At 49.5% G+C, this 144,179-nt stretch overlaps 2 protein-coding genes across 2 annotated transcripts; both read left to right on the plus strand.

The window, feature by feature from the left end:
• The first annotated feature begins 309 nt into the window (after nucleotides 1-309).
• On the plus strand, nucleotides 310-102,214 carry LOC135545385 (transcriptional regulator ATRX-like). The gene is given in 34 exon segments (XM_064972992.1): nucleotides 310-483; nucleotides 3,589-3,689; nucleotides 3,915-4,062; nucleotides 4,329-4,409; nucleotides 5,072-5,181; nucleotides 11,011-11,078; nucleotides 11,401-11,907; nucleotides 12,014-13,827; nucleotides 16,340-16,406; nucleotides 20,107-20,234; nucleotides 20,360-20,475; nucleotides 20,477-20,543; nucleotides 20,737-20,993; nucleotides 22,904-22,972; nucleotides 24,019-24,160; nucleotides 27,857-27,966; nucleotides 30,912-31,058; nucleotides 31,679-31,856; nucleotides 31,952-32,089; nucleotides 34,160-34,335; nucleotides 34,728-34,845; nucleotides 36,188-36,318; nucleotides 48,821-48,915; nucleotides 52,048-52,184; nucleotides 64,302-64,449; nucleotides 66,943-67,043; nucleotides 76,860-76,968; nucleotides 83,021-83,198; nucleotides 87,804-87,995; nucleotides 92,381-92,530; nucleotides 95,394-95,513; nucleotides 97,500-97,595; nucleotides 97,798-97,926; nucleotides 98,400-102,214. Coding segments are annotated over 33 exon segments (6,354 nt in total). The 5' UTR covers nucleotides 310-483; nucleotides 3,589-3,593; the 3' UTR covers nucleotides 98,631-102,214.
• A 14,254-nt stretch (nucleotides 102,215-116,468) lies between these two features.
• LOC135545420 (transcriptional regulator ATRX-like) lies at nucleotides 116,469-119,712 on the plus strand. The gene is made up of 4 exons (XM_064973027.1): nucleotides 116,469-116,585; nucleotides 116,804-116,932; nucleotides 117,404-119,523; nucleotides 119,692-119,712. Exons 1-3 carry the CDS (start codon nucleotides 116,520-116,522, stop codon nucleotides 117,632-117,634), a joined length of 426 nt encoding a protein of 141 aa, XP_064829099.1. The 5' UTR covers nucleotides 116,469-116,519; the 3' UTR covers nucleotides 117,635-119,523; nucleotides 119,692-119,712.
• Nucleotides 119,713-144,179: the final 24,467 nt, after the last annotated feature.

The raw sequence follows: 144,179 nt of genomic DNA on the forward strand, positions 1-144,179 counted from the left end.
CTAAGCAATAGAGTTTAGAATTCAAGACAGACCAGAATGCAGCCTGCAGCCTAAGGCTCAGATTATCAGAGAAAACAGTGTCATTTCCATTGTTTGAAGGTGTGTATTAATCAAAAATAAAAACCAGAGCAAAGAGGTGGGACACACAAAAAAATCGCCAGAAGATTTAGAGAATACGATTCACACAAAGCCTATGGAAACGCTCACATTTATTTGGCCAATCAGAAAGCCATAATTTCCTGACTCAACATCCAATAGGACAACAGATATGATTTGGGCTGGATGCGCCATTTTAGTGCGTCTCAAACCATCCGGTAAAATGGCGCCTTTGCTTTGTCTTCACTGAAAAAAAGGAGGTTTGCTTCAATATTTTAACATTTTTCTAAAATACAAATAACTGAGAATTATCTGTTTTACATCTCCGGGACGACGTGCCAAGAACTACACGTGTCTCAGTCATTCAAGAAATGACAAAAGAGTACAGTAGGTATTATCTTTTCCTCAAAGCAGTGCCGAACGTTAGCATCTTTGCATTGATGCTCTGGGCTCGTTAGCGATGTACCGGTGTTACGCAGCGGAACCGGCTCGGTTTCCCACGGTACCAACGTAGCTACACTACGAAAACGGCTACTGCTGTTATAACGGAGGATTTATAATCTAGCTAGCGAACTCAACCACTATTACTAAGTTAGTATTTTTTTGTTGAAAAGGTAAAACCTGTCAGCGGGTTTTGGTCGATTTCCACCTGTGTTTTGGCTCTGAATGTATAAGCTAGCTACTTAGCATGCTAACTAATGTGGGATCTGACATATCTGGCGAGGGGGGATAAACTGATGCATTTCGTTGCATGTCTCTGAATGCTCTGGACCATTGAAACAGTACTGCAGGGTTGTCCGGGAAACTGATGTCTGAAATGTGGACATACTGCAGAGATGTTGGATTTTTATATATACAGTTTGATCACACTTTTCTATTGTGTTATTGACTGTTTATTCCATCATGTGTGTCTCACTGCTTTGCTTCATCTTGACCAGGTCCTAGTTGTAAATGAGAATTTGTTCTCAACTGGCCAACCTGGTTAATTAAATAAAGATGAAATAAGATAATAAATGTTTGTTTACCTCGACTAACCTGCACCCCCTCCCCTCGATACTGGTACACCTTTTTATATCGCCTGGTTCTTGTTGTTTCACTTTTTTTAGGTGGTTTATTTAGTAGATATTTTCTTAACTCTTATTTTAAAACGTTATTGTTGGTTAATTAAGGGTTTGTAAGTCAGCATTTCTCGGTAAGGGTCTAAACTGTTTTGATAAGAGTCAGGTTGACTTAGTGCACAGACACTCCGGTTAGTTAGTTAGTTCGCCTTTGATGGGAAGATGCCCGGTTTTTGAATCTTCCGGCTCGCCTGATTTCTTTACTCTGACCATGTCAGCATTAATTGTAACAGACAAGGTCCATGTTAGTTCGTTTATTCGCACAATTGACGAAAAACGTCAATAAATAATGCTGTAGTTAAACCTTTTAGGTCGCTCACACACGGGCCATTTTTCTTTAAATGTAACTGCATTTTTAGTTCAAATTGTTACCTAACATTAGATGGCTTTAGTAATAATACGAATAGTTTAAAAAAATCACTTTGGCTACTGTTCATCAATTTGTGGTGAGAGGAATTTAAATCCAAAACATTGGGATCTGCTACTGTTCATCAGTCACTTTATTCTCATGTTTTGGGATCCTGAGTGGTGCACCGGAGACACCCCCCCCCCTCCCCCCCCTCAAATGGCGCGCACGAGTAGTGTGGGTGCAGTGATTGAATAACATGTATGTGTAAATATATTTTGCACTACTCGCGTCGCATGGTCAGCATATAAGGCACTGCATCGCAGCGCTAGAGGCATCACTACAGACCCATGTTCGATCCCAGGCTGTATCACTACCGGCTGTGATCACTAGGGTACCTGCCGCCTTGAATATAGCCATGTTATTACCTCATACTCCTGCACATTGACTCAGTACTGGTACTCTGTGTATATAGTCAGGTTACTCATTGACTCAGTACTGGTACTCTGTGTATATAGTCAGGTTACTCATTGACTCAGTACTGGTACTCTGTGTATATAGTCAGGTTAGTCATTGACTCAGTACTGGTACTCTGTGTATATAGTCAGGTTACTCATTGTGTATTTATTATTACTTTTATTATGTTTTTCCCCATTTTCTATTATTTCTCTATTTTCTTTCTCTTCATTGTTGGGAAGGGCCGTCAGTCAGCATTTCACTGTTCGTCTAAATCAAATCCAAGTTATTTGTCACATACACATGGTTAGGAGATGTTAATGCGAGTGTAGCAAAATGCTTCTACACCTGTTGTTGATGAAGCATGTCACTGTTAGTCTACACCTGTTGTTGATGAAGCATGTCACTGTTAGTCTACACCTGTTGTTTATGAAGCATGTCACTGTTAGTCTACACCTGTTGTTGATGAAGCATGTCACTGTTAGTCTACACCTGTTGTTGATGAAGCATGTCACTGTTAGTCTACACCTGTTGTTGAAGCATGTCACTGTTAGTCTACACCTGTTGTTTATGAAGCATGTCACTGTTAGTCTACACCTGTTGTTTATGAAGCATTTCACTGTGACAAACAACATTTGATTTGAACTATCTAGTTACTGCCCATGGTTGCTAATTTCACATTTTTGCTAATTTCACATGTTCACATTATAAAAACAATGACGGAAGCCTGATTTTTGTTGAAACAGTAGGCCGAGCAAATCTGTATTATTTAGGTCCCGTGTCCAGTTTTAATAGAGCCAAAGTTCCACTCAAACTCCCATTGGTGCTGCTGGGCTGCTCCGTTGGTGCTGCTGGGCTGCTCCATTAGTGCTGCTGGGCTGCTCCGTTGGTGCTGCTGGGCTGCTCCATTAGTGCTGCTGGGCTGCTCCGTTAGTGCTGCTGGGCTGCTCCATTAGTGCTGCTGGGCTGCTCCGTTGGTGCTGCTGGGCTGCTCCATTAGTGCTGCTGGGCTGCTCCGTTGGTGCTGCTGGGCTGCTCCATTAGTGCTGCTGGGCTGCTCCGTTGGTGCTGCTGGGCTGCTCCGTTGGTGCTGCTGGGCTGCTCCGTTGGTGCTGCTGGGCTGCTCCATTAGTGCTGCTGGGCTGCTCCGTTAGTGCTGCTGGGCTGCTCCGTTAGTGCTGCTGGGCTGCTCCGTTGGTGCTGCTGGGCTGCTCCGTTGGTGCTGCTGGGCTGCTCCGTTGGTGCTGCTGGGCTGCTCCGTTGGTGCTGCTGGGCTGCTCCGTTGGTGCTGCTGGGCGGCTGCTCCGTTGGTGCTGCTGGGCTGCTGCTCCGTTAAATATCTGAATTCGCACCCTATTCCCTAAATAGTGCACTACATTTGACCAGGTCCTACAGGGAACAGGGTGTCATTTGGGACAAAGCCCTAGATCTTGATTAAGATCAGGCTGTTTTGCTTTTACTTACAGAAAGGAAAGAGCCTCTAACCTGGTAATTTAGTCCGCTCTTCATCTCCCCCGTCCTTTGTAATTGTCTAATTTCCGACCTAATAGTGGGATTTCTTGTTGTTGGCAGGTTAAATGAGTAGAACCTCAGCAGCTGAATCTACAGACCAAATGATGGAGCAGGAAGTAGGTCAACGTTCGATTACAGACCAGATGGAGGAGGAGGAGGAGGTAGGTCAACATCAGATTGTCTATTTACCTGCTTACTTTTTCAAATGTATCCACCTGTGAACTTCATGAATGTCTTACCAGAGCTGGTTTAACGTAGTGCACTAGATAGGTTGCCATTTGGTACACAGCTGGGCTGTAGCTTCTGTAGCAGATAACAGGACGATCACTCAGGGTCTATCCTGAGGTTTTTCATTAGACTCATGTTGACTCTTGTTTACTCCTCAGCCAGGGAGCTCAGCAGAGACTGAGAGACCCTCCTCTTCTCACACCAAGAGGAAGCCAGCTGTTACAGCCAAGCACACCGGAGGGAATGAGTCTGACACCTCGGACGAGAGTGGACAGGATGATGGCGCCTCTGACAACCCCTCAGATGGTAAGGTCTACCACGACCTGGGGCCAGCACGTGTTTTAATGCCTCTTCATATCATTGTGGAGCCAGAAGGTGCATTTCTACACTTTGTGGATAATATTGTTGCTGCTGGTCTGTTCTGAGTTGATGTTCAAGGTGGATAAAACTGTTGTAAAGTAGTGCACTATATAGGGAATAGGGTGCCATAGGGCTCTGGTCTAAAGTAGTGCACTATATAGGGAATAGGGTGCCATTTGGGACGCACATTAAGTGCTTGTCCTCTACTTCAGGCATGTTGGTGGTACGGCCTGGGACTGACAACAAGGAGAGCAGAGGAGCCATGAAGCTGGACCTCTCAAGGAAAAAGACAGGTTTGTCTCTCACACAAGGCCATGTCTAAAATCTGACCTACTTTGTCCTTAAATGGAATTATACATTTCACATACTATAAAACTTGTTTAGCATACCCAAAATACAGTGCCTTGCGAAAGTATTCGGCCCCCTTGAACTTTGCGACCTTTTGCCACATTTCAGGCTTCAAACATAAAGATATAAAACTGTATTTTTTTGTATAGAATCAACAACAAGTGGGACACAATCATGAAGTGGAATGACATTTATTGGATATTTCAAACTTTTTTAACAAATCAAAAACTGAAAAATTGGGCGTGCAAAATTATTCAGCCCCCTTAACTTAATACTTTGTAGCGCCACCTTTTGCTGCGATTACAGCTGTAAGTCGCTTGGGGTATGTCTCTATCAGTTTTGCACATCGAGAGATGGGCTCTGGTCTAAAGTAGTGCACTATATAGGGAATAGGGCTCTGGTCTAAAGTAGTGCACTATATAGGGAATAGTCAGATAAACGGTTTGAATCCTCCCATCGTTAAAGAAAAGGTTTTGACCAGGAATGTGTCTTCCTACAGCCTAATATCCAGACCCGCTGCCAGTTTAATGAAATCATTCAGTTTGGGATTGATATTGGATGTAAACGAAACATGTTTGTCTCTCGGTCTTCCTCTGTTTATATCCAGATACCACTTTGCAGGAGAGGATAGACTGCACCGCCTGTGGACAGCAGGTCAACCACTTCCAGCGCCACTCTGTGTTTGAGCACCCGATGCTCCATGTGCTCCTCTGCAAGGTAGATACACCTGCAACACCCTCTCTGTCTGTCTTCCATCTGTCTATTTGTCTCCTATCGGGCTCTACATCTTTCCATCTATCTGTCTGTCTCTATCAAATTCTGTCTCTCCATCTGTCTGTCTTAATCACATATCCTTTCCTCTCTAGTCTGTGATTGTGGGATGATTGTCTCTGTCTGTCTGCCCGTCTCTCTCCCTCTCTGTCTGCCTGAGCTCCACCATGCTCCTTTAGGGTTGGGCCATATATATTTGATTCATTTGAATTTATGTTTTTGCGAGATATTCCAAATGGTGTGTGATATTAGATAGTAGATATTCCAAATGCCAATATCACAAGAATCTTTTTATTTTTCTTCCATTTTTTTTATTTTTATGAGTGTTTGTGTCCGCATGTTCTCATGTCTTTTTGCTCTCGTCTCCTTCCCGTTTCCACCAGAGATCTGAATATAATGATGAGATGCTAATGTCCCCTTTACAATGGGAGTCGTCCCAAAGGCGACAAGCTTAGGACCAAAATATGCCCATAGAAACACATTGGGATGATTTTGAACAGATTTGGGCGAGTGACACCTCTCACTTCGTTTCTTCCTCTGTTTACACACACACACACAAAGCCCCTCCCCCTGACACACCCACCAAGCCCCTCCCCCTGACACACATCAAGCCCCTCCCCCTAGCACCAAGCCCCCGCCCCTCACAAAAACAAATATGAGAGATCACTTATTCCTCTGACCAGCGGTTTCAACTCGGTATTTGCATTTTGCATTTGAGGTTTGTTGGAACAGAATGGGTCATATGGAGACCGAAACACACTGAGAGATTATTTTACTCTAATAGAGAAATCTACCTTTCTAATCCTGTTTATTTCTCAACTCCTTAAATTGTGTGCAGTTCTCTACTAAAAGAAGATTATCAATCAACATTGATTCTGTAAATGGTCAGTTTGTCGCCTGCAGCATTGGGGTTCCACCTACCACTAGCAGCATATTAGCCAAAGACTGCTTATACGACCTGTCTAGTCTGTGTTTTAGAAAAAACACAATTATATAATACATTTAAAGTGGACAGGCTAGCATGCTGTTCCAACAGTTGGAGACGGACAGGAGGTCGTGTTTCTAATTCAACTGTTTTGCCTTTTTAGCTGTATTCTCAAGAGCTTATCAAATTATACCTTGATCCAAGTTGGCTGAACTTGAAGTCTAAATATTAGCTGTCTACTCACTAACACGTGGGCTTGTCCTTGAGAGATTGTTTATGAGACCGGTGTTCATTTACGACATTAGTAAATGTGCATCATGCATGGTTCTGGTTAAATTTAAACAAAATCTCATTTTTAAAGAAGACCTGAAAGCCAGATCAGTGATTATTGCAAAAAAAAGCAGGTACAACTATTGTGATAAAATAATGAAATTAGTGGGTCATAAAACTTGTTATGGTAAACGGTAGCGCCCCACCTGGCCATCCAGTGAAATTGCAGAGCGCAAAATATTGCAGAGCGCAAAATTAAAAAAATATTAAATTCAAATATTTAACTTTCTTGAAAATATGTGTTCTACATCAAAATAAAGCGTAACTTCTTGTTAATCCAGCCGCCATGTCAGATTTCAAAAAGGCTTTACGGCGAAAGCGATTATCTGAGGACAGCACCCAGCAGACAAATCATTACATACAGTTACCAGCCAAGTAGACTAATCACAAAAGTCAGAAATAGCAATAAAATTAATCACTTACCTTTGATCTTCGTATGGTTGCACTCACAAGACTCCCACTTACACAATAAGTGTTTGTTTTGTTCGATAAAGTCCCTTTTTCTATCCAAAAACCTCAATTTTGTTGGCACGTTTTGTTCAGTAATCCACTGGCCCAAAGGCAGTCTCAACAGGCAGACGAAAAATCCAAGAAGTATCAGTAAAGTTCGTAGAAACATGTCAAACGATGTTTAATCAATCCTCAGGTTGTTTTTAGTCATAATAATCAAAAATATTTCAACCGGACAAAAGCTTCATCAATATAAAAGAAAAACCATAAAGGCTCTCAGTCGGGCAAACAGGTCTGGGGACTTTCCACTATCCACTTACTCAGTGGTCTTACTCCCTCAGTTTTCAGAATACAAGCTTGAAACAATTTCTATAAACTGTTGGCATCTAGTGGAAGCTATAGGAAGTACAATTTGAGTCCTAGGTCAATGGATACTGTGATGGTATTCAATAGAAAACTATAAACATAAAAAAAAATATCTCGGGTTTTTGCCTGCCATATCAGTTCTGTTATACTCACAGACATTATTTTAACAGTTTTGGAAACTAGAGTTTTCTATTTTTCAAATCTAACAATTATATGCATATCCTAGCATCATTTGCTTCAGTAACAGGCAGTTTACTTTGGGCACGCTTTTCATCCGGAGGTGAAAATAACCTCACTAGGGTAGGGAGCACAAAGGTTGTAAAAGTCTTATATTTTGCCAAGATATAATTTACCAAGACCTGCATTCATTAAATTGTAGTTTGAAAAGCAGTGTATTTGATCTTTAATTGTACAACAAAGCTTATTTTGTGATAACATTAAAATTGATATACATACAGCTAGCCTACAGTGCCTTATATAAAATATTCAGACACCTTGGCTTTTTCCACGTTTTGTTACGGTACAAGCTTATTCTAAAATTTGAGGAAAATTGATTAAAATTCAATCTACACACAATACCCCATATTGACAATTTTTGCAAGTCTTTTCAAATTAAAACAAATAGTCTGCAGCATTGAAGGTCCTCAAGGCCTCCATTATTCTTAAATGGAAGACGTTTGGAACCACCAAGACTCTTCCTAGAGCTTCTCCCCCGATTACTCAGTTTGGCCAGGGGACAAGGGCCTTGGTCAGGGAGGCGACCAAGAACATGATGGTCACTCTGACAGAGCTACAGAGTTCCTCTGTGGAGATGGTTGTCCTTGTAGAAGATTCTCCCATCTCTGCAGCACTCCACCAATCAGGCCTTTATGGTAGAGTGGCCAGATGGAAGCCACTCCTCAGTAAAAGGCACATGACAGCCCACTTGGAGTTTGCCAAAAAGCACCTAAAGAACTCTGATCATGAGAATCAAGGTTCTCTGGTCTGATGAAAACAAGATTGAACTCTTTGGCCTAAATGCCAAGCGTCACGTCTGGAGGAAACCTGGCACCATCCCGATGGTGAAGCATGGTGGTGGCAGCATCATGCTGTGGAGATGTTTTTCAGTGGCAGGGACTGGGAGACTAGTCAGGATCAAGGGAAAGATGAACGGAGCAAAGTACAGAGATCCTTGATGAAAACCTGCTCCAGAGCGCTCAGGACCTCAGACTGGGGCGAATGTACACCTTCCAACAGGACAATGACCCTGGGCACACAGCCAAGACACCGCAGTAGTGGCTTTGGAACAAGTCTCTGTATGTCCTTGAGTTGTCCAGCCAGAGCCCGGACCTGAACCCGATTGAACATCTCTGGCCTGAAAATAGCTGTGCAGCGATGCTCCCCATCCAACCTGACAGAGCGAGAGGATCTCCAGAGAAGAATGGGAGAAACTCCCCAAATACAGGTTGCTAAGCTTGTAGCATCATACCCAAGAAGACTTGAGGCTGCAATCGCTTCCGAAGGTGCTTCAACAATGTACTGAGTAAATATATATATATATATATATATACACATACATACATACAGACATACAGACATACAGACATACAGACATACAGACAGACAGACAGACAGACAGACAGACAGACAGACAGACAGACAGACAGAGAGAGAGAGAGGATGGTCTGAAGTCTTAGATAAATGTGATATTTCTGTTATATATATATATATATATATAACAGAAATATCACATTTATCTAAGACTTCAGACCAGACTCTGTATATATGTGTGTGTATATAATCTCAGAAACAAAAAAAAACTTCCTCACTCTCAACTGTGTTTATTTTCAGCAAACTTAACATGTGTAAATATTTGTATGAACAGAACAAGATTCAACAACTGAGACATAAACTGAACAAGTTCCTCAGACATGTGACTAACAGAAATGGAATAATGTGTCCCTGAACAAAGCGGGAGGTCAAAATCAAAAGTAACAGTCAGTATCTGGTGTGGCCACCAGCTGCATTAAGTACTGCTGTGCATCTCCTCCTCATGGACTGCACCAGATTGGCCAGTTCTTGCTGTGAGATGTTACCCCACTCTTCCACCAAGGCACCTGCAAGTTCCCGGACATTTCTGGAGGGAATGGCCCAAGCCCTTACCCTCCGATCCAACGGGTCCCAGACGTGCTCAATGGGATTGGGATCCGTGCTCTTCGCTGGCCATAGCAGGACACTGACATTCCTGTCTTGCAGGAAATCACATACAGAACAACTCAAAGGCGAAATCCATTAAAGCCAAGATAATGGAATTCATTGCCCTTGACAATCAACCGTTCTCTGTCGTGGGTGGTGTTGGCTTTCGCCGACTGGTCGATCACCAGTACACACTACCAAGTGCGCTATTTTTTTCAGATGTTGCTCTACCGGAGTTACACATTAATAGCGTCACATACTATGGAACGCTGTTTGGGTCTTTGCGTGTCAAAAGAGATCCAGTAGCTCTGTCAAAGCTGTACTAAAAAGTCTGCAAACAAGCAAATACCGGCCACGAACGATGAGTTTACAATACCGCATTGGTAATAAAGCATAACTTGTTCGACCGCAACTTCTGGGGTAGCAAGCTTTAGCTTGGTACCTAGCGAGCACCAATACTTATAACAATGACCAGTCGAAATTGTAGTCATTTTCATTATTCTTAGCAATGATTTAGGAATCCTTGTGAGTAAGTATTGTTGTATTGTTGTTCGCCTATTGAAATTGAACTTCAGTTCGTGGAAAGATATAACGTTATAAGCAGCCAGCTTGCGAGGCTCGACTAGTCTGGGTTATGTGCTGTGAAGCTAGACCCAATAAGGATTATGCAAAATAGTGGGATTTGTGTTTTGACTTCAAAATAAAAGTATGTAATTGACAGTGATGCAAATGAATACAAATAGTAGAATTATGCCATACTCTTATTTTGAAGGCTAACCGCAAATTCCACTTGTGGCTAATCTTTATTGTGGCTAGCTTCACATAGATGGGTCCAAACCACCATTAATCAAATAAGAACTGTCTCATAAATTTTAGATGATGACAGTCACCTAGCTATATAGTCAGACCACCATTAATCTAAATACATTTGGGTTATTTGAGCTTTCTTTATGAACAGCACTGTAGGTGCGCGAGACAACTTTACCAGCATCGTAGCATACAGTACGTATCGATTAATCGTTGTGACACTGTGATAATCAATAACCACATATATTTTTTTATGAACGTGTTAAATTATTAGATAACGCCTAGATTCATATTCAGGTCCTGATTGGTCAACAAGCTTATTTAACACGTCAAATAGTGTATATATATTGTTTGTGTGTGTGTGTGTAACCTTTATTTAACTAGGCAAGTCAGTTAAGAACAAATGATTATTTACAAAGACGACCTACACCGGCCAACCCTGGATGACACTGGGCCAATTGTGCGCCGCCCTATGGGACTCCCAATCACAGCCGGATATGATACAGCCTGGATTCAAACCAGGGACTGTAGTGACGCCTCTTGCACTGAGATGCAGTGCCTTAGACCGCTGCATCCAAACTATTTAACTGTACTAAAATGCTTCAAAGGCTGCTAAAATTTTAAATATCGGTTATCGGTATTGTTTTATTTTGGCAAGGACAATATCAGTATCAGCCAAAAACATAATATCTGTGCATCACTGTTGTTTCCTCTTCCTCTAGTCGTGTTACAAGTATTACACCAGCGATGACATCAATAAAGACGAGGACGGCATGGACGAACAGTGCAGGTAGGTCCCCTCACAGAACACAGAAACATGGACAAACAGTGCAGGTAGGTCCCGTAAGGTCCCTGTTCTACTGCTTGAGTGTCGCCACCTCTTGTACAATATTGGCTCTCGATTATGAGTACCTACTTTCTAAGAGTCCCGGCACCTATTTTAGTCCACGCCAAGGGCTACGTCCCAACCGCCACCCTATTCCCTATATAGTGCACTATTTTTGTCTTTTTTTAGAATGATTCATTGCTTCCCAACAACAGCTGCAAATCCCAATTAAGATACGTCATGTTTTTAAAGTTGACTTTCCTCGCTATCTTAACTACGCCCCAAGGTGGTGTGCTGAAGGTGGCAACCTGATCTGCTGTGACTTCTGCCACAACGCCTTCTGTAAGAAGTGCATCCTGCGTAACCTGGGCCGCAAGGAGCTGTCCATGATCACCGACGAGGACAGTAAATGGTCCTGCTATATCTGCAGCCCTCAGCCTCTCTCAGACATTGCCTCCAACTGCTCCAACATCTTGACCAAGTTGGAGAGCTTCTGGCGCACGGGACGCAAGAAAGAGAGGAAGGAGGTGAAAGGGCACAGTAAGGGTAAAGGTCACCACCACCATGGTAAAGCTGTGGTGAACGGTAAGGAACATTCAGACGGGTCAGGGACCCTCACCTTCTCCTATAAGACCCTGAAGGTCCCCAAGGAGCTGTTGAAGAGGACCAAGAAGCTGATTGAGACGACCACGGGGCTCAACAACACCTTCATCCATTTCATCCAGCAGGCTGAGGAGGAGCAGGGAGCAGCAGGAGGAGGTGGCAGCGGGACCAGACACCTCAAGGCCTTCAGGTATCCTAACACATGTTAATATTATGACTGCTACAAAGTAAGTGAGGCAACCCAATTCTGTCCTTTTGCCTAATCTATCCATTCGTCCATCTCTCTCTCTCTCTAGGTCTGTTCTGGCTGATCTGAAGAAGGCCCATGCTGCCCTAGAGGAGGACTTGGAGTCACAGTTCACTTCCCAGGACCAGGGGATGCAGAACGGGGATGCTGTTTCCAAGACCGACGGCCATGATCAGATTGACAGCATGGTTGAGGATGGACAGGAGGCAGAAGAGGATAAAATGGCCGACACTGAAGATGGGGAGGAGCTAGAGGAGGATGGGGGCTTGTCAGAGGACGCAGAGATGGAGGGGAGCCCCGCCCCCGCACCTCAGGACCACTCGGACACAAGTACAGACAGCCAGGCCAAAGGTCAGACAGCAGTGGAGGAGGAGGAGGAGGAGGATGAAGAAGAAGAAGAAGAGGAGGAGGAGGAGGAGGGTGACCGGGATAAAGACATTGTGTCCATCGGGCCGGCCGTCCCTGACGAGCTCTTCCAAATGGTAGAGAGTCTGGCGGACTCCACAGGGTTAACGCCCGGCAACAACGCCATGGAAACCACCGCTGCTAGCCAATCCGAGAGCCCCGCCGCCGGCTCAAACAGGAAGTCACTTGAAACCCATAAGGAGAAGGCCATGCCCAAGGTGAAGAACCTGATTGTGAAGCTGACGCCCGTTCCAGTGGTTACCACACGCACCTCCAGGTCTATGAGCAAGGATGGAGGGAAGGAGAAGGAGAGGAGTAAGGATGGAGGCAAGGAGAAGGAGAGGAGTAAGGATGGAGGCAAGGAGAAGGAGAGGAGTAAGGATGGAGGCAAGGAGAAGGAGAGGAGTAAGGATGGAGGCAAGGAGAAGGAGAGGAGTAAGGATGGAGGCAAGGAGAAGGAGAGGAGTAAGGATGGAGGCAAGGAGAGGAGTAAGGATGGAGGCAAGGGGAAGGAGAGGAGTAAGGATGGAGGGAAGCAGAAGGGTAAGGATGGAGGGAGGGAAAAGAGTAAGGAGGAGGTGGGGGAAGGTGGGGGCTCTGAGGAGGACAGCCACCACTCCAGCCGCACAAAGACCACACCCCTCAGGAAGTCACCGGACGGGAAGAACAAGATGCCCGAATCCTCTCCGGAGAACAGTGACTCAGAGGGCAAGAGTCCCAGCAGGCTGAAGAGTAGAACCAAAGGCAGCTCGGAGAAGGAACGTGAGGAGGAGGAGCAGCAGAGAAATGCCTCCTCCAAGGTGACCGCTGACCCTTCTAAACAAGAAGTGGACTCTGACGAGGTTCTGGACATCCTGCTCCAGACTGCAGCGGCAGAACACAGCTCGGACGAGGATGCGCAGCAGGGCGCCGATGGTAACCAGGGCAACAGGAGCTTCAAAAGGTGCCTGTTCAAACTCAGCAAGAAAGATGGAGAGGAGGAGGAGAATGACAAGGTGAAGACTGACAAGAAGCTGGCGGCCAAACGCAAACTGAAAGCCGACGATTCAGACAACTCAGAGTCCGACTCAGACGAAGACGCGAAGAAGAAGAAGAAAAAGAAGTCCTCCTCAGCTTCTGCCAAAAAGACATCCAAGAAGAAGGGCTCGGACGGCTCCTCCGACTCGGACCTGGAGAAGGAGATGAAGGGACTCAGCAAACTGGCGACGGGGAAACGGAGGAGCAGCCGTGTGAAGAAGGAAAGAGAGGAGAAGGAGAACAAGGGCGGAGATCGGAGGCGGTCGTACGAACTGAAACGCAAAGCCAGAAGTAGAGGAGCCAAGCAGCAAGATTCATCGTCTGATGATGACGAGGAGGAGGGAGGAGGGTCTGGAGAGGAGAGTGGAGACCAGCAGAAGATTAAACCCATCGTGGAGGAGACGTTGGTAGCAGGGAGGGGAACCTTCCACCAGTCCTCAGGTGAGTAGAGCTGTTGCTTCTGAAAGCGGTATTATTGAGCTCTCTGTTTCTACAAGGCAGACGGTACACTGTGTTGTCAATACAACTCGACCTAAACTCCACTGATTTAACACCTGGCCTCTGCAGTGTTTTCCACAAGTACATAGAGTAGCCATCCAAATGGAAAAAGTAGCCAGCCAGGCGCCCCCGGGGTGTGAGGCTTGATCCCCAGGGTTTGACATTTTTTTGGCCAACAAGTTTATTTCTGAAGATTCCGTCCGAAATAGACAGTGAAATTATTTTATACCTTATCGAGTTTACCTCCCAGATTGGAAACATTAGTTGTGGTTTTGTGTAGAACAGGGCTCTCCAACCTTGATTTGTGGAGAGACAACCTACAGGAGGGTATAACTCGAACCTCAGTTGTAACCTAACAGGATTCAGTTTATCAACCAGTTCATTATTAGTCAGTTGTGCTCGATTAGGATTTGAGTGAAAACCTACAGGTTTATGTTTTTTTTTTTATCGAAATCACGCTTTTAAAAATAGAAAAACAATTAAATGGAAGTTTTAAGTCCACAACAATGCTTAAACCTCATCAGGAGACCGCTTTAATATCTGGGGAAAACCTGATCCATTAAAATGTTTGGCCTCAAATTCAATGGCGCGCCTAGCAAGAGGCTGTTTATGGTGAATCTGGCAAGAGGCTGTTTATGGTGAATCTTGCGAGAGGCTGTTTAGCTGCGAGCCTAGCGAGAGGCTGTTTAGCTGCGAGCCCAGCGAGAGGCTGTTTAGCTGCGAGCCTAGCGAGAGGCTGTTTAGCTGCGAGCCCAGCGAGAGGCTGTTTAGCTGCGAGCTGAGCGAGAGGCTGTTTAGCAGCGAGCCTAGCGAGAGGCTGTTTAGCGGCGAGCCCAGCGAGAGGCTGTTTAGCGGCGAGCCCAGCGAGAGGCTGTTTAGCGGCGAGCCGAGCGAGAGGCTGTTTAGCGGCGAGCCCAGCGAGAGGCTGTTTAGCGGCGAGCCCAGCGAGAGGCTGTTTGGCGGCGAGCCCAGCGAGAGGCTGTTTGGCGGCGAGCCTAGCGAGAGGCTGTTTGGCGGCGAGCCTAGCGAGAGGCTGTTTGGCGGCGAGCCTAGCGAGAGGCTGTTTGGCGGCGAGCCTAGCGAGAGGCTGTTTGGCGGCGAGCCTAGCGAGAGGCTGTTTAGCGGCGAGCCTAGCGAGAGGCTGTTTGGCGGCGAGCCCAGCGAGAGGCTGTTTGGCGGCGAGCCTAGCGAGAGTTTGGCGGCGAGCCTAGCGAGAGGCTGTTTGGCGGCGAGCCTAGCGAGAGGCTGTTTGGCGGCGAGCCTAGCGAGAGGCTGTTTGGCGGCGAGCCGAGCGAGAGGCTGTTTGGCGGCGAGCCGAGCGAGAGCTGTTTGGCGGCGAGCCCAGCGAGAGGCTGTTTGGCGGCGAGCCCAGCGAGAGGCTGTTTGGCGGCGAGCCCAGCGAGTTTGGCGGCAGCGAGAGGCTGTTTGGGCGGCGAGCCCAGCGAGAGGCTGTTTGGCGGCGAGCCCAGCGAGAGGCTGTTTGGCGGCGAGCCCAGCGAGAGGCTGTTTGGCGGCGTTTGCCGAGCGAGAGGCTGTTTGTTTGCGGCGAGCCGAGCGAGAGGCTGTTTGGCGGCGAGCCGAGCGAGAGGCTGTTTGGGCGAGCGAGCGAGAGGCTGTTTGGCCAGCGAGCGCGAGAGCTGTTTGGCGGCGAGCCCAGCGAGAGGCTGTTTGGCGGCGAGCCCAGCGAGAGGCTGTTTGGCGGCGAGCCCAGCTGTTTAGGGAAACGGCGAGCCGAGCGAGGCTGTTTGGCGGCGAGCCGAGCGAGAGGCTGTTGTTTGCGGCGAGCCGAGCGAGAGGCTGTTTGGCGGCGAGAGGCTGTTTGGCAGCGAGCCTAGCGAGCTGTTTGGCGGCGAGCCTAGCGAGAGGCTGTTTGGCGGCGAGCGAGCGAGAGCTGTTTAGCGGCGAGCCTAGCAATACCATGGACATATAACCACCTTGCATGATTTATAAACGGCAATGTGAAACAGGACAAAGAAAAATAAATGTGCCAGAAAATAAGTGGATTTTCATTCGTCATTACCATTTATGTTACATTCTAATTCACCAGCATGCTCTGTTAGGAAATTAAACTGCAACCACAGTGTGCAGAAATTGTCCCGGGGGGGGGATGTGGTTCCGGGGGGCGGGATGTTTTACCGGGGGGGACGTGTTACCGTTACCGGGGGGGCGGGACGTGTTACCGTTACCGGGGGGGCGGGACGTGTGACCGTTACCGGGGGGGCGGGACGTGTCATCTCTCGCTTTGTGACGGACAGGACTATCCTATCAATAGATGGCTAGCAGATGCATATTATTCTATATAGCAGGAGACGGTCCGACAGACTGGCAAACTAAGACTTTTAAATGAAAAGTGTCCTAGTTTATTTGAAGTGGAAAATGTAGCTAATTTACTGACATCCGTCTCTTATGGGAAAACACGGTCTCTAACCCCTGACCCTTCTCTGTGTGTCTGAAGGAGATGAAGGTAACCATGACGCTTCTCAGATGGCCGATGAGGAGGACGATGATGATCCTGAGAACAGGTATTTAAAAGTATTTTCATTCAAGACAAACCAAATATGTCCTGAACTGCATGCTTCTCAACCAGCTGACGAACGTCCTTCAATCCTTTTTCTTATTTCCTTTATTACGGGATGGCTGCTGTTTTACGGGCTCCTAACCAGTTGTGTTATTTTGTTTTTTTTCACATTGTAACTTGTTTCTCTTATGATCGAAAAGAGCTTCTGGATATCAGAACAGCGATTACATTCCTCGACTGGACAAAGACTTTTTAATGAGTCCGACGCAAAGGATGTACTGCTTCTCCGAGAACAGGTCCAAATCCTCGTAACTCGTGTTAAGAAAAGATGGAGGTACAGGGGGTGGAGATCTGGGTGCCTTGTGAGAATTCGTCTGCGAGTGGGTAATCCACCTCTACCATCCTTCAAATTGGCCAACGTGTGATCACTGGAGAATAAACTGGATGAGCTCCGTTCAAGACCATCCTACCAACGGGACATTCAAAAACTGTAATATCTTGTGTTACGACGAGATGGATAATATACAGTTGGCTGGGTTTTCCGTGCATCGGCAGGACAGAAAAGCTATGTCCGGCAAGAATAGGGTGGTGTGTATTTGTCAACAGCTGGTGCAAGATGTCTAATATTAAAGAAGTCTCGAGGTATTGCTCGCCTGAGGTAGAGTACCTCATGATAAGCTGTAGACCACACTATCTACCAAGAGTTTTAATCTATATTTTTTGTAGCCGTTTATTTACCACAAACCAATGCTGGCACTAAGATTGCACTCTACGAGTTTCATAAGGCCAATAGCAAACAAGAATATGCTGCGCTCCCGGTGGCTGGGTACTTTAACCTGTTGGTACTAGGGGGCAGTATTTTCACCTTTTCCAGTGGAAAACTTTACAATAATCTAAATCATTTAAGGGGGGTGAGAAGGATTACCCAAATATAAGAGGTGGGGTTTCGGGATCTTTTGTCAGGACAAGATGCTAGAATATGCATAATTGACAGCTGAGGATAGAAAACACTAAAGTTTCCAAAACTGTAAAAATATTGTCTGTGAGTATAACAGATCTGATGTTACAGGCGAAAGCCTGAGAAAAATCCAATCCGGAAGTTATCTTTTGAAAGCCCTGCGTTCCGATGCGTCCTTATTGAGCTGTGAATGCCCTATCAACCAGATTATGCTTTCTACGTATTCCCCAAGGTGTCTACAGCATTGTGACATAGTTTTACGCATTTATGTTGAAGAATACCTGTAGGCGGCTTCATTGCGCAAGTGGTCACCTGATGCTCCCAGAGAAATTCTTGCGTAAAATACAGAGGTAGTCATTACTCCAATCGCTTCTACTCCGAAACCAATTGTCCCTGTTGATATATTATCGAATAGATATTTGAAAAACACCTTGAGGATTTATTATAAACAATGTTTACCATGTTTCTGTCGATATTATGGAGCTAATTTGGAATATATTTCGGGGTTGTCGTGACCGCAATTTCTGGTCGATTTCTCAGCCAAACATGAAGACCAAACGGAGCTATTTCGCCTTCAAAAATAATCTTTTGGGAAAAAAATTAACTTTGGCTATCTACCTGGGAGTCTCGTGAGTGAAAACATCCGAAGTTCATCAAAGGTAAACAATTTAATTTGATTGCTTTTCTGATTTTCATGACTAGGTTGCCAGCTGCTAGCAAGGCATAATGCTATGCTAGGTTATCGATAAACTTACACATGCTTGTCTAGCTTTGGCTGTAAAGCATATTTTGAAAATCTGAAATGACAGGGTGATTGGAACACAGCTTAGCCTTTTGTTAATATATTTCACTTGTGATTTTCATGAATATGAATATTTTCTAGGAAGATTTGTCTGTTGCGTTATGCTAATTAGTGTCAGATGATGACAACGGTCCCGTTCACGGGATGGGGTGTCACTAGAGGCTAAACTCTAGACCACCTTTACTCCACATACAAAGCTCTCCCCCGCCCTTCATTTGGCAAATCTGACCATAATTCTATCCTCCTGATTCCTGCTTACGAGTAAAAACTACCAGTGACTAGCTCAATACGGAAGTGTTCAGATAACGCGAATGCTACGCTACAGGACTGTTTTCCAGGATTCAGCCAATGGGGATTGAGGAGTATTCCAACTCAGTCATCGGCTTCATCAATAAGTGCATCGACGACGTCGTCCCCACAGTGACCGCACGTACATATCCCAACCAGAAGCCATGTATCACAGGCATCATCCGCACTGAGCTAAAGGCTAGACATCAAAATACTGCCCCCTATCCCAAAGAGGTTTTAAAGGCTAGAGCTGCCGCTTTCAAGGACGCCAATATGAAATCCCGCTATAGTACCTACGTCAGTAGCCATGAAGTGCTTTGAAAGGCTCTATTTACACTGCTGCTACACGCTGTTTATTATCTATGCATAAACACTTTACCCCTACCTTCTGGTACAAATTACATCAACTAACCTGTACCCCTGCATATTGACTCGGTACCGGCACCCCCTGTATATAGCCTTGTTAGAATTGTTTTTGTTTTTTTCTAAATAACTTAACTCTATTTCTTGAATTGCATTGTTTGTTAACTTCTTGCGTCGAGCAATCCCGTTTCCGGGAGCGTAATCATAGCCTCAAGCTCATTAGCATAACGCAACGTTAACTATTCATGAAAATCGCAAATGAAATAAATATATTGGCTCACAAGCTTAGCCTTTTGTTAACAACACTGTCATCTCAGATTTTCAAAATATGCTTTTCAACCATAGCTACACAAGGATTTGTGTAAGAGTATTGATAGCTAGCATAGCATTAATCCTAGCATTCAGCAGGCAACATTTTCACAAAAACAACAAAAGCATTCAAATAAAATCATTTACCTTTAAGAACTTCGGATGTTTTCAATGAGGAGACTCTCAGTTACATAGCAAATGTTCAGTTTTTCCTGAAAGATTCTTTGTGTAGGAGAAATCGCTCCGTTTTGTACATCACATTTGGCTACCAAAAAAAAAAAAAATTCAGTCATCAAAACGCCAAACTTTTTTCCAAATTAACTCCATAATATCGACTGAAACATGGCAAACGTTGTTTAGAATCAATCCTCAAGGTGTTTTTCACATATCTCTTCATTGATATATCGTTCGTGGAAGTCTGCTTTCTCCTCTGAATCACATGGAAAAATACTTTCAGCTGAAGTTTACGCACCAATTTCGACACAGGACACCGGGAGGACACCGGGCGGACACCTGGTAAATGTGGTCTCTTATGGTCAATCTTCCAATGATATGCCTACAAATACATCACAATGCTGCCGACACCTTGGGGAAATGGCAGAAATTGTGGGCTCATTCCTGGCGCATTCACAGCCATATAAGGAGACATTGGAAAACAGCGCTTCAAAAATTTTGCTCATTTCCTGTTTGAAGTTTCATCTTGGTTTCGCCTGTAGCATCAGTTCTGTGGCACTCACAGATAATATCTTTGCATTTTTGGAAACGTCAGTGTTTTCTTTCCAAAGCCGTCAATTATATGCATAGTCGAGCATCTTTTCGTGACAAAATATCTTGTTTAAAACGGGAACGTTTTTTAAATCCAAAAATTAAGAGCGCCCCCTATATCGAAGACTTGGAAGTAAGCATTTCACGAAGGTCTACTACACCTGTTGTATTCCGGAGCATGTGACCAAATAACACTGATTTAAATTTCTTCCTCAATAGAATTGCCAAGAAGATGCTGCTGGCCCAGATCAAGGCTAACTACTCTTCAGGAGCAGAGGAGAGCTCTGACGAGGACGGAGAAGAGAAGGAACAGAAGAAGGGGAAGGGAGGAGAGGAGCAGGAGGAAGGTGAGCTACATTCACTTTTTCATTTCATACTCGTTGAAACAGTGATTCTGCAGTGCCTCTTTCCACCACTAATGGTTTATGTCACTAGACTAGATGTAGAAATAACTGTTTGTTCCCCTCAACAGACGATGATGATGATGATGATGAAGGGGGCTCTGGCTCTGATGTGGACGTGAAGACGAGTGTGGGGCGTCGCCACCGGCTGCTCCGCCACAAACTGACGCTGTACGAAGTGGAGTCTGGGAGAGGAGAAGGAGAAACCAGCCAGCAAGGGGAAGAAGAAGGAGACCAAGAGGACCAGACGGAAAGGTACGAGGGCTGGCTGGCGGGCTGGCCTGGTCTCTAGCTGGCCTGGTCTGTCTAGGGCTGTGTATTAACACCTATGGAACAGAATAGAAGTCCTACTCTGCAAACTGTTTTCAATTAACTCTACCTCCCGCCTTTCTCTCTATCCTCTTCTCCCCTCTCCCTGTCTTCTCTCTTCCTCCCTCCACCTCTCCAGTGGGTAGTGATGACTCAGCAGACTCAGACTTTAAGGAGTCAGCTAGCAGCAGTGAGTCAGGAGTTAGTGAGGAGATCAGTGAGAAGGAATCATCGTCAGAGGAGGAGTCGGAGTCTGAGAAGGAAAGCAGTAGCCAAAAGAGGACCACGCGCTCCTCCAAGAATAAGAAGAAGAAGAAGAAGAAGGAGGAGAGGAGCTACGCCCAGAAGAAGAAACGGCGCCGCATCAAGGCCCAGGATTCTTCATCCGACGACAAGGTATAGGGACGGCAGGTAGCCTAGTGGTTAGAGTGGAGGGACGGCAGGGTAGCCTAGTGGTTAGTGGAGGGGCGGCAGGGTAGCCTAGTGGTTAGAGTGGAGGGACGGCAGGTAGCCTAGTGGTTAGTGGAGGGGCGGCAGGGTAGCCTAGTGGTTAGAGTGGAGGGACGGCAGGGTAGCCTAGTGGTTAGAGTGGAGGGGCGGCAGGGTAGACTAGCGGTTAGAGTGGAGGGGCGGCAGGGTAGACTAGTGGTTAGAGTGGAGGGACGGCAGGGTAGCCTAGTGGTTAGAGTGGAGGGGCGGCAGGGTAGCCTAGTGGTTAGAGTGGAGGGGGGCAGGGAAGCCTAGTGGTTAGAGTGGAGGGGCGGCAGGGTAGTGGTTAGAGTGGAGGGGCGGCAGGGTAGTGGTTAGAGTGGAGGGGCGGCAGGGTAGCCTAGTGGTTAGAGTGGAGGGCGGCAGGGTAGCCGGCCAGGGCCTAGTGGTTAGAGTGGAGGGGCGGCAGTAGTGGTTAGAGTGGAGGGACGGCAGGGTAGTGGTTAGTGGTTAGGGGAGGGGCGGCAGGGTAGCCTAGTGGTTAGAGGGAGGGGCGGCAGGGTAGTGGTTAGAGTGGAGGGGCGGCAGGGTAGCCTAGTGGTTAGAGTGGAGGGGCGGCAGGGTAGCCTAGTGGTTAGGAGTGGAGGGGAGCCTAGGGTTAGAGTGGAGGGGGCGGCAGGGTAGCCTAGTGGTTAGAGTGGAGGGGGGCAGGGTAGCCTAGTGGTTAGAGTGGAGGGGGGCAGGGCCTAGTGGTTAGCCTAGTGGTTAGAGTGGAGGGGGGACGGCAGGGTAGCCTAGTGGTTAGAGTGGAGGGGCGGCAGGGTAGCCTAGTGTGGTTAGAGTGGAGGGACGGCAGGGTAGCCTAGTGGTTAGAGTGGAGGGGGCCAGGGTAGCCTAGTGGTTAGAGTGGAGGGGCGGCAGGGTAGCCTAGTGGTTAGAGTAGGAGGGACGGCAGGGTAGCCTAGTGGTTAGAGTGGAGGGGCGGCAGGGTAGCCTAGTGGTTAGAGTGGAGGGGCGGCAGGGTAGCCTAGCGGTTAGAGTGGAGGGGCGGCAGGGCAGGGTAGACTAGCGGTTAGAGTGGAGGGGCGGCAGGGTAGACTAGCGGTTAGAGTGGAGGGGCGGCAGGGTAGACTAGCGGTTAGTGGTTAGTGGAGGGGCGGCAGGGTAGCCTAGTGGTTAGAGTGGAGGGGCGGCAGGGTAGCCTAGTGGTTAGAGTGGAGGGGGGCAGGGAAGCCTAGTGGTTAGAGTGGAGGGGGCAGGGAGCCTAGTGGTTAGAGTGGAGGGGCGGAAGGGTAGCCTAGTGGTTAGAGTGGAGGGGCGGCAGGGTAGCCTAGTGGTTAGAGTGGAGGGGAGGCAGGGTAGCCTAGTGGTTAGAGTGGAGGGGCGGCAGGGTAGACTAGCGGTTAGAGTGGAGGGACGGCAGGGTAGTGGTTAGAGTGGAGGGGCGGCAGGGTAGCCTAGTGGTTAGAGTGGAGGGGCGGCAGGGTAGCCTAGTGGTTAGAGTGGAGGGGCGGCAGGGTAGCCTAGTGGTTAGAGTGGAGGGGAGGCAGGGTAGCCTAGTGGTTAGAGTGGAGGGACAAGGTATAGGGAAGGAGAAGATTTTCTCCTCAGCCTAGTGGTTCTATATTGGTGAATTTGGTCTGTAATTCATTGATTGGTCAATGTTTGATTGTTACCACATCATAGGTCAGTGTTGATTGGAGGGTCAGTTGAGCCTAGGGGGTTAGAGTGGAGGTTAGCCTGATTTAGAGTCAGGGGCCAGGGTGGGTGGTTAGAGGGAGGGGGGAAGGAGGATGCCTCCTGGTTAAGGACAGAGGAAGAAGATCAGGGAAAATCCTCAGGGTTAAGCTGGAGGACGGAAACGGGATGCCCTGAAGGAGGAGGAGGAGAGGAAGGGTAGCCTAGTGGTTAGAGTGGAGGGGCAGCTCAGGGAGAAGCTCCGAGAGGTAAAAAGTCAACTGTGTGTGCGCTGTTGTCATGGCATCTGCTAATGGGATGGAAACGGCAGATGGACCTCAGTGGTATCAAGTAAGGGGCAACTAGCCTTGGTTAGCCTGGATGGTTCGCTAAGGAGCCAGATGGATGTGTGGATCAGATAAGAGCATGGTACCAGCTATGCCATGTTTCCACGTTGATCACATAAATGTCTAATGGTGAATTTGGTCTGTAATAGATTGGTCAATGTTTGATTGTTCCTCATAGTCACAATGTTTGATTGGATTGTGGACGAGAAGATCTGCTGCCTAAACACCTAGGATCATAACCTGTCCCAACCAGAGTGGGTCAGGAGAGGACTGCCCTAAGGAGGATGGAACATAACCTGTCCAGAAAGAAGATCAGAAAAATCTCAAGGACGACAAGCTGAGGACTAAACACCTAGTCTCCCAGGAACTCCTAGGAACATAACCTGTCCCAACCAGCAGCACAGTCTCTCAGCTGCCCTAAACTCCTAGGGACATAACCTGTCCCAACCAGCAGAACAGTCTCCCAGCTGCCCTATCTGCTAGGAACATAACCTGTCCCAACCAGCAGCACAGTCTATCAGCTGCCTAATGGTTCCTAGGAACATAATGTGTCCCAACCAGCAGAACAGTCTATCAGCTGCCCTATACTCCATAGGAACATAACCTGTCCCAACCAGCAGCACAGTCTCTCAGCTGCCCTAAACTCCTAGGAACATAATGCTGTCCCAACCAGCAGCACAGTCTCCCAGCTGCCCTAAACTCCTAGGAACATAACCTGTCCCAACCAGCAGCACAGTCTCTCAGCTGCCCTAAACTCCTAGGAACATAACCTGTCCCAACCAGCAGCACAGTCTCCCAGCTGCCCTAAACTCCTAGGAACATAACCTGTCCCAACCAGCAGAACAGTCTCTCAGCTGCCCTATACTCCTAGGAACATAACCTGTCCCAACCAGCAGAATAAATGTATGTATTTGAATGTGCAGACTGTAATGCTTTTAGACTAGACTCTACATGTCCCTCCCGACCAGGTACTCGTGGTGGAGGAGGCGTCCGCCGTGGCTTGTCCAATCACAACCAAGCTGGTGCTGGATGAAGACGAGGAGACCAAGGAGCCCATGGTGCAGGTTCACCGCAATCTGGTCACTAAGCTCAAACCACACCAGGTCGACGGTGAGAGACATGCTGGTGTAGTAGTGGAGCCCATGGTGAAGGTGGAATAGTAGTAGTAGTAGTAGTAGAGCCCATGGTGTATTATTAGTAGCAGTTGTAGTAACAGTAGTAGCAGCATTAGTAGTAACAGTAGTAGTAATAGTAGTAGCAGCATTAGTAGTAGTAGCAATAGTAGTAGCAGCATTAGTAGTAGTAGTAGCAACAGTAGTAGTAGAGCCCATGGTGTAGTAACAGTAGTAGTAGTAGTAGTAGCATCAGTAGTTGTTGTAGCAACAGTAGTAGTAGTAGGAATAGTAGTAACTAGTAGTAATAGTAAAAGTAGTAGTAGTAACAGTAGTAGTAGTAACAGTAGTAGTAGTAACTGTAGCAGCAGCAGTAGTAGCAGTAGTAGTAGTAGTAGTAGTAGTAGTAGTAGTAGTAACTGTAGTAGTAGTAACAGTAGTAGTAGTAGTAACTGTAGCAGCAGTTGTAGTAGCAGCTGTAACAGTAGTAGAAACAGTAGTAGTAACAGTAGTAGTAACAGTAGTAGTAACAGTAGTAGTAACAGTAGTAGTAACAGTAGTAGTAACAGTGGTAGCAGTAGTAGATCCATCAGTAGTAGTAGTAACATTTGTAATAGTAGTAACAGCTGTAGTAGTAACTGTAGCGATAGCAGTAGTAGTAACAGTAGCAGTACTAGCAACAGTAGTAGTAGTAGTAGTAACAGTAGCAGTAGTAGTAGCGTTAGTAGTAGCAGTAGTAGAAACGGTAGTAGCAGTAGTAGAAACGATAGTAGCAGTAGTAGCAGTAGTGGTATCAGCAGTCATAGTAGTAGCAGCAGTTGTAGTAGCAGCGGTACCAGTAGTAGTAACAGTAGTAGTAGCATCAGTAGTTGTTGTAGCAACAAGTAGTAGTAGTAGTAGTAGTAGCAGTAGTAGTAACAGCAGCAGTTGTAGCAACAGTGGTAGCAGTTGTAGCAACAGTGGTAGTAGTAGTAGTAGTAACAGTAGTAGTAACAGTAACAGTAGTAGTAGCAGTAGTAACAATACTACTAGTAGTAGTAGTAGTAGCAGTAGTAACAATACTTGTAGTAATAGTAGTAGTAACAATAGTAGTAGTAGTAGTAGTAGTAGTAGTAGTAGTAGCAATAGTAGTAGTAGTAACAATACTAGTAGTAGTAGTAACAATACTTGTAGTAGTAACAATACTAGTAGCAGTAGTAGTAGTAACAATACTAGTAGTAGTAGAAGTAACAATACTAGTAGTAGTAGAAGTAGTAGTAACAATACTAGTAGTAGTAGTAGCAATACTAGTAGTAGTAGCAATACTAGTAGTAACAGTAGTAGTGGTAACAGTAGCAACTGTAGTAGTAGTAGTAGTAACAGTAGCAGCAGCAGTAGTAGTAGTAGTAATAGTAGCAGTCGCAGCAACAGTAGCAGCAGCAGTAGAAATTGTGGTAGTAGTAGTAGAAACCGGAGCAGTAGTAGTGGTAGCAGCAGTCATAGTAGTAGTAGCAGTAGTAGTATTAACTGTAGTAGTAACAGTAGCAGCAGTTGTAGTAGCAGCGGTAACAGTAGTAGAAACAGTTGTAGTAACAGTAGTAGTCGCATCAGTAGTAGTAGTAGTAGTAGTAACAGTAGTAGTAGCATCAGTAGTAGTAGTAGTAGTAGTAGTTGTAGCAACAGTAGTAGTTGTAGCAACAGTAGTAGTTGTAGCAACAGTAGTAGTTGTAGCAACAGTAGTAGTAACAGTAGTAGTAGTAGTAGTAGTAGTAACAGTAGTAGTAGTAACAGTAGTAGTAGCAACAGTAGTAGTAGTAGCAACAGTAGTAGTAGTAGTAGCAACAGTAGTAGTAGTAGTAGTAGTAGCAACAGTAGTAGTAGTAGCAACAGTAGTAGTAGTAGTAGTAGCAACAGTCGTAGTAGTAGTAGCAACAGCCGTAGTAGTAGTAGCAACAGTCGTAGTAGTAGAAACGGTAGTAGTAGTATTAGTAGTCATAGCAGTCATAGTAGTAGTAGTTGCAGTAGTAGTAGTAACTGTAGTAGTAGTAGCATCAGTAGTTGTTGTAGCAACAGTAGTAGTAGGAATGGTGGTAACTAGTAGTAGTAGTAGCAGTAGTAGCAGCAGTAGCAGTAGTAGTAGTAGTAGTAGTAAACTGTAGCAGCAGTTGTAGTAGCAGTGGTAACAGTAGTAGCAGTGGTAACAGTAGTAGTAACAGTAGTAGTAGTAGTAGTAGTAGTAACAGTAGTAGTAACAGTAGTAGTAGTAGTAACAGTAGTAGTAGTAGCAGTAGCAGCAGCAGTAGTAGTAGCAGTTGTGGTAGCAGCAATAGCAACAGTAGTAGTAACAGCAACAGTAGTAGTAGCTGTTGTAGTAGCAGCAGCAGCAGCAGTAGCAGTAGTAGTAACAGTAATGGTTGCAGTTGTAGTAGCAGTAGTAGTAACAGTAGCAGCAGTAGTAGTAACAGTAATGGTTGCAGTTGTAGTAGCAGCAGCAGTAGCAGCAGTAGTAGTAACAGTGGTAGTAGTATTAGCCGAAGTAGTAGTAACAGTGGTAGTAGTAGTAGCAGAAGTAGTAGTAACAGTGGTAGTAGTAGTAGCAGAAGTAGTAGTAACAGTGGTAGTAGTAGTAGTAGTAGTAGTAGTAGTAGTAACAGTAGCAGCGGTAGTAGTAATAATAGTGGTAGTAACAGTAGTAGTAGTACCCGTAGTAGTAGTAGTAGTAGTTGTAGCAGCAGCAGCAGTAGTAGCAACAGTAGTAGTAGCTGTTGTGGTAGCAGCATTAGCAACAGTAATGGTTGCAGTTGTAGTAGCAACAGTAGCAGCAGTAGTAGTAACAGTGTTAGTAGTATTAGCAGAAGTAGTAGTAACAGTGGTAGTAGTGGTATCAGAAGTAGTAGTAACAGTGGTGGTAGTAGTAGTAGTAACAGTCGTAGTAGTAGTAGTAGCAGCAGTAGTTGTAACAGTGGTAGTAGTGGTATCAGAAGTAGTTGTAACAGTGGTGGTAGTAGTAGTAGTAGTAGTAACAGTGGTAGTAGTAGTAGTGGTAGTAGTAGTAGTAGTAGTAGTAGTAGTAGTAGTAACAGTAGTAACAGTAGCAGCAGTAGTAGTAGTAATAGTGGTAGTAACAGTAGTAGTAGTAGAAACGGTACTACCCGTAGTCGTAGTAGCAGCATTAGTAGTAGTAGTAGTAGAAACGGTAGTATCAGTAGTAGTAGTAGTAGTAGTAGTAGTAGTAGCAGCATTAGTAGTAGTAGTAGTGGTAGTAGTAGCAGCATTAGTAACAGTAGTAGTAGTAGGATCAGTAGTAGCAGTTGTAGTAACAGCAATAGTAGTAGTAACTGTAGTTGTAGCACCAGTAGCATCAGTAGTAGTCGTGGTAACAGTAGTAGTAAAAGTAGTAGCAGTTACAGCAGTTGTAGCAGTAGTAGTTGTTGTTGTAGTAGTAACATTTACATTACATTTTACATTTAGGTCATTTAGCAGACGCTCTTATCCAGAGCGACTTACAAATTGGTGAATTCACCTTCTGACAGTAACAGTAGTAGTAGTAGTAGTAGTAGTGGTATCAATGTTTGTCTTTAATCATGTTGATTGTTTATGGTGAAAACAAGGTTGTTCGTCTTTTACTCACTTATCAAGTCAATGCCATGCTTCATGGGTTCAGTGCTGCCAACAATGGTAGGATTTCTGTCGTCTGAGCTTTCTGTCTCTCTAGGGGTCCAGTTCATGTGGGACTGCTGTTGTGAGTCGGTGAAGAAAACCAACAAGAACTCTGGTTCTGGATGTATCCTGGCTCACTGTATGGGCCTGGGAAAAACACTGCAGGTCTGTACCACTCATCCCTTCACCTGTGTCGTGGTAATGTCCTGTATTACTAAGCATTGAGAGAGCAAAGCACACATGTCAGAGTTGCACACAAGTCAGAGTTGTATCATAAAGTCCGTCTTTAATTATATATGAGCTTCACCATAGTCCTGTTTGACTCTCAGATCAATTCAGTGTCTATAAATGAATTCTCTGAGAGTGCTTACAAAACAGTTCTTCGTGTCATTTATAGCCAAGACACACCCATCTCAACTCACATGACGAAACACAGATCTTTGGAACATTACAAAGGAATACTTTACTTGAGAGAGGAGTATCCCATAGCCAGACAGCATTAGCTATAAATTATCGTTCAGTTTGCTCTCTTTGACAAGGTTCTAATCTCATTCTTGGTACCACTTAGGACCAAAACATTACCTCATCCAATGGCATATATCAATTGTCAATTCTAGATACTCCCATCTGAAATCCATCCCCCCTGGACAAGCTCACGGAGACAGTGAGCCTCTTAGGTCATAGACTAGATCAAGATAAGGGCAACCTCAGAGGGGAAAAAGAAGATATCCTAATGACATCTCACATAAGCATTGTTATGTTTATAAAACATCTTATTTATCAATATTACCTAACTAATTCTGACGCAACATCTGTTTCTCTGGCCGGTAGACTGGGGTCTCTGGCCGGTGGACTGGGGTCTCTGGCTGGTGGACTGGGGTAGACTGTGGTCTCTGGCCGGTGGACTGTGGTCTCTGGCCGGTGGACTGTGGTCTCTGGCCTGTGGACTGTGGTCTCTGGCCGGTGGACTGTGGTCTCTGGCCGGTGGACTGTGGTCTCTGGCCGGTGGACTGTGGTCTCTGGCCGGTGGACTGTGGTCTCTGGCCGGCGGACTGTGGTCTCTGGCCGGCGGACTGTGGTCTCTGGCCGGCGGACTGCTGGTTGTCTTCCTATAGAATGGGATTTTTCTGGGTTGTGGGAGGAGCATAATGTTTCCCTTCAATCCCAACCATTTATCTCATCTGACCCTCATTACGTACTTTGACCACTAGATGGTAACCCTACTCCACACTACTGCTGTGTGACAAGTTAGACTTCTCTCTCTGTGTATATATCTATACTGTATCTAACCCTGTTTATACCACAAGGTGGTAACCCTACTCCACACACTACTGCTGTGTGACAAGTTAGACTTCTCTCTCTATGTGTATATATCTATACTGTATCTAACCCTGTTTATACCACAAGGTGGTAACCCTACTCCACACACTACTGCTGTGTGACAAGTTAGACTTATCGCTCTATGTGTATATACAGTAGTGCTTAGTCACCACTTAAAAAGATGAGAGGCCTGTATTTATCATAGGTACACTTCAACTATTACAGACAAAATGAGAAAAAAATCCAGAAAATCAAAATTGTAGGATTTTTAATGAATTTATTTGCTTATTATGGTGGAAAATAAATAAGTATTTGGTCAATAACAAAAGTTTCTTAATACTTAATACTAGTCTTCACAAGGTTTTCACACACTGTTGCTGGTATTTTGGCCCATTCCTCCATGCAGATCTCCTTTAGAGCAGTGATGTTTTGGGGCTGTTGCTGGGCAACACAGACTTTCAACTCCCTCCAAAGATTTTCTATGGGGTTGAGATCTGGAGACTGGCTAGGCCACTCCAGGACCTTGAAATGCTTCTTACGAAGCCACTCCTTCATTGCCCGGGCAGTGTGTTTGGGATCATTGTCATGCTGAAAGACCCAGCCACGTTTCATCTTCAATGCCCTTTCTGATGGAAGGAGGTTTTCACTCAAAATCTCACGATACATGGCCCCTTTCATTCTTTCCTTCACATGGATCAGTTGCCCTCTTCCCTTTGCAGAAAAACAGCCCCAAAGCATGATGTTTCCACCCCCATGCTTCACAGTAGGCATGGCGTTCTTTGGATGCAACTCAGCATTCTTTGTCCTCCAAACACGACGAGTTGAGTTTTTACCAAAAAGTTATATTTTGGTTTCATCTGACCATATGACATTCTCTCAATCTTCTTCTGGATCATCCAAATGCTCTCTAGCAAACTTCAGACGGGCCTGGACATGTACTGGCTTAAGCAGGGGGACACGTCTGGCACTGCAGGATTTGAGTCCCTGGCGGCGTAGTGTGTTACTGATGGTAGGCTTTGTTACTTTGGTCCCAGCTCTCTGCAGGTCATTCACTCGGTCCCCCCATGTGCTTCTGGGATTTTTGCTCACCGTTCTTGTGATCATTTTGACCCCACGGGGTGAGATCTTGCGTGGAGCCCCAGATCGGGGGAGATTATCAGTGGTCTTGTATGACTTTCATTTCCTAATAATTGCTCCCACAGTTGATTTCTTCAAACCAAGCTGCTTACCTATTGCAGATTCAGTCTTCCCAGCCTGGTGCAGGTCTACAATTTTGTTTCTGGTGTCCTTTGACATTTCTTTGGTCTTGGCCATAGTGGAGTTTGGAATGTGATTTTTTTGAGGTTGTGGACAGGTGTCTTTTTTTACTGATAACAAGTTCAAACAGGTGCCATTAATACAGGTAACGAGTAGAGGACAGAGGAGCCTCTTAAAGAAGAAGTTACAGGTCTGTGAGAGCCAGAAATCTTGCTTGTTTGTAGGTGACCAAATACTTATTTTCCACCATAATTTGCAAATAAATTCTTTAAAAGTGTGTGATTTTCTTGATTTTTTTTTTTTCCCCTCATTTTGTCTGTCACAGTTGAAGTGTACCTATGATGAAAATTACAGGCCTCTCATCTTTTTAAGTGGGAGAACTTGCACAATTGGTGGCTGACGAAATACTTTTTTGCCCTACTGTATCTATACTGTATCTAACCCTGTCTATACCACTAGGTGGTAACCCTACTCCACACACTACTGATATGTGTATATATCTATACTGTATCTAACCCTGTTTATACCACTAGGTGGTAACCCTACTCCACACACTACTGCTGTGTGAAAAGTTAGACTTCTCCACTGCTCTGATCGTCTGTCCTCTCAACACCGTTCTCAACTGGCTCAACGAGTTTGAGAAGTGGCAGTACGGCTTCAAGGACGAGGAGAGTTTAGAGGTACACACTTACGCTGATATACCTGTGTGTCTTTATGCTGTCTGTGTGTCTACGCTGTCTGTGTGTCTACGCTGTCTGTGTGTCTTTACGCTGTCTGTGTGTCTTTACGCTGTCTGTGTGTCTTTACGCTGTCTGTGTGTCTTTACGCTGTCTGTGTGTCTTTACGCTGTCTGTGTGTCTTTACGCTGTCTGTGTGTCTTTACGCTGTCTGTGTGTCTACGCTGTCTGTGTGTCTACGCTGTCTGTGTGTCTACGCTGTCTGTGTGTCTACGCTGTCTGTGTGTCTACGCTGTCTGTGTGTCTTTACGCTGTCTGTGTGTCTTTACGCTGTCTGTGTGTCTTTACGCTGTCTGTGTGTCTTTACGCTGTCTGTGTGTCTTTACGCTGTCTGTGTGTCTTTACGCTGTCTGTGTGTCTACGCTGTCTGTGTGTCTACGCTGTCTGTGTGTCTTTACGCTGTCTGTGTGTCTTTACGCTGTCTGTGTGTCTTTACGCTGTCTGTGTGTCTTTACGCTGTCTGTGTGTCTACGCTGTCTGTGTGTCTTTACGCTGTCTGTGTGTCTTTACGCTGTCTGTGTGTCTTTACGCTGTCTGTGTGTCTTTACGCTGTCTGTCACTAGGTGACGGAGCTGGCCACGGTGAAGCGTCCTCAGGAGAGAGCGTCTGCCCTGCAGCAGTGGCAGGAGGATGGAGGAATCATGATCATTGGCTATGAGATGTACCGGAACCTCACACAGGGTAGAAACATCAAGAGCAAGAAACTCAAAGAGACCTTCCAGAAGACCCTGGTTGACCCAGGTAGGTAGAGGACACACACACACACACACACACAGTTATTTCTTGTATCCAGTTTCTTCTCAACTCTCTCTGCTCTGTGTTGTCTCCCTCCCCAGGCCCAGACTTTGTGATCTGTGATGAGGGCCACATCTTGAAGAACGAGGCGTCGGCCATCTCTAAAGCCATGAACTCCATCAAGACCCGACGGAGAGTGGTGCTCACCGGCACTCCGCTGCAGAACAACCTCATAGAGTGTATGTCCATTACTTCCTGTTATATCCAGACCGCTGGCCTACAGGGCATTCGGAAATAATTCAGACCCCTGGACTTTTAACACATATTGTTACGTTACAACCTTACTCTAAAATGGATTTTTAAAAAGCCCCCCCATCAATCTACACATAATGACTAAGCAAAAACAGGTTTAGACATTTTTGCTAATTCATAAAAAAATACAGAACTGAAAAATCACAAGTACATTTAGTATTCAGACCCTTTACTCACTTTGTTGAAACGCCTTTGGCAGCGACTACAGAGTCTTCTTGGAAATGACGCTACAAGCTTGGCACACCTGTATTTGGGGAGTTTCCTCTTTGGTTGGTGGAGGGCCTAAAAGCCCTCCCAGGTCCACCCATGACTGTGCCCTTGCCCAGTCAAGTGTTGTCCTTAAGCCATTTTGCCACAACTTTTGAAGTACGCTTGGGGCATTGTCCATTTGGAAGACCCATTTGCGACCAAGCTTTAACTTCCTGACTGATGTCTTGAGATGTTGCTTCAATATATCCACATAGTTTTCCAGCCTCATGATGCCATCTATTTTGTGAAATGCACCAATCCCTCCTGCAGCAAAGCACCCCCACAACATGATGCTGCCACCCCCGTGCTTCACGGTTGGGATGGTGTTCTTCGGCTTGCAAGCCTCCACCTTTTTTCTCCAAACTTAACAATGGTCATTATGGCCAAACAGTTCTATTTTTGTTTCATCAGACCAGAGGACATTTCTCCAAAAAGTACGATCTTTGTCCCCATGTGCAGTTGCAAACCGTAGTCTGGCTTTTTTATGGCGGTTTTGGAGCAATGGCTTCTTCCCTGCTGAGTGGCCTTTCAGGTTATGTCCATATAGGACTCGTTTTACTGTGGATATAGATTATTTTGTACCTGTTTCCTCCAGCATCTTCACAAGGTCCTTTGCTGTTGTTTTGGCATTGATTTGCACCTTCCGCACCAAAGTACATTCATCTCTAGGAGACAAAACATGTCTCCTTCCTGAGCGGTATGACAGCTGCGTGGTCCTATGGTGTTTATACTTGCGTACTATTGTTTGTACAGACAAACGTGCTACCTTCAGCCATTTGGAAATTGCTTCCAAGGATGAACCAGACTTGTGGAGGTCTACAGTGTTTTTTTCTGAGGTCTTGGCTGATTTCTTTTGATTTTTCCATGATGTCAAGCAAAGAGGCACTGAGTTTGAAGGTAGGCCTTGAAATACATCCACAGGTACACCTCCAATTGCCACAAATGATGTCAATTAGCCTATCAGAAGCTTCTAAAGCCATGACATTCAACTTAGTGTACGTAATATTCTGACCCACTGGAATTGTGATACAGTGAATTATAAGTGAAATAATCTGTCTGTAACAATTGTTGGAAAAAATGACTTTTGTCATGCACAAAGTAGATGCCCTAACCGACTTGCCAAAACTTTAGTTTGTTATCAAGAAATTTGTGGAGTGGTTGAAAAATGAGTTTTAATGACTCCAACCTAAGTGTATGTAAACTTCCGACTTCAACTTTACCTCCATAAGGTCCTTCAGTGAATTATTGAATTCTAAATTCACATAGAGTTGTGAGTTCTAGATATGTCACTGAAAGCAAGTCTGAGCAGATCTGTTCTATGTGAGATAATTCTACGCCTTCGTTAGATTTCTTTCTACCTTTTTACTTGATTTTTTAAATTATTTTTTGACACCAGCTCCAAACAGCTGAAAAATACTATATTTTGATTTTGGTTATATTTGGTTATAAATACAGTGTTGTACAATCCAGGTGTGAAATCTCTTAGGAGAGACGACTCCCAGCTGGAGTCGCTGCCAAAGATGATTCTAACATGTATTGACTCGGGGGAATACTTATAAAATCAAGATATATTACGGTTTCATTTTTTATTTTTATTTTAGGGATATAATTCCACTTTGACATTACCAAGATTGTTGACAAACAAATGACAGTGGAATTAACTTTAATGCCACTTCGTAACACAACAAAATGTGAAGAAATCTGAGGGGAGGGTGAATACTTATGTTGTGTGTGTGTGCCCTGTCCAGACCACTGCATGGTGAACTTCATCAAGGAGAACCTGCTGGGGTCAGTGAAGGAGTTCAGGAACCGTTTTGTCAACCCCATCCAGAACGGGCAGGCAGCAGACTCCACAGACCAGGATGTACGGATCATGAAGAAGAGGGCTCACATCCTCTACGAGATGCTCAATGGATGTGTTCAGGTAACACTGTTGAAACACTATATAACACTGTGTGATGTTCGCCTCTTGAAGGAGCACTCAATGGTAGGATTTGGCTTTTCAACTGTCCCCCTCTCCACAGAGACGCTACAATTGTGTTAACCTCTCTCTCTCTCTGCTCTCTCTGCTCTCTCTCTCTCTGCTCTCTCTCTCTCTGCTCGCTCTCTCTCTGCTCTCTCTGCTCTTTCTCCTCTTTCTCTGCTCTCGTTCTCTGCTCTCTCTGCTATTTCTCCTCTTTCTCTGCTCCCGTTCTCTGCTCCCGTTCTCTGCTCTCTCTCTTTCTCTGCTCTCGTTCTCTGCTCTCTCTCCTCTTTCTCTGCTCCCGTTCTCTGCTCTCTCTCCTCCTCTCTCTCTGCTCTCTGCTCTCTCTCCAGAGAAGAGACTACTCTGCCCTGACCAAGTTCCTGCCTCCTAAACATGAGTACGTTGTGTCCGTCAGAGTCACGCCCATCCAGTGTACTCTATACCGACACTACCTGGAGCACTTAACAGGTACACACTAACCCCTACCTTACCTCGTGTACACTACAGATCCTACCTGGAGGATTGTACTTCTGTGTGTTTTAAGAGGGAGAGAAGGTTACCAGAGGTCTGCTCTCTAGTCTAAATGGTTCAATATGACCCATATTACCAGAGATCTGGTCTCTAGTCTAAACGGTTCAATATGACCCAGAGATCTGGTCTCTTGTCTAAATGGTTCAATATGACCCAGAGGTCTGGTCTCTAGTCTAAACGGTTCAGCATGACCCAGAGGTCTGGTCTAAACGGTTCAACATGACCCAGAGGTCTGGTCTCTAGTCTAAACGGTTCAACATGACCCAGAGGTCTGGTCTAAACGGTTCAACATGACCCAGAGGTCTGGTCTCTAGTCTAAACGGTTCAACGTGACCCAGAGGTCTGGTCTCTAGTCTAAACGGTTCAACATGACCCAGAGGTCTGGTCTCTAGTCTAAACGGTTCAATATGTTCCCACAGCATGATGCTGCCACCACCATGCTTCACCGTAGGGATGGTGCAAGGTTTCCTCCAGACATGATGCTGCCACCACCATGCTTCACCGTAGGGATGGTGCAAGGTTTCCTCCAGACATGATGCTGCCACCACCATGCTTCACCGTAGGGATGGTGCAAGGTTTCCTCCAGACATGATGCTGCCACCACCATGCTTCACCGTAGGGATGGTGCAAGGTTTCGTCCTGACGTGATGCTTGGCATTCTTGGTGGTTCCAAATTTCTTCCATTTAAGAATGATTGAGGCTATTGTGTTCTTGGGGGACCTTCAATGCTGCAGAAATGTTTTGGCACGCTTCCCCAGATCGGCGCCTCGACACAATCCTGTCTCGGAGCTCTACGGACAATTCCTTCGACCTCATGGCTTGGTTTTGCTCTGACATGCACTGTCAACTGTGAGACCTTCTATAGACAGATGTGTGCCTTTCCAAATCAAGTTCAATCAATTGAATTTACTACAGCTGGACTCCAACTTGTAGAAACATCTCAATGATCAATGGAAACAGGATGCACCTGAGCTCAAATACAAGTCTCAAAGGAAAGGGTCTGAATACTTATGTAAATAAGATATTTCTGTTTTTTTTATTTGAAATTTGCGTAACATTTGTAACCTGTTTTTTTTTTCTTTTTTTTTCATTAGTGTAGATTGAGGAATACATTTAATTTAATCCATTTTAGAATAAGGCTGTAACATTTAACAATCCTGCCTTCAGTGCCTCTTACGTAGTTCTGGTGTTGATGTGAAGGAGTGGTACCTTACTCAGCCGTGGTTGGTTTGACACACACGTTCTCTCTCTCCTCCCTCTCTGCGTGTGTCTGGGGCAGGTACGGGGAATGTGGTGGAGGGGGGTCGGGGTCGAGCCGGGACCAAACTCTTCCAGGACTTCCAGATGCTCAGTAGAATCTGGACCCATCCCTGGTGCCTGCAGCTGGACTACATCAGCAAGGAAAACAAGGTACACACAGACGGACTCGCACACACTCATCAGTTAAGAAAACAGGTTGAGGGGAACGAGACGGGTCTGTATCAGCTGCCCCAACCCCACAAACAGACACGCTTCACTAAACCCCAGGAGAACATACTAACACGCTTCACTAAACCCCAGGAGAACACACTAACACGCTACACTAAACCCCAGGAGAACACACTAACACGCTACACTAAACCCCAGGGGAACACACTAACACACGCTACACTAAACCCCAGGAGAACACACTAACACACGCTACACTAAACCCCAGGGGAACACACTAACACGCTACACTAAACCCCAGGAGAACACACTAACACGCGCTACACTAAACCCCAGGGGAACACACACGCTACACTAAACCCCAGGGGAACACACTAACACGCTACACTAAACCCCAGGAGAACACACTAACACGCTACACTAAACCCCTGGAGAACACACTAACACGCTACACTAAACCCCAGGAGAACACACTAACACGCTACACTAAACCCCAGGAGAACACACTAACACGCTACACTAAACCCCAGGAGAACACACTAACACGCGCTACACTAAACCCCCGGGGAACACACTAACACGCTACACTAAACCCCAGGAGAACACACTAACACGCGCTACACTAAACCCCAGGGGAACACACTAACACGCGCTACACTAAACCCCAGGAGAACACACTAACACGCTACACTAAACCCCAGGGGAACACACTAACACGCGCTACACTAAACCCCAGGGGAACACACTAACACGCTACACTAAACCCCAGGAGAACACACTAACACGCGCTACACTAAACCCCAGGGAACACACTAACACGCTACACTAAACCCCAGGGGAACACACTAACACGCTACACTAAACCCCAGGAGAACACACTAACACGCGCTACACTAAACCCCAGGAGAACACACTAACACGCTACACTAAACCCCAGGGGAACACACTAACACACGCTACACTAAACCCCAGGAGAACACACTAACACGCGCTACACTAAACCCCAGGAGAACACACTAACACGCGCTACACTAAACCCCAGGGGAACACACTAACACGCGCTACACTAAACCCCAGGGGAACACACTAACACGCGCTACACTAAACCCCAGGGGAACACACTAACACGCTACACTAAACCCCAGGGGAACACACTAACACGCGCTACACTAAACCCCAGGGGAACACACTAACACGCGCTACACTAAACCCCAGGGAACACACTAACACGCGCTACACTAAACCCAAAGGGAACACACTAACACGCGCTACACTAAACCCCAGGGGAACACACTAACACGCGCTACACTAAACCCCAGGGGAACACACTAACACACGCTACACTAAACCCCAGGAACACACTAACACGCTACACTAAACCCCAGGGGAACACACTAACACGCGCTACACTAAACCCCAGGGGAACACACTAACACGCGCTACACTAAACCCCAGGGGAACACACTAACACGCTACACTAAACCCCAGGAGAACACACTAACACACGCTACACTAAACCCCAGGGGAACACACTAACACACGTTACACTAAACCCCAGGAGAACACACTAACACACGCTACACTAAACCCCAGGGGAACACACTAACACGTTACACTAAACCCCAGGGGAACACACTAACACGCGCTACACTAAACCCCAGGGGAACACACTAACACGCTACACTAAACCCCAGGAGAACACACTAACACACGCTACACTAAACCCCAGGGAACACACTAACACACGTTACACTAAACCCCAGGAGAACACACTAACACACGCTACACTAAACCCCAGGGGAACACACTAACACGCTACACTAAACCCCAGGAGAACACACTAACACACGCTACACTAAACCCCAGGGGAACACACTAACACACGTTACACTAAACCCCAGGGGAACACACTAACACACGTTACACTAAACCCCAGGGGAACACACTAACACACGCTACACTAAACCCCAGGGGAACACACTAACACACGTTACACTAAACCCCAGGGGAACACACTAACACGTTACACTAAACCCCAGGGGAACACACTAACACGTTACACTAAACCCCAGGGGAACACACTAACACGCGTTACACTAAACCCCAGGGGAACACACTAACACGCGCTACACTAAACCCCAGGGGAACACACTAACACGCGCTACACTAAACCCCAGGGGAACACACTAACACGCGATACACTAAACCCCAGGTGAACACACTAACACGCTACACTAAACCCCAGGGGAACACACTAACACGCTACACTAAACCCCAGGAGAACACACTAACACGCTTAAACCCCAGGGGAACACACTAACACGCTACACTAAACCCCAGGGGAACACACTAACACGCGCTACACTAAACCCCAGGAGAACACACTAACACACCCTACACTAAACCCCAGGGGAACACACTAACACGCGCTACACTAAACCCCAGGGGAACACACTAACACGCTACACTAAACCCCAGGGGAACACACTAACACGCTACACTAAACCCCAGGGGAACACACTAACACGCTACACTAAACCCCAGGGGAACACACTAACACGCTACACTAAACCCCAGGGGAACACACTAACACGCTACACTAAACCCCAGGGGAACACACTAACACGCTACACTAAACCCCAGGGGAACACACTAACACGCTACACTAAACCCCAGGAGAACTCACTAACACGCTACACTAAACCCCAGGGGAACACACTAACACGCTACACTAAACCCCAGGGGAACACACTAACACGCTACACTAAACCCCAGGGGAACACACTAACACGCTACACTAAACCCCAGGGGAACACACTAACACACGCTACACTAAACCCCAGGAGAACACACTAACACGCTACACTAAACCCCAGGGGAACACACTAACACGCTACACTAAACCCCAGGGGAACACACTAACACGCTACACTAAACCCCAGGGGAACACGCGCTACACTAAACCCCAGGGGAACACACTAACACGCTACACTAAACCCCAGGGGAACACACTAACACGCTACACTAAACCCCAGGAGAACACACTAACACGCGTTACACTAAACCCCAGGAGAACACACTAACACACGCTACACTAAACCCCAGGGGAACACACTAACACACGCTACACTAAACCCCAGGGGAACACACTAACACGCGTTACACTAAACCCCAGGAGAACACACTAACACACGCTACACTAAACCCCAGGGGAACACACTAACACGCGTTACACTAAACCCCAGGAGAACACACTAACACACGCTACACTAAACCCCAGGGGAACACACTAACACGCGTTACACTAAACCCCAGGGGAACACACTAACACACGCTACACTAAACCCCAGGGGAACACACTAACACACGTTACACTAAACCCCAGGGGAACACACTAACACGCTACACTAAACCCCAGGGGAACACACTAACACGCTACACTAAACCCCAGGAGAACACACTAACACGCTACACTAAACCCCAGGAGAACACACTAACACGCTACACTAAACCCCAGGGGAACACACTAACACGCCCTACACTAAACCCCAGGAGAACACACTAACACGCTACACTAAACCCCAGGAGAACACACTAACACGCTACACTAAACCCCAGGAGAACACACTAACACGCTACACTAAACCCCAGGGGAACACACTAACACGCGCTACACTAAACCCCAGGGGAACACACTAACACGCGCTACACTAAACCCCAGGGGAACACACTAACACGCTACACTAAACCCCAGGGGAACACACTAACACGCTCACACTAAACCCCAGGAGAACACACTAACACGCGCTACACTAAACCCCAGGAGAACACACTAACACGCGCTACACTAAACCCCAGGAGAACACACTAACACGCTACACTAAACCCCAGGAGAACACACTAACACGCTACACTAAACCCCAGGAGAACACACTAACACACGCTACACTAAACCCCAGGAGAACACACTAACACGCCACTAAACCCCAGGAGAACACACTAACACGCTACACAAACCCCAGGAGAACACACTAACACGCTACACTAAACCCCAGGGAACACACTAACACACGCTACACTAAACCCCAGGAGAACACACTAACACGCTACACTAAACCCCAGGAGAACACACTAACACGCTACACTAAACCCCAGGAGAACACACTAACACGCCACTAAACCCCAGGAGAACACACTAACACGCGCTACACTAAACCCCAGGGAACACACTAACACGCTACACGCTAACCCAGGAGAACACACTAACACACGCTACACTAAACCCCAGGAGAACACACTAACACACGCTACACTAAACCCCAGGGGAACACACTAACACGCGTTACACTAAACCCCAGGAGAACACACTAACACGCGCTACACTAAACCCCAGGGGAACACACTAACACGTTACACTAAACCCCAGGGGAACACACTAACACGTTACGCTAAACCCCAGGGGAACACACTAACACGTTACACTAAACCCCAGGGGAACACACTAACACGCTACACTAAACCCCAGGAGAACACACTAACACACGCTACACTAAACCCCAGGGGAACACACTAACACGCGTTACACTAAACCCCAGGGGAACACACTAACACGTTACGCTAAACCCCAGGGGAACACACTAACACGCGCTACACTAAACCCCAGGGGAACACACTAACACGCTACGCTAAACCCCAGGAGAACACACTAACACGCTACACTAAACCCCAGGGGAACACACTAACACGCTACACTAAACCCCAGGGGAACACACTAACACGCTACACTGAACCCCAGGGGAACACACTAACACGCGCTACACTAAACCCCAGGGGAACACACTAACACGCTACACTAAACCCCAGGGGAACACACTAACACGCGTTACACTAAACCCCAGGGGAACACACTAACACGTTACGCTAAACCCCAGGGGAACACACTAACACGCTACGCTAAACCCCAGGAGAACACACTAACACGCGCTACACAAACCCCAGGGGAACACACTAACACGCTACACTAAACCCCAGGAGAACACACTAACACGCTACACAAACCCCAGGGGAACACACTAACACGCTACACTAAACCCCAGGGGAACACACTAACACGTTACGCTAAACCCCAGGAGAACACACTAACACGCGCTACACTAAACCCCAGGGGAACACACTAACACGTTACGCTAAACCCCAGGGGAACACACTAACACGTTACGCTAAACCCCAGGGAACACACTAACACCCCAAACCCCAGGGAACACACTAACACGCGCTACACTAAACCCCAGGGGAACACACTAACACGCTACACTAAACCCCAAACACACTAACACGCCACTAAACCCCAGGAGAACACACTAACACGCTACACTAAACCCCAGGAGAACACACTAACACGCTACACTAAACCCCAGGGAACACACTAACACGAACTAAACCCCAGGAGAACACACTAACACGTTACGCTAAACCCCAGGAGAACACACTAACACGCTAAAACCCCAGGAGAACACACTAACACGCTAAAACCCCAGGGAACACACTAACACACGCTACACTAAACCCCAGGAGAACACACTAACACGCGCTACACTAAACCCCAGGGGAACACACTAACACGCTACACTAAACCCCAGGGAACACACTAACACGCGCTACACTAAACCCCAGGGGAACACACTAACACGCGCTACACTAAACCCCAGGGGAACACACTAACACGCTACACTAAACCCCAGGAGAACACACTAACACACGCTACACTAAACCCCAGGGGAACACACTAACACGCGTTACACTAAACCCCAGGGGAACACACTAACAGGTTACGCTAAACCCCAGGGGAACACACTAACACGTTACGCTAAACCCCAGGAGAACACACTAACACACGCTACGCTAAACCCCAGGGGAACACACTAACACGCGTTACACTAAACCCCAGGAGAACACACTAACACACGCTACACTAAACCCCAGGGGAACACACTAACACGCGTTACACTAAACCCCAGGGGAACACACTAACACGTTACGCTAAACCCCAGGGGAACACACTAACACGTTACACTAAACCCCAGGGGAACACACTAACACGCTACACTAAACCCCAGGAGAACACACTAACACACGCTACACTAAACCCCAGGGGAACACACTAACACGCGTTACACTAAACCCCAGGGGAACACACTAACACGTTACGCTAAACCCCAGGGAACACACTAACACGCTACGCTAAACCCCAGGGAACACACTAACACGTAAACCCCAGGAGAACACACTAACACGCGCTACACTAAACCCCAGGGGAACACACTAACACGTTACTAAACACACACTACACTACACTAAACCCCAGGAGAACACACTAACACGAACACACTAACACGCTACACTAAACCCCACACACTAAACGCTACCCCAGGAGAACACACTAACACGCTACACTAAACCCCAGGAGAACACACTAACACGCTACACTAAACCCCAGGGGAACACACTAACACGCTACACTAAACCCCAGGAGAACACACTAACACGTTACGCTAAACCCCAGGAGAACACACTAACACGCTACACTAAACCCCAGGAGAACACACTAACACGCTACACTAAACCCCAGGGGAACACACTAACACGCGCTACACTAAACCCCAGGGGAACACACTAACACGTTACGCTAAACCCCAGGGGAACACACTAACACGCTACACTAAACCCCAGGAGAACACACTAACACGCGCTACACTAAACCCCAGGGGAACACACTAACACGCTACACTAAACCCCAGGGGAACACACTAACACGCTACACTAAACCCCAGGAGAACACACTAACACGCTACACTAAACCCCAGGAGAACACACTAACACGCTACACTAAACCCCAGGGGAACACACTAACACGCTACACTAAACCCCAGGAGAACACACTAACACGCGCTACACTAAACCCCAGGAGAACACACTAACACGCTACGCTAAACCCCAGGAACACACTAACACGAACAAACCCCACACACTAACACACGCTACACTAAACCCCAGGAGAACACACTAACACACGCTACACTAAACCCCAGGGGAACACACTAACATGCTACACTAAACCCCAGGAGAACACACTAACACGCTAAAAACCCCAGGAGAACACACTAACACGCTACACTAAACCCCAGGGGAACACACTAACACACCCACTAAACCCCAGGAGAACACACTAACACGCGCTAACAAACACACACTAACACGCTACACTAAACCCCAGGGGAACACACTAACACGCGCTAAAACCCCAGGGGAACACACTAACACGCGCTACACTAAACCCCAGGGAACACACTAACACGCTACACTAAACCCCACACTAACACACGGGGAACACACTAACACGCGCACTACCCCACACACTAAACCCCAGGGAACACACTAACACGCTACACTAACACCCCAGGAAACCCCAGGACTAACACACTAACACGCTACACTAAACCCCAGGGAACACACTAACACGCGCTACGCTAAACCCCAGGGAACACACTAACACACGCTACACTAAACCCCAGGAGAACACACTAACACGCGCTACACTAAACCCCAGGGGAACACACTAACACGCCAGCACACTACACTAAACCCCAGGGGAACACACTAACACGCCACTAAGGGAACACACTAACACCCCAGGAGAACACACTAACACGCGTTACACTAAACCCCAGGGGAACACACTAACACGCTACACTAAACCCCAGGGGAACACATTAACACCCCCCCAGGGAACACACTAACACGTTACACTAAACACCCCCAGGGGAACACACTAACACGCTACGCTAAACCCCAGGGAACACACTAACACCCCAGGGAACACACTAAACCCCAGGGGAACACACTAACACGCTACACTAAACCCCAGGGAACACACTAACACGCTACACTAAACCCCAGGGGAACACACTAACACGTTACACTAAACCCCAGGGAACACACTAACACGCTACACTAAACCCCAGGAGAACACACTAACACGGGGAGAACACACTAACACGCTACACTAAACCCCAGGGGAACACACTAACACGGAGAACACACTAACACGCACACACTAAACCCCAGGGGAACACACTAACACGCGCACACTAACACGCTACACTAAACCCCAGGAGAACACACTAACACTAAAAACCCCAGGGAACACACTAACACGCTAAACCCCACACACTAACACGCCCACTAAACCCCAGGAGAACACACTAACACGCTACACTAAACCCCAGGGAACACACTAACACGAACACACACTAACACGTTACACTAAACCCCAGGGGAACACACTAACACTAACTAACACGCTACACTAAACCCAGGGAACACACTAACACGCTACACAAACCCCAGGGAACACACTAACAACAAACCCCAGGGGAACACACTAACACGCTAAAAACCCCAGGAGAACACACTAACAAACCCCAGGGGAACACACTAACACGCGCTAAACCCCAGGAGAACACACTACACTAAACCCCAGGGGAACACACTAACACGCTAAACCCCAGGAGAACACACTAACAAACACTAAACCCCAGGGAACACACTAACACGCTACACTAAACCCCAGGAGAACACACTAACACGCTAAACTACACACACTAAACCCCAGGGGAACACACTAACACGCACGCTAAGGGGAACACACTAACACGCTACACAAACCCCAGGGGAACACACCCCAGGGAACACACTAACACGCTACACTAAACCCCAGGGGAACACACTAACACGCGCCACTAAACCCCAGGGAACACACTAACACGCGCTTACGTTACACTAAACACACAAACCCCAGGGGAACACACTAACACGCTACACTAAACCCCAGGGGAACACACTAACGCGCTAACTAAACCCCAGGGGAACACACTAACACTACGCCACTAAACCCCAGGGGAACACACTAACACGCGCTACACTAAACCCCAGGGGAACACACTAACACGCTACACTAAACCCCAGGAGAACACACTAACACGCGCTACTCTAAACCCCAGGAGAACACACTAACACGCGCTACGCTAAACCCCAGGGAACACACTAACACTAAACCCCAGGAGAACACACTAACACGAACAAACCCCACACACTAACACGCTACACTAAACCCCAGGAGAACACACTAACACGCTACACTAAACCCCAGGGGAACACACTAACACGCTACACTAAACCCCAGGAGGAACACACTAACACGCTACACACTAAACCCCAGGAGAACACACTAACACGCGGGGAACACACTTACACTAAACCCCAGGGGAACACACTAACACGCGCTACACGCTACACTAAACCCCAGGGAACACACTAACACGCTACACTAAACCCCAGGAGAACACACTAACAACACACTAACACGCCACACTAAACCCCAGGAGAACACACTAACACGCGCTACACTAAACCCCAGGGAACACACTAACACGCTTACACTAAACCCCAGGAGAACACACTAACACGCTACACTAAACCCCAGGAGAACACACTAACACTAAAAACCCCAGGGAACACACTAACACGCTACACTAAACCCCAGGGGAACACACTAACACGGAGAACACACTACACTAAACCCCAGGGGAACACACTAACACGCTACGCTAAACCCCAGGAGAACACACTAACACGGACACTAAAACCCAGGGGAACACACTAACACGCGCTAAACCCCAGGGGAACACACTAACACGCGCTACACTAAACCCCAGGGGAACACACTAAACCCCAAACCCCAGGGGAACACACTAACACGCTAACACTAAACCCCAGGGAACACACTAACACGCTACACTACACACTAACACACGCTACACTAAACCCCAGGGAACACACTAACAAACCCCAGGGAACACCACGCTACACTAAACCCCAGGGGAACACACTAACACGCTACACTAAACCCCAGGGGAACACACTAACACACGCTAACACACTAACACGCGCCACTAAACCCCAGGGAACACACTAACACGCGACACTAAACCCCAGGGGAACACACTAACACGCTACCTAAACCCCAGGGGAACACACTAACACGCGCTACACTAAACCCCAGGGAACACACTAACACGCTACACTAAACCCCAGGAGAACACACTAACACGCTACACTAAACCCCAGGGAACACACTAACACGCTACACTAAACCCCAGGGAACACACTAACACGCTACACTAAACCCCAGGGGAACACACTAACACGCTACACTAAACCCCAGGGGAACACACTAACACGCTACACTAAACCCCAGGGGAACACACTAACACGCTACACTAAACCCCAGGGGAACACACTAACACGCTACACTAAACCCCAGGGGAACACACACTAACAAACCCCAGGAGAACACACTAACACTAAAAACCCCAGGGAACACACTAACAGCTACACACGTTAAACCCCAGGGAACACACTAACACGCGCTACACTAAACCCCAGGGAACACACTAACACGCCTAAACCCCAGGGGAACACACTAAACCCCAGGAGAACACACTAACACGCGCTACACTAAACCCCAGGAGAACACACTAACACGGGGAACACACTAACACGCTACACTAAACCCCAGGAGAACTACAAACCCCAGGGAACACACTAAACCCACTAAACCCCAGGGAACATACACTAAACCCCAGGAGAACACACTAACACGCTACACTAAACCCCAGTTACACTAAACCCCAGGAGAACACACTAACACGCTACACTAAACCCCAGGGGAACACACTAACACGCTACACTAAAAACCCAGGGGAACACACTAACACGCGCTACACTAAACCCCAGGGGAACACACTAACACGCTACACTAAACCCCAGGGGAACACACTAACACGCGCTACACTAAACCCCAGGGAACACACTAACACGCTACACTAAACCCCAGGGGAACACACTAACAAACCCCAGGGGAACACACTAACACGCTACTACACGCTACACTAAACCCCAGGAGAACACACTAACACGCTACACAAACCCCAGGAGAACACACTAACACGCGCTACACTAAACCCCAGGAGACACACTAACACGAACACACTAACACGCTACACTAAACCCCCCCAGGAGAACACACTAACACGCTACACTAAACCCCAGGAGAACACACTAACACGCGGGAACACACTACACTAAACCCCAGGGGAACACACTAACACGCTACACTAAACCCCAGGAGAACACACTAACACGCTACACTAAACCCCAGGGGAACACACTAACACGCTACACAAACCCCAGGAGAACACACTAACACTAACTAAACCCCAGGAGAACACACTAACACGAAACACACTAACACGCTACACTAAACCCCAGGGGAACACACTAACACGCGCTACACTAAACCCCAGGAGAACACACTAACACGGGCTACGCTACCCCACACACTAACACGCTACACTAAACCCCAGGAGAACACACTAACACACGCTACACTAAACCCCAGGGGAACACACTAACACGCTACACTAAACCCCAGGGAACACACTAACACGCTACACTAAACCCCAGGAGAACACACTAACACGCTACACTAAACCCCAGGGGAACACACTAACACGCTACACTAAACCCCAGGGAACACACTAACACGCTACACTAAACCCCAGGGAACACACTAACACGCTACACACGCTAAAAACCCCAGGGAACACACTAACACGCTAACTAAACCCCAGGGAACACACTAACACGCGCTACACTAAACCCCAGGGGAACACACTAACACGCTACACTAAACCCCAGGGGAGAACACACTACCCACGCTACACTAAACCCCAGGGGAACACACTAACACGCGCTACACTAAACCCCAGGGAACACACTAACACGCTACACTAAACCCCACACTAACACGGGGAACACACTAACACGCTACACTAAACCCCAGGAGAACACACTAACACGCTACACTAAACCCCAGGGGAACACACTAACACGCTACACTAAACCCCAGGGGAACACACTAACACGCTACACTAAACCCCAGGGGAACACACTAACACACGCTACACTAAACCCCAGGGGAACACACTAACACGCTACACTAAACCCCAGGGGAACACACTAACACGCGCTACACTAAACCCCAGGGGAACACACTAACACGCTACACTAAACCCCAGGAGAACACACTAACACGCTACACTAAACCCCAGGGGAACACACTAACACGCTACACTAAACCCCAGGAGAACACACTAACACGCTACACTAAACACACACTAAACCCCAGGGGAACACACTAACACGCGCTACACTAAAAACCCCAGGGGAACACACTAACACGCGCTACACTAAACCCCAGGGGAACACACTAACACGCGCTACACTAAACCCCTAGGGGAACATACTGGGGGGGTGTTTGCTGACTGTGTCTTGGGGGGGGCTTACTGTGTGTCTTGTGTTTTAGGGGTACTTTGACGAGGACAGCATGGAGGAGTTCATCGCCTCGGAGACCGAGGAATCTTCTTTAAGCATGACCTCTGAGGACGAGAAACAGAAAAAGTAATTTTCAGGGACACAAACTCGTCACTTTTCGGCGATATTTGCCATTGTGTTGATCCATGAAGAATAACGGTGCATCACCCATTGAGCTATAAGAGGCCCGGAGTATCACCCATTGAGCTATAAGAGGCCCGGAGTATCACCCATTGAGCTATAAGAGGCCCGGAGTATCACCCATTGAGCTATAAGAGGCCCGGAGTATCACCCATTGAGCTATAAGAGGCCCGGAGTGTCACCCATTGAGCTATAAGAGGCCCGGAGTGTCACCCATTGAGCTATAAGAGGCCCGGAGTGTCACCCATTGAGCTATAAGAGGCCCGGAGTGTCACCCATTGAGCTATAAGAGGCCCGGTATCACCCATTGCGCTATAAGTGTCACCCATTGCGCTATAAGAGGCCCCATTGGCTAGTGTCACCCATTGCGCTATAAGAGGCCCGGAGTGTCACCCATTGCGCTATAAGAGGCCCGGAGTGTCACCCATTGAGCTATAAGAGGCCCGGAGTGTCACCCATTGAGCTATAAGAGGCCCGGAGTGTCACCCATTGAGCTATAAGAGGCCCGAGTATCACCCATTGAGCTATAAGAGGCCCGGAGGTCACCCATTGAGCTATAAGAGGCCCGGAGTGTCACCCATTGCGCTATAAGAGGCCCGGAGTATCACCCATTGCGCTATAAGAGGCCCGGAGTGTCACCCATTGAGCTATAAGAGGGAGTATCCCCATTGCGCTATAAGAGGCCCTGATCACCCATTGCGCTATAAGAGGCCCGGAGTATCACCCATTGCGCTATAAGAGGCCCGGAGTATCACCCATTGAGCTATAAGAGGCCCGGAGTATCACCCATTGAGCTATAAGAGGCCCGGAGTATCACCCATTGCGCTATAAGAGGCCCGGAGTATCACCCATTGCGCTATAAGAGGCCCGGAGTATAATTGCGCTATAAGAGGCCCGGAGTATCACCCATTGAGCTATAAGAGGCCCGCACCCATTGAGCTATAAGAGGCCCGGAGTATCACCCATTGCGCTATAAGAGGCCCGGAGTATCACCCATTGCGCTATAAGAGGCCCGGAGTATCACCCATTGCGCTATAAGAGGCCCGGAGTATCACCCATTGAGCTATAAGAGGCCCGGAGTGTCACCCATTGAGCTATAAGAGGCCCGGAGTATCACCCATTGAGCTATAAGAGGCCCGGAGTATCACCCATTGCTATAAGAGGCCCGGAGTGTCACCCATTGAGCTATAAGAGGCCCGTAGTGTCACCCATTGAGCTATAAGAGGCCCGGAGTATCACCCATTGCGCTATAAGAGGCCCGGAGTGTCACCCATTGAGCTATAAGAGGCCCGGAGTGTCACCCATTGAGCTATAAGAGGCCCGGAGTATCACCCATTGAGCTATAAGAGGCCCGGAGTATCACCCATTGAGCTATAAGAGGCCCGGAGTATCACCCATTGAGCTATAAGAGGCCCGGAGTATCACCCATTGCGCTATAAGAGGCCCGGAGTATCACCCATTGCGCTATAACAGAGGCCCGGAGTATCACCCATTGCGCTATAACAGAGGCCCTGAGTATCACCCATTGCGCTATAACAGAGGCCCGGAGTATCACCCATTGAGCTATAAGAGGCCCGGAGTATCACCCATTGAGCTATAAGAGGCCCGGAGTATCACCCATTGAGCTATAAGAGGCCCGGAGTATCACCCATTGAGCTATAAGAGGCCCGGAGTATCACCCATTGAGCTATAAGAGGCCCGGAGTATCACCCATTGAGCTATAACAGAGGCCCTGAGGGTGAATAGGCAACAAAATATTGAAGTGCCTTTAAACAGGGTATGGTAGTAGGTGCCAGGCGCACCGGTTTGTGTCAAGAACTGCAACGATACTGGGTTTTTCACACTCAACAGTTTCCCGTGTGTATCAAGAATGATCCACCACCCGAGGACATTGACACAACTTTGGGAAGCATTGGAGTCAACGCTTTCGACACCTTGTAGAGTCCGTGCCCCGACAAATTGAGGCTGTTATGAGGGGCAAAAGGGAGCGCAACTCAATATTAGGAAGGTGTTCTTAATGTTTTGTCCACTGTGTATATTCCTTACCACATTCGTCCTGCCCAATCACAGGTAGGCATTTGGATATGAGCAAATTATCTGTTTTCTGCAGTAGCATTTTGTATTATACTGTAAAGTGTGAAGGTAAATCGAAGTGTGTTGAGTAGAGGTGTGAAGATCAGAGCTTTGTGCAGCGCACGGGCAGAACCAATAGGAAACGGGGACAGGCATCCTGAGGGGGCGGGGCCAACTCCGTGGTATCACCATATTACTCTGTATCGTGATACTTGGTCTGGCATCACTTTGTTGGTCAAATGTTGGTATTGTGACAACCCTACTCGGGGAAAATAGGTACATTTTCTAGCAAGTTTACAGGTTGTTTCTTGTCCGACATTTATCACCTTTTTTAGGTCCCTCACCAGTTAGCATCTCTGATTTAACGTTACAGTATCGATCGTACTGTACTGTACAACCTGACTGTCTTATCATACTGTACTGTACAACCTGACTGTCTTATCATACTGTAATATACAACCTGACTGTCTTATCGTACTGTAATATACAACCTGACTGTCTTATCGTACTGTACTGTACAACCTGACTGTCTTATCGTACTGTAATATACAACCTGACTGTCTTAACGTACTGCACTGTACAACCTGACTGTCTTATCGTACTGTACTGTACAACCTGACTGTCTTATCGTACTGCAATATACAACCTGACTGTCTTATCGTACTGTACTGTACAACCTGACTGTCTTATCGTACTGCAATATACAACCTGACTGTCTTATCGTACTGTACTGTACAACCTGACTGTCTTATCGTACTGCAATGTACAACCTGACTGTCTTATCGTACTGCAATGTACAACCTGACTGTCTTATCGTACTGCAATGTACAACCTGACTGTCTTATCGTACTGTACTGTACAACCTGACTGTCTTATCGTACTGCAATATACAACCTGACTGTCTTATCGTACTGTAATATACAACCTGACTGTCTTATCGTACTACAATGTACAACCTGACTGTCTTATCGTACTGTAATGTTGCTCTGCTCTGTCCCCCTGTAGGAAGAAGAAGAGGGGGAAGACCAGGAAGAAGGACAGTGACTCAGACAGTGACGCTCTCGAGGTGATAAAGGAGTGGAACACCAGCTCCCGAGGGGGAGACCCTTCCAGCCGCAACCGGGCGGAGCCACAGGAGGAAGGTATAGAAATACAATTATATAGAGCCTGTAGATTGTTACCTGACTAGAAATGTACAGTTATGGTGTTGTGTGTGTGTTTTATTTTTTTAAAGGTAAATACATATTAAAAAAAACATTTGTCATTGTGATAAGTGTTCATCTCCCTGAGTCAATACATGCTAGAAACACATTTGGTAGCGACTGCAGCTGGGAGTCTCCTTGGTTAATTCGCATAAGAGCGTTGCACACCTGGATTGTACAATTTTGTATTCGCCCATATAATCTATTCGAAATTCTTCAAGCTCATTCAAATTGGTTGTTGATCATTGCTAGGCAACCATTTCAAGTTCTTGCCATAGATTTTCAACGAGATGTAAGTCAAAACTGCCAGTCGGGACCATTCACTGTCTTGGTAAGCAACTCCAGTGTAGAATTGGCCTGTCCTGCTGAAAGGTGAATTCATCTCCCAGTGTCTGGTGGAAAGCAGACTGAAGCAGGTTTTCCTCTAGGAATTTGCCTGTGCTTAGCTCCATTCAGTTTCCTTTTTATCTGAAAAAAAAATCCCCAGTGTTGTCCACTTACAAGCATACCCATAACATGATGCAGCCACCGCCATGCTTGAAAACATGGAGAGTGGTACTCAGGGATGTTGGATTTACCCCAAACATAAGCCTTTGCACCTTAGCCGAAAAAACACTTTTCTGTGTTTTGTTACCAGATTCATGTTATGGAATATGTTTTTATTCCCTGTATGTCTTTTCACTCTGTCATTGAGGTCATTCTTGTGGAGTCACTACAATGTTGTTGATCCATCCTCAGTTTTCTCCCATCACATCCATTGAACTCTGGTAGATGTTTTAAAAATGACCAATGGCCTCATGGTGACATCGCAGAGCTGTTTCCTTCCTCTCCTGCAGCTCAGTTCAGGAGGACTGTTGTCTCTTTGATTTGCCTGGTTGGTTTAATATACTGAACGAATATATAAACGCATTAAGGTTTGTACTGAGTTACAGTTCATAGAAGGAAATCAGTCAATTGAAATAAATTCATTACACCCTAATCAATGATTACACATGACTGGGTGCTGGTGGGCACCGGGAGGGCATAGACCTTGTCCTTGTGAGCCAGTCCCAACCAATCCGAATGAGTTCTTCTCCACAAAAGTCCTTTATTACAGACAGAAACAGCCCAGATGCCACCTGTGTAATGATCATGCTGTTTAATCAGCTTCTTGATATTCCACACCTTCTCAGGTGGATGGATTATATTAAGGTATCTATACTTCTACTCAAGTATGACAATTGGTTACCGGAGAATGTCTGGCATCTTTTATTTCAGCTCATGAAACATGGGATGTTGGTCAGTGTACATAATCCGCGGCATCATTATGAAACTTAAAGATATTAAATGTCTGATTTGTTGTTACCCATCTACCAATCAGCTTGAAATTCAATACTTGACTGGTGGACCTTACAGATGTGTGTATGGGAGGACAGAGGAAGGGGAAATCATTAAAAACATGTCAAATCATCATAGTCCATTTAACTTGTGATTTGTTTATGTTCCCCCTGAACCAAGGCCTGCCTTAACAAGGGGCTGATGTTCCTCCTGAACCAAGGCCTGCCTTAACAAGGGGCTGATGTTCCTCCTGAACCAAGGCCTGCCTTAACAAGGGGCTGATGTTCCCTGAACCAAGGCCTGCCTTAACAAGGGGCTGATGTTCCTCCTGAACCAAGGCCTGCCTTAACAAGGGGCTGATGTTCCTCCTGAGCCAAGGCCTGCCTTAACAAGGGGCTGATGTTCCTCCTGAACCAAGGCCTGCCTTAACAAGGGGCTGATGTTCCTCCTGAACCAAGGCCTGCCTTAACAAGGGGCTGATGTTCCTCCTGAACCAAGGCCTGCCTTAACAAGGGGCTGAGTTCCTCCTGAACCAAGGCCTGCCTTAACAAGGGGCTGATGTTCCTCCTGAACCAAGGCCTGCCTTAACAAGGGGCTGATGTTCCTCCTGAACCAAGGCCTGCCTTAACAAGGGGCTGATGTTCCTCCTGAACCAAGGCCTCCTGATGTTCCTCCTGAACCAAGGCCTGCCTTAACAAGGGGCTGATGTTCCTGAACCCTGAACCAAGGGGCCCTCCTGAACCAAGGCCTTAACAAGGGGCTGATGTTCCTCCTGAACCAAGGCCTGCCTTAACAAGGGGCTGATGTTCCTCCTGAACCAAGGCCTGCCTTAACAAGGGGCTGAACCAAGGCCTTCCTCCTGAACCAAGGCCTGCCTTAACAAGGGGCTGATGTTCCTCCTGAACCAAGGCCTGCCTTAACAAGGGGCTGATGTTCCTCCTGATGTTCCTCCTGAACCAAGGCCTGCCTTAACAAGGGGCTGATGTTCCTCCTGAACCAAGGCCTGCCTTAACAAGGGGCTGATGTTCCTCCTGAACCAAGGCCTGCCTTAACAAGGGGCTGATGTTCCTCCTGAACCAAGGCCTGCCTTAACAAGGGGCTGATGTTCCTCCTGAACCAAGGCCTGCCTTAACAAGGGGCTGATGTTCCTCCTGAACCAAGGCCTGCCTTAACAAGGGGCTGATGTTCCTCCTGAACCAAGGCCTGCCTTAACAAGGGGCTGATGTTCCTCCTGAACCAAGGCCTGCCTTAACAAGGGGCTGATGTTCCTCCTGAACCAAGGCCTGCCTTAACAAGGGCTGATGTTCCTCCTGAACCAAGGCCTGCCTTAACAAGGGGCTGATGTTCCTCCTGAACCAAGGCCTGCCTTAACAAGGGGCTGATGTTCCTCCTGAACCAAGGCCTGCCTTGAACAAGGGGCTGATGTTCCTCCTTGAACCTGATGTTCCTCCCTGAACCAAGGCCTCCTGGGGCTGATGTTCCTCCTGAGCCAAGGCCTGCCTTAACAAGGGGCTGATGTTCCTCCTGAACCAAGGCCTGCCTTAACAAGGGGCTGATGTTCCTCCTCCAAGGCCTGCCTTAACAAGGGGCTGATGTTCCTCCTGAACCAAGGCCTGCCTTAACAAGGGGCTGATGTTCCTCCTGAACCAAGGCCTGCCTTAACAAGGGGCTGATGTTCCTCCTGAACCAAGGCCTGCCTTAACAAGGGGCTGATGTTCCTCCTGAACCAAGGCCTGCCTTAACAAGGGGCTGATGTTCCTCCTGAGCCAAGGCCTGATGTTCCTCCTGACCAAGGCCTGCCTTAACAAGGGCTGATGTTCCTCCTGAACCAAGGCCTGCCTTAACATGTTCCTGGGGCTGATGTTCCTCCTCCTGAACCAAGGCCTGCCTTAACAAGGGGCTGATGTTCCTCCTGAACCAAGGCCTGCCTTAACAAGGGGCTGATGTTCCTCCTGAACCAAGGCCTGCCTTAACAAGGGGCTGATGTTCCTCCTGAACCAAGGCCTGCCTTAACAAGGGGCTGATGTTCCTCCTGAGCCAAGGCCTGCCTTAACCTGATGTTCCTCCTGAACCAAGGCCTGCCTTAACAAGGGGCTGATGTTCCTCCTGAACCAAGGCCTGCCTTAACAAGGGGCTGATGTTCCTCCTGAACCAAGGCCTGCCTTAACAAGGGGCTGATGTTCCTCCTGAACCAAGGCCCAAGGCCTGCCTTAACAAGGGGCTGATGTTCCTCCTGAACCAAGGCCTGCCTTAACAAGGGGCTGATGTTCCTCCTGAACCAAGGCCTGCCTTAACAAGGGGCTGATGTTCCTCCTGAACCAAGGCCTGCCTTAACAAGGGGCTGATGTTCCTCCTGAACCAAGGCCTGCCTTAACAAGGGGCTGATGTTCCTCCTGAACCAAGGCCTGCCTTAACAAGGGGCTGATGTTCCTCCTGAACCAAGGCCTGCCTTAACAAGGGGCTGATGTTCCTCCTGAACCAAGGCCTGCCTTAACAAGGGGCTGATGTTCCTCCTGAACCAAGGCCTGCCTTAACAAGGGGCTGATGTTCCTCCTGAACCAAGGCCTGCCTTAACAAGGGCTGATGTTCCTCCTGAACCAAGGCCTGCCTTAACAAGGGGCTGATGTTCCTCCTGAACCAAGGCCTGCCTTAACAAGGGGCTGATGTTCCTCCTGAACCAAGGCCTGCCTTAACAAGGGGCTGATGTTCTCCTGAACCATGTTCTCCTGAGGCCTGCCTTAACAAGGGGCTGATGTTCCTCCTGAACCAAGGCCTGCCTTAACAAGGGGCTGATGTTCCTCCTGAACCAAGGCCTGCCTTAACAAGGGGCTGATGTTCCTCCTGAACCAAGGCCTGCCTTAACAAGGGGCTGATGTTCCTCCTGAACCAAGGCCTGCCTTGTGATGTTCCTCCTGAACCAAGGCCTGCCTTAACAAGGGGCTGATGTTCCTCCTGAACCAAGGCCTGCCTTAACAAGGGGCTGATGTTCCTCCTGAACCAAGGCCTGCCTTAACAAGGGGCTGATGTTCCTCCTGAACCAAGGCCTGCCTTAACAAGGGGCTGATGTTCCTCCTGAACCAAGGCCTGCCTTAACAAGGGCTGATGTTCCTCCTGAACCAAGGCCTGCCTTAACAAGGGGCTCCTCCTGAACCAAGGCCTGCCTTAACAAGGGGCTGATGTTCCTCCTGAACCAAGGCCTGCCTTAACAAGGGGCTGATGTTCCTCCTGAACCAAGGCCTGCCTTAACAAGGGGCTGATGTTCCTCCTGAACCAAGGCCTGCCTTAACAAGGGGCTGATGTTCCTCCTGAACCAAGGCCTGCCTTAACAAGGGGCTGATGTTCCTCCTGAACCAAGGCCTGCCTTAACAAGGGGCTGATGTTCCTCCTGAACCAAGGCCTGCCTTAACAAGGGCTGATGTTCCTCCTGAACCAAGGCCTGCCTTAACAAGGGGCTGATGTTCCTCCTGAACCAAGGCCTGCCTTAACAAGGGGCTGATGTTCCTCCTGAACCAAGGCCTGCCTTAACAAGGGGCTGATGTTCCTCCTGAACCAAGGCCTGCCTTAACAAGGGGCTGATGTTCCTCCTGAACCAAGGCCTGCCTTAACAAGGGGCTGATGTTCCTCCTGAACCAAGGCCTGCCTTAACAAGGGCTGATGTTCCTCCTGAACCAAGGCCTGCCTTAACAAGGGCTGATTTCCTCCTGAACCAAGGCCTGCCTTTAACAAGGGGCTGATGTTCCTCCTGAACCAAGGCCTGCCTTAACAAGGGGCTGATGTTCCTCCTGAACCAAGGCCTGCCTTAACAAGGGGCTGATGTTCCTCCTGAACCAAGGCCTGCCTTAACAAGGGGCTGATGTTCCTCCTGAACCAAGGCCTGCCTTAACAAGGGGCTGATGTTCCTCCTGAACCAAGGCCTGCCTTAACAAGGGGCTGATGTTCCTCCTGAACCAAGGCCTGCCTTAACAAGGGGCTGATGTTCCTCCTGAACCAAGGCCTGCCTTAACAAGGGGCTGATGTTCCTCCTGAACCAAGGCCTGCCTTAACAAGGGGCTGATGTTCCTCCTGAACCAAGGCCCGCCTTAACAAGGGGCCGATGTTCCTCCTGAACCAAGGCCCGCCTTAACAAGGGGCCGATGTTCCCCCTGAACCAAGGCCTGCCTTAACAAGGGGCCGATGTTCCCCCTGAACCAAGGCCTGCCTTAACAAGGGGCCGATGTTCCTCCTGAACCAAGGCCTGCCTTAACAAGGGGCTGATGTTCCTCCTGAACCAAGGCCTGCCTTAACAAGGGGCTGATGTTCCTCCTGAACCAAGGCCTGCCTTAACAAGGGGCTGATGTTCCTCCTGAACCAAGGCCTGCCTTAACAAGGGGCTGATGTTCCTCCTGAACCAAGGCCTGCCTTAACAAGGGGCTGATGTTCCTCCTGAACCAAGGCCTGCCTTAACAAGGGCTGATGTTCCTCCTGAACCAAGGCCTGCCTTAACAAGGGCTGATGTTCCTCCTGAACCAAGGCCTGCCTTAACAAGGGGCTGATGTTCCTCCTGAACCAAGGCCTGCCTTAACAAGGGGCTGATGTTCCTCCTGAACCAAGGCCTGCCTTAACAAGGGGCTGATGTTCCCTCCTCCTGAACCAAGGCCTGCCTTAACAAGGGGCTGATGTTCCTCCTGAACCAAGGCCTGCCTTAACAAGGGGCTGATGTTCCTCCTGAACCAAGGCCTGCCTTAACAAGGGCTGATGTTCCTCCTGAACCAAGGCCTGCCTTAACAAGGGGCTGATGTTCCTCCTGAACCAAGGCCTGCCTTAACAAGGGGCTGATGTTCCTCCTGAACCAAGGCCTGCCTTAACAAGGGGCTGATGTTCCTCCTGAACCAAGGCCTGCCTTAACAAGGGGCTGATGTTCCTCCTGAACCAAGGCCTGCCTTAACAAGGGGCTGATGTTCCTCCTGAACCAAGGCCTGCCTTAACAAGGGGCTGATGTTCCTCCTGAACCAAGGCCTGCCTTAACAAGGGGCTGATGTTCCTCCTGAACCAAGGCCTGCCTTAACAAGGGGCTGATGTTCCTCCTGAACCAAGGCCTGCCTTAACAAGGGGCTGATGTTCCTCCTGAACCAAGGCCTGCCTTAACAAGGGGCTGATGTTCCTCCTGAACCAAGGCCTGCCTTAACAAGGGGCTGATGTTCCTCCTGAACCAAGGCCTGCCTTAACAAGGGCTGATGTTCCTCCTGAACCAAGGCCTGCCTTAACAAGGGGCTGATGTTCCTCCTGAACCAAGGCCTGCCTTAACAAGGGGCTGATGTTCCTCCTGAACCAAGGCCTGCCTTAACAAGGGGCTGATGTTCCTCCTGAACCAAGGCCTGCCTTAACAAGGGGCTGATGTTCCTCCTGAACCAAGGCCTGCCTTAACAAGGGGCTGATGTTCCTCCTGAACCAAGGCCTGCCTTAACAAGGGGCTGATGTTCCTCCTGAACCAAGGCCTGCCTTAACAAGGGGCTGTTCCTCCTGATGTTTAACAAGGGGCTGATGTTCCTCCTGAACCAAGGCCTGCCTTAACAAGGGGCTGATGTTCCTCCTGAACCAAGGCCTGCCTTAACAAGGGGCTGATGTTCCTCCTGAGCCAAGGCCTGCCTTAACAAGGGGCTGATGTTCCTCCCGAACCAAGGCCTGCCTTAACAAGGGGCTGATGTTCCTCCCTAACCAAGGCCTGCCTTAACAAGGGGCTGATGTTCCTCCTGAACCAAGGCCTGCCTTAACAAGGGGCTGATGTTCCTCCTGAACCAAGGCCTGCCTTAACAAGGGGCTGATGTTCCTCCTGAACCAAGGCCTGCCTTAACAAGGGGCTGATGTTCCTCCTGAACCAAGGCCTGCCTTAACAAGGGGCTGATGTTCCTCCTGAACCAAGGCCTGCCTTAACAAGGGGCTGATGTTCCTCCTGAACCAAGGCCTGCCTTAACATGTTCCTCCTGAACCAAGGGGGGGCTGATGTTCCTCCTGAACCAAGGCCTGCCTTAACAAGGGGCTGATGTTCCTCCTGAACCAAGGCCTGCCTTAACAAGGGCTGATGTTCCTCCTGAACCAAGGCCTGCCTTAACAAGGGGCTGATGTTCCTCCTGAACCAAGGCCTGCCTTAACAAGGGGCTGATGTTCCTCCTGAACCAAGGCCTGCCTTAACAAGGGGCTGATGTTCCTCCTGAACCAAGGCCTGCCTTAACAAGGGGCTGATGTTCCTCCTGAACCAAGGCCTGCCTTAACAAGGGGCTGATGTTCCTCCTGAACCAAGGCCTGCCTTAACAAGGGCTGATGTTCCTCCTGAACCAAGGCCTGCCTTAACAAGGGGCTGATGTTCCTCCTGAACCAAGGCCTGCCTTAACAAGGGCTGATGTTCCTCCTGAGCCAAGGCCTGCCTTAACAAGGGGCTGATGTTCCTCCTGAACCAAGGCCTGCCTTAACAAGGGGCTGATGTTCCTCCTGAACCAAGGCCTGCCTTAACAAGGGGCTGATGTTCCTCCTGAACCAAGGCCTGCCTTAACAAGGGGCTGATGTTCCTCCTGAACCAAGGCCTGCCTTAACAAGGGGCTGATGTTCCTCCTGAACCAAGGCCTGCCTTAACAAGGGGCTGATGTTCCTCCTGAACCAAGGCCTGCCTTAACAAGGGGCTGATGTTCCTCCTGAACCAAGGCCTGCCTTAACAAGGGGCTGATGTTCCTCCTGAACCAAGGCCTGCCTTAACAAGGGGCTGATGTTCCTCCTGAGCCAAGGCCTGCCTTAACAAGGGGCTGATGTTCCTCCTGAACCAAGGCCTGCCTTAACAAGGGGCTGATGTTCCTCCTGAACCAAGGCCTGCCTTAACAAGGGGCTGATGTTCCTCCTCCTGAACCAAGGCCTGCCTTAACAAGGGGCTGATGTTCCTCCTGAACCAAGGCCTCACCAAGGGGCTGGATGTTCTTCCTGAACCAAGGCCTTAACAAGGGGCTGATGTTCCTCCTGAACCAAGGCCTGCCTTAACAAGGGGCTGATGTTCCTCCTGAACCAAGGCCTGCCTTAACAAGGGGCTGATGTTCCTCCTCCAAGGCCTGCCTAACAAGGGGCTGATGTTCCTCCTAACCAAGGCCTGCCTTAACAAGGGGCTGATGTTCCTCCTGAACCAAGGCCTGCCTTAACAAGGGGCTGATGTTCCTCCTGAACCAAGGCCTGCCTTAACAAGGGGCTGATGTTCCTCCTGAATCCGGCTGATGTTCTCCTGCCAAGGCCCGCCTTAACAAGGGGCTGATGTTCCTCCTGAACCAAGGCCTGCCTTAACAAGGGGCTGATGTTCCTCCTGAACCAAGGCCTGCCTTAACAAGGGGCTGATGTTCCTCCTGAACCAAGGCCTGCCTTAACAAGGGGCTGATGTTCCTCCTGAACCAAGGCCTGCCTGAACAAGGGGCTGATGTTCCTCCTGAACCAAGGCCTGCCTTAACAAGGGGCTTGTTCCTCCTGAACCAAGGCCTGCCTTAACAAGGGGCTGATGTTCCTCCTGAACCAAGGCCTGCCTTAACAAGGGGCTGATGTTCCTCCTGAACCAAGGCCTGCCTTAACAAGGGGCTGATGTTCCTCCAAGGCCTGAACCAAGGTGGTTCCTCCTGCCAAGGCCTTAACAAGGGGCTGATGTTCCTCCTGAACCAAGGCCTGCCTTAACAAGGGGCTGATGTTCCTCCTGAACCAAGGCCTGCCTTAACAAGGGGCTGATGTTCCTCCTGAACCAAGGCCTGCCTTAACAAGGGGCTGATGTTCCTCCTGAACCAAGGCCTGCCTTAACAAGGGGCTGATGTTCCTCCTGAACCAAGGCCTGCCTTAACAAGGGGCTGATGTTCCTCCTGAACCAAGGCCTGCCTTAACAAGGGGCTGATGTTCCTCCTGAACCAAGGCCTGCCTTAACAAGGGGCTGATGTTCCTCCTGAACCAAGGCCTGCCTTAACAAGGGGCTGATGTTCCTCCTGAACCAAGGCCTGGGGCCCTTAACAAGGGGCTGATGTTCCTCCTGAACCAAGGCCTGCCTTAACAAGGGGCTGATGTTCCTCCTGAACCAAGGCCTGCCTTAACAAGGGGCTGGGGCTGATGTTCCTCCTGAACCAAGGCCTGCCTTAACAAGGGGCTGATGTTCCTCCTGAACCAAGGCCTGCCTTAACAAGGGGCTGATGTTCCTCCTGAACCAAGGCCTGCCTTAACAAGGGGCTGATGTTCCTCCTGAACCAAGGCCTGCCTGGGGCCTGTTCCTCCTGAACCAAGGCCTGCCTTAACAAGGGGCTGATGTTCCTCCTGAACCAAGGCCTGCCTTAACAAGGGGGGGCTGATGTTCCTCCTGAACCAAGGCCTGCCTTAACAAGGGGCTGATGTTCCTCCTGAACCAAGGCCTGCCTGGGGCTGATGTTCCTCCTGAACCAAGGCCTGCCTTAACAAGGGGCTGATGTTCCTCCTGAACCAAGGCCTGCCTTAACAAGGGGCTGATGTTCCTCCTGAACCAAGGCCTGCCTTAACAAGGGGCTGATGTTCCTCCTGAACCAAGGCCTGCCTTAACAAGGGGCTGATGTTCCTCCTGAACCAAGGCCTGCCTTAACAAGGGGCTGATGTTCCTCCTGAACCAAGGCCTGCCTTAACAAGGGGCTGATGTTCCTCCTCCAAGGAACAAGGGGCATGTTCCTCCTGAACCAAGGCCTGCCTTAACAAGGGGCTGATGTTCCTCCTGAACCAAGGCCTGCCTTAACAAGGGGCTGATGTTCCTCCTGAACCAAGGCCTGCCTTAACAAGGGGCTGATGTTCCTCCTGAACCAAGGCCTGCCTTAACAAGGGGCTGATGTTCTGATGTTCCTCCTGAACCAAGGCCTGCCTTAACAAGGGGCTGATGTTCCTCCTGAACCAAGGCCTGCCTTAACAAGGGGCTGATGTTCCTCCTGAACCAAGGCCTGCCTTAACAAGGGGCTGATGTTCCTCCTGAACCAAGGCCTGCTTTAAATTAGTGTGGTGGAGGTGGGAATTATTGATATCGATCAATCATGAAAAACCTTCTGGCATTGACAATTTAGGAGTGGCTATAGAGTCAGCTACCATCCTCAGTAGCTTTCCATCTATCTGCCATACCTTTAGTCTGAGCCTAGAGCAGTCTTTGTCCTGGAGGGAAGCCAAGGTCATTCTGCTACCCGACCTGGCTTGCTGCCAGCTCGTAGCAAACTGTTGGACATTTTTTTGGACCAAGTATAATTTCTCTAAACAATTTAAGACTTTCAGCGTTCTTATAGAGACTCGACATGTCCTGCACTGGCACAAATGATTTATTTATTTTATTTTTTATTTATTTCACCTTTATTTAACCAGGTAGGCTAGTTGAGAACAAGTTCTCATTTGCAACTGCGACCTGGCCAAGATAAAGCATAGCAGTGTGAACAGACAACACAGAGTTACACATGGAGTAAACAATTAACAAGTCAATAACACAGTAGAACAAAAATGGGAGTCTATATACATTGTGTGCAAAAGGCATGAGGAGGTAGGCGAATAATTACAATATTGCAGATTAACACTGGAGTGATAAATGATCAGATGGTCATGTACAGGTAGAGATATTGGTGTGCAAAAGAGCAGAAAAGTAAATAAATAAAAACAGTATGGAGATGAGGTAGGTGAAAATGGGTGGGCTATTTACCAATAGACTATGTACAGCTGCAGCGATCGGTTAGCTGCTCAGATAGCAGATGTTTAAAGTTGGTGAGGGAGATAAAAGTCTCCAACTTCAGGGATTTTTGCAATTCGTTCCAGTCACAGGCAGCAGAGTACTGGAACGAAAGGCGGCCAAATGAGGTCTTGGCTTTAGGGATGATCAGTGAGACACTGATTATTGGTTAAAAGGAATTTATAATAAGATGATTGTGGGAGTGGTACTGTTAGATTTCAGTGAAGCCTTTGATATTATTGACCATAACCTGTTGTTGAGGAAACATATGTGTTATGGCTTTTCAACCTCAGCTCTGAATCCACAATATGGCAATCTATCTAATAGAACTGTGGGTTTTCTTTAATGGAAGCTTCTCTATTCTCTATTGTCAAACGTTAAGTGTGGTGTACCACAGGGCAGCTCTCTAGGCCCTCTACTCTTTTCTATTTTTACCAATGACCTGCCACTGGCATTAAACAAAGCATGTGTCCATGTTTGCTGATGATTCAACCATATACACATCAGCAACCACAGCTAATGAAGTCACTGAAACCCTTAACAAAGAGTTTAGGTCTGTTTCGGAATGGGTGGCCAGTAATTAAACTACAGCTGGCCCAGAACAGAGCTGCACGCTCTTCATTGGAACTAGAAAGTTAATATAAATACTACGCATGTCAGTGTCTTGAGTTGAGGAAAGACTGACTGTGTCACTACTTGTTAAAATAAACATACTTGGAAATTCCAAATTGTTTGCGTAATCAACTGACACTTATCCCACCAGCATTGCCACCAGGGGTCTTTTCCAGAAAAAAATTCCAGAAACATACAGTATTATACAGAGCTGAACTCCCTTCCATCTTAGCCCAAGTGAAGCAACACAACTCCTCTCCCCCATGTGACCTGCTTGTTGTGTTCTACATGTTAATGATTTAAAATGTATGTAAATTAAGTATTTTGTCCAATTCTTTCGTTATGTCGGACCCCAGTAAGACTAGCTGTCAAGAATGGGTATCCTAATAAAAAAAATATTAATTCTTACCCTCTGCCCTCCCCAGTGCGTCCGGCCTCCAGCCCTGGCACCAGGAGTCCTGACTGGCACAAGGAGTTTGTTACGGAGGCTGACTCTGAGATCCTGGAGCATTCTGGGAAAATGGTGCTGCTGTTTGAGATCCTCTGCATGGCCGAGGAGGTGGAGGACAAAATGTAAGTAACTATAATATACATTTGAGGTACATATCCCAACCAGAAGCTATGGTTTACAGGCAGCGTCCTCACCGAGCTAAAGGCTAGGAAGAACCGGAAACCAATTCAGACAAAGATGGAATTTTGCATAAAGCTTCATTATTACATTTCTTTGTATTATTTTCACTGCATCAGGGACGAACACAGATGTTTCGGCTTTACAGCCTTCAGTGTAGAATCTTACAATTTTATTTAAATTCAAAACGATGTGTCGAACATCCTTTGATCACCAGCTTCATAAATACGTTTATCGACGACGTCATCCCCGCGGTGACCGTACGTACATATCCCAACCAGAAGCTATGGTTTACAGGCAACGTCCTCACCGAGCTAAAGGCTAGAGCTGCAACTTTCAAGGTGCAAGACACTAATCCGGACGTTTGTAAGAAATCCCCCTATGCCCCAAGACGAACCATCGAATGGGCAAAGCGTCAATACAGGACTAAGATCGAATCCTACGACACCGGCTCTGACGCTCAGCGACGTGGCAGGAAACTATTACTGACTACAAGGGAAACCTGCCGTGAGCTGCACAGTGACGCAAGCCTACCAGATGGGCTAAATGCCCTTCTTTGTTCGCTTTGAGGAAAGCAATACAAAAGCATGCATGAGAGCACCAGCTGTTCCGGACGACTGTGTGATCACGCTCTCTGTAGCCGATGTGAGCAAGACCTTTAAACAGGTCAACATTGGTGCCAGACGGATTACCAGGACGTTACTTTTATGCTCGCTTCGAGGCAAGCAACACCGAAGCATATATGAGAGCACCAGCTGTTCCGGACGACTGCGTGATCACACTCTCCGTAGCTTTTAAACATATCAACTTTCACAGGTCGCGGGATAGCACGGATTAGCAGAACGTGTACTCCGAGCATGCGCTGACCCACTGCCATGTGTCTTCACTGACATTTTCAACCTCTCCCTGTCTGAGTCTGTTATACCAACATGTTTCAAGCAAACCACCATAGTCCCAGTGCCCAAGAACAACACCAAGGTAACCTGCCTAAATGACTTCCGAACCGTAGCTCTCACGTCTGTAGCCATAAAGTTATTTGAAAGACTGGTCATGGCTCACATCAACACCATTATCCCAGAAACCCTAGACCCACTCCAATTTGCATACCACCCCAACAGGTCCACAGATGATGCAATCTCTATTGCACTCCACACTGCCCTTTCCCACCTGGACAAAAGGGAACACCTATGTCAGAATGTTATTCATTGAATACAGCTCAGTGTTCAACACTATAGTGACCTCAAAGCTCATCAATAAGCTAAGGACCCTGGGACTCAACACCTCCTTCTGCAACTGGATCCTGGACGTCCTTATGGGCCGCCCCCAGGTGGTAAGGGTAGGAACAACACATCTGCCACGTTGATCCTCAACACAGGGGCCCCTCAGGGGTGCGTGCTTAGACCCCTCCTCTACTCCCTGTTCACTCACGACTGGGTGGCTAGGCATGACTCCAACACCATCATTAAGTTTGTTGACAACATCGAGGGTCAGAGACCTGGCAGTGTGGTGCCAGGACAACAACCTCTCCCTCAATATGATCAAGACAAAGGAGCTGATCGTGGACTATAGGAAATGGAGGGACAAACGGGCCCCCATTCACATCGACGGGGCTGTAGTGGAGCAGATTGAGAGTTTCAAGTTTCTTGGTGTCCACATCACCAACGAACTATCATGGTCCAGACAGTTATGAAGAGGGCACGACAAAACCTATTCCCCCTCAGGAGACTGGAGATTTGGCATGGGTCCCCGCATCTTCAAAAAGCTCTACAGCTGCAGCTCTACCATCGAGAGCGTCCTGACCGGTTGCATCACCGCGGTCGGCCTCCAACTGCAAGGCACTACGGAGGGTAGTGCGTACGGCCCAGTACATCACTGGGGCCAAACTTCTTACATCCAGGAAGTCAATACCAGGCGGTGTCAGAGGAAGGCCATAAAAATTGTCAAAGACTCCAGCCAGTCATAGACTTCTCTCTGCTACTTCACGGAAAATGGTACTGGAGCGCCAAGTCTAGGTCCAAGAGGCTTCTAAACAGCTTCTACCCCCCAAGACATAAGACTGCTGAACAATTAATAAAATTGCCACCTGGACTATACATTGAATGTGACAAGTAAGATTTGTTTTGCTTCTAATCTGCCAATCAGGAATGGGGTTTTTAGTCACAAAGAAATACTGAATGACACAAAGGACAACTCTCAAGTCATCCGCTCCAGGTGTCCGCTCACCTAAATACATCATATCAGTTCATCACCACAAAGGAGGAGGTTGGGGACAAAGTGTAAGGAGACAAGCTCTGAAAACACTTTGAGACAAGAAGTGCAGAATTGATCAATGCTAAGTGCTTAAATGGCACATTTTTCATGTTTTCAAATGTCTTGTTAACTTGACAGACAGTCCAGTGATGATGTGATGTTGACAGTGTCTTCTGTCCCCTCATCAGTCTGGTGTTCAGTCAGTCTCTGATCTCTCTGGACCTGATTGAAGACTTTCTGGAGCTGTCTGGCCGAGCCAAAGAGGAGGAGAAACCCTCTCCCTACAAAGGTACTGTACTGCCCTACACCCTAACCCCTCCCCCCTAGAAGAGAGGGACAACCCTCTCATTACAGAGGTAGTCCCTGGACACACTGTCCACAAACAACCCCGAGCCTAGTGTTTCCCGACCTTGTCCGATATGTGCACCACCGGCTCACTGGACCATGACACGCTGACCGCACCGCTGACCACACCGCACCGCTGACCACACCGCTGACCACACCACACCGCTGACCACACCACACCGCTCCACACCGCTGACCACACCACACCGCTCACCACACCACACCGCTCACCACACCACACCGCTCACCACACGACACCGCTCACCACACCACACCGCTCACCACACCACACCGCTCACCACACCACACCGCTGACCACACCACACCGCTGACCACACCACACCGCTGACCACACCGCTGACCACACCGCTCGTGTCACGTGTGTTGTAAAATTCCATCCTCACCCACACTGCTCTCCCACATCAATGACTGTCTGCGTAGCCAGTCGCTAAAATAAGACTTGGTTATGATTGACGCGCTGCAATTCCCGTCTCTCCCATCTCCTCGTTGGTTTTTAGGAGCATATACCCACGTGGGTGATTGAAAGCTGAACTGAGGTCCACACTCCAGTCCAGTTGGTGGTGGTAAAGCACCTTCAAGTTGGTTGCCAACCGCCATATAAAGTTCAGAGAAGAAGCAGCCTGATGGAGGAGAGATGACGAGAGAGATGTCTCGGGGGGGACGGTGTCTCGGGGGGGACGGTGTCTCGTGGGGGACGGTGTCTCGTGGGGGACGGTGTCTCGTGGGGGACGGTGTCTAGTGGGGACGGTGTCTCGTGGGGGACGACGGTGTCTCGGGGGACGGTGTCTCGTGGGGGGACGGTGTCTCGTGGGGGACGGTGTCTCGTGGGGGACGGTGTCTCGTGGGGGACGGTGTCTCGGGGGACGGGGGGGTGTCTCGGGGGGGACGGTGTCTCGGGGGGGACGGTGTCTCGGGGGGGACGGTGTCTCGTGGGGGGACGGTGTCTCGTGGGGGACGGTGTCTCGTGGGGACGGTGTCTCGTGGGGGACGGTGTCTCGTGGGGACGGTGTCTCGTGGGGACGGTGTCTCGTGGGGGACGGTGTCTCGTGGGGGACGGTGTCTAGGGGGGAGCGGTGTCTCGTGGGGGACGGTGTCTCGGGGGGGACGGTGTCTCGGGGGGGGGCGGTGTCTCGTGGGGGACGGTGTCTCGGGGGACGGTGTCTCGTGGGGGGGACGGTGTCTCGTGGGGGGTGTCTCGGGGGTCTCGGGGGGACGGTGTCTCGTGGGGGACGGTGTCTCGGGGGGGACGGTGTCTCGGGGGGGACGGTGTCTCGGGGGGACGGTGTCTCGTGGGGGACGGTGTCTCGGGGGGACGGTGTCTCGGGGGGACGGTGTCTCGGGGGGACGGTGTCTCGTGGGGGACGGTGTCTCGGGGGGACGGTGTCTCGTGGGGGACGGTGTCTCGTGGGAGACGGTGTCTCGTGGGAGACGGTGTCTCGTGGGGGACGTTGTCTCGTGGGGGACGTTGTCTCGTGGGGGACGTTGTCTCGTGGGGGACGGTGTCTCGTGGGGGACGGTGTCTCGTGGGGGACGGGCGGTGTCTCGGGGGGGACGGGCGGTGTCTCGGGGGGGACGGGCGGTGTCTCGGGGGGACGGTGTCTCGTGGGGACGGTGTCTCGTGGGGGACGGTGTCTCGTGGGGACGGTGTCTCGTGGGGGACGGTGTCTCGGGGGGACGGTGTCTCGGGGGGACGGTGTCTCGTGGGGGACGGTGTCTCGGGGGGGGACGGTGTCTCGTGGGGGACGGTGTCTCGGGGGACGGTGTCTCATGTTAGACCGCTACACCACTCAGGATCCCAAAACATGAGAATAAAGTGACTGATGAACAGTAGCAGATCCCAATGTTTTGGATTTAAATTCCTCTCACCACAAATTGGACTTAAATGTTTTGTACCTCAATACCAGGCTTATATCACTAAACTAACTACTGATGAATAGAAGGACGGGTCTGTCCTCCATAGGTTTGTCTCCTATTCCCTATATAGGGCACTACCCTATGGGCCCTGGTCTAATGTAGTGTACTACCCCCATGGGCCCTGGTCTAAAGTAGTGTACTACCCCCATGGGCCCTGGTCTAAAGTAGTGCACTACCCTATGGGCCCTGGTCTAATGTAGTGTACTACCCCCATGGGCCCTGGTCTAAAGTAGTGCACTACCCTATGGGCCCTGGTCTAATGTAGTGTACTACCCCCATGGGCCCTGGTCTAAAGTAGTGTACTACCCCCATGGGCCCTGGTCTAAAGTAGTGTACTACCCCCATGGTCCCTGGTCTAAAGTAGTGTACTACCCCCATGGGCCCTGGTCTAAAGTAGTGTACTACCCCTATGGGCCCTGGTCTATGGGCCCTGGTCTAATGTAGTGCACTACCCTATGGGCCCTGGTCTAATGTAGTGCACTACCCTATGGGCCCTGGTCTAAAGTAGTGTACTACCCCTATGGACCCTGGTCTATGGGCCCTGGTCTAAAGTAGTGCACTACCCTATGGGTCCTGGTCTAATGTAGTGCACTACCCCTATGGGCCCTGGTCTAATGTAGTGCACTACCCCCATGGGTCCTGGTCTAATTTAGTGCACTACCCTATGGGCCCTGGTCTAATGTAGTGCACTACCCTATGGGCCCTGGTCTAATGTAGTGCACTACCCTATGGGCCCTGGTCTAAAGTAGTGTACTACCCCTATGGGCCCTGGTCTATGGGCCCTGGTCTAATGTAGTGCACTACCCCCATGGGTCCTGGTCTAATATAGTGCACTACCCTATGGGCCCTGGTCTAATGTAGTGCACTACCCCTATGGGCCCTGGTCTAATGTAGTGCACTACCCTATGGGCCCTGGTCTAATGTAGTGCACTACCCCTATGGGCCCTGGTCTAATGTAGTGCACTAACCTATGGGCCCTGGTCTAATGTAGTGCACTACCCCTATGGGCCCTGGTCTAATGTAGTGCACTACCCCTATGGGCCCTGGTCTAATGTAGTGCACTACCCCTATGGGCCCTGGTCTAATGTAGTGCACTACCCCTATGGGCCCTGGTCTAATGTAGTGCACTACCCCTATGGGCCCTGGTCTAATGTAGTGCACTAACCTATGGGCCCTGGTCTAATGTAGTGCACTACCCCTATGGGCCCTGGTCTATGGGCCCTGGTCTAATGTAGTGCCCTACCCTATGGGTCCTGGTCTATAGTAGTGTACTACCCCTATGGGTCCTGGTCTATAGTAGTGCACTACCCTATGGGTCCTGGTCTATAGTAGTGCACTACCCTATGGGTCCTGGTCTAATGTAGTGCACTACCCCTATGGGTCCTGGTCTGATGTAGTGCACTACCCCTATGGGTCCTGGTCTGATGTAGTGCACTAATGTGGAGGAGGGAGAGCGTGGCGGGTTGGTACCGGAGGAGAGCGTGGCGGGTTGGTACCAGTGGAGAGCGTGGCGGGTTGGTACCAGTGGAGAGCGTGGCGGGTTGGTACCGGAGGAGAGCGTGGCGGGTTGGTACCGGAGGAGAGCGTGGCGGGGTAGTAATGGAGGAGAGCGTGGCGGGTTGGTACAGGAGGAGAGCGTGGCGGGGTAGTAATGGAGGAGACCGTGGCGGGTTGGTACCAGAGGAGAGCGTGGCGGGTTGGTACCGGAGGAGACCGTGGCGGGGTAGTAATGGAGGAGAGCGTGGCGGGGTAGTAATGGAGGAGAGCGTGGCGGGGTAGTAATGGAGGAGAGCGTGGCGGGGTAGTAATGGTAGAAAACAACACACTCTGAAGACATGCATGTACTGGTGCATGCACACAGTATTTCTCTCTGCCCCTCTCAGCAAACACAGCCTCTGGCGTTAGGTCATGTTCTTAATTAAGCCTTGGCATCTGGTTTTGCTTACGTTTTGAAAATGATTAGACCTTGACTCTTTAAAAAAAAAAAATAAAAAAAAAATGATAAAACACAGAAAAATGTTTGCTTAAGGGGTAGCAATTTGTAATGAAAAGATCAGTGAAGTAATTGAAACCATACTGAATGTTAGTTGTGAAGCAGACGGCATGCGTGTGTGTTTAGCAGGCTATATTAAAAGGCTGATCACTTGTGCCTGAGAGGCCTCGTTTGGCCTGGCCTCCACTATCGCTGTTCTCTCAGTGCTTTAGTTCACATCTCTCAAATCAAGTTCAATTGAAGGGCTTTATTGGCATGGGAAACACATGTTAACATTGCCGAAGCAAGTGAAGTAGATAATAAACAAAAGTGAAATAAACAAGAAAAATTAACCGTAAACATTACACTCACAAAAGTTCCAAAAGAACAGAGACATTTAAAATGTCATATTATGTCTTTATACGGTGTTGTAACAATGTGCAAATCATGACAAAAGGGAATTTACAATGGTGCGTGTTCTTCACTGGTTGCCCTTTTCTCGTGGCAACAGGTCACACATCTTGCTGCCGTGAGTTGATCAACATTTAATTGGTTTTCTAATTCTTTGTGGATCTGTGTAATCTGTGGGAAATGTGTCTCTCTACTATGGTCATACATTGGGCAGGTTAGGAAGTGCATCTCAGTTTCCACCTCGTTTTGTGGGCAGTGAGCACATAGCCTGTCTTCTCTTGAGAGCCAGGTCTGCCTACATCGGCCTTCCTTAATTGCAAGGCTATGCTCACTGAGTCTTCTCTCTCTCGGTACTTTAAACTTGTCTGTCCCCTCTCTGTTCTCCCCTCTCTGTTCTCCCCTCTCTGTTCTCCCCTCTCTGTTCTCCCCTCTCTGTTCTCCCCTCTCTGTTCTCCCCTCTCTGTTCTCCCCTCTCTGTTCTCCCCTCTCTGTTCTCCCCCCTCTGTTCTCCCCCCTCTGTTCTCCTCTCTCTGTTCTCCCCTCTCTGTTCTCCCCTCTCTGTTCTCCCCTCTCTGTTCTCCCCCCTCTCTGTTCTCCCCTCTCTGTTCTCCCCTCTCTGTTCTCCCCCCTCTCTGTTCTCCCCTCTCTGTTCTCCCCTCTCTGTTCTCCCCTCTCTGTTCTCCCTCTCTGTTCTCCCTCTCTGTTCTCCCCTCTCTGTTCTCCCCTCTCTGTTCTCCCCTCTCTGTTCTCCCCCTCTGTTCTCCCCCTCTGTTCTCCCCTCTCTGTTCTCCCCTCTCTGTTCTCCCCTCTCTGTTCTCCCCTCTCTGTTCTCCCCTCTCCGTTCTCCCCTCTCCGTTCTCCCCTCTCTGTTCTCCCCTCTCTGTTCTCCCCTCTCTGTTCTCCCCTCTCTGTTCTCCCCTCTCTGTTCTCCCCTCTCTGTTCTCCCCTCTCTGTTCTCCCCTCTCTGTTCTCCCCTCTCCGTTCTCCCCTCTCCGTTCTCCCCCTCTGTTCTCCCCCTCTGTTCTCCCCCTCTGTTCTCCCCCTCTGTTCTCCCCCTCTGTTCTCCCTCTCTGTTCTCCCTCTCCGTTCTCCCCTCTCCGTTCTCCCCTCTCCGTTCTCCCCTCTCTGTTCTCCCCTCTCTGTTCTCCCTCTCTCTGTTCTCCCCTCTCTGTTCTCCCCTCTCTGTTCTCCCCTCTCTGTTCTCCCCTCTCCGTTCTCCCCTCTCCGTTCTCCCCTCTCCGTTCTCCCCCTCTGTTCTCCCCCTCTGTTCTCCCCCTCTGTTCTCCCCTCTCCGTTCTCCCCTCTCCGTTCTCCCCTCTCTGTTCTCCCCCTCTGTTCTCCCCCTCTGTTCTCCCCCTCTGTTCTCCCCCTCTGTTCTCCCCCTCTGTTCTCCCTCTCTGTTCTCCTCTCTGTTCTCCCTCTCTGTTCTCCCCTCTCTGTTCTCCCCTCTCCGTTCTCCCCTCTCCGTTCTCCCCTCTCTGTTCTCCCCCCTCTGTTCTCCCCCTCTGTTCTCCCCCTCTGTTCTCCCCCTCTGTTCTCCCCTCTCTGTTCTCCCTCTCTGTACTCCCCTCTCTGTTCTCCCCTCTCTGTTCTCCCCTCTCTGTTCTCCCCTCTCTGTTCTCCCCTCTCTGTTCTCCCCTCTCAGTTCTCCCCTCTCCGTTCTCCCCTCTCCGTTCTCCCCTCTCCGTTCTCCCCTCTCCGTTCTCCCCTCTCTGTTCTCCCCTCTCCGTTCTCCCCTCTCTGTTCTCCCCTCTCCGTTCTCCCCTCTCTGTTCTCCCCTCTCTGTTCTCCCCTCTCCGTTCTCCCCTCTCCGTTCTCCCCTCTTTTCTCTCAGCACTTACATCTCCATATGGTGTCATGCTCAGTTTGATCTACTCCAGGAAGTGATGTTACTGATTTTCTCAGTGCCGCCTTCTCTCATTGAGTACACTACGTGACCAAAAGTATGTTGACTGCTCGTCTAACATCTCCTACACCATTGATGCTATAAGAGCCTCCACTCCTCTGGGAAGGCTTTCCACTAGATGTAGGAACATTGCTGCTGTAACAGCCTCCACTCTTCTGGGAAGGCTTTCCACTAGGTGTTGGAACATTGCTGCTATAACAGCCTCCACTCTTCTGGGAAGGCTTTCCACTAGATGTAGGAACATTGCTGCTATAACAGCCTCCACTCTTCTAGGAAGGCTTTCCACTAGATGTTGGAACATTGCTGCTATAACAGCCTCCACTCTTCTGGGAAGGCTTTCCACTAGATGTAGGAACATTGCTGCTATAACAGCCTCCACTCTTCTGGGAAGGCTTTCCACTAGATGTAGGAACATTGCTGCTATAACAGCCTCCACTCTTCTGGGAAGGCTTTCCACTAGATGTAGGAACATTGCTGCTAAACAGCCTCCACTCTTCTGGGAAGGCTTTCCACTAGATGTAGGAACATTGCTGCTATAACAGCCTCCACTCTTCTGGGAAGGCTTTCCACTAGATGTAGGAACATTGCTGCTATAACAGCCTCCACTCTTCTGGGAAGGCTTTCCACTAGATGTAGGAACATTGCTGCTATAACAGCCTCCACTCTTCTGGGAAGGCTTTCCACTAGATGTAGGAACATTGCTGCTATAACAGCCTCCACTCTTTTGGGAAGGCTTTCCACTAGATGTTGGAACATTTCTGCTATAACAGCCTCCACTCTTCTGGGAAGGCTTTCCACTAGATGTTGGAACATTGCTGCTATAACAGCCTCCACTCTTCTGGGAAGGCTTTCCACTAGATGTAGGAACATTGCTGCTATAACAGCCTCCACTCTTCTGGGAAGGCTTTCCACTAGATGTTGGAACATTGCTGCTATACCAGCCTCCACTCTTCTGGGAAGGCTTTCCACTAGATGTCGGAACATTGCTGCTATAACAGCCTCCACTCTTCTGGGAAGGCTTTCCACTGGATGTTGGAACATTGCTGCTATAACAGCCTCCACTCTTCTGGGAAGGCTTTCCACTAGATGTAGGAACATTGCTGCCATAACAGCCTCCACTCTTCTGGGAAGGCTTTCCACTAGATGTAGGAACATTGCTGCTATAACAGCCTCCACTCTTCTGGGAAGGCTTTCCACTAGATGTTGGAACATTTCTGCTATAACAGCCTCCACTCTTCTGGGAAGGCTTTCCACTAGATGTAGGAACATTGCTGCTATAACAGCCTCCACTCTTCTGGGAAGGCTTTCCACTAGATGTTGGAACATTGCTGCTATAACAGCCTCCACTCTTTGGGAAGGCTTTCCACTAGATGTTGGAACATTGCTGCTATAACAGCCTCCACTCTTCTGGGAAGGCTTTCCACTAGATGTAGGAACATTGCTGCTATAACAGCCTCCACTCTTCTGGGAAGGCTTTCCACTAGATGTAGGAACATTGCTGCCATAACAGCCTCCACTCTTCTGGGAAGGCTTTCCACTAGATGTAGGAACATTGCTGCTATAACAGCCTCCACTCTTCTGGGAAGGCTTTCCACTAGATGTTGGAACATTTCTGCTATAACAGCCTCCACTCTTCTGGGAAGGCTTTCCACTAGATGTAGGAACATTTCTGCTATAACAGCCTCCACTCTTCTGGGAAGGCTTTCCACTAGATGTTGGAACATTGCTGCTATAACAGCCTCCACTCTTTTGGGAAGGCTTTCCACTAGATGTTGGAACATTGCTGCTATAACAGCCTCCACTCTTCTGGGAAGGCTTTCCACTAGATGTTGGAACATTTGCTGCTATAACAGCCTCCACTCTTCTGGGAAGGCTTTCCACTAGATGTTGGAACATTTGCTGCTATAACAGCCTCCACTCTTCTGGGAAGGTTTTCCACTAGATGTAGGAACATTGCTGCTATAACAGCCTCCACTCGTCTGGGAAGGCTTTCCACTAGATGATGGAACATTTCTGCAGGGACTTGGTTCCATTCATCCACAAGAGCATTTTTCCACGCTTCAGCACTCGGCGGTCCGAGACTCGGCTCCTAGACGTTTCCACTTCACAGTAACAGCCCTGACAGTTGACCAGGGCAGCTCCAGCAGGGAAGATGTTTGACCCCTGACTTGTTGGAAAGGTGGCATCCCATTAGCCACTAAATGGTGCTCATGACATCATCAGGACATCTGGTGTAATAGAAGTGTGTTATTTCCGGGGAGATCACCAGTCTCCCTTCCGCTACAATGGGGATCCTGTTTACTACCAGTAATGCCTGCAGTGCCGTGGTTGTCCTTTGAACTTTGCCCTCTCACTGAAGCCACAATCATTCTCTCCTGGCCATTTTTTTGTGATTTTGTTTTGGAACTGGGCCTGTCTCAGGATTGGTTTGGAACTGGGCCTGTCTAGGGATTGGTTTGGAACTGGGCCTGTCTAGGGATTGGTTTGGAACTGGGCCTGTCTCGGTATTGGTTTGGAACTGGGCCTGTCTCAGGATTGGTTTGGAACTGGGCCTGTCTAGTGATTGGTTTGGAACTGGGCCTGTCTCAGGATTGGTTTGGACCTGGGCCTGTCTAGGGATTGGTTTGGAACTGGGCCTGTCTCGGGATTGGTTTGGAACTGGGCCTGTCTAGGGATTGGTTTGGAACTGGGCCTGTCTAGGGATTGGTTTGGAACTGGGCCTGTCTAGGGATTGGTTTGGAACTGGGCCTGTCTAGGGATTGGTTTGGAACTGGGCCTGTCTAGGGATTGGTTTGGACCTAGGCCTGTCTAGGGATTGGTTTGGACCTAGGCCTGTCTCAGGATTGGTTTGGAACTGGGCCTGTCTAGGGATTGGTTTGGAACTGGGCCTGTCTAGGGATTGGTTTGGACCTAGGCCTGTCTAAGGATTGGTTTGGACCTAGGCCTGTCTAGGGATTGGTTTGGACCTAGGCCTGTCTAGGGATTGGTTTGGACCTAGGCCTGTCTAGGGATTGGTTTGGACCTAGGCCTGTCTAGGGATTGGTTTGGAACTGGGCCTGTCTAGGGATTGGTTTGGACCTAGGCCTGTCTAGGGATTGGTTTGGACCTAGGCCTGTCTAGGGATTGGTTTGGACCTAGGCCTGTCTAGGGATTGGTTTGGACCTAGGCCTGTCTAGGGATTGGTTTGGACCTAGGCCTGTCTGGGGATTGGTTTGGACCTAGACCTGTCTGGGGATTGGTTTGGAACTGGGTGTGTCTATTGGCTACCTAAACTGAAGCTGACAGGAGAGTAAGGTCTCCCGAGTGGTGCAGTGGTACTAGAGGCGTCACTACAGACCCTTGTTCCAATCCAGGCTGTATCAACCGGCCGTGAGTCCCATTGGCTCAGCATCGTCCGGCTTAGGGTTTGGCTGGTGTAGGTTGACGTTTTACATAAGAATTTGTTCTTAACTGACTTGCCGAGTAAAATAAAGCCAAACTGTATGATGACTTTTTGAAGACTGTCGTCTAACTACACTATGTGTTTATCTGTGCAGGTGAGGGGAAGTGGTTCCGGAACATTGACTACTACCGCTTGGACGGCTCCACCAACGCCCTGAACCGGAAGAAGTGGGCAGAGGAGTTCAATGACACCAGCAACGTCCGGTAAACTACACCCCTCTCTCCACACCTCTACTACACCCCTCTCTCCACACCTCTACTACACCCCTCTCTCCACACCTCTACTACACCTCGCTCTCCACTCCTCTACGACACCCCTCTCTCCACACCTCTACTACACCCCTCTCTCCACTGGTGGCGTAGTTGTGTGTGTAGCTGGACAGTTGGTGGCGTAGTTGCGTGTGTAGCAGGACAGTTAGTGGCGTGTGTAGCTGGACAGTTAGTGACATAGTGGCATGTGTAGCTGGACAGTTAGTGACGTAGTGTCGTGTGTAGCTGGACAGTTAGTGACGTAGTGGCGTGTGTCGCTGGACAGTTAGTGACATAGTGGCGTGTGTAGCTGGACAGTTAGTGACATAGTGGCGTGTGTAGCTGAACAGTGACGTAGTGGCGTGTGTAGCTGGACAGTGGCGTGTGTAGCTGGACAGTTAGTGATGTGGTGGCGTGTGTAGCTGGACAGTGACGTAGTGGCGTGTGTCGCTGGACATTTAGTGATGTGGTGGCGTGTGTAGCTGGACAGTTAGTGACGTGGTGGCGTGTGTAGCTCTCCACACCTCTACTACACCCCTCTCTCCACTCCTCTACTACACCCCTCTCTCCACACCTCTACTACACCCCTCTCTCCACACCTCTACTACACCCCTCTCTCCACACCTCTACTACACCCCTCTCTCCACACCTCTACTACACCCCTCTCTCCACACCTCTACTACACCCCTCTCTCCACACCTCTACTACACCCCTCTCTCCACACCTCTACTACACCCCTCTCTCCACACCTCTACTACACCCCTCTCGCCACACCTCTACTACACCCCGCTCTCCACACCTCTACTACACCCCTCTCTCCACACCTCTACTACACCCCTCTCTCCACTCCTCTACTACACCCCTCTCTCCACACCTCTAATACACCCCTCTCTCCACTGGTGGCGTAGTTGTGTGTGTAGCTGGACAGTTGGTGGCGTAGTTGCGTGTGTAGCAGGACAGTTAGTGGCGTGTGTAGCTGGACAGTTAGTGGCGTGTGTAGCTGGACAGTTAGTGACATAGTGGCGTGTGTAGCTGGACAGTTAGTGACGTAGTGTCGTGTGTAGCTGGACAGTTAGTGACGTAGTGGCGTGTGTAGCTGGACAGTTAGTGTCATGTGTAGCTGGACAGTTAGTGACGTAGTGTCGTGTGTAGCTGGACAGTTGGTGGCGTAGTTGCGTGTGTAGCTGGACAGTTAGTGACGTAGTGTCGTGTGTAGCTGGACAGTTGATGACGTAGTGTCGTGTGTAGCTGGACAGTTAGTGACGTAGTGTCATGTGTAGCTGGGCAGTTAGTGACGTAGTGGCGTGTGTCGCTGGACAGTTAGTGACATAGTGGCGTGTGTAGCTGGACAGTTAGTGACATAGTGGCGTGTGTAGCTGAACAGTGACGTAGTGGCGTGTGTAGCTGGACAGTGGCGTGTGTAGCTGGACAGTTAGTGATGTGGTGGCGTGTGTAGCTGGACAGTGACGTAGTGGCGTGTGTCGCTGGACATTTAGTGATGTGGTGGCGTGTGTAGCTGGACAGTTAGTGACGTGGTGGCGTGTGTAGCTCTCCACACCTCTACTACACCCCTCTCTCCACTCCTCTACTACACCCCTCTCTCCACACCTCTACTACACCCCTCTCTCCACACCTCTACTACACCCCTCTCCCACACCTCTACTACACCCCTCTCTCCACACCTCTACTACACCCCTCTCTCCACACCTCTACTACACCCCTCTCTCCACACCTCTACTACACCCCTCTCGCCACACCTCTACTACACCCCGCTCTCCACACCTCTACTACACCCCTCTCCACACCTCTACTACACCCTCTCTCCACTCCTCTACTACACCCCTCTCTCCACACCTCTACTACACCCCTCTCTCCACTGGTGGCGTAGTTGTGTGTGTAGCTGGACAGTTGGTGGCGTAGTTGCGTGTGTAGCAGGACAGTTAGTGGCGTGTGTAGCTGGACAGTTAGTGGCGTGTGTAGCTGGACAGTTAGTGACATAGTGGCATGTGTAGCTGGACAGTTAGTGACGTAGTGTCGTGTGTAGCTGGACAGTTAGTGACGTAGTGGCGTGTGTAGCTGGACAGTTAGTGTCATGTGTAGCTGGACAGTTAGTGACGTAGTGTCGTGTGTAGCTGGACAGTTGGTGGCGTAGTTGCGTGTGTAGCTGGACAGTTAGTGACGTAGTGTCGTGTGTAGCTGGACAGTTGATGACGTAGTGTCGTGTGTAGCTGGACAGTTAGTGACGTAGTGTCATGTGTAGCTGGGCAGTTAGTGACGTAGTGGCGTGTGTAGCTGGACAGTGTCGTAGTGGCGTGTTTAACTGGACGGTTAGTGACATAGTGGCGTGTGTAGCTGGACAGTTAGTGACGTAGTGGCGTGTGTAGCTGGACAGTGTCGTGTGTAGCTGGACAGTGGCATAGAGGCGTGTGTAGCTGGACAGTGGCATAGAGGCGTGTGTAGCTGGACAGTTAGTGACGTAGTGGCGTGTGTCGCTGGACAGTTAGTGACATAGTGGCGTGTGTAGCTGGACAGTTAGTGACATAGTGGCGTGTGTAGCTGGACAGTTAGTGACATAGTGGCGTGTGTAGCTGAACAGTGACGTGTGTAGCTGGACAGTTAGTGATGTGGTGGCGTGTGTAGCTGGACAGTGACGTAGTGGCGTGTGTCGCTGGACATTTAGTGATGTGGTGGCGTGTGTAGCTGGACAGTTAGTGACGTGGTGGCGTGTGTAGCTCTCCACACCTCTACTACACCCCTCTCTCCACTCCTCTACTACACCCCTCTCTCCACACCTCTACTACACCCCTCTCTCCACACCTCTACTACACCCCTCTCTCCACACCTCTACTACACCCCTCTCTCCACACCTCTACTACACCCCTCTCTCCACACCTCTACTACACCCCTCTCTCCACACCTCTCTCTCCACACCTCTGCTACACCCCTCTCTCCACACCTCTACTACACCCCTCTCTCCACACCTCTGCTACACCCCTCTCTCCACACCTCTGCTACACCCCTCTCTCCACACCTCTGCTACACCCCTCTCTCCACACCTCTGCTACACCTCGCTCTCCACACCTCTGCTACACCCCTCTCTCCACACCTCTGCTACACCCCTCTCTCCACACCTCTACTACACCTCGCTCTCCACACCTCTGCTACACCCCTCTCTCCACACCTCTACTACACCCCTCTCTCCACCCCTCTACTACACCCCTCTCTCCACACCTCTACTACACCCCGCTCTCCACACCTCTACTACACCCCGCTCTCCACACCTCTACTACACCCCGCTCTCCACACCTCTACTACACCTCGCTCTCCACACCTCTACTACACCCCTCGCTCCACACCTCTACTACACCCCTCGCTCCACACCTCTACTACACCCCTCGCTCCACACCTCTACTACACCCCTCGCTCCACACCTCTACTACACCCCTCGCTCCACACCTCTACTACACCCCTCGCTCCACACCTCTACTACACCCCTCTCTCCACACCTTTACTACACCCCTCTCGCCACACCTCTACTACACCTCGCTCGCCACACCTCTACTACACCTCTCTCTCCACACCTCTACTACACCCCGCTCTCCACACCTCTACTACACCCCTCTCTCCACACCTCTACTACACCCCTCTCGCCACACCTCTACTACACCCCTCTCGCCACACCTCTACTACACCCCTCTCTCCACACCTCTACTACACCCCTCTCTCCACACCTCTACTACACCCCCTCTCCACACCTCTACTACACCCCTCTCTCCACACCTCTACTACTCCCCTCGCTCCACACCTCTACTACACCCCTCGCTCCACACCTCTACTACACCCCTCGCTCCACACCTCTACTACACCCCTCGCTCCACACCTTTACTACACCCCGCTCTCCACACCTCTACTACACCCCGCTCTCCACACCTCTACTACACCCCTCTCTCCACACCTCTACTACACCCCTCTCTCCACACCTCTACTACACCCCTCTCTCCACACCTCTACCACACCCCTCTCTCCACACATCTACCACACCCCTCTCTCCACACCTCTACTACTCCCCTCTCTCCACACCTCTACTACACCCCGCTCTCCACACCTCTACTACACCTCGCTCTCCACACCTCTACTACACCCCTCTCTCCACACCTCTACTACACCCCTCTCTCCACACATCTACCACACCCCTCTCTCCACACCTCTACCCCACCCCTCTCTCCCACCCCTCTCTCCACACCTCTACTACACCCCTCGCTCCACACCTCTACTACACCCCTCGCTCCACACCTCTACTACACCCCTCGCTCCACACCTCTACTACACCCCTCTCTCCACACCTCTACTACACCCCTCTCGCCACACCTCTACTACACCCCTCTCGCCACACCTCTACTACACCCCTCTCTCCACACCTCTACTACACCCCTCTCTCCACACCTCTACTACACCCCTCTCTCCACACCTCTACTACACCCCTCTCTCCACACCTCTACTACACCCCTCTCTCCACACCTCTACTACACCCCTCTCTCCACACCTCTACTACACCCCTCTCTCCACACCTCTACTACACCCCTCTCTCCACACCTCTACTACACCCCTCTCTCCACACCTCTACTACACCCCTCTCTCCACACCTCTACTACACCCCTCTCTCCACACCTCTACTACACCCCCTCTCGCCACACCTCTACTACACCCCGCTCTCCACACCTCTACCACACCCCTCTCTCCACACATCTACCACACCCCTCTCTCCACACCTCTACCACTCCCCTCTCTCCACACCTCTACTACACCCCGCTCTCCACACCTCTACTACACCTCGCTCTCCACACCCTCTACTACACCCCTCTCTCCACACCTCTACTACACCCCTCTCTCCACACATCTACCACACCCCTCTCTCCACACCTCTACCCCACCCCTCTCTCCACCCCTCTCTCCACACCTCTACTACACCCCTCTCTCCACACCTCTACTACACCCCTCTCGCCACACCTCTACTACACCCCTCTCGCCACACCTCTACTACACCCCTCTCGCCACACCTCTACTACACCCCTCTCTCCACACCTCTACTACACCCCTCTCTCCACACCTCTACTACACCCCTCTCTCCACACCTCTACTACACCCCTCTCTCCACACCTCTACTACACCCCTCTCTCCACACCTCTACTACACCCTCTCTCCACACCTCTACTACACCCCTCTCTCCACACCTCTACTACACCCCTCTCTCCACACCTCTACTACACCCCTCTCTCCACACCTCTACTACACCCCTCTCTCCACACCTCTACTACACCCCTCTCGCCACACCTCTACTACACCCCGCTCTCCACACCTCTACCACACCCCTCTCTCCACACATCTACCACACCCCTCTCTCCACACCTCTACTACTCCCCTCTCTCCACACCTCTACTACACCCCGCTCTCCACACCTCTACTACACCTCGCTCTCCACACCTCTACTACACCCCTCTCTCCACACCTCTACCACACCCCTCTCTCCACACATCTACCACACCCCTCTCTCCACCCCTCTCTCCACACCTCTACTACACCCCTCGCTCCACACCTCTACTACACCCCTCGCTCCACACCTCTACTACACCCCTCGCTCCACACCTCTACTACACCCCTCGCTCCACACCTCTACTACACCCCTCTCTCCACACCTCTACTACACCCCTCTCTCCACACCTCTACTACACCCCTCTCGCCACACCTCTACTACACCCCTCTCTCCACACCTCTACTACACCCCTCTCTCCACACCTCTACTACACCCCTCTCTCCACACCTCTACTACACCCCTCTCTCCACACCTCTACTACACCCCTCTCTCCACACCTCTACTACACCCCTCTCTCCACACCTCTACTACACCCCTCTCTCCCTCTCCTCCCTCTCCTCCCTCTCTACCTCTCTACCTCTCCTCCCTCTCTACCTCTCCTCCCTCTCTACCTCTCCTCCTTCTCTCCCTCTGTAGAGGGCGGTTGTTCCTGATCTCGACCAGGGCTGGTTCTCTGGGCATCAACCTGATAGGAGCTAACAGGGTCATCATCTTCGACGCGTCCTGGAACCCGTCGTACGACATCCAGAGTATCTTCAGGCTCTACCGCTTCGGACAGCTCAAGACCTGCTACGTTTACCGATTCCTGGCTCAGGTAACCAGCCAGCCAGCCAGCCAGTCAGTCAACCAGTCAGTCAGTCAGTCAGTCAGTCAACCAGTCAGCCAGCCAGTCAACCAGTCAGTCAGCCAGCCAGCCAGCCAGCCAGTCAGTCAGTCAGTCAGTCAGTCAACCAGCCAGTCAGTCAGTCAGCCAGCCAGCCAGTCAGTCAGTCAACCAGCCAGTTAGTCAGCCAGCCAGCCAGCCAGCCAGTCAGTCAGCCAGTCAGTCAGTCAGTCAACCAGCCAGCCAGCCAGCCAGCCAACCAGCCAGCCAGCCAGCCAGCCAGTCAGTCAACCAGCCAGCCAGCCAGTCAGTCAGTCACGTAATACCCAGCAGAGTTCAGACAATATCCAGGACAACAAAGTAGGAACTCCATAGTTAGAAAATGTGTATTGTTGCTGGACAGTTGGTGGCGTGTGTAGCTGGACAGTTAGTGACATAGTGGCGTGTGTAGCTGGACAGTTAGTGACGTATTGTCGTGTGTAGCTGGACAGTTAGTGACGTAGTGGCGTGTGTAGCTGGACAGTTAGTGTCATGTGTAGCTGGACAGTTAGTGACGTAGTGTCGTGTGTAGCTGGACAGTTGGTGGCGTAGTTGCGTGTGTAGCTGGACAGTTAGTGACGTAGTGTCGTGTGTAGCTGGACAGTTAGTGGCGTGTGTAGCTGGACAGTTAGTGGCGTGTGTAGCTGGACAGTTAGTGGCGTGTGTAGCTGGACAGTTAGTGGCGTGTGTAGCTGGACAGTTAGTGGCGTGTGTAGCTGGACAGTTAGTGTTGTGTGTAGCTGGACAGTTAGTGACATAGTGGCGTGTGTAGCTGGACAGTTAGTGACGTAGTGTCGTGTGTAGCTGGACAGTTAGTGACGTAGTGGCGTGTGTAGCTGGACAGTTAGTGGAGTGTGTAGCTGGACAGTTAGTGACGTCGTGTCGTGTGTAGCTGGACAGTTGGTGGCGTAGTTGCGTGTGTAGCTGGACAGTTGATGACGTAGTGGCGTGTGTAGCTGGACAGTTAGTGGCGTGTGTAGCTGGACAGTTAGTGGCGTGTGTAGCTGGACATTTAGTGACGTAGTGTCGTGTAGCTGGGCAGTTAGTGACGTAGTGGCGTGTGTAGCTGGACAGTTAGTGTCGTGTGTAGCTGGACAGTTAGTGACGTAGTGTCATGTGTAGCTGGGCAGTTAGTGACGTAGTGGCGTGTGTAGCTGGACAGTTAGTGGCGTGTGTAGGTGGACAGTTAGTGGCGTGTGTAGGTGGACAGTTAGTGGCGTGTGTAGCTGGACAGTTAGTGTCATAGTGGCGTGTTTAACTGGACTGTTAGTGACGTAGTGGCGTGTGTAGCTGGACAGTTAGTGACGTAGTGGTGTGTGTAGCTGGACAGTGGCGTAGAGGCGTGTTTAGCTGGACAGTGGCGTAGAGGCGTGTGTAGCTGGACAGTGGCGTGTGTAGCTGGACAGTTAGTGACGTAGTGGCGTGTGTCGCTGGACAGTTAGTGACATAGTGGCGTGTGTAGCTGGACAGTTAGTGACATAGTGGCGTGTGTAGCTGAACAGTGACGTAGTGGCGTGTGTAGCTGGACAGTTAGTGATGTGGTGGCATGTGTAGCTGGACAGTGACGTAGTGGCGTGTGTAGCTGGACATTTAGTGATGTGGTGGCATGTGTAGCTGGACAGTTAGTGACGTGGTGACGTGTGTAGCTGGACAGTTAGTGACGTGGTGGCGTGTGTAGCTGGACAGTTAGTGACGTAGTGGCGTGTGTAGCTGGACAGTTAGTGACGTAGTGGCGTGTGTAGCTGGACAGTTAGTGACGTAGTGGCGTGTGTAGCTGGACAGTGACATAGTGGTGTGTGTAGCTGGACAGTGACGTAGTGGCGTGTGTAGCTGGACAGTGACGTAGTGGCGTGTGTAGCTGGACAGTGACGTAGTGGCGTGTGTAGCTGGACAGTTAGTGACGTAGTGGCGTGTGTAGCTGGACAGTTAGTGACGTAGTGGCGTGTGTAGCTGGACAGTTAGTGATGTAGTGGCGTGTGTAGCTGGACAGTGACGTAGTGGGGTCAGGGTACTATAGATGTAAACCTGTCCTCTGACCTGTCCTCTTCCCCTCTCAGGGTACTATAGATGTAAACCTGTCCTCTGACCGGTCCTCTTCTCCTCTCAGGGTACTATAGATGTAAACCTGTCCTCTGACCGGTCCTCTTTCCCTCTCAGGGTACTATAGATGTAAACCTGTCCTCTGACCTGTCCTCTTCTCCTCTCAGGGTACTATAGATGTAAACCTGTCCTCTGACCGGTCCTCTTCTCCTCTCAGGGTACTATAGATGTAAACCTGTCCTCTTTCCCTCTCAGGGTACTATAGATGTAAACCTGTCCTCTGACCTGTCCTCTTCTCCTCTCAGGGTACTATAGATGTAAACCTGTCCTTTTCCCCTCTCAGGGTACTATAGATGTAAACCTGTCCTCTTTCCCTCTCAGGGTACTATAGATGTAAACCTGTCCTCTGACCTGTCCTCTTTCCCTCTCAGGGTACTATAGATGTAAACCTGTCCTCTTCTCCTCTCAGGGTACTATAGATGTAAACCTGTCCTCTGACCGGTCCTCTTTCCCTCTCAGGGTACTATAGATGTAAACCTGTCCTCTGACCTGTCCTCTTCTCCTCTCAGGGTACTATAGATGTAAACCTGTCCTCTTCCCCTCTCAGGGTACTATAGATGTAAACCTGTCCTCTGACCTGTCCTCTTCCCCTCTCAGGGTACTATAGATGTAAACCTGTCCTCTGACCGGTCCTCTTTCCCTCTCAGGGTACTATAGATGTAAACCTGTCCTCTGACCTGTCCTCTTCTCCTCTCAGGGTACTATAGATGTGAACCTGTCCTCTTCTCCTCCCAGGGTACTATAGATGTAAACCTGTCCTCTGACCAGTCCTCTTCTCCTCTCAGGGTACTATAGATGTAAACCTGTCCTCTTCTCCTCTCAGGGTACTATAGATGTGAACCTGTCCTCTTCTCCTCCCAGGGTACTATAGATGTAAACCTGTCCTCTGACCAGTCCTCTTCTCCTCTCAGGGTACTATAGATGTAAACCTGTCCTCTTCCCCTCTCAGGGTACTATAGATGTAAACCTGTCCTCTTCCCCTCTCAGGGTACTATAGATGTAAACCTGTCCTCTGACCTGTCCTCTTTCCCTCTCAGGGTACTATAGATGTAAACCTGTCCTCTTCTCCTCTCAGGGTACTATAGATGTAAACCTGTCCTCTGACCGGTCCTCTTCCCCTCTCAGGGTACTATAGATGTAAACCTGTCCTCTTTCCCTCTCAGGGTACTATAGATGTAAACCTGTCCTCTGACCTGTCCTCTTCCCCTCTTAGGGTACTATAGATGTAAACCTGTCCTCTGACCGGTCCTCTTCCCCTCTCAGGGTACTATAGATGTAAACCTGTCCTCTGACCGGTCCTCTTCCCCTCTCAGGGTACTATAGATGTAAACCTGTCCTCTGACCTGTCCTCTTCTCCTCTCAGGGTACTATAGATGTAAACCTGTCCTCTTCCCCTCTCAGGGTACTATAGATGTAAACCTGTCCTCTGACCGGTCCTCTTCTCCTCTCAGGGTACTATAGATGTAAACCTGTCCTCTTCCCTTCTCAGGGTACTATAGATGTAAACCTGTCCTCTGACCTGTCCTCTTCTCCTCTCAGGGTACTATAGATGTAAACCTGTCCTCTTTCCCTCTCAGGGTACTATAGATGTAAACCTGTCCTCTGACCTGTCCTCTTCCCCTCTCAGGGTACTATAGATGTAAACCTGTCCTCTTTCCCTCTCAGGGTACTATAGATGTAAACCTGTCCTCTGACCTGTCCTCTTCTCCTCTCAGGGTACTATAGATGTAAACCTGTCCTCTTTCCCTCTCACGTACTATAGATGTAAACCTGTCCTCTTTCCCTCTCAGGGTACTATAGATGTAAACCTGTCCTCTTTCCCTCTCAGGGTACTATAGATGTAAACCTGTCCTCTTCTCCTCTCAGGGTACTATAGATGTAAACCTGTCCTCTTTCCCTCTCAGGGTACTATAGATGTAAACCTGTCCTCTTTCCCTCTCACGTACTATAGATGTAAACCTGTCCTCTTCCCCTCTCAGGGTACTATAGATGTAATCCTGTCCTATGACCTGTCCTCTTTCCCTCTCAGGGTACTATAGATGTAAACCTGCCCTCTGACCTGTCCTCTTTCCCTCTCAGGGTACTATAGATGTAAACCTGTCCTCTTTCCCTCTCAGGGTACTATAGATGTAAACCTGTCCTCTGACCTGTCCTCTTTCCCTCTCAGGGTACTATAGATGTAAACCTGTCCTCTTTCCCTCTCAGGGTACTATAGATGTAAACCTGTCCTCTGACCTGTCCTCTTCTCCTCTCAGGGTACTATAGATGTAAACCTGTCCTCTTCTCCTCTCAGGGTACTATAGATGTAAACCTGTCCCCTTTCCCTCTCAGGGTACTATAGATGTAAACCTGTCCTCTTCCCCTCTCAGGGTACTATAGATGTAAACCTGTCCTCTTCCCCTCTCAGGGTACTATAGATGTAAACCTGTCCTCTGACCTGTCCTCTTTCCCTCTCAGGGTACTATGGAAGAGAAGATCTATGACCGCCAGGTGGCTAAACAGTCTCTGTCCTTCCGAGTGGTGGATCAACAGCAGATAGAGAGACATTTCACCATGAATGAGCTGACGGAGCTCTACGCCTTTGAACCTGACCTTCTGGATGATCCCACTGGCAAGAAGAGCAAGAGGACCACGCCTATGCTGCCCAAGGTACGGAGGCTGGATGGGATGGCTGGGGGGTATAATCTCTCCAGGACAGGCGTCGGTACCATAGATGTATGTCACTTCTGTCCCAGGACGATGGGATGTGACTAACAACGAGGAACCATTGTCACTGGTTGTTTGGAGAAATCACGGTTGTGTGTGTGTGTGTGCACGCTCACCTGGCACACTCTCATAAATCTGTGTAGGGGGCCCATCTGGCCCCCTGCCCACCGAGCCCCTGCAGAGGAACAGGTCCAACCCTCGTTACTGTGTTTAAACCCTCTCATTATAGACACACCGCAATATCCTTCACTGGAACAACGATGAACCAAATAACCTTTAAATGCCAAGATGCTCTCTGTTAACCTGCTCCCTCTGTGCAAATGTACCCTGGAATACTGTGTGTGTGTGTAACAGGTTAGTGTGCAGCCAGCTGCCTTTGATCTTTAGAGATGTCATAAACCCTGTTGTTATCCCTCCCTCGGTCTGTCCGGCCTGCGTCCACCCTCCAGCTCTCTCTGTCTCGTTCCATTGTTTCCTCTCCTCCCATGGGTGCAGGTGCTGTGTGACAGGCTGGTTTGGCCCCCGAGGGCCCCACCATGCCGTTTTAATGATCTCAGCACAGCCTTTAGAGAGGCTGTCTAACAGCACAACACAGCTGCTCCGACATTAATCTGTTTACTGCCTTTTCCAAATAGATGGATGAATCTTTTAGAGAGATGGATGAATCTTTTAGAGAGATGGATGAATATTTTAGAGAGATGGATGAATCTTTTAGAGAGATGGATGAATCTGTTGGAGAGATGGGTGAGTCTGTTGGAGAGATGGGTGAGTCTGTTGGAGAGATGGGTGAGTCTGTTGGAGAGGAGAGGTGGGTGAGTCTGTCGGAGAGGAGAGGTGGGTGAGTCTGTCGGAGAGGAGAGGTGGGTGAGTCTGTCGGAGAGGAGAGGTGGATGAGTCTGTTGGAGAGATCTGTCGGAGAGGAGAGGTGGGTGAGTCTGTCGGAGAGGAGAGGTGGGTGAGTCTGTCGGAGAGGAGAGGTGGGTGAGTCTGTCGGAGAGGAGAGGTGGGTGAGTCTGTCGGAGAGGAGAGGTGGATGAGTCTGTTGGAGAGGAGAGGTGGATGAGTCTGTTGGAGAGGAGAGTTGGATGAGTCTGTTGGAGAGGAGAGGTGGGTGAGTCTGTTGGAGAGGAGAGGTGGGTGAGTCTGTTGGAGAGGAGAGGTGGATGAGTCTGTTGGAGAGGAGGAAGTGTTGGTTGTAGAAGAAAGAGTGTGGGATGTGTATTGATGTTTAACAAGCCATCTAAACCCAGTGATGTTTATATGACAGGGTTTACTGCCCACTATTAAAGATGTCTAGCTGACCACCTCTTAAACCAGATGACCTGCTCTGTTCTGGCCACAGACTAGTACAGCTGTTAGTTCTGCTGGGTTCAGTACAGCTGTTAGTTCTGCTGGCTTCAGGGACAGCTGTTAGTTCTGCTGGCTTCAGGGACAGCTGTTAGTTCTGCTGGGTTCAGGGACAGCTGTTAGTTCTGCTGGGTTCAGGGACAGCTGTTAGTTCTGCTGGGTTCAGGGACAGCTGTTAGTTCTGCTGGGTTCAGGGACAGCTGCCAGTTCTGCTGGGTTCAGGGACAGCTGTTAGTTCTGCTGGGTTCAGGGACAGCTGTTAGTTCTGCTGGGTTCAGTACAGCTGTCAGTTCTGCTGGGTTCAGGGACAGCTGTTAGTTCTGCTGGGTTCAGGGACAGCTGTTAGTTCTGCTGGGTTCAGGGACAGCTGTTAGTTCTGCTGGGTTCAGGGACAGCTGCCAGTTCTGCTGGGTTCAGGGACAGCTGTTAGTTCTGCTGGGTTTAGGGACAGCTGTTAGTTCTGCTGGGTTCAGGGACAGCTGTTAGTTCTGCTGGGTTTAGGGACAGCTGTTAGTTCTGCTGGGTTCAGTACAGCTGTTAGTTCTGCTGGGTTCAGGGACAGCTGTTAGTTCTGCTGGGTTCAGGGACAGCTGTTAGTTCTGCTGGGTTCAGGGACAGCTGTTAGTTCTGCTGGGTTCAGTACAGCTGTTAGTTCTGCTGGGTTCAGGGACAGCTGTTAGTTCTGCTGGGTTCAGGGACAGCTGTTAGTTCTGCTGGGTTCAGTACAGCTGTCAGTTCTGCTGGGTTCAGGGACAGCTGTTAGTTCTGCTGGGTTCAGGGACAGCTGTTAGTTCTGCTGGGTTCAGGGACAGCTGCCAGTTCTGCTGGGTTCAGGGACAGCTGTTAGTTCTGCTGGGTTCAGGGACAGCTGTTAGTTCTGCTGGGTTCAGGGACAGCTGTTAGTTCTGCTGGGTTTAGGGACAGCTGTTAGTTCTGCTGGGTTCAGGGACAGCTCTCTCTCTCTCTCTTCCTCACCCTCTCTTCTCCTCACCCTCTCTTCTCCTCACCCTCTCTCTCTTCCTCACCCTCTCTCTCTTCCTCACCCTCTCTCTCTTCCTCACCCTCTCTCTCTTCCTCACCCTCTCTTCTCCTCACCCTCTCTTCTCCTCACCCTCTCTTCTCCTCACCCTCTCTTCTCCTCACCCTCTCTGTTCCTCACCCTCTCTCTGTTCCTCACCCCCTCTCTGTTCCTCACCCCCTCTCTGTTCCTCACCCCCTCTCTGTTCCTCACCCTCTCTCTGTTCCTCACCCTCTCTCTGTTCCTCACCCTCTCTCTCTTCCTCACCCTCTCTCTCTTCCTCACCCTCTCTCTCACCCTCTCCACCCCAGTTGTTTTTCTTGTCTCCCTCCGTCAGTCTACCTGATGGTGTAATTACTCCATCCCTCTTTAAGATATTCATTTCTGTCTCCCAAATGGCAAACTATTCCCTATGTAATGCACTACATTAGACCCTATTACCTATTTAGTGCACTACTTTAGACCCTATTCCCTATTTAGTGCACTACTTTAGACCCTATTCCCTATGTAGTGCACTACTTTAGACCCTATGCCCTATGTAGTGCACTACTTTAGATCCTGTGCCCTATGTAGTGCACTACTTTAGACCCTATGCCCTATGTAGTGCACTACTTTAGACCCTATTACCTATGTAGTGCATTACTTTAGACCCTATGCCCTATGTAGTGCACTACTTTAGACCCTATTACCTATGTAGTGCATTACTTTAGACCCTATGCCCTATGTAGTGCACTACTTTAGACCCTATTCCCTATGTAGTGCACTACTTTAGGCCCTATTCCCTATGTAGTGCACTACTTTAGACCAGAGCCCTTTGGGCCAAGGAAGCAGCTTGTTTCCTCTTGACAGAGGGAGCAGCCATGGGCCCCACTAACCCCAGACACGGGAGAAGCCCCAACACACACACACTCTGACAGGCTCTACTGTCTTGACTGACAGGCTCTACTGTCTTGACTGACAGGCTCTACTGTCTGACTGACAGGCTCTACTGTCTGACTGACAGGCTCTACTGTCTTGACTGACAGGCTCTACTGTCTGACTGACAGGCTCTACTGTCTTGACTGACAGGCTCTACTGTCTTGACTGACAGGCTCTACTGTCTTGACTGACAGGCTCTACTGTCTTGACTGACAGGCTCTACTGTCTTGACTGACAGGCTCTACTGTCTTGACTGACAGGCTCTACTGTCTTGACTGGAGCTTGTCACATTTACTCAGGTATTATTTTCAATAACAGTGTTGCCACGGAAACTGAAGTCTCATGAACGCCCCTGAACATGTCCACTTCCCCCCCCCTCCCCTCCAGCTGTTCCACTCTGGAGAACACTCAAACCAGCTGTTGGATTTTATTCTCTGATTATATTAACAGATTTTATTTTCCCACTTTTAGGGTTTTGATTGGTGTAAAAAAAAAAGAGCTGGGGCTGTGTGTGTGTGTGTGTGTGTGTGTGTGTGTGTGTGTGTGTGTGTGTGTGTGTGTGTGTGTGTGTGTGTGTGTGTGTGTGTGTGTGTGTGTGTGTGTGTGTGTGTGTGTGTGTGTGTGTGTGTGTGTGTGTGTGTGTCTTAGCCGACTGCTCCATCTCTGCTGTAGGACCACAGCAATAAGGGACCGATTGTGGGCTATCATGACTCACTGACCTTAACCTGACTCTAACCAAACCTTAACCTTAAGGTGACCTTAACCTGACTCCCTAACCTTAACCTTAAGGTGACCTTAACCTGACTCCCTGACCTTAACATAACCTTAACCTAACCTGACCTTAACCTGACCTCAACCTGACCTTAACCTAACCAGACCTTCACCTGACCTTCACCTGACCTTCACCTGACCTCAACCTGACCTTAACCTAACCTTAACCTGACTTTCACCTGACCTTAACCTGACCTCAACCTAACCTTAACCTAACCTTAACCTGACTTTCACCTGACCTTAACCTAACCATGCTGTAAATTCTCTCCTGTAGGACCCCTTCCTAGCTGAGCTGCTCCACAGCAATAAGGAGCAGATTGTGGGCTATCATGAACATGACTCCCTGCTGGATCACAAGGAAGAGGAGGCTCTCAGCGAGGAGGACCGCAAAGCAGCCTGGGCCGAGTACGAGGCGGAGAAGAAGGTACAGTCAGACAGACCTCGAAGCTTTTGACCTCCAATGCGGCCCCGTCGATGTGATAGGGGGGTGCTCCCAGGGTCTGTCTCTGTCCCAGGGCCTGTCTCTGTCCCAGGGCCTGTCTCTGTCCCAGGGCCTGTCTCTGTCCCAGGGCCTGTCTCTGTCCCAGGGCCTGTCTCTGTCCCAGGGCCTGTCTCTGTCCCAGGGCCTGTCTCTGTGTGTCTCTATAACCCTCCCTGTCTCTGACCCAGGGTCTGTCTCTGTCCCAGGGCCTGTCTCTGTCCCAGGGCCTGTCTCTGTCCCAGGGCCTGTCTCTGACCCAGGGTCTGTCTCTGTCCCAGGGCCTGTCTCTGTCCCAGGGCCTGTCTCTGTCCCAGGGCCTGTCTCTGTCCCAGGGCCTGTCTCTGTCCCAGGGCCTGTCTCTGTCCCAGGGCCTGTCTCTGTCCCAGGGTCTGTCTCTGTGTGTCTCTATAACCCTCCCTGTCTCTGACCCAGGGTCTGTCTCTGACCCAGGGCCTGTCTCTGTCCCAGGGCCTGTCTCTGACCCAGGGCCTGTCTCTGTCCCAGGGCCTGTCTCTGTCCCAGGGCCTGTCTCTGTCCCAGGGCCTGTCTCTGTCCCAGGGCCTGTCTCTGTCCCAGGGTCTGTCTCTGACCCAGGGTCTGTCTCTGTCCCAGGGCCTGTCTCTGTCCCAGGGTCTGTCTCTGACCCAGGGTCTGTCTCTGCGTGTCTCTATAACCCTCTCTGTCTCTGTCCCAGGGTCTGTCTCTGCGTGTCTCTATAACCCTCTCTGTCTCTGTCCCAGGGTCTGTCTCTGTGTGTCTCTATAACCCTCTCTGTCTCTGTCCCAGGGTCTGTCTCTGACCCAGGGTCTGTCTCTGTGTGTCTCTATAACCCTCTCTGTCTCTGTCCCAGGGTCTGTCTCTGTCCCAGGGTCTGTCTCTGTGTGTCTCTATAACCCTCTCTGTCTCTGTCCCAGGGTCTGTCTCTGTGTGTCTCTATAACCCTCTCTGTCTCTGTCCCAGGGTCTGTCTCTGTGTGTCTCTATAACCCTCTCTGTCTCTGTCCCAGGGTCTGTCTCTGTGTGTCTCTATAACCCTCTCTGTCTCTGTCCCAGGGTCTGTCTCTGTGTGTCTCTGTCTCTGTCCCAGGGTCTGTCTCTGTGTGTCTCTATAACCCTCTCTGTCTCTGTCCCAGGGTCTGTCTCTGTGTGTCTCTATAACCCTCTCTGTCTCTGTCCCAGGGTCTGTCTCTGTGTGTCTCTATAACCCTCTCTGTCTCTGTCCCAGGGTCTGTCTCTGTGTGTCTCTATAACCCTCTCTGTCTCTGTCCCAGGGTCTGTCTCTGTGTGTCTCTATAACCCTCTCTGTCTCTGTCCCAGGGTCTGTCTCTGTGTGTCTCTATAACCCTCTCTGTCTCTGTCCCAGGGTCTGTCTCTGTGTGTCTCTATAACCCTCTCTGTCTCTGTCCCAGGGTCTGTCTCTGTGTGTCTCTATAACCCTCTCTGTCTCTGTCCCAGGGTCTGTCTCTGTGTGTCTCTATAACCCTCTCTGTCTCTGTCCCAGGGTCTGTCTCTGTGTGTCTCTATAACCCTCTCTGTCTCTGTCCCAGGGTCTGTCTCTGTGTGTCTCTATAACCCTCTCTGTCTCTGTCCCAGGGTCTGTCTCTGTGTGTCTCTATAACCCTCTCTGTCTCTGTCCCAGGGTCTGTCTCTGTGTGTCTCTATAACCCTCTCTGTCTCTGTCCCAGGGTCTGTCTCTGTGTGTCTCTATAACCCTCTCTGTCTCTGTCCCAGGGTCTGTCTCTGTGTGTCTCTATAACCCTCTCTGTCTCTGTCCCAGGGTCTGTCTCTGTGTGTCTCTATAACCCTCTCTGTCTCTGTCCCAGGGTCTGTCTCTGTGTGTCTCTATAACCCTCTCTGTCTCTGTCCCAGGGTCTGTCTCTGTGTGTCTCTATAACCCTCTCTGTCTCTGTCCCAGGGTCTGTCTCTGTGTGTCTCTATAACCCTCTCTGTCTCTGTCCCAGGGTCTGTCTCTGTGTGTCTCTATAACCCTCTCTGTCTCTGTCCCAGGGTCTGTCTCTGTCCCAGGGTCTGTCTCTGTCCCAGGGTCTGTCTCTGTCCCAGGGTCTGTCTCTGTGTGTCTCTATCTGTCTCTGTGTGTCTCTATAACCCTCTCTGTCTCTGTCCCAGGGTCTGTCTCTGTGTGTCTCTATAACCTTCTCTGTCTCTGTCCCAGGGTCTGTCTCTGCGTGTCTCTATAACCCTCTCTGTCTCTGTCCCAGGGTCTGTCTCTGTGTGTCTCTATAACCCTCTCTGTCTCTGTCCCAGGGTCTGTCTCTGCGTGTCTCTATAACCCTCTCTGTCTCTGTCCCAGGGTCTGTCTCTGTGTGTCTCTATAACCCTCTCTGTCTCTGTCCCAGGGTCTGTCTCTGTCCCAGGGTCTGTCTCTGTGTGTCTCTATAACCCTCTCTGTCTCTGTCCCAGGGTCTGTCTCTGTGTGTCTCTATAACCCTCTCTGTCTCTGTCCCAGGGTCTGTCTCTGACCCAGGGTCTGTCTCTGTGTGTCTCTATAACCCTCTCTGTCTCTGTCCCAGGGTCTGTCTCTGTGTGTCTCTATAACCCTCTCTGTCTCTGTCCCAGGGTCTGTCTCTGTGTGTCTCTATAACCCTCTCTGTCTCTGTCCCAGGGTCTGTCTCTGTGTGTCTCTATAACCTTCTCTGTCTCTGTCCCAGGGTCTGTCTCTGTGTGTCTCTATAACCTTCTCTGTCTCTGTCCCAGGGTCTGTCTCTGCGTGTCTCTATAACCTTCTCTGTCTCTGTCCCAGGGTCTGTCTCTGCGTGTCTCTATAACCCTCTCTGTCTCTGTCCCAGGGTCTGTCTCTGCGTGTGAACCATGGAGCGTACGGAGGACAGATGGACATGGGAGGAGCTAACAGCTACTTCCCCTTCAACGTTGCCTCACTGGCCTCTATGTCCAACCCTCAGCTGGAGGTACCACACACACACACACACACACACACACACACACTGGCCTGTCAGTCCTCTATGTAGTGGTTCTATGTAGTGGTTCTATGTAGTTAACCCAGTCCTCTATGTAGTGGTTCTATGTAGTTAACCCAGTCCTCTATGTAGTGGTTCTATATAGTTAGCCCAGTCCTCTATGTAGTGGTTCTATGTAGTTAACCCAGTCCTCTATGTAGTGGTTCTATGTAGTTAACCCAGTCCTCTATGTAGTGGTTCTATATAGTTAGCCCAGTCCTCTATGTAGTGGTTCTATGTAGTTAACCCAGTCCTCTATGTAGTGGTTCTATATACACTGCTCAACAAAATAAAGGAAGCACTTAAACAACACAATTGTAACTCCAAGTCAATCACACTTCTGTGAAATCAAACTGTCCACTTAGGAAGCAACACTGATTGAAGGTGGAAATTATAGGCAATTAGCAAGACACCCCCAATAAAGGAGTGGTTCTGCAGGTGGTGACCACAGACCACTTCTCAGTTCCTATGCTTCCTGGCTGATGTTTTGGTCACTTTTGAATGCTGGCGGTGCTTTCACTCTAGTGGTAGCATGAGACGGAGTCTCCAAACCACACAAGTGGCTCAGGTAGTGCAGCTCATCCAGAATGGCACATCAATGCGAGCCTTGGCAAGAAGGTTTGCTGTGTCTGTCAGCGTAGCGTCCAGAGCATGGAGGCGCTACCAGGAGACAGGCCAGTACATCAGGAGACGTTGAGGAGGCCGTAGGATACAACAACCCAGCAGCAGGACCGCTACCTCCGCCTTTGTGCAAGGAGGAACAGGAGGAGCACTGCCAGAGCCCTGCAAAATGACCTCCAGCAGGCCACAAATGTGCACGTGTCTGCTCAAACGGTCAGAAACAGACTCCATGAGGGTGGTATGAGGGCCCGACGTCCACAGTTGGGGGTTGTGCTTACAGCCCAACACCGTGCAGGACGTTTGGCATTTGCCAGAGAACACCAAGATTGGCAAATTCGCCACTGGCGCCCTGTGCTCTTCAGATGAAAGCAGGTTCACACTGAGCACATGTGACAGAGTCTGGAGACGCCGTGGAGAACGTTCTGCTGCCTGCAACATCCTCCAGCATGACCGGTTTGGCGGTGGGTCAGTCATGGTGTGGGGTGGCATTTCTTTGGGGGGCCGCACAGCCCTCCATGTGCTCGCCAGAGGTAGCCTGACTGCCATTAGGTACCGAGATGAGATCCTCAGACCCCTTGTGAGACCATATGCTGGTGCGGTTGGCCCTGGGTTCCTCCTAATGCAAGACAATGCTAGACCTCATGTGGCTGGAGTGTGTCAGCAGTTCCTGCAAGAGGAAGGCATTGATGCTATGGACTGGCCCGCCTGTTCCCCTGACCTGAATCCAATTAGCACATCTGGGACATCATGTCCCACTCCATCCACCAACACCATGTTGCACCACAGACTGTCCAGGAGTTGGCGGATGCTTTAGTCCAGGTCTGGGAGGAGATCCCTCAGGAGACCATCCGCCACCTCATCAGGAGCATGCCCAGGCGTTGTAGGGAGGTCATACAGGCACGTGGAGGCCACACACACTACTGAGCCTCATTTGGACTTGTTTTAAGGACATTACATCAAAGTTGGATCAGCCTGTAGTGTGGTTTTCCACTTTAATTTTGAGTGTGACTCCAAATCCAGACCTCCATGGGTTGATAAATTTGATTTCCAATTTTCATTTTTGTGTGATTTTGTTGTCAGCACATTCAACTATGTAAAGAAAAAAGTATTTAATAAGAATATTTCATTCATTCAGATCTAGCATGTTATTTTATTGTTCCCTTTATTTTTTTGAGCAGTATATTTAGAGGGTTAAATCGGGCCGGACCACTGGAATGTGTGTTTTGATGTTTCTATTGGATCTGGTTTTAATTGGGATTTCCCAGCATCCCTTGAGATGGGCTGGGGCAGAAACGTTACCCTTTCCTATGTCTGTAGGAGTTGATTAACCAGGGCCGTCAGAAGGTGATGGAGGCCACCAACGCTCTCAAGTTCCTCCCCAGAGAATCTCTAGAGGACACCATCGGGAGAGTGGTGAGGAGAGGGGGAGAGAGGGAGGAGGGGGGGGGTGTCATGTTTTGTATTGCTGCTGGACTCCTACCTACCGTCACTTCAGGGTTTGTTTTCCCCCATAGAACCTGTGTTGAAAACTTCAGGTGTGAAGATGTTTAATGGTTTGTTGTCCGTGCTGTGACCAGTCTCCTCTTCCTCTCCCCACTCTCCTCTTCCTCTCCAGTGGAAGGAGAACCCAGCCCTCACGGAGTCCCAGGTCCAGGCCATGGCTCTGGGGAGACAGGCCAGTGTAGAGATGGAGCTCAACCACAGAGAAGCTGTCTACAGAGACGTCCTCAACAAGCAACAGACTGTAAGATCACAACTTTACACGTTTTCTTTCCACCTGCTATCTTAATCTCACCTGCTTCTTTTTCTAGTGTTCAGGCTGACCACCACCTAGCCTCTCTAACCTCTCTCTCTCTGATGGACCCTGAGAAGTCCTGACCTCTCTCTCTCCATCTCTCTCTGATGGACCCTGAGAAGTCCTGACCTCTCTCTCTCTCCATCTCTCTCTGATGGAACCTGAGAAGTCCTGACCTCTCTCTCTCCATCTCTCTCTGATGGACCCTGAGAAGTCCTGACCTCTCTCTCTCTCCATCTCTATCTGATGGACCCTGAGAAGTCCTGACCTCTCTCTCTCCATCTCTCTCTGATGGAACCTGAGAAGTCCTGACCTCTCTCCATCTCTCTCTGATGGAACCTGAGAAGTGCTGACCTCTCTCTCTCCATCTCTCTCTGATGGAACCTGAGAAGTGCTGACCTCTCTCTCCCTCCCCTCCACAGCTAATGATGTACGTTCAGAAGGTGATCACCAACAGGAAGGTGAGAGAGCAGCAGATCGCCATGGCCAACCAGGCCCAGCTGATGAGCCAGATGAACGGCATGCTGGGAGCTGGAGGGATGAGCCAGATGGAACTCTTGGGGTTGTACCAACAGCTGGGGGCGCTACAGGGTCATCCCACCCACCCCTCCATGGGCGGCAAGAACCCCGGCCCCTCCAAGGGCAACCTGTAAGGGGAGTGGGACCCAGGGCGTACCCTACATAGTGCACTATCCACTATCCATATTGGCTGAGTGCGCAACGTTAGACCAATGTAGCGAATATGGTTCCATTTGTGACCCGGACTGCCCCCTCGATGTCTCAGTAGGCTGCTCCCTAATGCTGCTCTGTCTCCTATGTAGTGCACTAGGTGGAGCCCGAAGCCCCAGGGTTTTGGTTAGAAGTAGTGCACTATGTAGGGGATAGGGGTGTGTGATCTGGGAACGTAGCCGCTGCCTTACAACCCTTCACTGGGGAGGTGAGAGACGACACAGAGAGAAGGGTCTCGGAGCCCCTCACCACTCCTTCCAGCTCTCCTGTCTCCTGAAGCAGGGAGTGACATGACTTGTATAGGGACTATATGAAGGGGTTTTAGCAATTTCATATATTATATTGTTATTATTATTATTATTATATTATCATTATATTCTGTATATAACGCATTCATGTTATTCAGGTTCTCTCCTATAGTTCACATGTATTTAAAGGAAAAACGTTAAGCATTGCGTTATTCTTTCTCCTTAAAGGAGGGGTTGTTTAATGAATTGATTTTTCTGTAAGTTGTGTTTTTTATACAGTTTTAATGAATGTCTATCTAAAGAACCCCCAGAGTGGGATCATAGTGCTGACTAATTGGTGACGGGACTATTTTAGGATATTAAACCGCTACAAGATGCGATCCCTCTAGCGGACGGACACGCAGGCTAGCGGACGGACACGCAGGCTAGCGGACGGACACGCAGGCTAGCGGACGGACACGCAGGCTAGCGGACGGACACGCAGGCTAGCGGACGGACACGCAGGCTAGCGGACGGACACGCAGGCTAGCGGACGGACACGCATCCAGCGATGCTGGTGTCCGCAAACTATTTTGGGAGATTTTGATGCATAGCCATGACAAGAAAAAACTATAACATTCAAATAAAAATTAGGGCCAGATTTCCATTTCCTAAAGTTTTGTGTAAATGAGATTTGAGAATGATTTTTCTATCAGCTTGTGGCTCTTACTATTACCACTGTTTGTCTCATGGTTATTATGATGGTAATATGGAATGCTCTTGTAGTTAAAACACACTGCCTCCCCCCCTGTCTCTCACCCCTCGCTCACTTCCCCGGGACTCTCGCTCTTTGTAAAGCTCATGCTCTTGTTGTCAAGTTGTTGCCTAGCGTAGCTCCATATCCCAGGGTGCTGTTCATCCTTCTCTTTCTGTTCCACTTGTTGCATCCTAATCCAACCCTGGTGGAGGACTGGGTCGACAGGAGGTTGTCTGACCTGGTCGACAGGAGGTTGTCTGACCTGGTCGACAGGAGGTTGTCTGACCTGGTCGACAGGAGGTTGTCTGACCTGGTCGACAGGAGGTTGTCTGACCTGGTCGACAGGAGGTTGTCTGACCTGGTCGACAGGAGGTTGTCTGACCTGGTCGACAGGAGGTTGTCTGACCTGGTCGACAGGAGGTTGCCTGACCTGGTCGACAGGAGGTTGCCTGACCTGGTCGACAGGAGGTTGCCTGACCTGGTCGACAGGAGGTTGCCTGACCTGGTCGACAGGAGGTTGCCTGACCTGGTCGACAGGAGGTTGCCTGACCTGGTCGACAGGAGGTTGCCTGACCTGCTCGACAGGAGGTTGCCTGACCTGGTCGACAGGAGGTTGCCTGACCTGGTCGACAGGAGGTTGCCTGACCTGGTCGACAGGAGGTTGCCTGACCTGGTCGACAGGAGGTTGCCTGACCTGGTCGACAGGAGGTTGCCTGACCTGGTCGACAGGAGGTTGCCTGACCTGGTCGACAGGAGGTTGTCTGACCTGCTCGACAGGAGGTTGTCTGACCTGCTCGACAGGAGGTTGTCTGACCTGGTCGACAGGGTAGAGGAGGGGGAGGTCAGGGTGCTTCACCAAGCAAGGTCATGTCCAGCTCTTTTATTTCATTATGGGTGAACTCAGCGGGAATCCAATTCACCGTCTTGACGTTGCGGGTGCCCGGATCAACTGAGCCACAGAGGACTGAAGTTTGACCCCGTCTAGCTTTTAAATCAGGACCCGATCCTTTCAAAACATTTTGAACCTTCTAATTGAGATTCCAGTGGGCCATTCCTTATCCAGACCTGGGTTAGCTGCACCAGGCCTGGGTTTGCTGGCTAGCAGCACCAGACCTGGGTTAGCTGGCTAGCAGCACCAGACCTGGGTTAGCTGGCTAGCAGCACCAGACCTGGGTTAGCTGGCTAGCAGCACCAGACCTGGGTTAGCTGGCTAGCAGCACCAGACCTGGGTTAGCTGGCTAGCAGCACCTTAGCTGGGTTAGCTGGCTAGCAGCACCAGACCTGGGTTAGCAGCACCAGACCTGGGTTAGCTGGCTAGCAGCACCAGACCTGGGTTAGCTGGCTAGCAGCACCAGACCTGGGTTAGCAGCACCAGACCTGGGTTAGCTGGCTAGCAGCACCAGACCTGGGTTAGCAGCACCAGACCTGGGTTAGCTGGCTAGCAGCACCAGACCTGGGTTAGCTGGCTAGCAGCACCAGACCTGGGTTAGCAGCACCAGACCTGGGTTAGCTGGCTAGCAGCACCAGACCTGGGTTTGCTGGCTAGCAGCACCAGACCTGGGTTAGCTGGCTAGCAGCACCAGACCTGGGTTTGCTGGCTAGCAGCACCAGACCTGGGTTAGCTGGCTAGCTGCACCAGACCTGGGTTAGCTGGTTAGCAGCACCAGACCTGGGTTAGCAGCACCAGACCTGGGTTAGCTGGTTAGCAGCACCAGACCTGGGTTAGCTGCACCAGACCTGGGTTAGCTGGCTAGCAGCACCAGACCTGGGTTAGCTGGTTAGCAGCACCAGACCTGGGTTAGCTGGCTAGCAGCACCAGACCTGGGTTAGCTGGGTTAGCAGCACCAGACCTGGGTTAGCTGGCTAGCAGCACCAGACCTGGGTTAGCTGGCTAGCAGCACCAGACCTGGGTTAGCTGGCTAGCAGCACCAGACCTGGGTTAGCTGGCTAGCAGCACCAGACCTGGGTTAGCTGGCTAGCAGCACCAGACCTGGGTTAGCTGGTTAGCAGCACCAGACCTGGGTTAGCAGCACCAGACCTGGGTTAGCTGGCTAGCAGCACCAGAACGGGGTTAGCAGCACCAGACCTGAGCTAGCTGGTTAGCTCAGTGCTATAGTCTCCACTCAGGCTACCTGTTCTCTACTATAGTCTCCACCCAGGCTACCTGTTCTCTACTATAGTCTCCACCCAGGCTACCTGTCCTCTACCATAGTCAACACCCAGGCTACCTGTTCTCTACTATAGTCTCCACCCAGGCTACCTGTTCTCTACTAAGGCACATGTTTATTTTCCTAAATAAAAGTCAGTGTTGTCGGTGTTAAGAGGAGGAAGTGATGACTGTGACCTGATCGCCCGGAGACACAGTAAAGTGTAACCTCCCACTCCACTACCAAGGGTGTTCTTCTCATGTTTAGCAAATACACCAACTAGTTTTTGTTGCCATTCATTGATTAATCTGACTGGCTACGATCTTGAAAAGTATTTAAAATAACATTTAATAAAGTGACCAAAAGGGTGAACACCTTTTTTTGTGGGTTTTCTTTCACTGACTACACCACGGGGAATACCGACTACACCACGGGGAATACCGACTACACCACGGGGAATACCGACTACACCACGGGGAATACCGACTACACCACGGGAATACCGACTACACCACGGGAATACCGACTACACCACAGGGAATACCGACTACACCACGGGAATACCGACTACACCACGGGGAATACCGACTACACCACGGGGAATACCGACTACACCACAGGGAATACCGACTACACCACAGGGAATACTGACTACACCACAGGGAATACCGACTACACCACAGGAATACCGACTACACCACAGGAATACCGACTACACCACAGGAATACCGACTACACCACAGGAATACCGACTACACCACAGGGAATACCGACTACACCACAGGGAATACCGACTACACCACAGGGAATACCGACTACACCACAGGGAATACCGACTACACCCCGGGGAATACCGACTACACCACAGGGAATGCTGACTACACCACAGGGAATGCTGACTACACCACAGGGAATGCTGACTACACCACAGGGAATGCTGACTACACCACAGGGAATGCCGACTACACCACAGGGAATGCCGACTACACCACAGGGAATGCCGACTACACCCCAGGGAATGCCGACTACACCACAGGGAATACCGACTACACCACAGGGAATGCCGACTACACCCCAGGGAATGCCGACTACACCCCAGGGAATGCCGACTACACCCCAGGGAATACCGACTACGCCACAGGGAATGCCGACTACACCACAGGGAATACCGACTACACCACATGGAATACTGACTACACCACAGGGAATGCTGACTACACCACAGGGAATGCTGACTACACCACAGGGAATGCCGACTACACCACAGGGAATGCCGACTACACCCCAGGGAATGCCGACTACACCACAGGGAATACCGACTACACCACAGGGAATGCCGACTACACCACAGGGAATGCTGACTACGCCACAGGGAATGCTGACTACTGGACACTATCATTCCTCTCTCTTCTCCCGTCTTCAGTCGTTCATCTAGCAGCTCTCTGCTTGGTATTGTTTTCCTTTCTGTCTGCCAGGGTTTTTCCCTCCACACGTCTTTGGCTTTTCCTTCCCCAGTCCTCTCTATCCCCTCTCCCCAGTCCTCTCTATCCCCTCCCCAGTCCTCTCTATCCCCCCTCCCCAGTCCTCTCTATCCCCCCCCCAGTCCCCAGTCCTCTCTATCCCCCCTCCCCAGTCCTCTCTATCCCCCTCCCCAGTCCTCTCTATCCCCCTCCCCAGTCCTCTCTATCCCCCTCCCCAGTCCTCTCTATCCCCTCTCCCCAGTCCTCTCTATCCCCTCTCCCCAGTCCTCTCTATCCCCCTTCCCCAGTCCTCTCTATCCCCCCTCCCCAGTCCTCTCTATCCCCCCCCCCAGTCCTCTCTATCCCCTCTCCCCAGTCCTCTCTATCCCCCCTCCCCAGTCCTCTCTATCCCCCTCCCCAGTCCTCTCTATCCCCCTCCCTAGTCCTCTCTATCCCCTCTCCCCAGTCCTCTCTATCCCACTTCCCCAGTCCTCTCTATCCCCCCTCCCCAGTCCTCTCTATCCCCCTCCCCAGTCCTCTCTATCCCCCTCCCCAGTCCTCTCTATCCCCCTTCCCCAGTCCTCTATCCCCCCCCCAGTCCCCAGTCCTCTCTATCCCCCCTCCCCAGTCCTCTATCCCCCTCCCCCAGTCCTCTCTATCCCCCTCCCCAGTCCTCTCTATCCCCCCTCCCCAGTCCTCTCTATCCCCCTTCCCCAGTCCTCTCTATCCCCCTTCCCCAGTCCTCTCTATGCCCCTTCCCCAGTCCTCTCTATGCCCCTTCCCCAGTCCTCTCTATGCCCCTTCCCCAGTCCTCTCTATCCCACTTCCCCAGTCCTCTCTATGCCCCTTCCCCAGTCCTCTCTATCCCCCTTCCCCAGTCCTCTCTATCCCCCCTCCCCAGTCCTCTCTATCCCCCTCTCCCCAGTCCTCTCTATCCCCCTCCCCAGTCCTCTCTATCCCCCCCCAGTTCCCCAGTCCTCTCTATCCCCTTCCCCAGTCCTCTCTATCCCCCTCCCCAGTCCTCTCTATCCCCCCTCCCCAGTCCTCTCTATCCCCCTTCCCCAGTCCTCTCTATCCCCCCTCCCCAGTCCTCTCTATCCCCCCTCCCCAGTCCTCTCTATCCCCCCTCCCCAGTCCTCTCTATCCCCCTTCCCCAGTCCTCTCTATCCCCCCTCCCCAGTCCTCTCTATCCCCCTTCCCCAGTCCTCTCTATCCCCCTTCCCCAGTCCTCTCTCCCCCTTCCCCAGTCCTCTCTATCCCCCTTCCCCAGTCCCTCTATCCCCCCTCCCCAGTCCTCTCTATCCCCCCCCCCCCCAGTCCTCTCTATCCCCCCCCCCCCCAGTCCTCTCTATCCCCCTTCCCCAGTCCTCTCTATCCCCCTTCCCCAGTCCTCTCTATCCCCCCCCAGTCCCCAGTCCCCTCCCCAGTATCCCCCCTCCCCAGTCCTCTCTATCCCCCCTCCCCAGTCCTCTCTATCCCCTCTCCCCAGTCCTCTCTATCCCCCCTCCCCAGTCCTCTCTATCCCCCTTCCCCAGTCCTCTCTATCCCCCTCCCCAGTCCTCTCTATCCCCCTCCCCAGTCCTCTCTATCCCCCTTCCCCAGTCCTCTCTATCCCCCTTCCCCAGTCCTCTCTATCCCCCTTCCCCAGTCCTCTCTATCCCCCTTCCCCAGTCCTCTCTATCCCCCTTCCCCAGTCCTCTCTATCCCCCTCCCCAGTCCTCTCTATCCCCTCTCCCCAGTCCTCTCTATCCCCCTTCCCCAGTCCTCTCTATCCCCCTTCCCCAGTCCTCTCTATCCCCCTTCCCCAGTCCTCTCTATCCCCCTCCCCAGTCCTCTCTATCCCCCTTCCCCAGTCCTCTCTATCCCCCTTCCCCAGTCCTCTCTATCCCCCTCCCCAGTCCTCTCTATCCCCTCTCCCCAGTCCTCTCTATCCCCCTTCCCCAGTCCTCTCTATCCCCCTTCCCCAGTCCTCTCTATCCCCCTTCCCCAGTCCTCTCTATCCCCCTTCCCCAGTCCTCTCTATCCCCCTTCCCCAGTCCTCTCTATCCCCCTTCCCCAGTCCTCTCTATCCCCAGGTGACCGCTCCGCTACCATACCCAGGTGACCGCTCCGCTACCATACCCAGGTGACCGCTCCCCTACCATACCCAGGTGACCGCTCCCCTACTATACCCAGGTGACCGCTCCGCTACCATACCCAGGTGACCGCTCCCCTACTATACCCAGGTGACCTCTCCACTACTATACCCAGGTGACCGCTCCACTACTATACCCAGATGACCGCTCCCCTACTATACCCAGGTGACCGCTCCACTACTATACCCAGGTGACCGCTCCGCTACTATACCCAGGTGACCGCTCCGCTACTATACCCAGGTGACCGCTCCACTACTATACCCAGATGACCGCTCCCCTACTATACCCAGATGACCGCTCCGCTACTATACCCAGGTGACCGCTCCACTACTATACCCAGGTGACCGCTCCCCTACTATACCCAGGTGACCTCTCCACTACTATACCCAGGTGACCGCTCCACTACTATACCCAGGTGACCTCTCCGCTGCTATACCCAGGTGACCGCTCCCCTACTATACCCAGGTGACCTCTCCACTACTATACCCAGGTGACCGCTCCACTGCTATACCCAGGTGACCTCTCCGCTGCTATACCCAGGTGACCGCTCCCCTACTATACCCAGGTGACCGCTCCACTACTATACCCAGGTGACCTCTCCGCTGCTATACCCAGGTGACCGCTCCCCTACTATACCCAGGTGACCGCTCCACTACTATACCCAGGTGACCTCTCCGCTGCTATACCCAGGTGACCGCTCCACTACTATACCCAGGTGACCGCTCCGCTACTATACCCAGGTGACCTCTCCGCTGCTATACCCAGGTGACCGCTCCGCTACTATACCCAGGTGACCTCTCCACTACTATACCCAGGTGACCGCTCCACTGCTATACCCAGGTGACCTCTCCGCTGCTATACCCAGGTGACCGCTCCCCTACTATACCCAGGTGACCGCTCCACTACTATACCCAGGTGACCTCTCCGCTGCTATACCCAGGTGACCGCTCCCCTACTATACCCAGGTGACCGCTCCACTACTATACCCAGGTGACCTCTCCGCTGCTATACCCAGGTGACCGCTCCCCTACTATACCCAGGTGACCGCTCCACTACTATACCCAGGTGACCGCTCCACTACTATACCCAGGTGACCGCTCCCCTACTATACCCAGGTGACCGCTCCCCTACTATACCCAGGTGACCGCTCCACTACTATACCCAGGTGACCGCTCCCCTACTATACCCAGGTGACCGCTCCCCTACTATACCCAGGTGACCGCTCCACTACTATACCCAGGTGACCGCTCCGCTACCATACCCAGGTGACCGCTCCCCTACTATACCCAGGTGACCGCTCCCCTACTATACCCAGGTGACCGCTCCCCTACTATACCCAGGTGACCGCTCCGCTACTATACCCAGGTGACCGCTCCCCTACTATACCCAGGTGACCGCTCCCCTACTATACCCAGGTGACCGCTCCCCTACTATACCCAGGTGACCGCTCCCCTACTATACCCAGGTGACCGCTCCCCTACTATACCCAGGTGACCGCTCCCCTACTATACCCAGGTGACCGCTCCGCTACTATACCCAGATGACCGCTCCGCTACCCAGATGACCGCTCCACTACTATACCCAGATGACCGCTCCGCTACTATACCCAGGTGACCGCTCCCCTACTATACCCAGGTGACCGCTCCACTACTATACCCAGGTGACCGCTCCACTACTATACCCAGGTGACCGCTCCGCTACCATACCCAGGTGACCGCTCCCCTACTATACCCAGGTGACCGCTCCCCTACTATACCCAGGTGACCGCTCCCCTACTATACCCAGGTGACCGCTCCGCTACTATACCCAGGTGACCGCTCCCCTACTATACCCAGGTGACCGCTCCCCTACTATACCCAGGTGACCGCTCCCCTACTATACCCAGGTGACCGCTCCCCTACTATACCCAGGTGACCGCTCCCCTACTATACCCAGGTGACCGCTCCCCTACTATACCCAGGTGACCGCTCCACTACTATACCCAGGTGACCGCTCCGCTACCATACCCAGGTGACCGCTCCCCTACTATACCCAGGTGACCGCTCCGCTACCCAGATGACCGCTCCACTACTATACCCAGATGACCGCTCCGCTACTATACCCAGGTGACCGCTCCACTACTATACCCAGGTGACCGCTCCACTACTATACCCAGGTGACCTCTCCGCTGCTATACCCAGGTGACCGCTCCCCTACCATACCCAGGTGACCTCTCCGCTGCTATACCCAGGTGACCGCTCCCCTACCATACCCAGGTGACCTCTCCGCTGCTATACCCAGGTGACCGCTCCACTACTATACCCAGGTGACCGCTCCACTACTATACCCAGGTGACCGCTCCACTGCTATACCCAGGTGACCGCTCCCCTACTATACCCAGGTGACCGCTCCGCTACTATACCCAGATGACCGCTCCGCTACCCAGATGACCGCTCCACTACTATACCCAGATGACCGCTCCGTTACTATACCCAGGTGACCGCTCCACTACTATACCCAGGTGACCGCTCCACTACTATACCCAGGTGACCTCTCCGCTGCTATACCCAGGTGACCGCTCCCCTACCATACCCAGGTGACCTCTCCGCTGCTATACCCAGGTGACCGCTCCCCTACCATACCCAGGTGACCTCTCCGCTGCTATACCCAGGTGACCGCTCCACTACTATACCCAGGTGACCGCTCCCCTACTATACCCAGGTGACCGCTCCCCTACTATACCCAGGTGACCGCTCCCCTACTATACCCAGGTGACCGCTCCACTACTATACCCAGGTGACCGCTCCACTGCTATACCCAGGTGACCGCTCCCCTACTATACCCAGGTGACCGCTCCACTGCCATACCCAGGTGACCGCTCCACTACCCAGGTGACCGCTCCCCTACCATACCCAGGTGACCTCTCCGCTGCTATACCCAGGTGACCGCTCCACTACTATACCCAGGTGACCGCTCCCCTACTATACCCAGGTGACCTCTCCGCTGCTATACCCAGGTGACCGCTCCACTACTATACCCAGGTGACCGCTCCCCTACTATACCCAGGTGACCGCTCCACTGCCATACCCAGGTGACCTCTCCGCTGCTGTACCCAGGTGACCGCTCCCCTACCATACCCAGGTGACCTCTCCGCTGCTATACCCAGGTGACCGCTCCACTACTATACCCAGGTGACCGCTCCCCTACTATACCCAGGTGACCGCTCCACTACTATACCCAGGTGACCTCTCCGCTGCTGTACCCAGGTGACCGCTCCCCTACCATACCCAGGTGACCTCTCCGCTGCTATACCCAGGTGACCGCTCCACTACTATACCCAGGTGACCGCTCCACTGCCATACCCAGGTGACCTCTCCGCTGCTGTACCCAGGTGACCGCTCCCCTACCATACCCAGGTGACCTCTCCGCTGCTATACCCAGGTGACCGCTCCACTACTATACCCAGGTGACCGCTCCCCTACTATACCCAGGTGACCTCTCCGCTGCTGTACCCAGGTGACCGCTCCCCTACCATACCCAGGTGACCTCTCCGCTGCTATACCCAGGTGACCGCTCCACTACTATACCCAGGTGACCGCTCCCCTACCATACCCAGGTGACCTCTCCGCTGCTATACCCAGGTGACCGCTCCACTACTATACCCAGGTGACCGCTCCCCTACCATACCCAGGTGACCTCTCCGCTGCTATACCCAGGTGACCGCTCCACTACTATACCCAGGTGACCGCTCCCCTGCTATACCCAGGTGACCGCTCCACTACTATACCCAGGTGACCGCTCCCCTGCTATACCCAGGTGACCGCTCCGTTACCCAGGTGACCGCTCCCCTACTATACCCAGGTGACCGCTCCGCTACTATACCCAGGTGACCGCTCCACTACTATACCCAGGTGACCGCTCCACTACTATACCCAGGTGACCGCTCCACTACTATACCCAGGTGACCGCTCCACTACTATACCCAGGTGACCGCTCCACTGCCATACCCAGGTGACCGCTCCTCTGCTATACCCAGGTGACCGCTCCTCTGCTGTACCCAGGTGACCGCTCCTCTGCTATACCCAGGTGACCGCTCCACTACTATACCCAGGTGACCTCTCCGCTGCTATACCCAGGTGACCGCTCCACTACTATACCCAGGTGACCGCTCCTCTGCTATACCCAGGTGACCGCTCCTCTGCTATACCCAGGTGACCGCTCCTCTGCTATACCCAGGTGACCGCTCCACTACTATACCCAGGTGACCGCTCCCCTGCTATACCCAGGTGACCGCTCCACTGCTATACCCAGGTGACCGCTCCTCTGCTATACCCAGGTGACCGCTCCACTACTATACCCAGGTGACCTCTCCGCTGCTATACCCAGGTGACCGCTCCCCTACTATACCCAGGTGACCGCTCCACTACTATACCCAGGTGACCGCTCCCCTACTATACCCAGGTGACCGCTCCACTACTATACCCAGGTGACCGCTCCCCTACTATACCCAGGTGACCGCTCCACTACTATACCCAGGTGACCGCTCCACTACTATACCCAGGTGACCGCTCCACTACTATACCCAGGTGACCGCTCCTCTGCTGTACCCAGGTGACCGCTCCACTACTATACCCAGGTGACCGCTCCACTACTATACCCAGGTGACCGCTCCTCTGCTGTACCCAGGTGACCGCTCCGCTGCTGTACCCAGGTGACCGCTCCTCTGCTGTACCCAGGTGACCGCTCCCCTACTATACCCAGGTGACCGCTCCCCTACTATACCCAGGTGACCTCTCCGCTGCTATACCCAGGTGACCTCCCGCTGCTATACCCAGGTGACCTCCCGCTGCTATACCCAGGTGACCGCTCCACTACTATACCCAGGTGACCGCTCCACTACTATACCCAGGTGACCTCCCGCTGCTGTACCCAGGTGACCGCTCCTCTGCTGTACCCAGGTGACCTCTCCGCTGCTATACCCAGGTGACCGCTCCCCTACTATACCCAGGTGACCGCTCCACTACTATACCCAGGTGACCTCTCCGCTACTATACCCAGGTGACCTCTCCGCTACTATACCCAGGTGACCTCTCCCCTACTATACCCAGGTGACCTCTCCACTGCTGTACCCAGGTGACCTCTCCACTACTATACCCAGGTGACCTCTCCGCTACTATACCCAGGTGACCTCTCCACTACTATACCCAGGTGACCTCTCCGCTACTATACCCAGGTGACCTCTCCGCTACTATACCCAGGTGACCTCTCCCCTACTATACCCAGGTGACCTCTCCACTGCTGTACCCAGGTGACCTCTCCGCTGCTGTACCCAGGTGACCTCTCCGCTGCTATACCCAGGTGACCTCTCCGCTGCTGTACCCAGGTGACCTCTCCGCTGCTATACCCAGGTGACCTCCCGCTGCTGTAGGCTGTAAGGTGTTCTGGGTGTCTGTTCAGGAGTCTGTCTCTGGCCCCTGAGTCTCAAAGCCCTACAGCCTGTATTTTCTGAATAAGGTTCAAATACTATTCGAATTCCTTCAAATACTTTTAGCATTTACTTTTGGCCTGCCTGTAGTGTCAGATGGGTGGGGTTTGCAATTTTGCGACGAGTCTATTGGTTCAATAATCAAGGCAAGCTTTATCAATCCCAGAAAAAGGTGTCTGAAATGGGTCTGCCCGGCAGCGGTCGACCTGTCTTCCCTCTTTAGAGAAATAGTATTGGTCGAAAGAGTGGAGAGCACGCCCCCATCCACATCACCAGGGCTGGAGTGGAGCGCGACGAGAGGTCGAAGGTCCTTCACATCACTTAACATGGTCCACACGCACCACCACAGTTACGAAGAGGGCACGGTAGCGCCTCGAGCCCCTCGGGGGGCTGAAAAGATTTGTCATGGGCACCTCCGATCCTCAAAGTTCGACAAATGCACCAACGAGAGCATCTTGACTGGCTGCATCACCGCTGGTACGGTAACTGCACCGCCCTTGACCTCAAAGCGCTACAGAAGGTGTGCCCAGTACATCCCTGCCATCCTGGACCTCTATATCAAGGCTAGAGACTCCAGCCACCCAAGCCATAGACTGTTCACTCTGCTACCGTCCAGCAAACGCTACCGAAGCATCGGCTCTCGGACCAACAGGCTCAGAGACACTCTGCTACCAAGCCAGACTGCTAAATGGACTATATATACACTCACTAGACTATATATACACCCACTAGACTATATATACACCCACTAGACTATATATACACTCACTAGACTATATATACACTCACTAGACTATATAAATATATATATATATATATATATATATATATATATATATATATATATATATATATATATATATATATATATACACTCACTAGACTATATATACACTCACTAGACTATATATATGTATATATATACACTCACGAGACTATATATATATATACACTCACGAGACTATATATATATATATATATATATATATATACACTCACTACACTATATATACACTCACTAGACTATATACACACTCACTAGACTATATACACACTCACTAGACTATATACACACTCACTAGACTATATATACACTCACTAGACTATATACACACTCACTAGACTATATACACACTCACTAGACTATATATATATAAATACACTCACTAGACTATATATACACTCACTAGACTATATATATGTATATATATACACTCACGAGACTATATATATATATATACACTCACGAGACTATATATATATATATATATATATATATATATATATATACACTCACTACACTATATATACACTCACTAGACTATATACACACTCACTAGACTATATACACACTCACTAGACTATATACACACTCACTAGACTATATATACACTCACTAGACTATATACACACTCACTAGACTATATACACACTCACTAGACTATATATATATAAATACACTCACTAGACAATATATACACACTCACTAGACTATATACACACTCACAAGACTATATATATACACTCACCAAACTATATATATATACACTCACTAGACTATATATATATACACTCACTAGACTATATATATATATACACTCACTAGACTATATATATACACTCACTAGACTATATATATACACTCACTAGACTATATATATACACTCACTAGACTATATATACACTCACTAGACTATATATATATACACTCACTAGACTATATATATATATACACTCACTAGACTATATATATATACACTCACTAGACTATATATATATACACTCACGAGACTATATATATACACTCACTAGACTATATATATACACTCACTAGACTATATATATACACTCACTAGACTATATATACACTCACTAGACTATATATATACACTCACTAGACTATATATATATACACACTCACGAGACTATATATACACACTCACGAGACTATATATATATACACTCACTAGACTATATATATACACACTCACGAGACTATATATATACACTCACTAGACTACATATATACACTCACTAGACTATATATATATATATACACACTCACGAGACTATATATACACACTCACGAGACTATATATATACACTCACTAGACTATATATATACACTCACTAGACTATATATATACACTCACTAGACTATATATATATATATATATATACACTCACTAGAATATATATATATATACACTCACTAGACTATATATACACACTCACTAGACTATATATACACACTCACAAGACTACACATATATACACTCACTAGACTATATATATATATATACACTCACTAGACTATATATATATACACTCACTAGACTATATATACACACTCACAAGACTACATATATACACTCACTAGACTATATATATACACTCACTAGACTATATATATACACTCAATAGACTATATATATATATACACACTCACTAGACTATATATACACACTCACTAGACTATATATACACACTCACTAGACTGTATATATATATACACTCACTAGACTATATATATATATACACTCACTAGACTATATATACACACTCACAAGACTACATATATACACTCACTAGACTATATATACACACTCACTATACAATATATACACACTATATACACACTCACTAGACTATATATATACACTCACTAGACTATATATATACACTCACTAGACTATATATATATATACACTCACTAGACTATATATATACACTCACTAGACTATATATACACACTCACTAGACTATATATACACACTCACTAGACAATATATACACACTATATACACACTCACTAGACTATATATACACACTCACTAGACAATATATACACACTATATACACACTCACTAGACTATATATATACACTCACTAGACTATATATATACACTCACTAGACTATATATATATATACACTCACTAGACTACACATATATACACTCACTAGACTATATATATATATATACACTCACTAGAATATATATATATATATACACTCACTAGACTATATATAGACACTCACTAGACTATATATACACACTCACAAGACTACACATATATACACTCACTAGACTATATATATACACTCACTAGACTATATATATATACACTCAATAGACTATATATATATATACACACTCACTAGACTATATATACACACTCACTAGACTATATATACACACTCACTAGACTGTATATATATACACTCACTAGACTATATATATATACACTCACTAGACTATATATACACACTCACAAGACTACATATATACACTCACTAGACTATATATACACACTCACTATACAATATATACACACTATATACACACTCACTAGACTATATATATACACTCACTAGACTATATATATATATATATACACTCACTAGACTATATATATACACTCACTAGACTATATATATATATACACACTCACTAGACAATATATACACACTATATACACACTCACTAGACTATATATATACACTCACTAGACTATATATAGACACTCACTAGACTATATATACACACTCACAAGACTACACATATATACACTCACTAGACTATATATATACACTCACTAGACTATATATATACACTCAATAGACTATATATATATATACACACTCACTAGACTATATATACACACTCACTAGACTATATATACACACTCACTAGACTGTATATATATATACACTCACTAGACTATATATATATACACTCACTAGACTATATATACACACTCACAAGACTACATATATACACTCACTAGACTATATATACACACTCACTATACAATATATACACACTATATACACACTCACTAGACTATATATACACACTCACTAGACAATATATACACACTATATACACACTCACTAGACTATATATATACACTCACTAGACTATATATATACACTCACTAGACTATATATATATACACTCACTAGACTATATATACACACTCACTAGACTATATATATACACTCACTAGACTATATATATATATATATACACTCACTAGACTATATATATATACACTCACTAGACTATATATACACACTCACGAGACTATAAATACACGTGATATACACACTCACATGCTGTTGTGCAAATGGACAAAACAGGTTTAAATTATAGGCAATTCGCAAGACACCCCCAATAAAGGAGTGGTTCTGCAGGTGGTGAACACAGAGCACTTCTCAGTTCCTATGCTTCCTGGCTGATGTTTTGGTCACTTTTGAATGCTGGCGATGCTTTCACTCTAATTGTAGCATGAGACGGAGTCTCCAAACCACACAAGTGGCTCAGGTAGTGCAGCTCATCCAGGATGGCACATCAATGCGAGCTGTGGCAAGAAGGTTTGCTGTGTCTGTCAGCGTAGTGTCCAGAGCATGGAGGCGCTACCAGGAGACAGGCCAGTACATCAGGAGACGTGGAGGAGGCCGTAGGAGGGCAACAACCCATCAGCAGGACCGCTACTTCTGCCTTTGTGCAAGGAGGAGCACTGCCAGAGCCCTGCAAAATGACCTCCAGCAGGCCACAAATGTGCATATGTCTGCTCAAACGGTCAGAAACAGACTCCATGAGGGTGGTATGAGGGCCCGACGTCCACAGGTGGGGGTTTCACAGATGAAAGCAGGTTCACACTGAGCACATGTGACAGAGTCTGGAGACGCCGTGGAGAACGTTCTGCTGCCTGCAACATCCTCCAGCATGACCGGTTTGGCAGTGGGTCAGTCATGGTGTGGGGTGGCACTTCTTTGGGGGGCTGCACAGCCCTCCATGTGCTCGCCAGAGGCCATTAGGTACCGAGATGAGATCCTCAGACCCCTTGTGAGACCATATGCTGGTGCGGTTGGCCCTGGGTTCCTCCTAATGCAAGACAATGCTCGACCTCATGTGGCTGGAGTGTGTCAGCAGTTCCTGCAAGAGGAAGGCATTGATGCTATGGACTGGCCCGCCCGTTCCCCAGACCTGAATCCAATTGAGCACATCTGGGACATCATGTCTCGCTCCATCCACCAACACCACGTTGCACCACAGACTGTCCAGGAGTTGGCGGATGCTTTAGTCCAGGTCTGGGAGGAGATCCCTCAGGAGACCATCCGTCACCTCATCAGGAGCATGCCCAGGCGTTGTAGGGAGGTCATACAGGCACGTGGAGGCCACACACACTACTGAGCCTCATTTTGACTTGTTTTAAGGACATTACATCAAAGTTGGATCAGCCTGTAGTGTGGTTTTCCACTTTAATTTTGAGTGTGACTCAAATCCAGACCTCCATGGGTTGATACATTTGATTTCCAATTTTCATTTTTGTGTGATTTTGTTGTCAGCACATTCAACTATGTAAAGAAAAAAGTATTTAATAAGAATATTTCATTCATTCAGATCTAGCATGTTATTTTAGTGTTCCCTTTATTTTTTTGAGCAGTGTATTTAGAGGGTTAAATCGGGCCGGACCACTGGAATGTGTGTTTTGATGTTTCTATTGGATCTGGTTTTAATTGGGATTTCCCAGCATCCCTTGAGATAGGCTGGGGCAGAAACGTTACCCTTTCCTATGTCTGTAGGAGTTGATTAACCAGGGCCGTCAGAAGGTGATGGAGGCCACCAACGCTCTCAAGTTCCTCCCCAGAGAATCTCTAGAGGACACCATCGGGAGAGTGGTGAGGAGAGGGGGAGAGAGGGAGGAGGGGGTGTCATGTTTTGTATTGCTGCTGGACTCCTACCTACCGTCACTTCAGGGTTTGTTTTCCCCCATAGAACCTGTATTGAAAACTTCAGGTGTGAAGATGTTTAATGGTTTGTTGTCCGTGCTGTGACCAGTCTCCTCTTCCTCTCCCCACTCTCCTCTTCCTCTCCCCACTCTCCTCTTCCTCTCCAGTGGAAGGAGAACCCAGCCCTCACGGAGTCCCAGGTCCAGGCCATGGCTCTGGGGAGACAGGCCAGTGTAGAGATGGAGCTCAACCACAGAGAAGCTGTCTACAGAGACGTCCTCAACAAGCAACAGACTGTAAGATCACAACTTTACACGTTTTCTTTCCACCTGCTATCTTAATCTCACCTGCTTCTTTTTCTAGTGTTCAGGCTGACCACCACCTAGCCTCTCTAACCTCTCTCTCTCTGATGGACCCTGAGAAGTCCTGACCTCTCTCTCTCCATCTCTCTCTGATGGACCCTGAGAAGTCCTGACCTCTCTCTCTCCATCTCTCTCTGATGGACCCTGAGAAGTGCTGATCTCTCTCTCCATCTCTCTCTGATGGACCCTGAGAAGTCCTGACCTCTCTCTCTCCATCTCTCTCTGATGGACCCTGAGAAGTGCTGATCTCTCTCTCTCCATCTCTCTCTGATGGACCCTGAGAAGTGCTGATCTCTCTCTCTCCATCTCTCTCTGATGGACCCTGAGAAGTGCTGATCTCTCTCTCTCCATCTCTCTCTGATGGACCCTGAGAAGTCCTGACCTCTCTCTCCCTCCCCTCCACAGCTAATGATGTACGTTCAGAAGGTGATCACCAACAGGAAGGTGAGAGAGCAGCAGATCGCCATGGCCAACCAGGCCCAGCTGATGAGCCAGATGAACGGCATGCTGGGAGCTGGAGGGATGAGCCAGATGGAACTCTTGGGGTTGTACCAACAGCTGGGGGCGCTACAGGGTCATCCCACCCACCCCTCCATGGGCGGCAAGAACCCCGGCCCCTCCAAGGGCAACCTGTAAGGGGAGGGGGACCCAGGGCGTACCCTACATAGTGCACTATCCACTATCCATATTGGCTGAGTGCGCAACGTTAGACCAATGTAGCGAATATGGTTCCATTTGTGACCCGGACTGCCCCCTCGATGTCTCAGTAGGTTGCTCCCTAATGCTGCTCTGTCTCCTATGTAGTGCACTAGATGGAGCCCGAAGCCCCAGGGTTTTGGTTAGAAGTAGTGCACTATGTAGGGGATAGGGGTGTGTGATCTGGGAACGTAGCCGCTGCCTTACAACCCTTCACTGGGGAGGTGAGAGACGACACAGAGAGAAGGGTCTCGGAGCCCCTCACCACTCCTTCCAGCTCTCCTGTCTCCTGAAGCAGGGAGTGACATGACTTGTATAGGGACTATATGAAGGGGTTTTAGCAATTTCATATATTATATTGTTATTATTATTATTATATTATCATTATATTCTGTATATAACGCATTCATGTTATTCAGGTTCTCTCCTATAGTTCACATGTATTTAAAGGAAAAACGTTAAGCATTGCGTTATTCTTTCTCCTTAAAGGAGGGGTTGTTTAATGAATAGATTTTTCTGTAAGTTGTGTTTTTTTATACAGTTTTAATGAATGTCTATCTAAAGAACCCCCAGAGTGGGATCACAGTGCTGACTAATTGGTGACGGGACTATTTTAGGATATTAAACCGCTACAAGATGCGATCCCTCTAGCGGACGGACACGCAGGCTAGCGGACGGACACGCAGGCTAGCGGACGGACACGCAGGCTAGCGGACGGACACGCAGGCTAGCGGACGGACACGCAGGCTAGCGGACGGACACGCAGGCTAGCGGACGGACACGCATCCAGCGATGCTGGTGTCCGCAAACTATTTTGGGAGATTTTGATGCATAGCCATGACAAGAAAAAACTATAACATTCAAATAAAAATTAGGGCCAGATTTCCATTTCCTAAAGTTTTGTGTAAATGAGATTTGAGAATGATTTTTCTATCAGCTTGTGGCTCTTACTATTACCACTGTTTGTCTCATGGTTATTATGATGGTAATATGGAATGCTCTTGTAGTTAAAACACACTGCCTCCCCCCCTGTCTCTCACCCCTCGCTCACTTCCCCGGGACTCTCGCTCTTTGTAAAGCTCATGCTCTTGTTGTCAAGTTGTTGCCTAGCGTAGCTCCATATCCCAGGGTGCTGTTCATCCTTCTCTTTCTGTTCCACTTGTTGCATCCTAATCCAACCCTGGTGGAGGACTGGGTCGACAGGAGGTTGTCTGACCTGGTCGACAGGAGGTTGTCTGACCTGGTCGACAGGAGGTTGTCTGACCTGGTCGACAGGAGGTTGCCTGACCTGGTCGACAGGAGGTTGCCTGACCTGGTCGACAGGAGGTTGCCTGACCTGGTCGACAGGAGGTTGCCTGACCTGGTCGACAGGAGGTTGTCTGACCTGGTCGACAGGAGGTTGTCTGACCTGGTCGACAGGAGGTTGCCTGACCTGGTCGACAGGAGGTTGCCTGACCTGGTCGACAGGAGGTTGCCTGACCTGGTCGACAGGAGGTTGCCTGACCTGGTCGACAGGAGGTTGCCTGACCTGGTCGACAGGAGGTTGTCTGACCTGGTCGACAGGAGGTTGCCTGACCTGGTCGACAGGAGGTTGTCTGACCTGGTCGACAGGGTAGAGGAGGGGGAGGTCGGGGTGCTTCACCAAGCAAGGTCATGTCCAGCTCTTTTATTTCATTATGGGTGAACCCAGCGGGAATCCAATTCACCGTCTTGACGTTGCAGGTGCCCGGATCAACTGAGCCACAGAGGACTGAAGTTTGACACCATCTAGCTTTTAAATCAGGACCCGATTCCAGTGTGCCATTCCTTATCCAGACCTGGGTTAGCTGGTTAGCTGCACCAGACCTGGGTTAGCTGGCTAGCAGCACCAGACCTGGGTTAGCTGGCTAGCAGCACCAGACCTGGGTTAGCTGGCTAGCAGCACCAGACCTGGGTTAGCTGGCTAGCAGCACCAGACCTGGGTTAGCTGGTTAGCTGCACCAGACCTGGGTTAGCAGCACCAGGCCTGGGTTAGCTGGTTAGCTGCACCAGACCTGGGTTAGCTGGCTAGCAGCACCAGACCTGGGTTAGCTGGCTAGCAGCACCAGACCTGGGTTAGCTGGCTAGCAGCACCTTAGCTGGGTTAGCTGCACCAGACCTGGGTTAGCTGGCTAGCAGCACCAGACCTGGGTTAGCTGGTTAGCTGCACCAGACCTGGGTTAGCTGCACCAGACCTGGGTTAGCTGCACCAGACCTGGGTTAGCTGGTTAGCAGCACCAGACCTGGGTTAGCTGGCTAGCAGCACCAGACCTGGGTTAGCAGCACCAGGCCTGGGTTAGCTGGTTAGCTGCACCAGACCTGGGTTAGCAGCACCAGGCCTGGGTTAGCTGGTTAGCTGCACCAGACCTGGGTTAGCTGGCTAGCAGCACCAGACCTGGGTTAGCTGGCTAGCAGCACCAGACCTGGGTTAGCTGGCTAGCAGCACCAGACCTGGGTTAGCTGGCTAGCAGCACCTTAGCTGGGTTAGCAGCACCAGACCTGGGTTAGCTGGTTAGCTGCACCAGACCTGGGTTAGCTGGCTAGCAGCACCAGACCTGGGTTAGCTGGTTAGCTGCACCAGACCTGGGTTAGCTGCACCAGACCTGGGTTAGCAGCACCAGACCTGGGTTAGCAGCACCAGACCTGGGTTAGCAGCACCAGACCTGGGTTAGCTGCACCAGACCTGGGTTAGCTGGTTAGCAGCACCAGACCTGGGTTAGCTGCACCAGACCTGGGTTAGCAGCACCAGACCTGGGTTAGCAGCACCAGACCTGGGTTAGCTGCACCAGACCTGGGTTAGCTGGTTAGCTGCACCAGGCCTGGGTTAGCTGGCTAGCAGCACCAGACCTGGGTTAGCTGGCTAGCAGCACCTTAGCTGGGTTAGCAGCACCAGACCTGGGTTAGCAGCACCAGACCTGGGTTAGCAGCACCAGACCTGGGTTAGCTGGTTAGCAACACCAGACCTGGGGTTAGCAGCACCAGACCTGAGCTAGCTGGTTAGCTCAGTGCTATAGTCTCCACTCAGGCTACCTGTTCTCTACTATAGTCTCCACCCAGGCTACCTGTTCTCTACTATAGTCTCCACCCAGGCTACCTGTTCTCTACTAAGGCACATGTTTATTTTCCTAAATAAAAGTCAGTGTTGTCGGTGTTAAGAGGAGGAAGTGATGACTATGACCTGATCGCCCGGAGACACAGTAAAGTGTAACCTCCCACTCCACTACCAAGGGTGTTCTTCTCATGTTTAGCAAATACACCAACTAGTTTTTGTTGCCATTCATTGATTAATCTGACTGGCTAAGATCTTGAAAAGTATTTAAAATAACATTTAATAAAGTGACCAAAAGGGTGAACACCTTTTTTTGTGGGTTTTCTTTCACTGACTACACCACAGGGAATACCGACTACACCACGGGGAATACCGACTACACCACAGGGAATACCGACTACACCACGGGGAATACCGACTACACCACAGGGAATACCGACTACACCACGGGGAATACCGACTACACCACAGGGAATATTGACTACACCCCAAGAATACTGACTACACCACGGGGAATACCGACTACACCACGGGGAATACCGACTACACCACGGGGAATACCGACTACACCACGGGGAATACCGACTACACCACGGGGAATACCGACTACACCACAGGGAATACTGACTACACCACAGGGAATGCTGACTACACCACAGGGAATGCTGACTACACCACAGGGAATGCTGACTACACCACAGGGAATGCCGACTACACCAAATGGAATGCCGACTACACCAAATGGAATACTGACTACACCACAGGGAATGCCGACTACGCCACAGGGAATGCCGACTACGCCACAGGGAATGCCGACTACGCCACAGGGAATGCCGACTACGCCACAGGGAATGCCGACTACGCCACAGGGAATGCCGACTACGCCACAGGGAATGCCGACTACGCCACAGGGAATGCCGACTACACCACAGGGAATGCCGACTACACCACAGGGAATGCCAACTACACCACAGGGAATGCTGACTACTGGACACTATCATTCCTCTCTTCTCCCGTCTTCAGTCGTTCATCTAGCAGCTCTCTGCTTGGTATTGTTTTCCTTTCTGTCTGCCAGGGTTTTTCCCTCCACACGTCTTTGGCTTTTCCTTCCCCAGTCCTCTCTATCCCCCTCCCCAGTCCTCTCTATCCCCCTCCCCAGTCCTCTCTATCCCCTCTCCCCAGTCCTCTCTATCCCCTCTCCCCAGTCCTCTCTATCCCCCCTCCCCAGTCCTCTCTATCCCCCTCCCCAGTCCTCTCTATCCCCCCTCCCCAGTCCTCTCTATCCCCCCTCCCCAGTCCTCTCTATCCCCCTCCCCAGTCCTCTCTATCCCCCATCCCCAGTTCTCTCTATCCCCCTCCCCAGTCCTCTCTATCCCCCCTCCCCAGTCCTCTCTATCCCCTTCCCCAGTCCTCTCTATCCCCCCTCCCCAGTCCTCTCTATCCCCCTCCCCAGTCCTCTCTATCCCCCTCCCCAGTCCTCTCTATCCCCCCCTCCCCAGTCCTCTCTATCCCCCCTCCCCAGTCCTCTCTATCCCCCCTCCCCAGTCCTCTCTATCCCCCCTCCCCAGTCCTCTCTATCCCCCTCCCCAGTCCTCTCTCTCCCCTTCCCCAGTCCTCTCTCTCCCCCCTCCCCAGTCCTCTCTCTCCCCCTCCCCAGTCCTCTCTCCCCCCTCCCCAGTCCTCTCTCTCCCCCTCCCCAGTCCTCTCTCTCCCCCTCCCCAGTCCTCTCTCTCCCCCCTCCCCAGTCCTCTCTCTCCCCCCTCCCCAGTCCTCTCTCTCCCCCCTCCCCAGTCCTCTCTCTCCCCCTCCCCAGTCCTCTCTCTCCCCCTCCCCAGTCCTCTCTCTCCCCCTCCCCAGTCCTCTCTCTTCCCCCTCCCCAGTCCTCTCTCTCCCCCTCCCCAGTCCTCTCTCTTCCCCCTCCCCAGTCCTCTCTCTCCCCCCTCCCCAGTCCTCTCTCTCCCCCTCCCCAGTCCTCTCTCTCCCCCTCCCCAGTCCTCTCTCTCCCCTCCCCAGTCCTCTCTCTCCCCCTCCCCAGTCCTCTCTCTCCCCCTCCCCAGTCCTCTCTCTCCCCCTCCCCAGTCCTCTCTCTCCCCCTCCCCAGTCCTCTCTCTCCCCCTCCCCAGTCCTCTCTCTCCCCCTCCCCAGTCCTCTCTCTCCCCCTCCCCAGTCCTCTCTCTCCCCCTCCCCAGTCCTCTCTCCCCCCTCCCCAGTCCTCTCTCTCCCCCTCCCCAGTCCTCTCTCTCCCCCCTCCCCAGTCCTCTCTCTCCCCCTCCCCAGTCCTCTCTCTCCCCCCTCCCCAGTCCTCTCTCTCCCCCCTCCCCAGTCCTCTCTCTCCCCCTCCCCAGTCCTCTCTCTCCCCCTCCCCAGTCCTCTCTCTCCCCCTCCCCAGTCCTCTCTCTCCCCCTCCCCAGTCCTCTCTCTCCCCCTCCCCAGTCCTCTCTCTCCCCCTCCCCAGTCCTCTCTCTCCCCCTCCCCAGTCCTCTCTCTCCCCCCCCCAGTCCTCTCTCTCCCCCTCCCCAGTCCTCTCTCTCCCCCTCCCCAGTCCTCTCTCTCCCCCCTCCCCAGTCCTCTCTCTCCCCCTCCCCAGTCCTCTCTCTCCCCCCCCCAGTCCTCTCTCCCCCCCCTCCCCAGTCCTCTCTCTCCCCCTCCCCAGTCCTCTCTCTCCCCCTCCCCAGTCCTCTCTCTCCCCCTCCCCAGTCCTCTCTCTCCCCCTCCCCAGTCCTCTCTCTCCCCCCCCCCAGTCCTCTCTCTCCCCCTCCCCAGTCCTCTCTCTCCCCCTCCCCAGTCCTCTCTCTCCCCCCTCCCCAGTCCTCTCTCTCCCCCTCCCCCAGTCCTCTCTCTCCCCCTCCCCAGTCCTCTCTCTCCCCCTCCCCAGTCCTCTTCTCTCCCCCTCCCCAGTCCTCTTCTCTCCCCCTCCCCAGTCCTCTTCTCTCCCCCTCCCCAGTCCTCTTCTATCCCCCCCTCCCCAGTCCTCTTCTATCCCCCCTCCCCAGTCCTCTTCTATCCCCCTCCCCAGTCCTCTTCTATCCCCCTCCCCAGTCCTCTACTATCCCCCCTCCCCAGTCCTCTACTATCCCCCCTCCCCAGTCCTCTACTATACCCAGGTGACCGCTCCGCTACTATACCCGGATGACCGCTCCGCCACTATACCCGGATGACCGCTCCGCCACTATACCCGGATGACCGCTCCGCCACTATACCCGGATGATCGCTCCGCCACTATACCCGGATGATCGCTCCGCCACTATACCCGGATGATCGCTCCGCCACTATACCCGGATGACCGCTCCGCCACTATACCCGGATGACCGCTCCGCCACTATACCCGGATGACCGCTCCGCCACTATACCCGGGTGACCGCTCCGCCACTATACCCGGGTGACCGCTCCGTTACTATACCCAGATGACCGCTCCGCTACCCAGATGACCGCTCCGCTACCCAGATGACCGCTCCGCTACCCAGATGACCGCTCCCCTACCATACCCAGGTGACCTCTCCCCTACCATACCCAGGTGACCGCTCCGCTACCATACCCAGGTGACCGCTCCGCTACCATACCCAGGTGACCGCTCCGCTACCATACCCAGGTGACCGCTCCGCTACCATACCCAGGTGACCGCTCCCCTACCATACCCAGGTGACCGCTCCCCTACCATACCCAGGTGACCGCTCCCCTACCATACCCAGGTGACCTCTCCACCAACAATACCCAGGTGACCGCTCCCCTACTATACCCAGGTGACCGCTCCCCTACCATACCCAGGTGACCGCTCCCCTACTATACCCAGGTGACCGCTCCCCTACTATACCCAGGTGACCGCTCCCCTACTATACCCAGGTGACCGCTCCCCTACTATACCCAGGTGACCGCTCCACTACCATACCCAGGTGACGGCTCCACTACCATACCCAGGTGACCGCTCCCCTACCATACCCAGGTGACCTCTCCCCTACCATACCCAGGTGACCGCTCCCCTACCATACCCAGGTGACCGCTCCCCTACCATACCCAGGTGACCGCTCCCCTACTATACCCAGGTGACGGCTCCACTACTATACCCAGGTGACCGCTCCCCTACCATACCCAGGTGACCGCTCCCCTACCATACCCAGGTGACCGCTCCCCTACTATACCCAGGTGACCGCTCCCCTACCATACCCAGGTGACCGCTCCACTACTATACCCAGGTGACGGCTCCACTACTATACCCAGGTGACCGCTCCCCTACCATACCCAGGTGACCGCTCCCCTACCATACCCAGGTGACCGCTCCCCTACCATACCCAGGTGACCGCTCCCCTACCATACCCAGGTGACCGCTCCCCTACCATACCCAGGTGACCGCTCCCCTACTATACCCAGATGACCGCTCCGTTACTATACCCAGATGACCGCTCCGCTACCCAGATGACCGCTCCACTACTATACCCAGATGACCGCTCCGCTACCCAGATGACCGCTCCGCTACCCAGATGACCGCTCCGCTACCCAGATGACCGCTCCACTACAAAACACAGATGACCTTACCGCTACTATACCCAGATGACCGATCCGCTACTATACCCAGGTGACCGCTCCGCTACTATACCCAGGTGACCGCTCCACCACTATATCCAGATGACCGCTCCACTACTATACCCAGATGACCGCTCCGTTACTATACCCAGATGACCGCTCCGCTACCCAGATGACCGCTCCACTACTATACCCAGATGACCGCTCCGCTACCCAGATGACCGCTCCGCTACCCAGATGACCGCTCCGCTACCCAGATGACCGCTCCACTACAAAACACAGATGACCTTACCGCTACTATACCCAGGTGACCGCTACGCTACCATACCCAGGTGACCGCTCCGCTACTATACCCAGGTGACGGCTCCGCTACTATACCCAGGTGACGGCTCCACTACTATACCCAGGTGACCGCTCCACTACTATACCCAGGTGACGGCTCCACTACCATACCCAGGTGACCGCTCCCCTACCATACCCAGGTGACCTCTCCCCTACCATACCCAGGTGACCGCTCCCCTACTATACCCAGGTGACCGCTCCCCTACTATACCCAGGTGACCGCTCCCCTACTATACCCAGGTGACCGCTCCACTGCTATACCCAGGTGACCGCTCCCCTGCTATACCCAGGTGACCGCTCCGCTACTATACCCAGGTGACCGCTCCGCTACCATACCCAGGTGACCGCTCCCCTACCATACCCAGGTGACCTCTCCCCTACCATACCCAGGTGACCGCTCCGCTACTATACCCAGGTGACCGCTCCCCTACCATACCCAGGTGACCTCTCCCCTACCATACCCAGGTGACCGCTCCCCTACCATACCCAGGTGACCGCTCCCCTACTATACCCAGGTGACCGCTCCACTACTATACCCAGGTGACCGCTCCACTACTATACCCAGTTGACCGCTCCCCTACTATACCCAGGTGACCGCTCCCCTACTATACCCAGGTGACCGCTCCACTGCTATACCCAGGTGACCGCTCCCCTACTATACCCAGGTGACCGCTCCACTACTATACCCAGGTGACCGCTCCACTACTATACCCAGGTGACCGCTCCACTGCTATACCCAGGTGACCGCTCCACTGCTATACCCAGGTGACCGCTCCCCTACTATACCCAGATGACCGCTCCGCTGCTATACCCAGGTGACCGCTCCCCTACCCAGATGACCGCTCCGCTACTATACCCAGGTGACCGCTCCACTACTATACCCAGGTGACCGCTCCACTACTATACCCAGGTGACCGCTCCCCTACTATACCCAGGTGACCGCTCCCCTACCATACCCAGGTGACCGCTCCCCTACTATACCCAGGTGACCGCTCCCCTACTATACCCAGGTGAAGGCTCCCCTACTATACCCAGGTGACGGGTCCACTACTATACCCAGGTGACGGCTCCACTACTATACCCAGGTGACCGCTCCCCTACTATACCCAGGTGACCGCTCCCCTACTATACCCAGGTGACCGCTCCGCTACTATACCCAGGTGACCGCTCCGCTACCATACCCAGGTGACCTCTCCCCTACCATACCCAGGTGACCGCTCCCCTACCATACCCAGGTGACCGCTCCCCTACCATACCCAGGTGACCGCTCCCCTACTATACCCAGGTGACCGCTCCACTGCTATACCCAGGTGACCGCTCCACTGCTATACCCAGGTGACCGCTCCACTGCTATACCCAGGTGACCGCTCCACTGCTATACCCAGGTGACCACTCCACTGCTATACCCAGGTGACCGCTCCACTGCTATACCCAGGTGACCGCTCCACTGCTATACCCAGGTGACCGCTCCACTGCTATACCCAGGTGACCGCTCCACTGCTGTAGGCTGTAAGGTGTTCTGGGTGTTTGTTCAGGAGTCTGTTTCTGGCCCCTGAGTGTCAAAGCCCTACAGCCTGTATTTTCTGAATAAGGTTCAAATACTATTCGAATTCCTTCAAATACTTTTAGCATTTACTTTTGGCCTGCCTGTAGTGTCAGATGGGTGGGGTTTGCAATTTTGCGACGAGTCTATTGGTTCAATAATCAAGGCAAGCTTTATCAATCCCAGAAAAAGGTGTCTGAAATGGGTCTGTCCGGCAGCGGTCGACCTGTCTTCCCTCTTTAGAGAAATAGTATTGGTCGAAAGAGTGGAGAGCACGCCCCCATCCACATCACCAGGGCTGGAGTGGAGCGGGACGAGAGGTCGAAGGTCCTTCACATCACTTAACATGGTCCACACGCACCACCACAGTTACGAAGAGGGCACGGTAGCGCCTCGAGCCCCTCGGGGGGCTGAAAAGATTTGTCATGGGCACCTCCGATCCTCAAAGTTCGACAAATGCACCAACGAGAGCATCTTGACTGGCTGCATCACCGCTTGGTACGGTAACTGCACCGCCCTTGACCTCAAAGCGCTACAGAAGGTGTGCCCAGTACATCCCTGCCATCCTGGACCTCTATATCAAGGCTAGAGACTCCAGCCACCCAAGCCATAGACTGTTCACTCTGCTACCGTCCAGCAAACGCTACCGAAGCATCGGCTCTCGGACCAACAGGCTCAGAGCCACTCTGCTACCAAGCCAGACTGCTAAATGGACTATATATACACTCACTAGACTATATATACACTCACTAGACTATATATACACCCACTAGACTATATATACACCCACTAGACTATATATACACTCACTAGACTATATATACACTCACTAGACTATATATATATATACACTCACTAGACTATATATACACCCACTAGACTATATATACACCCACTAGACTATATATACACTCACTAGACTATATATACACTCACTAGACTATATATATATATATATATATAGTCTAGTGAGTGTATATATATATATAGTCTAGTGAGTGTATATATATATATATGTAGTCTTGTGAGTGTGTATATAGTCTAGTGAGTGTATATATATAGTCTAGTGAGTGTATATGTATGTATATATATATATATATATATATACACTCACTAGACTATATACACACTCACTAGACTATATACACACTCACAAGACTACATATATACACTCACTAGACTATATATATATACACTCACTAGACTATATATACACACTCATTAGACTATATATATACACTCACTAGACTATATATATATACACTCACTAGACTATATATATGTATATATATACACTCACGAGACTACATATATATATACACTCACGAGACTATATATATATATACACTCACTAGACTATATATACACTCACTAGACTATATATACACCCACTAGACTATATATACACTCACTAGACTATATATACACTCACTAGACTATATATATATATATATATAGTCTAGTGAGTGTATATATATATATAGTCTAGTGAGTGTATATATATATATATATGTAGTCTTGTGAGTGTGTATATAGTCTAGTGAGTGTATATATATATAGTCTAGTGAGTGTATATGTATGTATATATATATATATATATATATATATATATATATATACACACTCACTAGACTATATACACACTCACTAGACTATATACACACTCACTAGACTATATACACACTCACAAGACTATATACACACTCACAAGACTATATACACACTCACAAGACTACATATATACACTCACTAGACTATATATATATACACTCACTAGACTATATATACACACTCATTAGACTATATATATACACTCACTAGACTATATATATACACTCACTAGACTATATATATGTATATATATATATACACTCATGAGACTACATATATATATACACTCACGAGACTATATATATATATACACTCACTAGACTATATATACACTCACTAGACTATATATATACACTCACTAGACTATATACACTCTCACTAGACTATATATATACACTCACTAGACTATATATATACACTCACTAGACTATATACACACTCACTAGACTATATATATATACACTCACTAGACTATATATATATACACTCACTAGACTATATACACACTCACTAGACTATATACACACTCACTAGACTATATACACACTCACTAGACTATATATATATATACACACTCACTAGACTATATATACACTCACTAGACTATATATATATATACACTCACTAGACTATATATATACACTCACTAGACTATATACACACTCACTAGACTATATACACACTCACTAGACTATATATATATATATACACTCACTAGACTATATATACACTCACTAGACTATATATACACTCACTAGACTATATATACACTCACTAGACTATATATATACACTCACTAGACTATATACACACTCACTAGACTATATACACACTCACTAGACTATATACACACTCACTAGACTATATATATATATATACACTCACTAGACTATATATACACTCACTAGACTATATATATATATACACTCACTAGACTATATATATACACTCACTAGACTATATACACACTCACTAGACTATATACACACTCACTAGACTATATATATATACACTCACTAGACTATATACACACTCACTAGACTATATACACACTCACTAGACTATATACACACTCACTAGACTATATATATATATATATACACTCACTAGACTATATATACACTCACTAGACTATATATATATACACTCACTAGACTATATATATATACACTCACTAGACTATATATACACTCACTAGACTATATATACACTCACTAGACTATATATATACACTCACTAGACTATATACACACTCACTAGACTATATACACACTCACTAGACTATATACACACTCACTAGACTATATATATATATATATACACTCACTAGACTATATATACACTCACTAGACTATATATATATACACTCACTAGACTATATACACACTCACTAGACTATATACACACTCACTAGACTATATATATATATATAAATACACTCACTAGACAATATATACACACTCACTAGACTATATACACACTCACAAGACTACATATATACACTCACTAGACTATATATATACACTCACCAAACTATATATATATACACTCACTAGACTATATATATATACACTCACTAGACTATATATATATACACTCACTAGACTATATATATACACTCACTAGACTATATATATATACACTCACTAGACTATATATATATACACTCACTAGACTATATATGTATATACACTCACTAGACTATATATATATACACTCACTAGACTATATATATATACACTCACTAGACTATATATATATACACTCACGAGACTATATATATACACTCACGAGACTATATATATACACTCACGAGACTATATATATACACTCACTAGACTATATATATACACTCACTAGACTATATATATACACTCACTAGACTATATATATATACACTCACTAGACTATATATATATACACTCACTAGACTATATATATATACACTCACTAGACTATATATATATACACTCACTAGACTATATATATATACACTCACTAGACTATATATATACACTCACTAGACTATATATATACACTCACTAGACTATATATATACACTCACTAGACTATATATATATATACACTCACTAGACTATATATACACACTCACTAGACTATATATACACACTCACAAGACTACATATATACACTCACTAGACTATATATATATGTACACTCACTAGACTATATATATATATACACTCACTAGACTATATATACACACTCACAAGACTACATATATACACTCACTAGACTATATATATACACTCACTAGACTATATATATACACTCACTAGACTATATATATATACACTCACAAGACTATATATACACACTCACTAGACTATATATACACACTCACTAGACTATATATACACACTCACTAGACTGTATATATATACACACTCACTAGACTGTATATATATACACACTCACTAGACTGTATATATATATACACTCACTAGACTATATATACACACTATATACACACTCACTAGACTATATATATATACACTCACTAGACTATATATATATACACTCACTAGACTATATATATATACACTCACTAGACTATATATATACACTCACTAGACTATATATATATACACTCACTAGACTATATATACACACTCACAAGACTATATATACACTCACTAGACTATATATATATATATATATATATATATATATATATACACTCACTAGACTATATATATATATACACTCACTAGACTATATATACACACTCACTAGACTATATATACACACTCACGAGACTATAAATACACGTGATATACACACTCACATGCTGTTGTGCAAATGGACAAAACAGGTGGAAATTATAGGCAATTCGCAAGACACCCCCAATAAAGGACTGGTTCTGCAGGTGGTGACCACAGACCACTTCTCTGTTCCTATGCTTCCTGGCTGATGTTTTGGTCACTTTTGAATGCTGGCGGTGCTTTCACTCTAATTGTAGCATGAGACGGAGTCTACTACCCACAAGAGTGGCTCAGGTAGTGCAGCTCATCCAGGATGGCACATCAATGCGAGCTGTGGCAAGAAGGTTTGCTGTGTCTGTCAGCGTAGTGTCCAGAGCATGGAGGCGCTACCAGGAGACAGGCCAGTACATCAGGAGACGTGGAGAAGGCCGTAGAGGGCAACAACCCATCAGCAGGACCGCTACTTCTGCCTTTGTGCAAGGAGGAGCAGGAGGAGCACTGCCAGAGCCCTGCAAAATGACCTCCAGCAGGCCACAAATGTGCATATGTCTGCTCAAACGGTCAGAAACAGACTCCATGAGGGTGGTATGAGGGCCCGACGTCCACAGGTGGGGGTTTCACAGATGAAAGCAGGTTCACACTGAGCACATGTGACAGAGTCTGGAGACGCCGTGGAGAACGTTCTGCTGCCTGCAACATCCTCCAGCATGACCGGTTTGGCAGTGGGTCAGTCATGGTGTGGGGTGGCACTTCTTTGGGGGGCTGCACAGCCCTCCATGTGCTCGCCAGAGGCCATTAGGTACCGAGATGAGATCCTCAGACCCCTTTTGAGACCATATGCTGGTGCGGTTGGCCCTGGGTTCCTCCTAATGCAAGACAATGCTCGACCTCATGTGGCTGGATTGTGTCAGCAGTTCCTGCAAGAGGAAGGCATTGATGCTATGGACTGGCCCGCCGTTCCCCAGACCTGAATCCAATTGAGCACATCTGGGACATCATGTCCCGCTCCATCCACTAACGACACTCTGCACCACAGACTGTCCAGGAGTTGGCGGATGCTTTAGTCCAGGTCTGGGAGGAGATCCCTCAGGAGACCATCCGCCACCTCATCAGGAGCATGCCCAGGCGTTGTAGGGAGGTCATACAGGCACGTGGAGACCACACACACTACTGAGCCTCATTTGGACTTGTTTTAAGGACATTACATCAAAGTTGGATCAGCCTGTAGTGTGGTTTTCCACTTTAATTTGAGTGTGACTCAAATCCAGACCTCCATGGGTTGATAAATTTGATTTCCATTGATCATTTTTGTGTGATTTTGTTGTCAGCACATTCAACTATGTAAAGAAAAAAGTATTTAATAAAAATATTTCATTCATTCAGATCTCGGATGTGTTATTTTAGTGTTCCCTTTATTTTTTTGAGCAGTGTATATATATATTTTTTTTTCTTGTGCATTTAGCTATTTGCCTCATGACTCCTGTAATACTTTGTTAACTACAAACATTCTGTCAGGACCCGGTTACGAACCTGGGTCTCCGGAGTGAGAAACAGTCACTTAACCAACTGAGCCACGAATAGTCAGCAGAACCCAGAAGATGAGGCAGACACAGCAGTACTTAAGACGGTGTATTTAATAAAGTAAAAAGGAGAAGTCCTTCAATACAAAAAATGGCAAATCCAAAAGGTGGTAGGAATAGCACAAAAAAGCCTCTAGAGATACTCAAAAACAAAAACAGAATTCCACAAGAGCATCCACCGGAATCGACAAGAATACACAGAACACTAGGGCTGGGTGCTAACATACAAACACAGAGCACAGAACTGAGGGAAACTAAGGGTTTAAATACAATCAGGGGAAACGAGGCACAGATGCAAATAATAATGGGGAACAAGGGAAAAAACATGAGGTCAAAAAGCACAATGGGTGCATCTAGTGACCAAAACCCGGAACAACCCTGGCCAAATCCTGACACCTTCTTTACCCAACCGTGGGACAGACTATGTTAGACTCTGACTCTCTATTGGTTACACAGACTCTTGGCCTCCCATCCTATTCTAACCACCTCTCGCCGGCTTTGTATTCATGTTACCGGAATAAATTGCTGTACAATATGATCTTGTTGCCATCTAATGCACATTCAGATGTCATAAATCAACACTGCAGAGCTCTCCCTGTCCTCTGCCGTGCCCTGACTGTATTACTGTGCTGTTATTTTGAAACCCTCTCTGTTCCATCGCCTGCCTTCCCTCCATTTAAAGGGATATCAACCAGATTCCTTTCCCTGTGGCTTCCACATGATGTGAACAGTCTTTAGACATAGTTTCAGGCTTTTATTCTGAAAAATGAGCAAAAATGATCACATCGCGTCAGTGCATAGCTGGGTGTCCCCAGAGTTTTGCATGCGCCAACAGCTTGGAGCAGACCTTTTCTCTCTACTATTGAAAAAGCGACCGTACGGTTGAAATGTTATCAATTATTTATTGTAAATACAACCTGAGGATTGATTATAAAAATCGTTTGACATGTTTCTACAAACTTTACGGATAATATTTGAAATGTTCGTCTGCCCGTCATGACCTGCACGAGCCTGTGGATTACTGAACAAAACGCACCAACCAAATGGAGATTTTTGGTTATAAAAATTATCTTTATGAAACAAAACAAACATTTATTGTGTAACTGGGAGTCTCATGAGTGCAAACATCCAAACATCATCAAAGGAAAGCGATTCATTTTATTGCTTTTCTGACTTTCGTGACCAATCTACTTTGCTGCTAGCTGTTTGTAATGTTTTGTCTGCTGAGAGAGCTGTCCTAACATAAACGCTTGGATAGCTTTCGCTGTAAAGCCTTTTTGAAATTTGACATACCAGGTGGGTTAACAAAAAGCTAAACTGTGTTTTGCTATACTGCACTTGTGATTTCATGAAAATTTAAATATTTTTTGTAATTTAATTTGAATTTGGCGCTCTGCAATTCAGCGGATGTTGACGAAAATTATCTAAAGGGATGGGTGCGCCAAGAAGTCAAACACAAGAAACTTATTACCTAAAATGGATCAATTGAAAGTGTGGGTTCACAGCTCCAATCCAGATGTGTTGGTCATTACTGAAACGTGCTTAATGAAGAGTGTTTTGAATACTGATGTTAACTTTTCTGGTTATAACCTTTTTTGGCAAGACAGATCTTTCAAAGGTGGGGGCAATCTTTACCAAGAATCACCTTCAGTGCTCGATTGGCTCCACCGATTCTGTCCACAAACAATTTGATTTCCTGGTTTTAAGCATTAAACGTTCAAATAGCTCTTTAACTGTTGCTGGGTGCCTATCTTCCTCCATCTTCACCGGCCTGAACCCGACCTGCTCTAAATTCTCTCCTGGCACCTTAAACTAAGTCTGAATTTGTTCCTGCTAGGTGACCTAAACTGGGACATGCTTGTTACTGACAAGAAGCACATGGCTGAGCTCTTTAATCACCACTTCATTAAGTCAGGATTCCTATTTGACTCAGTCATGCCTCCTTGCCCGTCCAACATTTCCTCATCTCCCACCTCTTGTAATGCGACTTGCCCCTAGGCTCTTCCCTCTTTTCCCCTGCCCCGCTACAAATTTTCTTCCTGCAGGCAGTCGCTGAGGTGCTAAAGGACCTCCATAAACTTGACCCCCAAAAAACATCTGGGTTTAGACCCTTTCTTCTTTAAGGTTGCTGCCCCTATCATCGCCAAGCCTCTCTCTGACCTTTTTAACCTGTCTCTACTTTCTGGCGAGGTTCCCATTGCTTGGAAGGCAGCCATGGTTCGTCCTTTATTTAAAGGGAGATCAAGCTGATCCTAACTGTTATAGGCCTATTTCTATTTTTCCCTGTTTATCAAAAGTATTTGAAAAATGTTCAATAATAACTGACTGGCTTTCTTGATGTCTATAGTATTCTCTTGGGTATGCAATCTGGTTTCCACTCAGGTTATGGATGTGTCACTGCAACCTTAAAGGTCCTCAATGATGTCACCATTGCCCTTGATTCTAAGCAATATTGTGCTGCTATTTTTATTGACTTAGCCAAAGCTTTTGATACGCTAGACCATTCCATTCTTGTGGGCCGGCTAAGGAGTATTGGTGTCTCTGAGGGGTCTTTGGCCTGGTTTGCTAACTATCTCTTTCTGAGAGTGCAGTGTATAAAGTCAGAAAATCTGCTGTCTCAGCCACTACCTGTCACCAAGGGAGTACCCCAAGGCTCGATCCTAGGCCCCACGCTCTTCTCAATTTACATCAACAACATAGCTCAGGCAGTAGGAAACTCTCTCATCCATTTATATGCAGATGATACAGTCTTATACTCAGCTGGCCCTTCCCCGGATTTTGTGTTAAATGCGCTACAACAAAGCTTTCTTAGTGTCCAACAAGCTTTCTCTGCCCTTAACCTGGATCCGAACACCTCCAAAAAAAAGGTAATGTGGTTTGGTAAGAAGAATGCCCCTCTCCCCACCGGTGTGATTACTACCTCTGAGAGTTTAGCGCTTGAGGTACCTCAATGATGTACCTTGAGGTACCTCATACAAGTACTTGGGAGTATGGCTAGCCGGTGCACTGTCCTTCTCTCAGCACATATCAAATCTGCAGGCTTAAGTTAAATCTAGACTTGGTTTCCTCTATCGTAAAATGCTTCTCTTTCACCCCAACTAACCCTGATTCAGATGACCATCCTACCCATGCTAGATTACGGAGACATAATTTTTAGCTCGGCAGGTAAGGGTGCTCTCGAGCGGCTCGATGTTCTTTACCATCCGGCCATCAGATTTGCCACCAATTCTCCTTATAGGACACAACACTGCAGAGGAGTATAGAGTGTAAACTGGTCATCTCTGTATACCCGTCGAAGACCCACTGGTTGATGCTTATTTATAAAACCCTCTTAGGCCTCACTCTCCTCTATCTGAGATATCTACTGCAGCCCTCAGCCTCCACATACAACACCCGTTCTGCCAGTCACATTCTGTTAAAGGTCCCCTAAGCACACATCCCTGGGTCGCTCCTCTTTTCTGTTCGCTGCAGCTGGCGACTGGAACGAGCTGCAGCAAACACTCAAACTGGACAGTTTTATCTCCATCTCTTCATTCAAAGACTCAATCATGGACACTCTTACTGACAGTTGTCTGCTTTGCGTGATGTATTGTTGTTTCTAACCACCTTGCCCTTTGTGCTGTTGTCTGGGCCCAATAATGTTTGTATCATGTTTTGTGCTGCTGCCATGTTGTGTTGCTACCATGTTGTTGTCATGTTGTGTTGCTACCATGTTGTTGTCATGTTGTGTTGCTGCTTTGGTATGTTGTTGTCTTCGGTCTCTCTCTATGTAGTGCTGTGGTTCTCTTGGTGTGATGTAATGCATATCTTTTAAAATATTTTTTACAAGGTAAATGGAGGAAGTTATTTAAGAACTCATCGATAGACTCTCATGGATTGGAAATACAGAACATCTTTATCCAAGCTCTCACAGTGAACAACACAGCGGGACAATTTTATTGCCAAATTCATTTAATAGCGGTTTTCAGTAGAATCTACAGTTGTGATAACTTCAGGTTCATTACAAAATAGAGTCTTTGCAATAAATAAATAGAATATAGATTTATATTTATACTTTATATGTAATAAAATAAATATATAGTACATCTCATAAATATGATCATTCATATGTACATCTCAGCTGGTTGTATTTTAATAATGTTCCTCTGTACAGGCTGAACATTACAAGTCCCTTTCTCTCTCCTGTCTGTCCGTACCAAAGCTCTCCCTCTGCACTACAGCTCTCCCTCTGCTCTACAGCTCTCCCTCTGCACTACAGCTCTCCCTCTGCACTACAGCTCTCCCTCTGCACTACAGCTCTCCCTCTGTTCTACAGTTCTCCCTCTATTCTACAGTTCTCCCTCTGTTCTACAGCTCTCCCTCTGTTCTACAGCTCTCCCTCTGCTCCACAGCTCTCCCTCTGTTCTACAGCTCTCCCTCTGTTCTACAGTTCTCCCTCTATTCTACAGTTCTCCCTCTGTTCTACAGCTCTCCCTCTGTTCTACAGCTCTCCCTCTGCTCCACAGCTCTCCCTCTGTTCTACAGCTCTCCCTCTGCTCCACAGCTCTCCCTCTGTTCTACAGCTCTCCCTCTGTTCTACAGCTCTCCCTCTGCTCCACAGCTCTCCCTCTGTTCTACAGCTCTCCCTCTGTTCTACAGCTCTCCCTCTGTTCTACAGCTCTCCCTCTGCTCTACAGCTCTCCCTCTGTTCTACAGTTCTCCCTCTGTTCTACAGCTCTCCCTCTGTTCTACAGCTCTCCCTCTGTTCTACAGCTCTCCCTCTGTTCGACAGCTCTCCCTCTGTTCTACAGCTCTCCCTCTGCTCTACAGCTCTCCCTCTGTTCGACAGCTCTCCCTCTGTTCTCCCTCTGTTTGACAGCTCTCCCTCTGTTCTACAGTTCTCCCTCTGCACTACAGCTCTCCCTCTGTTCTACAGCTCTCCCTCTGTTCGACAGCTCTCCCTCTGTTCTACAGCTCTCCCTCTGTTCTACAGCTCTCCCTCTGTTCGACAGCTCTCCCTCTGTTCTACAGCTCTCCCTATGTTCTACAGCTCTCCCTCTGCACTACAGCTCTCCCTCTGTTCTACAGCTCTCCCTCTGTTCTACATCTCTCCCTCTGTTCTACAGCTCTCCCTCTGTTCTACAGCTCTCCCTCTGTTCTACAGCTCTCCCTCTGTTCTACAGCTCTCCCTCTGTTCTACAGCTCTCCCTATGTTCTACAGCTCTCCCTCTGTTCTACAGCTCTCCCTCTGTTCTACAGCTCTCCCTCTGCTCTACAGCTCTCCCTCTGTTCGACAGCTCTCCCTCTGTTCTCCCTCTGTTTGACAGCTCTCCCTCTGTTCTACAGTTCTCCCTCTGCACTACAGCTCTCCCTCTGTTCTACAGCTCTCCCTCTGTTCGACAGCTCTCCCTCTGTTCTACAGCTCTCCCTCTGTTCTACAGCTCTCCCTCTGTTCGACAGCTCTCCCTCTGTTCTACAGCTCTCCCTATGTTCTACAGCTCTCCCTCTGCACTACAGCTCTCCCTCTGTTCTACAGCTCTCCCTCTGTTCTACAGCTCTCCCTCTGTTCTACAGCTCTCCCTCTGTTCTACAGCTCTCCCTCTGTTCTACAGCTCTCCCTCTGTTCTACAGCTCTCCCTCTGTTCTACAGCTCTCCCTCTGTTCTACAGCTCTCCCTCTGTTCTACAGCTCTCCCTCTGTTCTACAGCTCTCCCTCTGTTCTACAGCTCTCCCTCTGTTCTACAGCTCTCCCTCTGTTCGACAGCTCTCCCTCTGTTCTACAGCTCTCCCTCTGTTCTACAGCTCTCCCTCTGTTCTACAGCTCTCCCTCTGTTCTACAGCTCTCCCTCTGCTCTACAGCTCTCCCTCTGTTTGACAGCTCTCCCTCTGTTCTACAGTTCTCCCTCTGTTCTACAGCTCTCCCTCTGTTCTACAGCTCTCCCTCTGTTTGACAGCTCTCCCTCTGTTCTACAGCTCTCCCTCTGCTCCACAGCTCTCCCTCTGTTCTACAGCTCTCCCTCTGTTCTACAGCTCTCCCTCTGTTCTACAGTTCTCCCTCTGTTCTACAGTTCTCCCTCTGTTCGACAGCTCTCCCTCTGTTCTACAGCTCTCCCTCTGTTCTACAGCTCTCCCTCTGTTCTACAGCTCTCCCTCTGCTCTACAGCTCTCCCTCTGTTTGACAGCTCTCCCTCTGTTCTACAGCTCTCCCTCTGTTCTACAGCTCTCCCTCTGTTCTACAGCTCTCCCTCTGTTCTACAGCTCTCCCTCTGCTCTACAGCTCTCCCTCTGCTCTACAGCTCTCCCTCTGTTTGACAGCTCTCCCTCTGCTCCACAGCTCTCCCTCTGTTCTACAGCTCTCCCCCTGTTCTACAGCTCTCCCTCTGTTCTACAGCTCTCCCTCTGTTCTACAGCTCTCCCTCTGTTCTACAGCTCTCCCTCTGCACTACAGCTCTCCCTCTGTTCTACAGCTCTCCCTCTGCTCTACAGCTCTCCCTCTGTTCTACAGCTCTCCCTCTGTTTGACAGCTCTCCCTCTGTTTGACAGCTCTCCCTCTGCTCTACAGCTCTCCCTCTGTTCTACAGCTCTCCCTCTGTTCTACAGCTCTCCCTCTGTTCTACAGCTCTCCCTCTGTTCTACAGCTCTCCCTCTGTTCTACAGCTCTCCCTCTGTTCTACAGCTCTCCCTCTGTTCTACAGCTCTCCCTCTGTTCTACAGCTCTCCCTCTGTTTGACAGCTCTCCCTCTGCTCTACAGCTCTCCCTCTGTTCTACAGCTCTCCCTCTGCACTACAGCTCTCCCTCTGTTCTACAGCTCTCCCTCTGCTCGACAGCTCTCCCTCTGTTCTACAGCTCTCCCTCTGTTTGACAGCTCTCCCTCTGTTCTACAGCTCTCCCTCTGTTTGACAGCTCTCGCTCTGTTCTACAGCTCTCCCTCTGCACTACAGCTCTCCCTCTGCACTACAGCTCTCCCTCTGCACTACAGCTCTCCCTCTGCACTACAGCTCTCGCTCTGTTCTACAGCTCTCCCTCTGTTCTACAGCTCTCCCTCTGTTTGACAGCTCTCCCTCTGTTCTACAGCTCTCCCTCTGTTCTACAGCTCTCCCTCTGCTCCACAGCTCTCCCTCTGTTTGACAGCTCTCCCTCTGCACTACAGCTCTCGCTCTGTTCTACAGCTCTCCCTCTGCTCTACAGCTCTCCCTCTGTTTGACAGCTCTCCCTCTGTTTGACAGCTCTCCCTCTGCACTACAGCTCTCCCTCTGCACTACAGCTCTCCCTCTGCACTACAGCTCTCCCTCTGTTCTACAGCTCTCACTCTGCTCTACAGCTCTCCCTCTGCACTACAGCTCTCACTCTGCTCTACAGCTCTCCCTGTTCTACAGCTCTTCTACAGTAACCTCACTGTAGTGTAACCTCACTGTAGTCTGGTAGTGTAACAACACTGTAGTCTGGTAGTGTAACCTCACTGTAGTCTGGTAGTGTAACCTCACTGTAGTCTGGCAGTGTAAACTCACTGGAGTCTGGTAGTGTAATCTCACTGTAGTTTGGTAGTGTAACCTCACTGTAGTCTGGTAGTGTAACCTCATTGTAGTCTAGTAGAGTAACCTCACTGGAGTGTAACCTCACTGTAGTCTAGTAGTGTTGCCTCACTGTAGTCTAGTAGTGTAACCTCACTAGAGTGTAACCTCACTGTTGTCTGGTAGTGCAATCTCACTGTATTCTGGTAGTGTAACGTCACTGTAGTGTAACCTCACTGTAGTCTGGTAGTGTAACCTCACTGTAGTGTAACCTCACTGTAGTCTGGTAGTGTAACCTCACTGTAGTCTAGTAGAGTAACCTCACTGGAGTGTAACCTCACTGTAGTGTTGCCTCAATGTAGTGTAACCTCACTGTAGTCTAGTAGTGTAACCTCACTGGAGTGTAACCTCACTGTTGTCTGGTAGTGCAATCTCACTGTATTATGGTAGTGTAACGTCACTGTAGTGTAACCTCACTGTAGTCTGGTAGTGTAACCTCACTGTAGTGTAACCTCACTGTAGTCTGGTAGTGTAACCTCACTGTAGTCTAGTAGAGTAACCTCACTGGAGTGTAACCTCACTGTAGTCTAGTAGTGTTGCCTCACTGTAGTGTAACCTCACTGTTGTCTGGTAGTGCAATCTCACTGTAGTGTAACCTCACTGTAGTCTGGTAGTGTAACCTCACTGTAGTCTGGTAGTGTAACCTCACTGTAGTCTGGTAGTGTAATCTCACTGTAGTCTGGTAGTGTAACCTCACTGTAGTCTGGTAGTGTAACCTTACTGTAATCTAGTGGTGTTATCTCACTGTAGTCTGGCGGTGTAACCTCACTGTCGTCTTGTCGTGTAACCTCGCTGTAGTCTGGAGGTGTAAATTCACTGTAGACTGGTGGTGTAATCTCATTGTAGTGTAACCTCACTGTTGTTTGGTAGTGTAAACTCACTGTAGTCTGGTAGTGTAACCTCACTGTAGTCTAGTAGTGTAATCTCACTATAGTGTAACCTCACTGTAGTCTGGTAGTGTAACCTCACTGTAGTGTAACCTCACTGTAGTCTAGTAGTGTAATCTCACTGTAGTGTAACCTCACTGTAGTCTAGTAGTGTAACCTCACTGTAGTCTAGTAGTGTAACCTCACTGTAGTCTGGTAGTGTAACCTCACTGTAGTCTGGTAGTGTAACCTCACTGTAGTCTGGTAGGGTAACCTCACCGTAGTCTGGTAGGGTAACCTCACCGTAGTGTGGTAGGGTAACCTCACCGTAGTGTGGTAGTGTAACCTCACTGTAGTCTAGTAGTGTAACCTCCCTGTAGTGTAACCTCACTGTAGTCTGGTAGTGTAACCTCACTGTCGTCTGGAAGTGTAATCTCACTGTAGTCTAGTAGTGTAACCTACCTAGTCTGGTAGTGTAACCTACATTACATTTACATTTAAGTCATTTAGCAGACGCAGAGCGACTTACAAATTGGTGAATTCACCTTCTGACATCAGTGGAACAGCCACTTTACAATAGTGCATCTAAATCATTTAAGGGGGGGGGTGAGAAGGATTGCTTTATCCTATCCTAGGTATTCCTTGAAGAGGTGGGGTTTCAGGTGTCTCCGGAAGGTGGTGATTGACTCCACTGTAGTCTGGTAGTGTAACCTCACTGTAGTCTGGTAGTGTAACCTCACTGTAGTCACTGTAGTCTGGTAGTGTAACCTCACTGTAGTCTGGTAGTGTAACCTCACTGTAGTCTGGTAGTGTAACCTCACTGTGGTCTGGTAGTGTAACCTCACCGTAGTCTGGTAGTGTAACCTCACTGTAGTCTGGTAGTGTAACATCACTGTATTCTGGTAGTGTAACATCACTGTAGTCTGGTAGTGTCATCTCACTGTAGTCTAGTAGTGTAACATCACTGTATTCTGGTAGTGTAACATCACTGTAGTCTGGTAGTGTAACCTCACTGTAGTCACTGTAGTCTGGTAGTGTAACCTCACTGTAGTCTGGTAGTGTAACCTCACTGTAGTCTGGTAGTGTAACCTCACTGTGGTCTGGTAGTGTAACCTCACCGTAGTCTGGTAGTGTAACCTCACTGTAGTCTGGTAGTGTAACATCACTGTATTCTGGTAGTGTAACATCACTGTAGTCTGGTAGTGTCATCTCACTGTAGTCTAGTAGTGTAACCTCACTGTAGTGTAACCTCCCTCGTCTGGTAGTGTATTCTCCCTAGTCTGGTAGTGTAAACTCACTGTAGTCTGGTAGTGTAATCTCACTGTTGTGTAACCTCAATGTAGTCTGGTAGTGTAACCTCACTGTAGTGTAACCTCACTGTAGTCTAGTAGTGTAACCTCACTGTAGTCTAGTAGTGTAACCTCACTGTTGTCTAGTAGTGTAACCTCGCTGTTGTCCAGTAGTGTAACCTCACTGTAGTCTAGTAGTGTAACCTCACTGTAGTCTAGTAGTGTAACCTCACTGTGGTCTGGTAGTGTAACCTCACCGTAGTCTGGTAGTGTAACCTCACCGTAGTCTGGTAGTGTAACCTCACTGTAGTCTGGTAGTGTAACATCACTGTAGTCTGGTAGTGTAACCTCACTGTAGTGTAACCTCCCTCGTCTGGTAGTGTATTCTCCCTAGTCTGGTAGTGTAAACTCACTGTAGTCTGGTAGTGTAATCTCACTGTTGTGTAACCTCACTGTAGTCTGGTAGTGTAACCTCACTGTAGTGTAACCTCACTGTAGTCTAGTAGTGTAACCTCACTGTAGTCTAGTAGTGTAACCTCACTGTTGTCTAGTAGTGTAACCTCACTGTTGTCTAGTAGTGTAACCTCACTGTTGTCTAGTAGTGTAACCTCACTGTTGTCCAGTAGTGTAACCTCACTGTAGTCTGGTAGTGTAACCTCACTGTAGTGTAACCTCACTGTAGTCTAGTAGTGTAACATCACTGTAGTCTGGTAGTGTTACCTCACTGTAGTGTAATCTCACAGTAGTATGGTAATGTAATCTCACTGTAGTCTGGTAGTGTCATCTCACTGTAGTCTGGTAGTGTAACCTCACTGTAGTGCAACCTCCCTCGTCTGGTAGTGTAACCTCCCTAGTCTGGTAGTGTAAACTCAATGTAGTCTGGTAATGTAACCTCACTGTAGTCTAGTAGTGTAACCTCACTGTAGTCTAGTAGTGTAACCTCACTGTAGTCTAGTAGTGTAACTCACTGTAGTGTAACCTCACTGTAGTCTGGTAGGGTAATTTCACTGTCGTGTAACCTCACTGTAGTCTGGTACTTTAACCTCACTGCAGTCTGGTAGTGTAACCTCACTGTAGTCTGGTAGTGTAACCTCACTGTAGTCTGGTAGTGTAACCTCACTGTAGTCTGGTAGTGTAACCTCACTGTGGTCTGGTAGTGTAATCTCACTGTAGTGTAACCTCACTGTAGTGTAATCTCACTGTAGTCTGGTAGTGTAATCTCACTGTAGTCTGGTAGTGTAATCTCACTGTAGTCTGGTAGTGTAACCTCCCTAGTCTGGTAGTGTAACCTCCCTAGTCTGGTAGTGTAAACTCACTGTAGTCTAGTAGTGTAACCTCACTGTAGTCTGGTAGTGTAACATCACTGTAGTCTGGTAGTGTAATCTCACTGTT

The sequence above is a fragment of the Oncorhynchus masou genome, chromosome 9, assembly GCF_036934945.1.
Source record: "Oncorhynchus masou masou isolate Uvic2021 chromosome 9, UVic_Omas_1.1, whole genome shotgun sequence".
NCBI classification, from domain to species: Eukaryota; Metazoa; Chordata; class Actinopteri; order Salmoniformes; family Salmonidae; genus Oncorhynchus; species Oncorhynchus masou.

Excerpts from the sequence above, each read along its gene's own strand:
- LOC135545420 (XM_064973027.1), top strand. The coding sequence starts at position 116,520 with ATGGAGGCCACCAACGCTCTCAAGTTCCTCCCCAGAGAATCTCTAGAG. Across the intron at positions 116,586-116,803 it reads AGGACACCATCGGGAGAGTG|TGGAAGGAGAACCCAGCCCT; the intron begins GTGAGGAGAGGG and ends CTTCCTCTCCAG. Across the intron at positions 116,933-117,403 it reads TCCTCAACAAGCAACAGACT|CTAATGATGTACGTTCAGAA; the intron begins GTAAGATCACAA and ends TCCCCTCCACAG.